This window comes from Diceros bicornis, chromosome 17, assembly GCF_020826845.1.
Source record: "Diceros bicornis minor isolate mBicDic1 chromosome 17, mDicBic1.mat.cur, whole genome shotgun sequence".
Classification (NCBI taxonomy): domain Eukaryota; kingdom Metazoa; phylum Chordata; class Mammalia; order Perissodactyla; family Rhinocerotidae; genus Diceros; species Diceros bicornis.
Window position 1 is genome coordinate 58,005,812 of NC_080756.1, and position 121,896 is coordinate 58,127,707.

General features: G+C 50.8%; 1 protein-coding gene across 1 annotated transcript; it reads left to right on the forward strand.

Moving 5' to 3' along the window:
• Positions 1-44,479: 44,479 nt before the first annotated feature.
• Positions 44,480-113,856, forward strand: TSPAN11 (tetraspanin 11). The gene is made up of 8 exons (XM_058559038.1): positions 44,480-44,639; positions 71,739-71,833; positions 85,996-86,187; positions 101,442-101,516; positions 102,408-102,512; positions 105,679-105,837; positions 106,187-106,273; positions 113,106-113,856. Exons 2-8 carry the CDS (start codon positions 71,750-71,752, stop codon positions 113,163-113,165), a joined length of 762 nt encoding a protein of 253 aa, XP_058415021.1. The 5' UTR covers positions 44,480-44,639; positions 71,739-71,749; the 3' UTR covers positions 113,166-113,856.
• The last annotated feature ends 8,040 nt before the right edge of the window (positions 113,857-121,896 follow it).

The window sequence follows — 121,896 nt, forward strand, 5'->3', positions numbered from 1 at the left end:
ATCATTCAGATTTGAAGGAGAGATAGAGATAAAGAGTTTCCCAGACACGCAAAAACTAAACTAGTTAATCACCACTAAACTTGCCTTACAAGAAATGCCAAATGGTCTTCTTTAAAAGAAAAAGAAAAAGCCATAACTAGAAATAAGAAAATATATGAAAGAAAAAATCTTACTAGTAAAGGCAAATATCTAGTAAAGGCAATGGATCAGCCACTTAAAAATCTAGTGTGAAGGTTAAAAGCAAAAGTAGTAAAATCAACTATAACTAAAATAAGTAGTTAAGGGATACACAAAGTACAAAGAAGTAAAACATGACATCAAAAACATAAAATGTGGTGGGGGGAGTAAAAAGGTAGTGCTTTTAGAATGCGTTCAAACTTGAGCAACTATCACCTTAAAATAAACTGCTATATATATAGGTTGATATATATGAACCACGTGGTAACCACAAACCAAAAACCTACAATAGATACACAAAAAAATAAAGAGAAAGGAACCCAAACGTAACACTAAAGAAAACCATGAAACCACAAGGGAAGACACCAAGACAAGAAGAAAGGAACAGAGAAGAACTACAAAAACAACCAGAAAACAACTGACAAAATGGCAATAAGTACATATTTATCAATAATTACTTTAAATGTAAATGGACTAAATGCTCCAATCAAAAGATGTAGGGTAGCTGAATGGATTAAAAAAACAAGACCCATCTATATGCTGCCTACTAGCAACTCACTTCAGATCTAAAGACACACACACTGAAAGTGAAGGGATGGAAAAAGATATTCCATGCAAATGGAAATGAAAAGAAAGTTGGAGTAGCAATACTCATATCAGACAAAATAGACTTTAAAACAATGACTGTAACAAAAGACAAAGAAGGGCACTACATAATGCTATAAGGGTCAACCCAAGAAGAGGATATAACACTCATAAATATTTATGCACCCAATATCGGAGCACCTAAATATATAAAGCAAATATTAACAGACATAAAGGGAGAAACTGACAGTAATGCAATAATAGTAGGGGACTTTAATAACCCATTTACATCAATGGATAAATCATCCAGACAGAAAATCAACAGGGAAACAATGGCCTTAAACGACACATTAGACCAGATGGACTTAGCAGATATATACAGAACATTCCATCCAAAAACTGCAGAATACACATTATTCCAAGTGCACACAGAACATTCTCCAGGATAGATCATATATTAGGCCACAAAACAAGTCTCAATAAATTTAAGAAGATTGAAATCATATCAAGCATCTTTTCCAACTACAACAGTGTGAAACTAGAAATCAACTACAAGAAGAAAGCTGGAAAAGTCACAAATCTGTGGAGACTAAACAACATGCTACTGAACAACTATTGGATCAATGAAGAAATCAAAGGAAAATCAAAAAATACCCAGATACAAATGAAAATGAAAGTACAATATAGCAAAATCTATGGGACACAGCAAAAGCGGTACTAAGAGGGAAGTTTATAGCCTACCTTAAGAAACAAGAAAAATCTCAAATAAACAATCTAACATTATACACCTAAAGGGACTAGAAAAAGAAGAACAAAAGAAGCCCAAAGTCGGTACAAGGAAGGAAATAAAAATCAGAGAGGAAATAAATGAAATAAAGACTAAAATGACAACAAAAAGATCAATGAAACTAAGAGTTGGTTCTTTGCAAAGATAAACAAAATTGACAAACTTTTAGCTAGATTAAGAAAACAAGAGAGAAGGGTCAAATAAATAAAATCAGAAATGAAACTAGACTTTTGGTGGTAAACGAGATGTAGTCTATACAGAAGCCGAATTATAATGATGTACACCTGAAATCTATATAATGTTATAAACCAATGTTAGCTCAACTTAAAAAAAGGAAAAAAAAAATTAACTGGCCTAGGGCTACACAAGTAAGAGGCAAAGCCCAAACTTAAACACAGGTCTCTGTCTAATTCCAAAACCCACACACTTTCCACTGCATTTTGCCCAAGGACTGCCCGGGCAATGGTGAAGGTTGGAATACAGGGCAGGAAGCAGAGACCAGGGACCAAACTACTGTGATGGTCCTGGTAAGAGATACCAAAAATCTGAACTAGGACAGTGGCAGAGGGAATGCTGAGACGGACATGGGTTTTCTAGGCTCCTACGAGGGAGCGTTACACAACTTGATGTCCAGTTGGATACGCAGATGAGAGTGGAAGAGTGGGTGTGAATCCTGGGCACTGGGTGGACGAAGATGTCTTTGCAAAGAGGATCTGTTTGCTGTGAACTTTAGGGGGATGTGACAGGGAGTCAGATTTCTGCTCTCTACAGGAAGGACTTTCTGGCTAGGATGAAAGGGATGGCAGAAGTGGAGGGCGACAAGACACCAGCTCATTGCCCCTCAGGGATGGTGGACAGTGGGGTACGAGCATCAATAAGGTGGGTGACTGAACTGCAAGACCCCAACAGGCACGCCCTTCTCTGCAAGTCTGTGGTTCTGATTCACTCGAACAGGTGGGGAATGGGTAACAAAAACAATGCCTTTTCTTTAACTGTTCCTCAACCTGCACAAAGGTAACAAGGAAGAGGGGTTTTTAGTGCAGTTTGAGAGGATGGATTTAAAAGTTGAACTACCAGATTTCAGGCAAATATGCCATGACTTCCTTCCCCTTCACAGCCACTCTCTGTCTGCCACTAACAACATACTTTATATTGTCTGGCTTTTTGCTTGGAAGAAAACATATGAACTTTCATATTAACTTCCTTTAAATTCTATGGTACTCTGTATGTAATCAAATAAACTTATTTGGTTAAAATGGAATATTTTTGGAAGAGCTTCTAGGCTTTTTGTTTCTGCTCATTTCTTTTTTTTCTTTTTTTTTAAGCAACCAAATTGCCCTCCTTGGCTGCCTTGCCCTTTGATGCTCTGATGTCTGGGATCCACAGACAGGGTAACTTGGCCCAGGTCCTCTCATTAATGTGGTCTTAGATAGTACCAGATCGCCAGTTAATTTCCAGGTAGGACAACCAGGGACCTGCTCCTCCAGCTTTCCTTGTTTATTACCAAGACAAACCCATGCAATTCCAGGGAGCCATTTCCCCTGAGGCAGTGGGACATTTGTCTAGTGACCCATGGGGGACAGCAGCTTTTGCCCATTGTAATAGCTGATAAAGGAGAGAATGGCCGTGGCCCAAACCCCAGAACCACAGCCCAGCAGCCTGACACCTCAGAGGCTCATGGGAAATATAGACCAAGGAAAAGCTCGAGTTAGAAATGAGCGTGACAATCACTGAGTCTTTCTCCCTCCTTTTACAGGTGAGGAAACCAAGGCCCACAGAGCTAAACGGAGTGCTGGTGTTGGCTGCTCCGTAGCTCCAGGTGGACATGCACCACTCGCAGAGCCCCCACTCAGACCTCGTCTCCCCACAGCCCCACCCCACCCGCTGCCCCCAAAGAACCCGAAGGCTCCGTGCAGACTTTGAGAAAGCGCTGAGGAGGGAAGCCACATTGCCACAAGCAAGTAGCTGGCCCACCGGCAGGCCAGCATTGGCTGCATTTCCCTGCAGAGGCAGAGAGAGATGGCGCAGACTCCTGTCAGCAGCAGCCTTGGCCTGGGTCCCCTTGGATGTTGCACTTAGTTCTTCGTGAGGTTAATGGCTCTGCTTTCACATAAATCTGCCTGACCACTTGCTCTGTCAAAACATAAAAAATAAAAAAACACTGTAATTAAGTACTGTCTTCAAAGTGCCTCTTTCCTAGAGATGGCAGTTCAGGGGAATGGGTGCCAGGGGTGGAGGCTCAATAGCACGTCCTTTCTGTCCCCAGGGGCATGTTTCAGGCTCTTGTGCCTGAATCTTTTCCAAAGTGGAGAAAACAACAGCACTTGAGCACCAGGGGCCCGAAACTGCAGCATCTTTTACATCCAGCCCAGACCGCTTAACGTGAAAAACTGCAGAGAGCCGGGCCTCACGCTGGCCCTGGTGCCTGCTTTCTGAGGACCACGGAGCTCAACAAACAGATGTGAGTCCAGGCATCCTCCCTGTGGAGGGGGAGGCTGAGATGAAGTTAATCAGGGGGTGTCTCCAAAAGTGAAGCCCTCACCTTACCAGGCAGCTCAGAGCTTTCCACCCCTAGCGGAGGCCTAGACCCAGGCTGGCAGGGGTGTCTTCCAGCCCTCTGCACCTCCAGATAAAAAGGACACAAGAGGTTGCCAGAACTGGACTCTCTGTCCTGTGAGCCCTGGTGCAGAAAATAAACGTCTGCTCCCAGATGCCAACAGTCTACTGAAATGGACCTGTGCCTTTCTCCATTTTTTTTTTTTGAACAATTATGTTTTTAAGCTAAATTTGAGACATAGAGGAGGAGGAGGAGTGGGAGGGCTCTCTATTGGTAAGATATGGAGAAGGTCTTACATTTTCCTTGTCCTATTCAAAGCATATTCACAATATTTCATCCCCACAGTGGAATGCCTGATATTGGATATGAGTTTGACCGTTACAATTTCAGCTTTTCCTAAAGCGTGTGAACAGTAGACACTATTATCCCAGACCCAGGCCCTCACTGCTCCCCCCTCCAAACTGAGATGCTCCAACTTCACTGGAGCAGCCCCTTCTAAATGTCCTGCTTTATCCCAGCCGTCCTGTGAAGCAGATGAGTTTTTGAGCTGACTCAGCTCCATCCACAGAAATTGGCCAACTGAAGACCATGAATGAAATTCACTGGGAGAGGATCAAGCAGCTCCCAGAATTGACTAGAAGGCACAGAAGACCGGAACCAAGTTCACGTCGCAAGGAGAGTCTGGTCTGGACACCCTGGAGACCACCTCCACTGTCATTGTCACTGCTACTCCACTGCCACTGCCGAAATGATTCTCAACTGTGCCTGTGTCTTTGCATTATTCTCAAGATGCAAAGACTGAGGCAGGAGCATCTCACTTCCTCACTGCCAGGGGTCAGTCACAGTATATGGCTTTTTCAACTTCCCAGTGGGAAGCAGTACCTTCCCTCCCACAGAGGCTCACAGTAGAGGATTCCTCAAAATAGGAAGGTAGTTCATATGCTTTCCAGCCAAAAAAAAAAAGACATCCATGCAGCAGGACAGCTATCATCCCCACTTCATAGATGAGGAAACCGAGGCTCACAGCCGCATTACATCAAGTGATGAGCTCAGTGTCACAGAGCCAGCAAGAAATGTCAAGCCTCTTAGGGTCACTGTGTTTTGCTCACCAAGGCAGGACATGCTGTCTGGAGAGAGAGGGCTTTGAGTCTGCAGTCTTGTTCTGATAGATCCTACTCACCTCTGAGCCTGATGACAGTGCTCTGTAGGCTGAGAATATCCCATATGCAGCGTACTTCCATGCTGGCAAATGGTTCAGTACAGCTGGGACCCTGGAGCTGGGACTCCAAGCCTTCTTCTATCTCTCCCTACCCGTTCCTGTGACATTTCTCTGTCTCCTTCTGCCCCCATCACCGAAGTACCCACAACATGATGAGCTCAGGGGACACAAGCTCATTCTGGAGAGATAGGCAGGGGCCTTGTGAAGGTGTTCAGTCTTTATCCTGAGGCAGTTGGGAGCCTTGGAAGGGTTTTCAGCAGGAGAGAAACCTGATCAAGTTTTAGGAAGGAGGGGAATAGATAGGAAAGAATAAAGAGCGGGTGTGAAGAGGCTAATTAGTAGGCTGATATGGTAGACAGGTGGTCAGAGTGGAGATGAAGAGGAGTGGAGGGATTCAAGAGATATTAAACAGATGGAACTAAAGGTCTCGGCAATTGATTAAACACAGGGTGGGTGGGGAGTGGGCAACCGGGAAAAGCCAAAGTGCTCAGGTAACTGGGTGGTCAGTGGAGTTGTTCTCCAAGAGAGAGAACACCGGCAGATGAGCAGGTATAAACAAGCCATGAGGCTCCAGGGGCTGGGGACCCAGGCAGGAGGTTTTGAAGCTGAAAGGTCACATGCAGCCTCTGGGTTGGTCAATGTGGATCACGCCCCTTCCCACCTCTCTGGGCCTGTCTCTAAAGGCTATGGCCAGTCAGCGTCAGCACTCCTAGCTGGGCATTGAAAGGCAAGTTGACCAAGCAAAGTGAAAGTCGTGATGCAAGGAGCCCTGGGATCTCCTGGAAGCTCTGCAGCAAACTAGTTTTCTGACCTTGAGCAAACCACTTGTCCTCCCTGGCTCTTGGTCTCTTGGCCATCACTAACACTCCAGGGGTTTATGGAGGAGGTGAAGTGCTATGTAAATGTTTACTGCTAATAAACCATCCACAAATCGTCTGCCCATCTCCTGGGCAACCCAACGGCTTTAAAAATCTTAAGTGGCTCTTGTTCTTCTGATTCATCACATTCTATGCATTTAACTTCCAGAACAAACTTAGCCCTCAAAATATCTTGGTACATTTTCTACCCACCCCTTAACATTTAAATCCTCCATCTTCCATGCCACTTCACCATTTCTGCATCACCTGTTTCCCCAGCACACCTCACCCTTTTCCTCTTCAAGCAGGGAACCCAGCCCCACCCAGCCTCCCTCCAGAGGAGACAAAAGCCACCAGAGAAACTGCTTCGCTGGGTCTGCTCCAGCCCCCTCCCAAGAGAGACACCAGCAGGGCATCAAAACAAACAGCAGCATGGCAGAGGAGGGCAGGGGAATTTAGGCCCAGTGAAGGGAGGGGCAAGGGAGTGAGATTCAAGCTTGACAATTAGAGTAATCCCCCCACACACACACCACACCCCACCCCCACACACACCACACACACACACACACACACGCACAGTGAGCTTGAAGCCACAGGACCAGCGGAAGTTCTTGGCAGGATGCCAATTCAGCATCCATTTTGAGCCACTTTGGTCACTGGCTAAAATGCTGGCATCAGCAGTAGTGGGGCTGGACCCGCCTGAGTTCCAGCCCATTCTGTTGCTCATTTGGACCAGAAGATCATTGAGAAACGACTAGAAGCAAGATTTGCACTGTTCTGTCAAAAGCATTTGCCTCAGTCACACTCAGTTCACGCCACCATTTTTTTAAGCAAATATTGCCTCTACAACACCCAGCAATGCCAAGATCTTAAACACAGGGTCGTAGAATGAGCCGCGGAGGGAGCTAGGAGAACAATGTGGTTCAACAGCCCCTCAGCTAACTGATGACCCAATCTGCTGTGCAAGATTTTGTTCCAAGGAAACTTCGCTTAAAAATACTTAGCCTGGGGGCCGGCCGGTAGCGTAGTAGTTAAGTGCACGAGCTCTGCTTCAGCGGCCCAGGGTTCACAGCTTCGGATCTCAGGCACACACCGACGCACCGCTTATCAAGCCATGCTGTAGCTGCGTCCCATATAAAATAGAGGAAGATGGGCACAGATGATAGCCCAGGATCAGTCTTCCTCAGCAAAAAGAGGAGGATTGGCAACAGATGTTAGCTCAGAGCTAATCTTCCTCACAAAGAAAATAATAATAATAATACTTAGCCTGGGGGCTGGCCCAGTGGCACTGTGGTTAAGTCCACATGCTCCACTTTGGCAGCCCGGGGTTCGCAGGTTTGGATCCCAGGCGTGGACCTATGCATCGTTCATCAAGCCATGCTGTGGTGGCATCCCATATACAAAATAGAGGAAGATGGGCACAGAAGTTGGCTCAGGGATAATCTTCCTCACCAAAAAATTAAAAAATAAAATACTCAGCCTGGTTTCCCTTGTCCTGTGATCTATTGGTTCATTTGATTTTCCTTCCCTTTTCCGACTACTTACCCTATGTCCCCATATTAGTTCTTCCATTACAAGGGCTGGAGGGCACTTGGAAGAGTCTGTGGCTGAGAAATGGAGAACACAGAAACGTATGCCTCCTATCGCAGCCTCAGCCGCAGGTTCCTTCACACTTGGCTGGGACCTAGAAGGGAAGTTCCCTTAGAACAGCAGGTGTCACTAGGCTGAAAGCTAATAAGAATAATGATAGAAGTGTTTACTGAGCACTTACACGTGCCAGGAACCATTCTAAGTATCTTACATGCGTTAGCTCATTTGATCCTCACAACAACCCTATGAAGTAGATACTATTATCTTCATCTTACAGATGGGGAAATCAGAGCACAAAGAGGTTAAATAATGGCCCCAAGTTCCTCAGCTAGCAAGCAGCAGAGCTGAGATTGGAAACCAGGCAGATGCCTTCGAATAGGGCCTCTCTGAAGACAAGGCACACCCAAGGCTACTCTCAAGGCTAAAGAAGTCAAGTAGGTGGAATTTTTATCTCCTGTTTCCACTTCTCCTCTCTCCAGGTGCTGCTGGAAGCCCCTTCAATGATGGGAAGAGGAGTTCTGTAAGCCTCACTCGAGTAAAGTAGGGGTGACGAAATGGAATGAATGCCTGATGGTGAATTTCAAGCACTGTGGCTTCCGAGCGCAGGTCCTACTTTAAGCTGGGGTCAAATTATCAGCCCCCTTTAAATTATATTACACTACTTCAGCGATAGATAAAGTTCCTCCTGCCCTAGTTAGTGCCCTTCCCTCACCATCGCCAAACAATTATATCACAAAATGAAACACTCTGGGTGCCCTCAAAAGCTACCTGCAAAACTCACAGAGACCTTATTTGTTTGTGAATAATGTGAGAACTGGATGCTCTTCTGCATTCCCAATAATCCCTTGAATTAGCTTATGTTGCATGGCTAGTTTTCTGAAAGTTAACTCCTTTGAGGCTAGCCTCTGAGAATCTATCAAAATTCCCCAGCCAAGGCAAAGACAAGATTCCCTCTCTCGCCCCATCCCTATGCTACGGTCTGACATTTGATTGTTACAGCAGCTAATTCTAATATGATAGACTTCAAATCCTTTCTCCCAAATAAACCTCAGTACCGCAAAAGAAGAGACCCCAAAATGTATGAACTCCAAATCCCTCATTCAATTGTCCTTGCTTTATAAATCTCCTCAACTCCTCTTTCAATTACACGCCTCTGCTCAGGTACCTAAGGGAAGCCATCAAAAACCTGAACAGCTCTGGCTCAGATCAATACAATAGCTCCCTTGAAAAGGCTCGCTCTGCAAAAGAACTGGAAGTACCCCTTCTCCCAAAACCCCAAACACATTGGCTTATCATTACGGCCACCAAAACTCTCACATACTGTTTGTCATCTGCCCAAACTCATATTCTAGTTCTTTGTTCCTGAGGCCAGCCCACTCTATACCTGAGAAAACGTGTTCACACTGCAGGCGCCCAGTCTCGCTCCAGGCAGTTTCCCACCTCTCCAGAGCGGAATGCCCATTACCCCGCTTCCTCTTTGAATTATCTTTACCTCCAACAGCACAACTCGTTCTTCTCCTTTCAATATCTAGTCCCCCCTGACTCGGGGTCTTCTTACATCTTTCTGGAAGTGACATCAGAATCAAGAGAGAAAAGAAGAGCCAACAGAAAGCCTTTGACGGGCTCCAATAATGAGCTCTGTGCTGCCTGCCCCTCTCCCTGCTACTCATCGAAATTCTTTGTCAGTTCCTTCTAGATCTGCCCCAGCCTCTCCTGAGCACATTTCTTTCAAACAGCTCACCCTTGAACCACGAGTATTTACTGCGTGCCCACCTCATGCAAGACACTGTCTTTTGTGCCAGGGAGGATGCCAAGATATGGAAGAATTGGTCCCTGCCTTCCAGGCCTTATAGTCTGAATAAGGGGGCTTGACAAGTAGCAAAAAACAATGCAAGGCCTAGAGAATCCTTTCCAAGTGAGAGGCACAGACTCTGCTAGCTGAAGAAGTTGAGGACTGGAGTTCAACCTGGAGAGGCAGGCAGGATCAGGTTAGGAGAAGGGGAATGGGAAAGAGACTCTCAACAGTGGATCACGTGAGCAAAGACACAAACGTATTTGGAGACGGTAAGTCCACTACCGGCATGGATGACCAGAACAGGGTCGTGGGAGGTTAGAGGAGTTGTACAGAGGCCACAGAAGTACGTGGAGTAGGGAGACCTGGGCAGACTGAGGAGGCTTTCAGACGTGAAGCTAAGAAATATGTCTTGTAGACAGTGCCATCCCCGTTGAAGCTAACCTGTCACCAATGAAATCGAAACAAAGCAAGAGGAAAGAGGACAGGGCCTCCCGCCAACAGCCATGGCCTTGTGATTCTCCTGCCTGAAGAGGGCTGGCTGAGCCTGGCTGACTTCATTGTCAGCCCAACCCCGGGCTGTGGTCCCAGTCCTGCCGGGAGAACCACCTGTGACTCCACAGCCCACATTGACTCCACCAACTCCTCTGGAGAGAGCACTAGCCTGTCCAGGAGACCTAGCTCCTGACCAGTGTTGTCACTAACCAGGTGGCAGGCCATGTTGCTTCATGGGCCTCAGTTTCCTCGTCTGTACAATGAGGGGCTTAAATAAGATGAGCTAAATCCTTCCCAGCTTAGAAGTGCTGTTTTGCAATCTCTCTGTAGCCCCACCTTCCTTCCTCCACTATTCCATGGCTCTATTTTTCAGTCTCTGGGGTATCATCTTTTTCTCTAGATCTCTTCCTTCCTCTGCCTACTATTGTCTGGCAATTGTCTTTCTCAAAAATAGCATTTTTTTTAATGTGAAAGAACTCATTTATTATCAAAAAATTGGAAAACACAGAAAAGCACAGAAACAATATGGAAATCATCTATAATCCAATCATCCAGAGAGAACCACCATTAACAAGTTGACCTATATCCCTCTGGTCTTTCTATACATATACATACATATTCACACGCTTTTATTTTTAACCAAGTTAGCACCATACAGCACATACTGTTTTGACATCTGCTTCTCTTTTTCACTTAAAAAAATATATCATTGAGAATTCCACTTCCAATATTGATTGACTGGATTGGGTTTGGACCAGCTCTCCCACTGGGAACTAGGAAAGCTGGACTACAGATAACTAAATCTGTCTGAAGGCATCTGAAATATTATCAAGGCAGTGAAATTTTGTGGTGCTATAATCCAAAAGAGGAAGGAAATCAAAAGAAATAAACCCAGAATTTGGGGCCTCTACCAATAGCTCGATTCCATAAGCAAAAGCAGTGACAGAGAGGCTGAGAAATCAGTGAGCTCTCAGCAGCCTTGTGGGGCCAGTGTAACTGGAATGCAAGGCAAGGTCCACTAGGCAGGAGGGGTCCTGGTAAACACTCCAGGCATTCAGATGGGACCCCAAAGGGTTATGCTCTGGTCACAAGACTAAGCTGGCTCTCACAAAAACTGAAGCCCAGTTTCAAATCATGTCAATTCCTGATGGAATCAAGTTGGCCTACCCCAGACTAGCTAACAGACAGCAGCAAGCCTACATCCTCTCTGGAGGAAGATAACATCACCCAGAACCTCAAATTATCTCTATAATTTTCAAAACACAGTGTTGGGCATTTAAAAATATATATATGATAATGAGACCTAGAGGAGTACCGCTGCCTAATAGGGTGGAATAGCTGTGGCAGAACAATGCCCCACAGAGTGCAATTAGAAAAGTAGATAAAATGCAAATGTCTTGTTTAAAGGCATCAGAGAGCCTGTGGGCCAATGCAGACCAGGCAGGACATGATTCCAGGGAGGGGAGAACTGCAGAGAAGAAGCTAATGACCTGCAGCTGCTGCATCTCTGCGGGCCTTTGTCAATTCTGTGGACAGGAGAAAAAGCTGAGAACACTTTGCCCAGGCAGTGGGTCACTGCCAGGGGACTGAGAAACTGTCAGAGCCTCAGAAGTCTGATGGGGTGTAAGTGACAAAAACTGGAGACCCGAGGATCCTCAAAAATATGCCATCTTTTTGCCTCAGTATATTTGCCAAATTCTGTAACTGGATAGGACAAGAGGCTAAAATTCCAAGCAGAGAATTTCTGGCAGTTTTATGGTGCTGAGGAGACAAAGATTAGAGTGTAGGACCTGCCAGGGAAAAGGGCCCCAGTGAACATTCCAGAGACTCAATTGAAAATCTTGAAGGTCTATGCCCCAGAGTCAGGAGCTAAGCAGAGGTAGACAGAGCCTCACAAACTTCTCACAGCCTTGACTCAGCCTCATCCCTGAGTGGACCAAGGTGACCAGCTCCCATGCTACCCACCTAAGAGAGGAAAGGACGAACCCTCTCTAATGTTGATAACAACTGGCGTCTCTAAAAAATCTTACACCTGATAGTCCAAAATTCAATCAAAAATTTTACGGCAAGTCAAGAAATAGGACTATAGGACCCAAAACCATGAATGAAAACAAATGAAAGAAACAGACCTACAGTTACCCAGATATTGAAGTTAACCAACAAGGACCATAAAATAAGTATGATTAGTATCTTTAAGGAAACATAGGCAAAGATGGTGAAAATAAAAGAAAGGATAAAGAATTTCAACTGAGAACCAGAATCTATTTTTTTAAAGAATCAAATAGAAATTCCAGAACTGAAAAATACAATGTCTGTAATTATGACATGAAGAACTCAACAAACTTTAACAGCAATTTAGACACAGGAGAAGATTGAGGTAATGAACTGAAAGACACATCAATAGAAAATATCCAAACAAGATAATTTTTAAAATGGAAAATATGCAAAAGAGCATAAAAGACTGGGAGTTGTCAGAAGATTTAACATACATGAAAATGGAGTCCCACGAAGAAAAAAAGAAGAAACAATTTTTGAAAAGATAATGGCCAAGAATTTTCCAGAACTGATAAACTCACAGATTCAAGCAGATCTGTGAATCCCAGCAGTATAAGTTAAATAAAATCATACCTAGGTGCACTGCAGGAAAACTACTGAAAACAAAAGAGAAAAAAATCTTAAAAGCATTCAGAGAAAAGCAGACACATTACCTTCAAAGGAGCAACAACAAGACTTATATCTGACTTCCCGCTGAGATGATGGAAGACAGGAGACAATGGAACACTTGCTTTAAAGGCTAAAACAACGTAACTGCCAACCTAGAAATCTATACACACCAAACTAGTCCTCAAAAGTGAAGCCAATAATAACATTTTCAGACAAACAAAAACAGAGAATTTGTTACCATCAAAACTGCCTTAAAAAGAAATATGACAGGAATTTATTCAGGCAAAAGAAAGATGATCCCAGGTGGAAATACAAAAATGTAAGAAGGAAAGAAGATTGACAGAAAAGGTAAAAATGTGGGAAAATATAAATGAACACTGACTTTACAAAACAAAATAACATGAACATGTTATGGGGTTTAAAGCATATGTAGACTTAAAATGCATGAAAACAACACAAAAAGTAGGAAAGAGCAGATGAAGATAAAATATGCTAAGATCTAGCATTATTAGGGAAGTGGTGAAGACATGAGTTTGTATTAGACTGTAACAGTCAAGGATGCACATTTTCTAGAGAAATTGCTAAAAGAACGGTAAAAGAATGTGTAACCATCAAGTTAATACAGGAGAAAAAATGAAATAAAAATATTTACTTACTCAAAAAGATGACACGAAAGGTGAGAAAAACGAATATAAAACAGGTAGGTCAAATAGAAAACAAACGTAGTAAATGGTAGATAAGAACCCAAATATCTCGGTAATTGCATTACACATAAATGGACAGAATATTAAATATAAATAGATTAAATGTAAATATAAATGTACTAAGGTTATAAAAATGGATTTTTAAAATCCCACTAGATGCTGCTTACAAGAAGCACTCTTTATAAGTACACAGAAAGGATGATAATACAAGAGTGGAAAAGATGTAAACACTAACCAAATGAAAGCTAGCGTAGCTATCTAATAGTAGAGAAAGTAGACTTTAAGGCAAAAGCATTACTAGATAAAGAAGGACATTTCAAAATCATAAAGGGGTCAATTCACCAGAAAGCTATCACAATTCTAAATCTATATGCATGCAATAACATAGCCTTAAAATAGTTAAAGCAAAAATTGACAAAATTAAAAGGAGAAACAAATCCACACTCATAGTGAGAGAATTTAATACATCTCTCTCAATAGCTAATAGACAAAAAAAAATCAGTAAGAAAAGAGAAGATCTGAACAACACAATTAACAGATGAACTAATTGACAAATATAAAACACCATGTTTCCTTTTATACAGTTCTCAAAAACAGGCAAAATGATGTTATTAGAAATCATGACAGTGGCTATTTGGGGAGGAAAAAAAAGCATAGTTGTCGGAAATGGGCACGAGGGAGAGTTTCTGGGGTACTGATAATGCTATTTCTTGACCTGGGTGGTAATTAGATGTGTGTGTTCACCTAGAGATAACTCTTCAAATTGTCATAAATGAATTTAAAAAGTTTACTAAATATAGTTGTGTAGTTGGAATACTACATAAAGCAATACAAAACAATTTTATCTATATACATCTAAATGGGTAAATCTTGAAATTTGTGTTGAGGGGAAATAGCACATTATAGAAGGTTAAAATTTTTGTAAATTATAAAAAATTGCTCTATATTTTTTATGGAAATATACAGTAAAAGTATAATTTCTGGATGGGAAAAGTACATACCAATTTGAGAAAAATAGTTATCTCTGGGGAGGTAGGGAGTCAAGAAGTCTGAGAGGCCTCAACAGTATCTGTAAGCTTTTATTTTGTAAAAAGTTCTTAAGTAAATATGGCAAAATGTCAACATTTGTTAAATTTGGTTGGAGGGTATATGGATATTTGTTATATTTGCTGTAATTTTCTATATAAAGTATTTCATAATTTTTTAAAGTTTTAAAAATTGTAAATATGTTCTCATGTCATCAAATATTCTGAAATAGCAATTTCTAAGGGCTATAGTTTTTTACTATTATAAACAGTACTACGGTAAACATCCTTATGTTAAACACTTGTGGTATCTCCAATTTCTTTGGAGATATTCCTAGAGGTTAGACTGGTAGGTCAAAGGTCATGAGCATTTTTAAAGCCTTTAATGTTGATAGTCATCATAACACAGTCATCCATCAACCCTGACAGAAGAGTGGAAACCAAAAACATCCTTTCTGTCTGGGTCTGGAGTATAGTCAGAGATCCATTCTTGATCCAACTCACGTGCCACCTTAGGCTGTGTCCATCCCAAAACCTTTTAGCTAGTTTTCACAGTCTGAACCCATGATGAGGGTTCTACTGGTGGGCCTGCAAGGAGCAAATAAGCTAGCTAATCTCCAAAGTACACACATTGCAGGTGGACAGCAAGACCCGACCCCCAGAGGACCTCCTGGGAGAAGGAGAGAGGAGATGCTATAGTGGCTGTCCCTAAAGTTGGTGTGAGGGAGAGCACAATTCGAAAACTTGACTTTGACTGGACTCATCCAAGGACGTCATCTCAGGTAGAGTTCTGCTCCTCATTGGTTTTCTCTACCTGAGGTTCACGAAGTCCCTGGGGCCCAGCTCCCTTCTATCGTGGCATTTGAGTAACTACAGGCAAACCTGCTGTTTCTCAGCGGAGGACCACCGACCTTCCCTCCCTGAATGCAACTGAAAGGGACTCGGGAATTACTGGTGTAAGTTTCTCCCTCCACGCCCCCAAATTACTAGTTTCTTATTTAAACTCCCTGAACGCTTGATGCTGGGGTTGCTCTGAGCCACTCCATTCCTGCCCCTGCCCCAAGTCCCCCAGTCCCAACCTTGAAAGCTGTGTGCTCATCTGCGCGTGTGTTCTGAGGGTCCACAAAACCTAAGTATACGATCCAGGCACAGTTACAGACCATAACTCTAGGTCGAAAACACACTGGGAAGCTGTGCACAGGCCTGCTCCATAATGAAGCATCGAAAGTATGGCGGGGGAAGGCAAGGAGCTCTTCTGGTTAACCTGGAGGACTAAGTGGGAGGGAACAGGTGACAGGGTGGGACAGCCTGACAGTAGTGCAGAGTCAGGGCAGGAAGGTGGGAGCCTTGAGCTCCAGCCTGGGAACAATTCCCTCAAAGGAATGGCTGACTACTCTCAACTCCACAGGGACTTCCTTCTCCTCTTTAAAGGGCCTCCCAGAAAGCCGTCTCCCCACCACCAGCAGCACCCCTGCCACACAGTCAGAAGCCAGAAAGGCTTGATGCCTGACCTATCAGATGGCCGCCTTTGCATTCCTCCTCCTCGGATGAGAAGAAGCCTCTGCTTCTCCCTCTAGAAGGAGCGCCTAAGCCACGTGACTAATCCCTTGCTTCAGGGCTAGATGGTAGTAGAGACAATGCAGGCCAGAGCAGGTCCTGTGGACTCTCCACCAGCCTCCTCCAGTACAGGAGAAAAAATTAAATAACCCGGGAGCCTCATGGCCAGTTGATCTTACTTAAGGGCAGGTGGGTTGGTTGAGCAGCATGATCAAATCACAGCTGGTCCCGAGTGGAACACAGGCACCTACCGGAACACACCTGCGTAAACTGCTAACCCTTTCGTTGTGCAGAGTCACAGGGCTCCACGGAGGGGCTCCTTCCTTCTGTACACGACAGCTTCTCTACATAGAGAGTCTGCACAGCCTACAGTGCTGCCTCGTGGCCGCGATGGGAGGCACCGCCTGCCCTTACACTATTCTCGGCACCGCCTGCTGCCTGCTTTGGCTGCAAGCCATCACTGAGTTAACAGCCAAAGCCTAATGGGCCGAATCCCGCCCCCCAAAATGGATGCACACACCTATAAAACCCTGCAATGGCTCCCCACCGCCTGCAGTACCAAATCCAAGCTCGTTAGCGTGACGTGCAAGTCATTACATGACCCAGCCCCAGTCTGAATTCTGGCCACCATCCTGCTGCGCGCCTGCTCCCACCCTGTGCGCCTGCAACATTCGTCTCTTGGGTGTTTTCTCAATTCGCCCTCCACTTCCATGCCTCCAGACCTGTGCTCCTGCTCCTCAGCCTGGGACACTTTTCCTCTCTCTCTATGGAAAGCCTTCTCATTCTTCTAGGTCTAGATTAAAAGGCACCCGCTCCATAAAACACCCCTGGCTCCTCAACTCAGAATGCGTTAGTCCTTTCTCTGGCCTCCGTTGGCACAGAGCTTGTTTCCTTCGGTGTTGTATTTTTCTTGTGGTTATTCATTGGATAGGCACATACTGAAACATCTGCTATGTGCCAGGCACTGTGCTCAGCACCGGGAACACATACATGGGCCCGGCTTTGAGAACCTCACCGTCTAGAGGGGGCGATAGATATGCATGTAGCTACGTTAGGGAATACCAAGGAAAGTCAGATTATGTCCCTCGTCCGCCCACATCCTCCAGTGGTTTCCCACCTCACTCAGAGTGAAAGGCAGGATGATCACTCTGACCTAGAAAACCTTACACAGCCTGACTCTAGTTACTTCTCTGAACTTTTCTCCCATCACTTGCCCCTCCCACTCCAGTGACTTCTGACCTTCCCATTGTTCCTTGAACACCCAGCATGGTTTTGGCCCAGGACATTTGCATCTGCTGTTCCCTCCGCCTGGAAAGCTCCTCCCTGTGGTATTTGCACTCCTTGCCTCCTTACTTACTTCCAATCTTCTTACTGGCCCCCTATCTAAAATTTTCACTCTCTTCCTGACACTTCATATTCCCCTTTCTAAGCATTGATTCCACTGTACATACTGTGTATTTTACCTATTTATTGTTTATCGTTTGTCTCCTCCAGTGGATCACAAGCTCCACGTGGGAAGGGATTTTTATCTGTCTTGTTCACTGCTCTGCCAGAAACAGTATCTGGCACATCATATGTGGTTGTTAAATATCTGCTGAATCAATAAATAAATCAAAGAATAAGCGCCTGCTGTAGGAGATGAGAGTGAGGACAAAGAAAGGAACAGCTCTGGTAAATCTGCCCAGAGCCCAGGTAGCTCACCTACAGAGAAACCCAGACCCAGAGAAAGGCCTGTGTCCACCGGCTTCCCCTGCTGGTATAATCAGCAAAACACAAAACATGTGACCTGATCCACAGTTATTCATGGATTTATGCAGTGGTCTTTCTCACACTTAAATGGACCATTACCATATGTAATTGCACCAGTCACAGTGTGGTGCTGGCAAGCGGTCAGGGTCCTGGGCACCCTGGGATACAATCAAAGTAGAACTCCACAGTCTAGGGACCAGTGGACAAAAGCATAGTTTATTCACCACATTTAAGGCAATAGTCAGAGAAAGGTGAATTGAGAGGCATCAGACTTCAGCAAAAACAAGTGCTTAGGGAATAAAAGGAAGAGACTCAAGAGTTGAAATAAATTGTGTCTTACATGATCTAAAATACACTCTCTTGTCTTGCCTGGAGCAAAAGAGATGAGGTATCTACCTCCAGAGAGTACAGTGTGATAAGGAGTAAGAATAGAGGCAGCAGAGAAGCCAGACCGGGGTTGAAAGCCCAGCTCTGTCCCTCACTAGCAGTGGGGCCTTGAGCAAGTTCCTCTATCTCTCTAAGAGTCAGTTTCCTCGTTGTAACAATATGGGTAATAGTATCTCCCTGACACGGTTATTAGGCGAGTTTAAAAAGATAATGTACAATTCATAGCAACGAATGCTCAAACCGCTGGATGAAAGACCGACGAGGGGATAGTCATACAACCTCAAAGTATTACCCTACAGATGACTTATTACTCACAAAGGAAAAGGTATCTCTGCAACAGAGAAATCAGACAAACACTACCTTAACCCAGTGACCAGGACATCCCCGATAGCAGGACAAACTGACGTTTGTGCCCCTGACATGATGAACTGAGTAGCACCCAGCACCACTTATGTAATTATTCTTGCCAATAATATTCACCCCGAATCTTTGCACGAAGAAACATCAAACAAATTCAAAACTGAGGGACATTTTGCAAAATAACTGGCTTGGACTCTTCAAAACTGTCAATGTCATGAAAGGAGAAAAAAGGCTGAGAAACTGTTCTAGATGAAAGGAGACTAGAGAAGTATGGCAAGTGAATGCAGTGTAATCCTGGATTAGATCCTGGATTGAAGGGAGGAGTGAAGGGAGGGAGGGAGGAAGGGAGGGAGGGAGGGAGGGAGGGAGGAAGGATTATTAGGAAAGTTAGGAAAATTTGAATAATGACTGTATAATAGATAATGGAATTGTTTTAATGTTAAATTTCCTCAGTGCGAGAGTTGCATTTTAGTTACGTAGAAGAATGCTCTCATTCTGAGGATATATGCCGGAATATTTAGGAGTGAAGTGTCACAATGTCTGCATGTAACTCCCAAATGGTTCAAAAAAATAGAAAGAGAGAGAAATAAAGCAAAAATGTGAAACTAGGTATAAGAAACTAGGTGTAAGAAATAAAGCAATTAGTGAAAGGATGTTTCAATGTATATTCTTACTACATTTTGTAGGTTTGAAATTTTTTCAAAATAATGATTTTGGGGAAAGGATATTGCATATAAAGTTCTCAGCACTTAAAAAGAGCTGAGTAAATAGTAAATATGAGATGCTGGTGATGGTAATATCTTGATTTGATTGAAACTATTGAAATCTAAATATACCTCTTTTATCCCTACATTTCAGTTCCCGACTTGCCATGTGAGATGGCTCCAGCCACCAGGCCATTCTGGGGTTCAGTTTTCCCACCTGTAACGCAGGAAGGACCTCAGACCCGTATGTGGAACAACAAAGAGAGGAGGGATGCTGAAAGGATGACAAAGATTGTACATATAAAGAAGGAATCAGTGCCTCTCAGGGGCTGGGACAAGTCAGTCCATGTTCCTGCCATCTTGATGGTGACTCTGATTATTTGTGTGAACTCTGTCCTGGTTTAGTTTTCTCTTTTTGCATCCTCTTTCAGACTCTGAGGAAACTATTGTCTCTCTATGCTTTTTAAATGTCCTATGAAACTTAAAAGGAGAAAAGAAATGCGTGTTTAAGAAGGCTTAAAGATAAGGCAGGCACTATTGGATGGATAATACAATTCTACAAACATTGACTGTCGTACCTCTGTGTCAGGCACTTGGCACAGAAAGAGCAATAAGACCCTTTCTTGATCCTGCTTGAAGGACTCAGCCTATCAGAGTAAAAACACACAATCAAGACACTAGATAAACCACATGAACTCTTTGTTGAACATTGTGTGGCATGTAAAACATAGTAGAGTCCTTGTCAGTAGGCATTTAATAAATCATTGCTGAATGAAAGAGTAGCTGAGTGGATGGATGGATGGATGGATGGATGGATGGTTGGATGGATGGACGGATGGATGGATGGATGGATGGATAAATGAATGGATGAACAAGTAGACAAAAGAATGGAGAGGTTAGTGGTGAATAATTCTCAACACAGGCAAAGTAGAAATGCCCAAGAAATTGCCTCCTTAAGGGTGTGCCTACACCAAAGCTGCTGGTGGCTGTTTTGGTTCCTGGAAGCCTTGCACAGGCAAAATAGCTTTACAAATAGCTTTTCTGGAATCACCGAAAAAATATAAGAGTAAAGAAAGCCAAAGTTTAGATAAGAAGTAATTGAAAACAGTACTTGACTGAGACAATTTATACTCATTGCCATTTTTTAATTTTGTCCTAATCATATCTTTTCTTAAAAACTGTAAACTCTAGGTTATAATTAAGACATAGCCTAATAGTTAAACTGTTGTTTTAATAAGGAGTTTTCTTTTTAGAAAAAGCAAAATAATATGGCTGAATCACACTCTTCGTCTCTTACCACTTCTCAGTCACACAGAACTAGAATAAATTTATTCATCTTTCCTCTACATTTCTTCCAACTGGTAAGAAGATACTGAAATAGTGAGCACAATCTAAGAGGACTTGCCTGGCTTTTGCAGAATGTCTTGCTAATCCACCTAGAATAAATGACAGCAAAAGACAACAAAGGCTTATTTTCCTGGGGAAGTGGTATAGTGTAGCAGCTAATCATGCTGATTCTGGAATCAGACCTTGGGCAACTTCCTTAATCTTTCTAAGCCTCAATTTCCCAATCTATAAAATGGAGACAGTAAGCGTATCTATCTCATAAAGCTGTATAGAGATCAAAATGAAAAATGATATAAATCAGTTAGCACACTGTGTCTCATAGTAAGCACCCAATAAGTATTAGATATCACTGAGAGATGAGAAATAAAAGAAATTGCCTCCTTAAGGGTGTGTCTGCACCAACCAAAGCAGTAAGGGTGTGTCCATGCTCAGTTGAACCAGTCCTGGCTTGTTCACTCAGTGACTGACCTTGAGTAAATCTCTTCGCCACACTGGGCTTCAGTGTCTTCATCCATAAAATGATTTTCATGATCTCCAAGGTCCCTTCCAGTCTAAGATGTTTACTATTAGAACAAGACCTCGGAGAGAAAAAGAAGTAAGCATGGTTAAGAACAAGCTGTCTCTCCCATTGCAGTCTCTCACCATATGGCCAGAGCTGGTGGGAAGTCTGGGCCATATTCCCACCTTGGAGGTACCTGATGGCAGAAAAAGTAAGTCCCACTGGATTTGGAGGCCCTGGGAGAGATGTTGGGGCCCCCCTGGACTCAATTATGTTTCTGGTTCCACTTAAAGATGCTTCTTCTCCTCCAATGGCTGACATTGTTGGCCATCTACTCAACTGGCATTTCCTCCTTCTTCTTTGAGATACTATAAGGTAAAAATGGGCCCAGCCCCTAGGAATGAATCATGATTGATCTAAACCAATGGACGTCAATGAGAGGCGGTATTGTCCCCCAGGGGGTGTTTGAAAGAAGTTGTCACAGCGACTGGAGGGTTCCACTGGCACCTAATAAGTGAGGGCCAGAGATGCTAAATGTCCTGCAGTGAGCAGGACCGTCCTGCACAACAATAAATTGTCGTCCCAAACACCAAAAGCACCCTACTAAGAAATGCTGGATGGGGGCCGGCCCGGTGGCGCAAGCGGTTAAGTTCGTGCGCTCTGCTTCAGTGGCCCGTGGTTCACTGGTTTGGATCCCGGGCGTGCACTGACGCACCACTTGGCAAGCCATGCTGTGGCGGTGTCCCATATAAAGTGGAGGAAGATGGGCACAGATGTTAGCCCAGGGCCAATCTTCCTCAGCCAAAAAAAAGAGGAGGATTGGCAGATGTTAGCTCAGGGCTGATCTTCCTCACAAAAAAAAAAAGAAAAAAGAAATGCTGGATGAAACCATTCACGGGGTCCCACTCCCCTTTCCACTCCCTTTACCAGACTGGTTTACGGTTAGACATGGGCCTAACAGGCCACAAGACCTAAGAGCCTGTTGGTTTTCAGAGACAGATTTTCCTCATGATAAAATGAGGAGAGCATCCTCTACTTCCTACCTACCTTGTGAGACTCAGAGCCTTGGTAGCCAACTTGCAACCCTGAGGGGAAAGTCAAGAGAACAGCAGAGAACACACAGAGCCCTGGTATCTCTGAGTTGCCCAACCTTGGAACCGTCAACTTTCAGGGGTCTTGTTCAGAGAAAGAATACATTTCTTTTTAAATTTATCAAATTTTGATCTGGTTTAATCTGTTATTTGCAGTCCAAAGCATCCTAAATTATACATTGTTTGGCCTAAAGAAAGTCAAAGAAGAAAAATCAGATGATCATATCAATTGATGTAGAAAAGCAATACTCATTTGTGATTTTTTTTTTTTAAAGAAACTCTCAGGAAAAATAAGAATATAAAGAAACTTCCTCAACCTGGTGAATATCATCTACAAAAATATCTAGAGCTAACATTATACTTAGTGGTGAAAGACTGAATGCTTTCTCTCTGAGATCAGGAACAAGGCAAGGCTGTTCTCTCTCACCTCTGTTATTCACCATAATACTGAAAGTTCTACTCAGTGCAATAAGACAAGAACAGGAAATCAAAGGATGAAGTTGGACCCTTACCTAACACCATATACAAAAATTAACTCAAAATGGATGGAGGACTTAAATGTAAGACCTAAAAACATAAAACTCTTAGAAGAAAACATAAGACAAAATCTTCGCGACATTGGATTTGGCAATGATTTCCTGGATATGACACCAAAGACACAGGTAACAAAAGAAAAACTAGACAAATTAGACTTCCTGAAAATATTAAAATTTTGTACATCAAAAGACACTATCCAAAGAGTAAAAAGGCAACCCACGGAATGGGAAAAAATATTTGTAAATCATGTATCTGATAAGAGATTAATATTCAGAATATATAGAGAACTACCAAAACTCAACAACAAAAAAACAACCTGATTCAAAAATAGGCAAAGGACTTGAATAGAGATTTCCCAAGGGCCGGCCCCTTGGCTTAGCGGTTAAGCGCGCGTGCTCCACTACTGGTGGCCCAGGTTCGGATCCCGGGCATGCACCGACGCACCGCTTCTCCTGCCATGCTGAGGCCACGTCCCACACACAGCAACTAGAAGGACGTGCAACTATGACATACAACTATCTACTGGGGTTTTGGGGACAAAAAGGAGGAGGATTGGCAATAGATGTTAGCTCAGAGCTGGTCTTCCTCAGCAAAAAGAGGAGGATTAGCACGGATGTTAGCTCAGGGCTGATCTTCCTCACAAAAAAAAAAAAAGAGAGAAAGAAAGAAAAGAAAAAGAGATTTCCCGAAAGATATACAAATAGCTAATAAGAACACGAAAAGATGTTCAACATTACTAATCATCAGGGAAATGCAAATTGCAGCTATGAGATACCACCTCACACCCATGAGGATGGCTACTATCAAAAAAACAGAAAACAACAAGTGTTGGCGAGGATGTGGAGAAATTGCAACCCTCGCACACTGTTGGTGAGAATGTAAAATGGTACAGCTGCTGTGAGAAACATTATGGAGGTTCCTCAAAAAATTAAAAATAGAATTACCAAATGACACAGCAATTCCACTTCTGGGTATGTACTTAAAAGAATTGAAACCAGGGTCTGGATGAAATAGTTGTACACCCATGTTCATAGCAGCATTATTCACAATAGCTAAAATGTGAAAGCAACTCAAGTGTTCATCAACTAGATGAATGGATAAGCAAATGCAGTATATACATACAATGGAATATTATTCAGAAAGGAAATCCTGCAATATGCTACAACATGGATGAACCTTGAGGACATTATGTTAAGTGAAATAAGCCAGTCACAAAAGAACAAATACTGTATGATTCCATTTATGTGAGGTACTTAGAGTAGTCAAAATCATAGAGACAGAAAGTATAATGGTGGTTGCCAGGGGCTGGGGTGAGGAGGAATGGGGAATTTTTGTTTAATGGGTACAGAGTTTCAGTTTTATGAGATGAAAAGAGTTATGGGGATGGATGGTGGTGATGGCTGCACAACAATATGAATGTATTTAATACCACTGAACTGTCCACTGGTTCAGATGGTAAATTCTATGTTGTATGTATTTTAACACAATTTTAAAAAGAGGGAAAACATGCATATAGATTGGAAAGAAGAAAATGAAACTCTCTCTATTGAATATGACATGATTTTCCATGTAGAAAATTCTAAAAAATCTACAAACGACTCCTAAAACTAGTAAATGTGTTGGGCAATGTTGCAAGACACAAAACAAACACACAAAAATCAATTATATTCCTATATACTAGCAATGAACACAGAGACACCAAAATTAAAAACACACTACCATTTACAATCACTCAAAAAACCAGAATTATTTGGGTTTAAATCTAACAAAACATGTACAGGACTTGTATGCTGAAAGCTACAAAACAGTTAAAAGAAATCAAAGATCTAAATAAATGTAGAGACATACTGTGTTCATGGTTTGGAAGACTCAACATAATAAATATGTCAATTATCCCTCAAATTTATATACAGGTTTAGCACAATTTCTATCAAAATTCCAGCAAGATTTTTGTAGATATAGACAAGATTATTTTAAAATTTATATGGAAAGGCAAAGGATATAGAACAGCTAAAACAACGTTTGAAACAGAAGAATAAAGTGGAAGGAATCAGTCTACTCAATTTCAAGACATTATATCATAATACATAGCTATAGTAATCAAGACTGGATGGTACTGGTAGAGGGAGAGACACATGGATCACTGGAACAGAAGAAAGAACCCAGAAATAGACCTGCACAAACATGCCTGAGTGATTTTTGACAAAGGTACAAAAGCAATTCAATGGAGGAAAGATAGCCTTTTTAACGCTGGGCAACTGGACATTTACAGGCAAAAAAAGTACCTTGCCCTAAGTCCTACATGGCATACAAAAATCAACTCAAAATGCATCACAGACTTAGATGTAAAACTAGAAACCTTTTAGAAAAAAGCACAGGAGGAAATCTTTGGGATCTAGAATTAGGCAAAGAATTCTTAGACTTGACACCAAAAGCATGATCAATATAAGCAAAAATTGATGAACTGGACTTCATCAAAATTTAAAACTTTTGCTCTACAGAAGACCCTGTTAAGAGGATGAAAAAACAACCCACAAACAGGCAAAAAATATTTGCAAACCACGTATCCAACAAAAGACTATTATCTAAAATATATTAGAATTCTAAAACTCAACAGTAAAAGACAAACAATCCTAACTGAAATAGGCAAAAGATACAAACAAATATTTCAACTAAGAGGCTATAGAGATGGCAAACAAGTACATGAAAAGGCAGTCAACATCACTAGCAATTAGGGAAACACAAATCTAGTCACATTAAGATGTACACACCAGAACGACTACAATAAAAAGTAGTGGCAACATCAAATGCAGGTGAGGATGTAGAGAAACAATCCCTAAATACATTGCTGCTGGGCATGTAAAATGTACAATCACTCCGGAAAACAGTTTGGCAGTTTTTCAAAATACTAAATATGAAACTAACTTATGACCCACAATTGCACTCCTGGGCATGTATCCCAGAGAAATGAGAACTCAGGTTCACACAAAAACCTGTACACAACTGTGCACAGCAGCTTTATTCACAGGAGCCAAAATCTGGAAGCAACCCAGACGTCCTTCAATGAACGAATGAGTCAACAAACCATGGAACATTGGTACCATGGAATACTACTCAGCAATAAAAAAGAACAATTGATACACACAACAACTTGGGTGAATCTCCAGGGAATTATGCTGAGTGAAACAAAAAAGCCAACCCCAGAAGGTTACATACTGTATGATTCCTTCTATACAGCTTTCTTGAAATGACAAAACTGTGGAAATGCAGAACAGATTAGTGGTTGCCAAGGGTAAAGGAGGGGAGTCATGGGAGGGAGGGATGTGGGTGTGGCTATAAAAGCACATTAGAGATCCTTGTGAGGGAAATGTTCCATATCTTCAGTGTACCAACGTCAATATCCTGGTTGTGATATAGTACACATTGTATCCTGGTTGTGATATTGTTTTGCAAGATGTTACCATTGGGGAAACTGGGTCAAGGGTATATAGAATCTTTCTGTATTATTTCTTACAACTGCTGGTGAATCTACAATTAGCTCAAAATAAAAAGTTTAATTTTAAAAAATTGCACCAGCATGCAGGCAACAAATCTCTTGAGTCAGGAAGCCCACAGCAGTGTGGTGGGTATTTGGAAACAGAGACAAGAAAAGGCCTTGCAGATCAAGAGGAGGAAAAAGGCTGATAGCCCCACTTGGGGTCAAGATAAATGTGCACTGATATTTCACTTGCAGACAGAAGAAAGGAAAAGAATTACCATACAGGCTAACTTAGAAAAGAAACCTTTTTCAGCCTGAATCCCTCTGCAACCTGGCGCACATTCAGATAGGAAGTCCCCACCGCTGGCGATGCCAAAGTCGGCCCTCCCACACAGGCCTGGGGATGGGATCCATTTATGCCGAGTCAGCAGTTTGGACATGTGTTTGCAATCTAAGGCTTCCTGTGAGGTAAGCAGACCCTGAACAACATTCCTTACGGGAACTTTTTGGTTTTGGATGCCAGGCCAGGCTGGAGTTGGACTGAAGTTGAGGTTGTGCACAAACAAGGGCTTTAAAGCAGGCTGGACTGTGTGGACCTTGGGGTGGGCGGGGGGGCGGGGCTGCTCTCAACCGGTTTTCTCAGGAGAAGACAGTTCTGCGTGACTCCCTCATGTTAGAGAAGAAACGTCCCGGCTGGACCTTTCCACTTCTGCACTCTTACCTCTGCTGAGAGCCAGAGGAAATGCACAAAGTGGCCGCCCCACCCCACCCCCACCCCCGCCCCCAGTTGTCCTCGTCCAGCCCTGAGAGAAATGCTAGCACGCAGGACCACACACGAAGCAAGGCTGCTGCCTCTCCTCCCCACCGGCCCTCAGATGTCCACTGCGCCCGCGCACCCTGGCTTTTGCATGGGGTGTATTTTACATGAGCCGCTCCCAAAGGAACAATTCTCTTCCTAATGTGCTTCTTAGGCATTTCAAGTGATTCTGTACACCACACACTAAAAAATAATGTTCTAATGTGTTAGTTTGGCTGATATCCCATTTAACCTGCCCCTACTGTTCTCAGCTTATTTTACTGATCAGAGAACAGAGATCTGGAAAAGCCCATTCTTTTTCACTTTATACTGATATCCTTTCAACGATTTCTTTTCCTCATTCTGCTTCAGGAAACAAAAATCAGAGTCAGGAGGGAACGCTTCCTTAAGCGGCCATCACAAACTCTGCCTGTCTGTGACCTTTGAGGGAGACTCCTAAACCCTCGCCAGCCCTCTCCTCCAGCCCTTGGTCTCCAGGAGGCTGTCCTCAAAGGCGGGGTTCAAGAGGCAAGGAAAGGGACTGACTAATTTGCAAGAGGCTCTTGACCAGGCGTTCCTCTTCTGCAAACTTCTCACATATACTGGATGCCTGTTGGCTGATAGGAAATCAGCAGCGAGTCTGGGACAGTAGGAATGTGCAGTTCTTCCACATGTACATGGAGCTTTCTCACTTCCTATGCTTTTGTTCAATAGAGGATGAGGAAGGGCACAGAGAAGGAAAGTGAGAAACAGGACAAGAAAACAAACTGCCCAAATGACTGAGAAACCTCCTGCCAGAATGGATGGTTGCTAAACGCCGAGGTCCTGGCTCCCAGCTCACAGGATCACATTTCGTGTCCTGGCAAGTTACAAGGCAGTGTCCTCCGCAGCATGGGGATGGGGGCAAGGGTGTGGCCTCAGAGCTGCTGATCCTCCGTCATGACTTGAAGGCCACGGATAAGGCAGGAAAAGCAATGGAAGGTCAGGTACGGGGTCAAGAACACTAGACTTGGGGTCCCTAAGCTTGGCTCGGCTCTCGTTTGCAACGTGTGCGTCTGTATGCCCTGTAGTGCATCGCCCTTCCATGCCTCAGTTTCCTCATCAGTAAAATAGAGATATTCATACCCATCCCAGAAAGTGGTTGTGAGAGGTCAACATTAGGAGTGTGTTTTACTGAAGTAACGAAACCTGACAACTATGCCTAAAAGAATGAGGAGTTTGTTGTTGTCACATAAGTCTGGAGGTCAATATTCAGGGCGTGGACACCTGTTCAATTCTCATCTATTCTAAGACCCACCTTTTTTTTTTCACATTTTGACGTTGTGGGAATCTGGATGTGCCCTACAAACAAGTTGTAGTTTAACTAGCAGCATTTTGTCTTTCCTAATGGTATTTAAATAATGGTGTCTCACAGTATTGTGTGTGTCCCATGGAAGACGGTGTGTTTTCAGGGGCTGGACTCGGCCTGCTGCACTTTCATCCTCATGCCTAGTGTCGTGGTTGCAAGATGGCTGCTGCACCTTCGAGCATCACATCCATACTACAGCCTGGAGGAAGAGAGAAGTGGGAAGGAGACTAAGAGTTTTCTCTTCTTGAAACTTTGTCTTTTCAGTTGGGAAGGGATGCCTTCGCCAACATGCTTCCACTTACATATTATTGGGCAGACCAATGTCGCATGGCCATCTGTAGGGCGCTAGGAAGTTGAGTTTCAGATTTCCAGGCTCTATAAAAGAGGAAGGCAGGGGAAAAAGAAAGTAGTTGGGCACTGAGTGAACCAACCCTTTGTGTCTGTGCAGTATGTAAACACCTAGCCCAGTCTCCAGCCCGGGTGAAGGCTCCCCCAGTAGCAGCTCTTATCTCTACACACAACAGAACTGCGAGCGGTTCGTGTTGGGGAGGAGGTAAGCCAGCCCACCAAACAACTTCCTTTCTTGGAACATGCAATCAACACTCTCTAGGAATGCAAATGAGGTTTGCCCATGAAAGAGTGATAAACACACTTCTTTCCAATGCTGCAGAGCCATCTCCGTAGGCTTACACACCAGAAGTTTCTGGTGCAAAATAAATAATCAAGCTGTTTTGCTTTGCTCACAAATGAGCTTTTTTGGTTTTCCTTCACCAGGCTAAGCCCATCTCCCACTCTTGCTCTTCAGCAGTCACTGCCCTGCAGCCCCTGCTGGGCTCGGTGAGAACAAGGCTGGCCCCCGTAACCCAGGCCCTGGGCCATTCCTGTGAACGCACCCAAGATTTCTGAGTTAATGAGTGGGAAGGGAGCTGACCTCTGCTCAGTTCACATGTATTAACTCCTGTAATCCTCACTGCAGATCTGCAAGCAGGGTATAGCGTTCCTATTTGCCAAAACTGCAGCTCAGAGAAATCAGGAAAATATTTAAGGTCATCCAGCAGGTAACCCTGCTGGTTAGCAAGGAGCTGAGACACAAACCCAGGTCTATCTAGTGCCAGTACCCTTCCCAGTACAACTCATTGTCTCCAGAAATATTGCCTGCTGTTTCACTCTCAGTTTTAGGCCAAAAAAAGTCAGGCATCTCTTCCAACAACAGGAGCCCATGGAAAGGTTGTCACAGTGACAATGGAAAGTAGAGGTGTTGCAGCTGTGGCCACCCCAAGACCTCCACTCCTCAGGGAAGCTGGCCTCTGGCCCTGTGCTTGAAGGTGGTGCGCTGGAGTCACAGAGACTACAGAATGTGACCTCAGAGATCGCCCAGTCCGGGGCCGGCCCCATGGCTTAGTGGTTAAGTGCGCGTGCTCCACTACTGGCGGCCCGGGTTCAGACCCCGGGCGCGCACCGATGCACCGCTTGTCCAGCCATGCTGAGGCCGCGTCCCATATACAGCAACTAGAAGGATGTGCAACTATGACATACAACTATCTACTGGGGCTTTGGGGAGAAAAAGGGAAAAAAAGGAGGAGGATTGGCAATAGATGTTAGCTCAGCGCCGGTCTTCCTCAGCAAAAAGAGGAGGATTAGCATGGGTGTTAGCTCAGGGCTGATCTTCCTCACAAAAAAAAAAAAAAGAGAGAGATCGCCCAGTCCAAGTCCCTCACAGGACAGTGAGGAAACAGAGACCCTGAGAGAGGGGCTATGGCAACAATAAGAAAGGGAACTAGGACTCAGGGCACTTAACTTCTAGGCCATCTGCTTTCTCCAGCATAACAGGCCCCTGTTGGTTTTCGAGCTCTCAGATGGACCCTCCTAGTTTATCTGCAGGCCAGGCTGGAAGCCACCACTAACAGGTCTACACTGTGGATTGCCATTCATTCATTTCTCAAACATCTCTAGAGGACTTACCACTGGCCTGGCATCATTCTAAGCAATGGAAATGCCGCAAAGAACAACAAAGATAACAACCCAGTTCTCGTGGAGCTTATATTCTAGTGGGGCAGACGGATAATAAGCAAATAAATGGAAACAAAAAAAAATCAGACAGTGATAAGTTCTGTGGAGAGACTAGACAGAGAGATGTTATAGAGAGTGACCAGGGGGTGGACTTTAGAATTGGGGTCAGGGAAGAGCTCTCCTAGGGGGACATTTAAGCTAGGAACTCGATGATGAGAAGAAAACAGAAGATCTGGAGGAGGAAGAGTCTGGGTGGAGGACACAGCTGGTGCCAGGCGCCTGAGTGGAGGATGAGCTTGGCTACACGAGGCAGGGGAAGGAGACCACTGGGGCCTGAGTTCAGTGAGCAAGAAAGAAAGCAACGAGGTAGGAGAGGCAGGCCAAGGGCAGATCCTAGAGGGCCCCGGAGTCTCAGTACAACGAGAGTTAAGCACACGAGTGTCGTGCTCTCACTTAAGCTTTGAAAAGATCTTTCTGGCTGTCGTGGGAAGAACAGACAAGGGGCAAGAATCAGAGCAGGGAGGTGAGGCGTCAAGCAATGCCAGCATTTCTCTGGGTCACACTCCATTAAACCGGAACCCAGGGTTTTCACAAGGCTACTACTGCACACAGCTGTGCAGGCTGTGCACTGCCCAACTCCAGGGTGTCCTTTGCCTAAACTACGAGATGAACAGCATCCTCTGAGGTTGTGCACAGTGGGCCTGGTTTTTTTAGTCCCTTATGATTCTCAAAGATGCTTACAACCCTCATATGCTCATGAAAAAGGAGCAAAATAAAAACCCCTGGGCCGGCCCAGTGGCTTGGCGGTTAAAGTGCGCGCACTCCGCTACTGGCGGCCCAGGTTCGGATCCCGGGCGCACACCGACGCACCACTTCTCCAGCCATGCTGAGGCCGCGTCCCACATACAGCAACTAGAAGGATGTGCAACTATGACATACAACTATCTACTGGGGCTTTGGGGAAAAAAAAAAAAAGGAGGAGGATTGGCAACAGATGTTAGCTCAGACCCAGCCTTCCTCAGCAAAAAGAGAGGAGGATTAGCATGGATGTTAGCTCAGGGCTGATCTTCCTCACAAAAAAAAAAAAAAAAACTTTATTTTTCTACAAGAAAATAAGACAAACTATAAATCGCCATGTCTAGGACTGGATCATGAATTATGCAGTGAAGTAAATATGAGGAATAATAAAAATCTAAAATCATCTTGTACTTTTAATTAGCTCATGTCCATTGGAAAATATATTATCCCTTGGTTATCTGCCTCAGCACTTAGAAGAAGAATCATGGATGATCCACAAAATCATTTATATAATTTATTTTTGGTTTAAACATACACCTAATGAGGAATACTCACAGAGACAAGTTGCAGCTATTCAATGGTCAATGGCATTTTTGTTTATATCATTGTCCAAACTGAATCATGAATATTTAAAAAAACAAACAAATCTTCATTCACTGTCTCATCAAATACTTGTTAGGTGTGTGCTATGCACCAGGCACTGCTGGGCCCTGGAGCAAACAATCAGTGTGTGCCCTGCCTTGGTGGACCTGAACCTGTTCAGGTCTAATGGCCTAAACAGACATTAAACAAGAAAAACATACAAAGAAATGGGCAGTTACAAATTGTAATAGGGCTATCACAGGAAAGAACAGAGAAAATAATGGAGGGCGGGTGTCTCGTTTGGATCCTGAAGGTCAGAGAAGGCCTCCCGATGAAGACTTTAAGATGGCCAAGGGCCACCATGACCATTAATACACCTCCATTGCTCCCCCACCTCATTCTCCTTTGTCTATCTCTCTTTCTCTTCAAATACTCGCCCAGGGACTCACTCTCTTACCCATTATCCCTCCCTCCTAACCCCCTGCCCTCCAAGCCTCGCGACCCCAAGTGCAAGCAGACAACCCTCAGAGCCAGCATCTCGGATCAAGGAAGACACGGGAGCCAGGGCACCAGACAGAGAGCAGCATGGAACCCCTTGGTCTGGGTCTCACTCAGAGTCTCATTCCTTTTATGACCTTTGGACTTACTCTGTCTCTCCAGAAGTCTCAGTGTCCCCCATCTGTCAAGTAAAAGGAAGCACAAAGTCCCTGGAGTCCCCAGATGAGCCCCTAGAGATTGACCCTGCTGCCTAGACAGGGTCTGGGCCTTCCACACAGGCTGGAAGACTCCGCATGCCAGACTGGGAGCAGAGTGGCAGAGAGCATGATGAAAAGCTCTAACCCCTGCCAGATCCCCTATGGGCCCTGAGCCTGGGGCAGGGCCAGACCCCAAGCGGAGTCTGCCAGCTAGCCCCCCACAGTGCTCCTCTCAAGGCTTCAGAAACAAACATTTGAGACAGGATGAGGAATGTGGTAGGAATTATATGATTGGAGAATGTGTGTGGATTTTGTTTCTGGTTGCTGCCCTTGACCTAAAGCCAGATGTCGGTATGTCGCTCACCTACTACGCTTCTCCTTTGCCTGCCGTCCCCTCGCTCAGCCAACCTTCCCCTCACCCCCAGCCCCTATCCTGTGACAGTCTGGCCAAAAGCACTCTATTAACACAAACCCAGCAGGGTCAACATGCTGTCTCCAGACAGAGGCCCAGGCTAGCCCTCAGTACTGCTAGAAGAGGAGAAGATGAACATGTTGCCCTTTCCTTTCCCTACCTCTCCTGGGGCTTGGCTCTGCTGCCTCTTAGAGTAGGATGAGGGAAGGCCAAGGAGAGCAGCTCAGGGAGGGGGTGGGGGAGGGACCTGCTCTGGATCTGAACAGAAGGGGGAATAGAATGCATACGCATGACTTGCCTGGTGTCAGGTGTACAACATAATGATTTAATATTTGTATATATTGTGAAATGATCACCACAATAAGTTTAGTTAACATGCATCATTATACGTAATTACAAAAATTTTTTTCTTGTGATGAGAACTTTTAAGATCTCTCTTAGCAACTTTCAAATATGCAATACAGTACTATTAACCCTAGTCCCCAAGCTGTACATTACATCCCCAGGATGTATTTATTTTATAACTGGAAGTTTGTACCTTTTGCCTGCCGTCACCCATTTTGCCCACCTCCCACCCCCTGCCTCTGGCAACCACCAATCTGTCCTCTGTATCTGTGAGCATTTTTTGTACGTGTGTTTTGGGAGTTTTTTGTTTGTTTTTTTTTTAGATTCCACATATAAGTGAGATCATACAGTATTTGTCTTTCTCTGTCTGACTTATTTCACTTAGCAGAATGCTCTCAAGGTACACCCATGTTGTGGTGTATATATATATACGCCACATTTTCTTTATCCATTCATCCATCGATGGACACTTAGGTTGTTTCCATGTCTTGGCTATTATGAATAACGCTGCAGTGAACATGGGGTGCATTATCCTTTCTAATTAGTGTTTTCATTTTCTTCAGATAAATACCCAGAAGTAGAATTGCTGGATCTATTTTTAATTTTTTGAGAAACCTCCATACTATTTTCCATAGTGGCTGCACCAGTTTATACTCCCACCAACAGGGCACAAGTGTTCCCTTTCCTCCACATCCTCTCCAATACTTATCTCTTGTCTTTTTGATAACAATCATTCTAGAGGTGTGAGGTGACATCTCACTGGGGTTTTGATTTGCATTTCCCTGATGATTAGTTATGTTAAGCATCTTTTCATATACCTGTTGGCCATCTGTATGTATTCTTTGGGAAAATGTCTATTTAGATCTTCTGCCTATTTTCAACTGAATTTTTTTTTTTGCTATTGAGTTGTATGAGTTCTTCATATATTTTGGACATTAACCCCTTATCAGTTACATGATTTGCAAATATTTTCTCGCATTCCATAGCTTGCCTTTTCGTTTGGTTGATGGTTTCCTTTGCTGTGCAGAGTTTTTTCATTTGATGTAGCCCTGCTTGTTTATTTTTGTTTTTGTTGCTTTGGAGGTAGTCTTGACCTGGGTTCTAGTTGCTGTTCTACCAACGCCTGACTGTGTGATATCACCTCCCTCTCTAGGTCTCTGTCTCCTGATTGCAAATGAGATTGAACTAGATGACCTCTAAACCATCTTCCAGCTCTAGGGTTTTGAAATTCTTAATGGTGCTCCTTTCTAAAGCTGTGCTCATCACGTATGTGCTGTGTAGGAAGTGGGGCAGAGAGATACTGCAGACTTTCCTGTTCGATAAGAAGGAAGTGCATTGGTGCAGTAGCTCCCAGACTTCCTTTCAACGGCAGTACACTTGGAGAATGATGACTGAGAGCCTGACACACTCCCAGGGACTTTTGTGGACTTCAGCCAGATGTGAAGGATCCAGGGCTATGCACGATGCCTGGGGGCTGGGGCAGGGGGCAGCTGTAACTTTGCCACATCACCCCAGTGTATCCAACACATTAAAGAGCCACTGCCCCAGCAGATTTGGGAAATTTCTGTTAACAATGCTTTAGACAAGGCCCAAATCATATTGCACACTATCAGCAGAGCCTCTTGATTGTTTTATAACGTATTCTACATTTATTAAGGTCTGTTATTGTCCAGTACTGTGGTTAAGTGCTGGAGAAGTAAAGATGAATAGAATCCAGTTCTTGCTCTCCAGCACTTCCTGACTGATCTGCTGTAGCACCCTGGGTTATCCTGAGCCAGAGCACCCGTTAGTCCAAATGACACTTTTGCACAAATTAGGCAAAGGGACCCCTACCAGGCAGACAAGCAGTCTGCTGGGCACACAGTCTGGTAAGCAGATTACAGCTGTCCATTGGTCCCCCTTCGCCCTGTCAACTGAGCACCCTGGTCTAGGGAACAATCTGTGCAATTGTTCCTGGTGGTCAGGATGGGCTGCCGAATTTCAATCAGTGTCCAACATTTATTTTTGCTCTAATGGAATATGCATGTTAGCAATGTCTGTCAAATAGAACACAGGCCAGAAGTCACACGAGAGTGGAGAGTGGAGTAAACTGGCTATGAGAAGAGGTGAGAGAGATAAAATCTAGCCAACTTGGTGTTTATTGGAACATAACAAAATGTAACATGTAAAATATACAGGAGTACATATTCAGAAGAGCAAACTGGTATTGAAGGGAGACCACGTGGGAGTGTGGTAATGGTGGAAGCCTTTATAGTCGCTGTGAGACCCAGTTATACTGCAGCAGTAATTGTGTCGTAATTATTCTTGACTTGCTTAATGTGTTTTTAGTATTCTAATTCCTTCAAGTGTGCCACGGACACAAAAAATTAGCAAACACACACACAAAAAGTGCCGGTCTAGTGGAAAAGAGGTGTATAATGAAAGAATTTCAGCTCCATGATTAAATTCTTACTGGAGACATGAGATCAATAGGAGCAAGGCACTTAGTTCTACCTAGAGGAGTCAAGGAGGGCTTCTAAAGGAGGTGATAACTAAAACAAATTTTGAAAATCGAGGACGAACTCATCAAGTAGACAGAGTGGGAGAGGGTTCCAAGTAATGGGGACTGCTTGTGCAAATGTGTGAAAGATAGAACAAGTTTTATGTACTGAACTGCAAGCTGTGATATGGCTGGAGAAGGCAATATGAGTAAAAGAGTGTCAAGTGGTGGAGGCGGAGGTGAGGCCAGCTCACAAAAGAATACTGATGGATGTGGCCATACTGTGTTCCTGACATTCAAACCCCCAGCCCACCCCTGCGGAAAAAGTAAGATTATTCTGAAGATACACAGGATGAAGCTTTCTTTGGGGTCAGCAAAATGCCACAAGCCTTAATCTTTTAACTTGGATGGAAAACGTATAACACTAGCTAACTATTTTGCAGAAACATCAAGGACCAGGCTTTGCTGAGTAGAAGCCTACATTCAGAATCAGTTACCTAGTTTGTGCAACCCAATGCAAAATGAAAATGTGGGGTCCTTGTTTGAAAATTATTAAGAACTTCAAGATAGCAACAGCAGAGCATTAAATGAAGTGCAGGCCCCTTTTAAGTATGGGGCCTTGTGTGACTACACAGGTTGCACATCCATAATGCCAGCCCTATAGTTGAGGAGGACATGAAGCCTTATTAGGGCATTTTATCTGTATTGGAATTAGGTTGTTTTCTTTGGGTAAGAGAGGAAGATGAGGTGGGGGCAGAGGGGGAGAGAGAGATTGAGAGGCCAATTCAAGGCAGTCAAAATCCTTTTTTTAGCTGAAGTTACAAAATTTTATCCTCAAAGTAGCCCTAATAACAAGAGGGATCTGGGGTATAGCAACCCTCCTCAACCATATAATTTGTTTGCAAGTTCCTATGTCATTGGAAAATGCATGCCTATTTTGCACTCTTCTTTGTTTATTTTAATTTAAAAAATGGTATCAGTAAGGTGACTGGTTATGAGACAAATATACAAAAAAATGACATCTGGCGATGGAATCAAGATGTCAGACAGACTGGATACCAGCTTCTACATCCCCGCCAACTCAAAGTCCCAGGAAAGAACAGAAATGATATTTTGAAAAAGAAATAGATCTATAATGTTGCTGGAAATCAAGGACAGGTGCTACCTACAGACTGGAAATACTGAGGATGACTTAAAAAATAAAAAAAGAATTGGATTGACGAAAAAACAAGAATTTAAAAAACCTCAAGCCAAATGTGAGTAGGATAAACTACTCAAGGTAAGACTAGTTCCCAGCTCAGAGTCATCAAATCCCTGAGGAGGAGAGAGCCTGGACCCTCTTCAGTGTTCTCAGCTGAAGAATCCAGAACTGCAGGGCCAGGCCCGACCCCTCCCAGTCCTCCACTAACAGGGAGCAGTATGCTGACAGGGCGCTTCTCCCCAGGGAAAAGGTGTCATCGATGATCTCTGACTCAACAAATCTTGGGAGCTGAGGCCAAAAGGCAGAGCAGGAGCTCAGGTAACTTGGGCTCTGAGAGGGATGGAGATTGCCCACCATTAGGGGCTCGCTATTCACAGACCCCGCGAGCACAGACACACCCCCACAGAGACTGGGGAGGGCAATGGCATTTGGAATAGGCAACAGGGATTTCCACTGGAGTTGTGAAAAAGCATTGTGGTTAGATATCAGCCTGTGTAAGAACTAGTTTTTAGACATTCTTCATGTGGCTACTAATTGATTAATTAGTAATTGACTAATTTACAAATCTTGAAAAGAATGTAAAATCTCTGAGAGGTCAAAATGCTCTCTTTATATATCTATCAGTCCATACTTATTAATTGTATTATTCAAATCCTCTTCAGGGCTGTCCAATAGAAATATAATTTGAGCCACATATGTTATTTTACATTTTCTAGTAGCCACGTTAAAATAAGTAAAAAGAAACTGGTGAGACTAAGTCTTTGAAATCTGATGTATGTTTTACATTTATAGCACATCTCCATTTGGACTAGCCATATTGTAGGTGTTCAATGGCAAGTGACGACTATGTGACCAGTGGCTACCAAATTGGACAGTGCAGCTCTAAATCCTTCGTTATTTTTTGTCTACTTGAACTGCCATTTTTGCTTTATACATTTTAAAACTGTGCATGAGTGGACAAAAACAAAACAAAACAAAATCCTCTTCTTGAATCATTAATTCTTTTGGCTTTGAATTCCATTTTATCTTATGTTAATATTGGCACACCTATTTCTCAGTCTTAGCATTTTCTTGGTTAATACATCTTTTCCATTCCTTTATTTTACAACTTTTTGTGTCTTATATTTTTATGGGTCCCTTTTAAATAACATATAACTGAATTTTGTTTTGTTACTCAATTTAAGAGCTGCTATATTTAATGGAGACTTGAACCAAATCACATTAATTGTGAGCTTGGTATATTTGGACTTATTGTGACCCTATACTTTTACTTTCTATTCCCTGTGCTTTCTTGTTGTTTCTTTTCCTTTCACCATTCCTCACTTTTGTTGGATTGATCAAGGTTCTAGGTGTGCGTTTCCTCTGTTTTCCTGTGAGCACTTGATAGTTCATATATCCTATTTCTGTTCTTCCAGTATTTATTTACCTGTAATTTTTTTCGGCAGAAGAAAGCACAGTTTTATTTCCAGTGATGTGTGACTGTCGGATGATTACCTTATCTTGTCCCTTTTGTTACCTTTAATTGTAACTCATTTGAAGTTGCACAGTTATTTTCTCCTTGTGAAAAACTAAAACATTATAGATTTGGTCAAATCCCTCTTTGACTACATCCATCCCAATCCCAGTCCCCTCTAAGAGGTAATGACTATATTTAAGTTTGAAACATATTCTTCCAACTTTTTCTGTGCATTAGGTTTTTTTACAGAGATGTTATAGTACTCACTGATTCAGTAAAGCTTTAAACTTCCTCATATTTCATTTATTTTACTTTGTTTTAAAGTTCTCTCGTGGTTTTTTTTTTTTTTTTTGAGGAAGATTTGCCCTGTGCTAACATCTGTTGCCAATCTGCCTCTTTTTCTTTTCTTTCTCCCCAAAGCCCCAGTACATAGTTGCGTATCATAGTTGTAGAGTTGTAGCTCTTCTATGTGGGACGCCGCCTCAGCATGGCTTGATGAGCGATGAGTAGGTCTGCACCCGGGATCTGACCCTGCACATCCCAGACCGCCGAAGCAGCGCACACGAACTTAACCGCTACACCACCAGGCCGGCCCTAAGCATTATGTTATGTATATACATACATACATATATAACATACTCCTGTGTGTGTCCATCCGCAAAAAAAAAAAAATGGTATTTTCTGCAGCTCCATTTCTAGAAATTTATCATGAAGAAATAGTTGAATAAGTAGGCAAAGACGTAAGTGAAAAAATGTTTCATAACCATATTGTAAAATTTTTTTTAATTGAAAACATCCTAAATATCTATCAATAGGGGATTAGTTAGGGGCCTGCCTGGTGGCATAGTGGTTAAATTCACGCACTCCGCTTCAGCCGCCCAGGGTTCACAGGTTTGGAACCCCGGGTGCCAACCTGTGCACCGCTCATCAAGCCGTGCTGTGGCAGGCATCCCTTATATAAAGTAGAGGAAGATGGGTACAGATGTTAGCCCAGGGCCAATCTTCCACAAGCAAAAAGAGGAGGATTGGCAACAGATGTTAGCTCAGGGCAAATCTTCCTCACCAAAAAAAAAGCGGGGGGGAGGGATTAGTTAAATAAACTGTGGTACATCCGTATATTACATAAAAAATGATTAACATATTCTTAAATCCACTGACATAAAAAGATTACTAGAATATACTCTAAAATGAAATAAATCCGATTATAACCACACACACACAAGCAAACACACATGATTAAAAGGGTAGTCACCAAAATAATACACTGATTATCTCTGATAGCTAAGATTTCGGGTGATTTTACTTCTTCTTTAATCTTCTATATTGATTAAATTTTCTACAATGAGTATATATATATGTTATACTTTTGAAAATATTAAAAACATTATCCCAAAAAATAAATCTTAAATAACATAGATACTCCAGGAAAATTCACTGTGTTTATCCAGAGGCTTATCTTCCTCCCTGGCATGTGACCTTGGACCCCTGGGAGAGCCTATGCAGAGTTATAGAAGCAGGCTCTAGAAAACTTCTTAGAGAAGATGAGAGAGGATTAGCAGTGTGTGCTACACACACCAAAAAATTCCAGCTGTAAATATTTGTGTCATTTTGCATGTTATTTATATATTTGCTCAGCTGTTTTATGTTTTCTGCACCCTAAATGTGTTTTTCTATGTTTTGCCTTAATGTTCTCCTGGGAAGGAACCAGACTGTAAAATCCTTCATGCAGAATGCCAAGAGAGCATGACAAGCAATTGGACATCTGAGCAATGCTTCTGACACTGTTAATGAAGATCAGTAATTTTTTCAAGCACTAATTAGTACAGCTAATGTTCTTGGTGTCATTGGAAGTATGCCTCACAACAGTTGAAAAACTCCTACTGCTGGTGTAACATCTCTCTCATGGGAACTATACTGAGATTGTGGGGTTCGATGCCACGAGCATTTCTTTACCACCTCCTGTTAAGCACCAGGTATTGTTGCAAAAATGAACAGTCATTAAGTTCGTAGTGAAATGTAGGTTGAATTCCAGCCAATTTAAACTGATCAATAGTTCACATCAGGTCACTCCCAGTCCTTCCGGGGCAGGGAAGGGTGCTGACCAGAGGCTATTTAGCTCTATTTTTCACATGGATGAAGAAACCAAGGCCAACTTCCCCTCTCTAAGAGGGTAGAACCTCAGAAGGAGTTACTCCCCATTTTAAAGATGGGGAAACAGGCTGAGTCAGACAAGCTGTGTGAGGTGTAAGCAGAGGGAATGCTTTCCACCTGGGTGTTTCTGCTTCCAAGAACATAGCTGGTTTTCTTGGGAGTGGCTCTCAGAGTCTATATAGAGTTCTTATCAGGGCAACTTAACGGAGCAGGACTGTCAGGGAGGCAGGAGTAGAGGTTGTCAAGGGAAGCTTCATTGCCTTGCAGCCCTCCTAGGTTGCGACTGGAAATTGTTTTGAAAGACAGGCTGGTGCACCAAGTTTTACAATTCCTGACCTGTGAGGGTTTATGGTACAACCTGAATGCTAAGCTAATGTGCCATATATCCTGGAAACGCCAACACCACCAGATCATCCTCTTCAGTGTCATGGGCGGGGGGAGGGGGCGGGCGGTGTAACCATCCACACATAAAAATGGTATTTTTGTGACTCCATTTCTAGGAATGAATATAGATACTACTGCTGGAAAGCAAGGATATCAGGCCGTGTGCTGGGGTGGAGGGAGTCCCACAAGATCTACCCTGTACCTCCAAGTAATAGATGTAGGCCATTTTAGAACAAAGGAAAGAAGTCGGTTACTGTTATTCTTTTTACATCTCTAAAGGCGTCTCTACAACTTCCATCACTCCAGTATCTCATGATGGATCCCTCCATCAGACGTAAGGCAGGCAGGTGGTGCCAGAGTGCGGACTGAGAGCAGAAGCTGCCGGCCCCCAGCCAGGGGCAGAAGATGTGCTACAGGCCTGCATGAGGAGCACAGGTCTGCAAATCTGGGACTAAAACTCCTTCACGGTAGCTTCATACCTGGGATTTCACCTGTCCCTCCCATTTTTTCCCCAAATAAGGGGGAAATCTGCAAAATCCCATTTTGCAGATGCAGGAAATGAGGCCCAGACCTAGCAGCCACAGTCAAGTGTCTATTATTAAAGCCAGTGCTCAGGGCTCAAGGGAAACTGCCGACATGGGAGATGATCAACAAGAGCTGTCCTGTGCACTACCAGTTCAACCTCTGGAGGACCCAACTTGACAGAGAAACCCCAGCATTCCTCATGAGGACACAGAATAAGGATCAGAACGGAATACTTCCGACTCATGTCTCACTTTCCTCACTCCTCATCTAGTCCAACAGATGCTGGATTCTCACCCTTCTCCCTCATCTTCTTCAAGTGTGTCCTGTGAAATAAAATGGAACGGATCAGAATCTTGTTAGTGGAGCAGCACTTGATGGGGGGCAAGGGGTCCATTCTTTCACAGAAGGTGAGAACAAAACAAAGACCAAATCCACAAGTCTAGGAATTCTTATTCTCAACCTGTGTGGTGTGCTTCGGTAGCCACGGCCACATGTGGCTACTGAGCACCTGAGATGGGCTAAGTGCAACTGAACGACTAATTTTTTATTTCAATTAATTTTAAGGGACATAAACTTCAATTTAAAAACTGATCATTAGATTTTGTTATTGAAAAGCATAAGTATATATGGAGCAACTTAGGTTTGTAAATCTACTTCTTCAACCATAAATGTTATGAAATCTAAATACAGATCAGGTATTTCCAATGAAAATTTAGTATCTGAACTCAGATGTGCTGTGAGTGTAAAATACACACCAGAGTTGGAAGACTTAGTAGGAAGAAAATGTAAAATATCTCAGAAATAATTTCTTATATTGATGTATGTTAAAATGATCATATTGTAGATATACTGTGTTAAATAAAATGTATCATTAAAATTAATTTCACCTTTTTCTTTTTTTACATTTTTTTTTAAATTTGGCTACTGGGAAATTTTAGATTGCATATAATATTTCCATTGGTTTGCTACTGTAGATGTTTAATGTTACTAGAGATAGTGCTGGAGAGGGGATGTGCTGGTCCAGAGGTTCATTTATCACTTGCCCTCTCATATTGCTAGAAGGTCCCTCCAGAACATTTTCCAACCCTCTCTTTCCTAATTACTGTTTTAATATTGCTAACTTGAGTGAACAGGCACATCCCCTCAACCTTACCCCACCTGGGCATTCTTCTCCCTCCTCAGGCCTACTCTATCCTTCTCTCCTCTGCCTGTCTTTTGAAAACCCCTATTCTACTATGAATTATTCTCCTCTGGCTCCCCATTTCTCAGTCTTTTCTTTTAACACCACCTTCTCTGACTTTTTCTGACAATCTCTGTCTCTTAAAACTGCTTCATTAGAGGTCAAGGTCTTCATTAGAGGTCAAAGTCTTCATTAGACGTCTGGAAGAAGGTCAGAAGGAGAGGCCACCATATTCCGTGCTTGCGAGGCCTCTCTCCCACCATATTGCTTGGCCTTCACTCCCTAATGCTGGCCTTCTGTCTTTACCATCATCCCACATTTTCTCTGTCACTCTCCCTTTCTCATGGCCCTATGTCTAGGTGGAATTTCCAGGAATGCTCTCTGTGTGGAGACTGCATGTAGGAGGTCTGTTGGGAGGTCCTCTTGGGAACAACACCTGTGAGAGAGTGAGGCAATAGGATTGGGCAGAGAGTGAACTTGAACTGAGATGCAGTTTCCACAGAGGCCTCAGCTGATCCCTGGGGAAGCTCTGGAGCTGGGACAGCCCTTAGTGTCCTCCAGAATGGAAGCAAGGGGACGTGGCTTTGTACCTCTGCATCAACGGATTGGATCCAGATGCCCCCAAGGAGGAGCAATCTGGCTTATACTCCCCACCCGTGAAACAACTCTCCTAAGAGTCCCCAAAGATGTGCTCATTCCCAAGTCTCCCTCTGTTTTCCTGGGCACCCTCCTCTGGTGTCCCTGGAGCGTGGGCCCCTACTGAACATGCCCTCTTCTCCCCGATGCTGGCACCCTGCACTGTGCTGAGCCTCCTGGATGGTGTCAGTGTTCCGCCTTGGACCTGGGTTCTCTCCTCAGCCTGGCCCTCTCTACCTTGTCAACACTCTCCCTCCAGCTCATCTTCTCTCAGCTTCACATCACTCCAGGTCCTCCTCCCACTTCTACACCCACAGCACCACCGTGGGCCTCTCTCTTGAGACCCCCTCTCCGCCCCTCCTTCTACAAGGCACACAGCAAGCTCTGTAGATGCCCTCTGCTGCATCTTGGAGTTCACCCTCCATTTTGGGTCCTCCTCTCACAGGAACTACTGCATCACCACCTTCCGAGAGCCCCACCTTATGTGCCCTCTGCTAATTCTTTGTCAGCAGCCGCCAGGGATTTAGAAGGCTGTGCCTCCAGTGCCCTGCCTCTGTCAGCTTCCCTGCCTCCAATGGCTTCCCTGACCCAGCAGCCTGGTAAATGGGTAACCTGTCTCACCGCAGTCAACTTTTAGAAGAACATAGTTGGACAAGCATAAGCCTGTGTTGCTTCGGGAAATAACACATAACGCATGCCCCGCAGTGAGAACAGAGCCAGTTATAGGCAGCTTTGCACCTGTTCTCGGCCAGGACGTGCACAGATGGGCTCTGTCTGGGAAGAGATCTTGATTCTCCCCGGGCCCCCGAAATGTAAAGCTGATGGTCCACAGGACTCTCAGAGGGACAGGGCAGTGACGGGAGACTTCCTTGTGTACGTGGGGCGGGGACAGGGGAAGGGGAAGGAGAGGCTGTGATCACCCAGGACCCTGCAGATTTCCCCTCCACCAGGGAGGGGGCAACCTAGGGGTCAGGGAGACCGAGGGAGCAGGGAGAGGAGGCCACGGGCAGACGGGGAGGTTTGTAAGCCGCCCGGACCCCCAGTCCATCCCCCCTCCTCGCGAGGATCCCCCAGGCAACCTCACAGCTGCCCCTAACTCCCACTTAATTCGCTCTGTGTGCTCTGAATCGAAGAAAGGCAAACTCCCAGACAAAGACGCGGCCTGCACAGGCCGTCTGGGCGAGCCCGGCGCGCCAGGCTGGGAGAGCGCGGAGCCTGGGAATTGGAGGGGCGAGGAGGGAGGGTGGGCGGCTGGAGAAGGGGGCGGGGCGGAGGGCCGGGCGGCAGGAAGTGCCCGCGGGCGCGGGACTGGGTGCAGTCCAGCGTGCTCTGGCAGCCCGCACCCTGACCCCCTCCGGGTGGGAGGGCAGAGCGCGCCGGGCTGCGGGCAGTGGGCGGCCGGGCGGGCCTGCCAGCCGCCGCTCCGCCTCCCAGCCTCCGGTCCCCTCGCTGCGTCCGGAGCGCCGCGGCCCACGGCCCGGTAAGTAGGGGGGCGCGGAGAGCGCGCCAGGTCCGGGGGGCGCGGGAAGGAGGGGGTCCCAGCGAGGCGGGCCCTGTCGCGGCTTCCCCACCTCCCGTACCGCCCCCGCCTCCTCGTTTCCCTGAGCTGAGGGTGGTGGGGCCCTAGCGGACAGGGGCGAGCTAACTCTGGATGAGGAGCGGGGCAGGAATCCTCCAGACACTCAGGATGGATGTGTGCGGGATGGAAGTCTGTACGGGGTCCGCAGCGTTTGTGTCCATAACCAGATCCCGATTTCCGCCCTTGAGTGCTGGGACAGAGCTCTGGGCCTCTGAGTGTCTTGTGCAGTCCAGCGTGCTCTGTGCATGTTTGTCCCTCTCCAAAATGTCATTCTCTTTGTCCACCCTGAATTCCAGTAGCTGGCTCTTACGCATAAACCCGAGGCGACAGGTCCAGAGCGATCCTGGCTAGAATTGTGCACTCCTTGGCTCCCTACCCCCTGCAAAACAGGGTTTGCTAAATGCTGGCAGCTGGTGTGTCTCATGCATGAATAGGACTGTTCTCAGCCGGTCTATCTGTCTGTGCAGGGTTGTCCACGAGTCCCATGGGCACATCTGTGTGTTTATGGGAACATAGCTCTGCAGGCCCTGTCACCTGTGTTGGCCTGCCCATTCTCGCAGGTGCAGCTGGCTGGTTCAGTATGGAAAGAAGGAAGGTGTGGCAGTTTCTAAGGTGTATTGTTTTCACTGGCGCTGTTTACAGTGTTCACATGCATGAATGTGCTGGAATATGAAAGGGAGGAGGGCTCAGTTGGGTTGGGCAGGAGAGCATCTCAGCTTGGGTCTGAGTTGCTGAGTGTGCAGGAACCTCTACAGAGATCTCCAGCACACGGCACACAGTGTGAGGCAGGGGTGCCGTAGAGAGAAGAGGCAGCTTCTGGACAAACTCCTAGGACACTCTTGGGCATAGGATGTGGGTGGAAGGGTGGGGGAGAGAATGAGGGTGGTATTAGGTCAGGTGGATAGTGTGTGTTTAATTTGTGGGCAGCTGGATTATGGTGGAAAGAAGCTGCAGTTGGAGTCTGGAGACCTGAGTTGGAATCGGGACTTAGTGGTTGTTGCTGTGTCAGTAGCAGTGTTCCCAGCACAGGTCACTCTGGGGCTCAGTTGCTTTGTATACAAAATGGGACTAATGATGGCTGTCCTGCCTACCTCATGAGGTGGCTGGAAGCTCAAATTGGCTAATGCCTGGGGAAGTGCTTTGACAGCAGTAAGAGCAAAGGGCAGATGCTGGGCCTGCAGTGCCCAGTCGGAGGTTTGGGGAACACTTGGGGGCCTGGAGCCGTTTTGTTTGTGGGAGTAGAGGGAGCCATTTGCATGCTGCTTCCGTGATAGTCAGCATATTAGGAGTGTCTGCCTGGAGCCCGGCTTTGGACTCCTGGTGTGTGAGATGTGTAAGGCCTGTGTGGTGCCGCAGTTTTTGTGTGAACACCTTCTGCAACATGAGAGGAAACCTGGCGTGGCTGGTCTTTAAATCGTAGCCCTGGAGCAGCTTGGCTTTCCAGAGAGCCTTCCTCCAGGTGAGCCAGGGGGCTTTATACCCGCCATCTTGCTGTCATCTTCACGCCACCAGCGGAAGCAGTAGGAGCACTTTCCACTGCTTGCGGCCAGGGAGATTGGAGAGGAGGAAGCTTTCCCAGCCGAGGTCACAGGTCACGGGTCTGGATGTCAACTCCAGGGTGCTGTCTTCTGGGTTGCAGAGCCCCCAGGCCGTGATGGCTGAGGAGGGCAAGGAAGGTGTCAAGAGTCGTGACAGCCAGCCTGAACAGCAGGGCGTGGTTGGTGGTGGGTGGGCCCTTGGATGTCGCCTGTCACCGAGCCTTGTTTGCATGTAGTAAACACTGTGAAAGGAAAGAGCCCTGGCCAGGGAGCCTGGAAACCTGGGGTCAAGCATCAGCTTGGCTTCCTACCCGCTGTGTGACCTGGAAAAAGTTGTTTCACCTCTTTGGGTCTGCTTTCTCATTGGTCAAAATCAGGGCATCAGGGCATCTTTCCAGATTATCGTTCTGCTCTGAGCTCATGTTTCAGCTCCTCAGAGAGGCCTTTCCAGATCCCTATCTAAAGTAGCCCCTCCCGGCCACAGTCACATCCACCGCCCTGCTCTGACTCCTTCACAGCCCTCACACCGCCTGAACGTCTCCCTGCTCCATCCGAGCACACTGGAGCTTCGGGACAGCGGGGGCTTCCCTTGTCCCCTGACCTGCTGGCTCACCAGCACCTGGGACATAGCAGGTGCTTAAGAAAGGCCGTGTTAGTGAGTGAGTGAAGAACTTCATAAGGGGGATGGCTGCCTCGTTTTCCCATCGTGCTCCCAGGAGCTTTTGAGGGAGGAGCAAGCCCATGGGCAGGGCCGCACGTCCCTCATATCAACAGCTTGGGGTTAACCTGAGTTATGGCTTGGCTTCCAGGTCAGATTTCCTTTGAAGAAAGGTCCCTCCCACTAAAATAAAACTAGAAAACCATTATGTCAGAAGACTCATAGGGGTCTTTTCAACTCCAAGTTGAAATAATAGTATGCAAGTAACTCACACTCGGCCCTCAAGAAGGACCAAAGGTAGTGATTCCAACGCTCAAAGTGGTGATCCCACAAATCGCTTTTGCTTGGCCATGGAATTCATCACATGCGTGTTTTTTTGCAACTGGTTTAATTTCCCGAATTTTTGGTCAAGGTTCATAAGAAACGATTTTGCACACCATACAACAACAAGGGGTATGGGGGAACTCTGAACTGTGTGTGACGAGCACCAGACCCAGGGCAGGGGTGGGGGGGACGTTGAATATCTGCAAAGTGGACAGCCACATGCTGATATCTGAGAGCTGCCGCTTTAGGGCGACTGTGCCTGTCATCGTCCTCCCCCGGGGGTGTTTCCAGGCAGACTGCCCAGACGTGCCTGCTCCCTGGGAGAGGTCCACTTGGCGCCGCTGTTCTTGAGTCGGTTGTGGTGGAGAGGAGCCCATCTCTCAAGCGATTCCTGAGCCTAGAGGACGGCGACATGATGGCACATCCTGACCTCTGTTTACAGCAGCAGTGTCAGCTCCATGGAAAACATTCTTTCGTGTTGTCTCTTCCTGTAACTTCATTTGCACGTGGCATTGTGACTCCTCTGTGCCGGGGTTTTGGCGCATAATATATGTTTACCACCACCTTTGCTAAACCCCATGGGAGTTTGTATACCACATGTAAGCTATAATCTATTCTATAATATACAAGATTATATATAATATACATTAATATATTAACAGTATGCCCACAATGGAGAAGGAGGGTTACTGGTTTCACTGGGTTGTTTTAGGTGGTGGTTGAGGAGGGAGACTATGGAGAGAAGTGGAAAGAGGAGACGTGAGTACAGAACAGAACCCTCTGTTAATTCCTTTGGACCTTGGCCTTGCTTCTTGTACACGTCCCTGCTCTGGCTGACTCCTGTGGGTTCCCGAGTTGATAAGGTTTACACTTACAAGACGGTGCACTGTAGAGCAGACAGAGTGGAGGGGAGAGTGAGGTGGGGAGGGCAGATCAATAGACACGGATTCCCCGAGTGCCTGCTGTGAGCCTTGACCCTCCAGGCCTGAGAAATATGTAGAGACCCCGCCCCTGGCCTACACACACCTAGCTGTTGAGGAGATTAAACTCGCTCCCAGGAAGAAAGGAGAAAACAGCAGAGTGCACACTGCGTGGAGTTCACCCGGGCCCCAGCTGGAGCTCAGGGAATGAAAGGGAAAAGGATGGCCCGCAGAGGGCAGAGAGCCCAGCCCTGGGGTCAGACGTCCAGCCTGGGATCCGGGATCTGCCCTGTCCTCCCCACGTGACCTCACTAAGCTTCAGTTTCCTCCTCTGTAAACCAAGGAAATGATCTCTAACTCCTAGCCTGGGTGCAGATGCCTGAATTCAGCCTGGAAAGCTCAACTTGGTAGAGAGGCACAGAGTACCCAGGCACCTGCTGACCACAGGGGAAAGGGTCTGTGGTGAGAAGGGGCCTGCCGGGTGGAGACTGCTGTGCAATTGCACAGGTCTAAACCCTGGCCTCCCTTGTCAGTGGTCGGGGCATGAGGCCTCCTGCTGGGCACGTCCTAGGCCAGCCAAGCACCCCTTTTCTCCTCTGGGTGCCTCTCCAACAGGGCCATTCCACCCCCACAGACGACTGTGGGGAGGAGGGCAGCTGTATCTCAACAGCTTCTCCTCTCGTTTGTCTTCACTGCCCCCTGTATAAGCATATGGCCCTTCTCAAGGCCTAAGGAGCTTTACTGTAAAATACCAAGAATTCAAGAACAAGGATGTTACCGAGGTTCAGGAAATGCTAAGGGAAATTGCCTGACGGTTCCCTGATCTGTCTGGAACTAGTAAACAGGCTTCCCTGACCCTCTTTGATGGTAGTGGGATAACCACAGTGGTTCCCACCTTTGTCCTGGTTTACCAAGTCTTCCTTTTTTTTTTTAAACAGAGATTTCATGTTTTGAAAGATTTTTGTCAGCCAAACTTCAATATAGATGAATATTTGTTTCTCCATCTGAAAAAATTAATCAGAGACCATATAACTGATAGTGATTTCACCATCTGGTATCCACCTTTCTGTTTTATATCATTGACTTCTTTTTTTTTTTTTTTGTGAGGAAGATCAGCCCTGAGCTAACATCCATACCAATCCTCTTCTTTTTGCTGAGGAAGACTGGCCCTGGGCTAACATCTATTGCAAATCTTTTTTTTTTTTTTTTTAGATATTCAGATTCAGAGATCCAGATGGCACTCAGGAATTTGTGCTTTTTTTTTTTTTTGTGAGGAAGATCAGCCCTGAGCTAACATCTGCCAATCCTCCTCTTTTGCTGAGGAAGACTGGCGCTGGGCTAACATCCGGCAGATCTTCCTCCACTTTATGTGGGACGCCGCCACAGCATGGCCTGACACGCAGTGCATTGGTGCGCTCCGGGATCCTAACCCAGGCCGCCAGCAGCGGAGCACGCGCACTTACCCGCTACACCACGGGGCCGGCCCTCTATTGCCAGTCTTCCTCCTTTTTTTTTCCCCTTTTTCTCCCCAAAGCCCCAGTAGATAGTTGTATGTCATAGTTGCACATCCTTCTAGTTGCTGTATATGGGACATGGCCTCAGCATGGCCCCACAAGCAGTGCCTCTGTGCGCGCCCGGGATCCGAACCCCGGACTGCCAGTAGCAGAGCGCGCACTCTTAACCACTAAGCCATGGGGCCGGCCCCCTCATTGACGTTTTTTAAAGATCAGTTTAGGTCATTTACTGACAGATTCTAGTGTGTTTAAAAGGCTCAGAAGAGAAAAGAACACAAGACAGGAGCGGGCTGGTGTTGTCAGTTTGTCTGAGGTCTGGAACAGACTGCAAAGTTTTTTACAAAGCCTCACATATGCTGTGTGATCATGCGGGTGTGGTGACATTCTGGGGCCTTTTGACAGGTAAAGATCCGAGTTTCTTGAAATATTGTAGAGATTTCTCTCTCAGAACCCCTTTTACAGACAAGTACTAGGCTTCTGACACTTGGAAAACAATGTCGTGTACTCTGGTTTCAGAATTATGTCCTCACCGTTACTTGAGGATAGAAATCACGTTTGCTGACTTTTTATCCCTGGCAGCGCAGAGCTGAGCAAACAGCAGGAGCTCGGCGAATGTCCACTGAACAGATATTTCAGGGAGGAGCTCATCGGCCATCACCGAGACTGGCCTCAAGCAGAAGTCCCTCCACCAGGCTGGCTACATAATGTGTGGGACCCAGTGCAAAATGAAAATGTGGGCCCTGGTTCAAAAAACAGAAAAAAGTGTCATTAAAGGTACTAAATATAAAGCATGTCCTTCCTTCCATGGTCTCTGTCTTGGCTCGTCATGATGGTTTTTGTTATTTAATGACACTCTCAGTAAAGAAAAATTAAAATTTTGAATTATTAGCATGAATTTTACCATTCATCTTTGTATTGTGCAATGCCAGTTTTAAATGGAGATAAACGAGCATTTACCTCGTGTATAGAATCCCCAGAATTATACAATTCATATTCCATAGCTCGTATTTTGGCCATACCAGAACAGAGGAAATGATGCCCAGAACTAAGTCAACTGTCTTTATTTCACTTCTCGGCACACCCACACTCTATCAACACGCTCTCCTTCGGGGTGATGGTAAAGGACGGACTGAAAGGAGAAGGAAGTGTGCACGACTCAGTCTTTTCTTCCTTCCTGTCACCATTTTCAGTGTAAGTGGTGACTAGTGCAGGAAGTAACACAAACAGGAAAGGACAGGATATTGTAGGGTTCCTTGGATACATTTCTTAGAATGCCTAGCAGCTCTCTTTCTGCATTTGAACCCAGCTCTTGTTCCTGCGGAGAGCCTGGCCTCCAGGGCTGTCAGCGCCCGCTTGCTCCCTCATAGACGTAACACCTTACCTTGTACTCGCTTTGAGGCTCTCAGAGCTCCACAGGTTGAGGAGGCCCTGGAGTTCTGCGCTCGTGGGGCATCATGAACTCTAGATCAAAGGAGGCGGCGAGGAACCGTGGACACACATGCTCTGCCTATCTCCTCTGCTCACGTTCATGCCCGCCATCCCATGGGCCTTCACATACGGAACACACCTTCAAAGATAAAATTATGAAGAATTCCAGGATGCCTACAGCAGAGCATTAAACCAAATGCAGGATCCTTCTCAGCAAGGGGTGCTGTGGGACTGCACAGGTTGCTCGTCTGTGAAGCCAACCTGGGCCTCAACCCTTGACCTCCTGTTTTGGTCACATTTTTGGATAGTGGCCCAGTTAGGGCAGAACAAATCCTTTAAATGGGCGGGCCATTCAAATGCCTTTGGATTCCAATTAGTATTTATATCTTTGGAAAACGGCAGAGGCTTCCATTTCCTTATCCAGGTCTCCACCCTTCTGCATTAAATCACTTACATTTTTTAAAAGTCAGCTTAGGTAATTTACTGACAGATTGTAGAGTGAGTGTTTAAAAAGCTCAAAAGAAAAGAACAAAGGACGGGAGTGGAGGTGGGGATTGTCCATTTTGTCAGAGGTTTGGAACCCACTGAAAAGCAAAAATCTTCTAGGAGCTCTGAGGGCTGTTCAAAGATACCTGCCAGCTGTTCTCGGCGTGATCACTTTTATACCAAAGCCAAGCAGAGAGTCTGGGATGGGGAAGGGAGTGGCTTAGTTACCAAGAGAGAGAGCACTCTTTGGGTCGGAGAGAAGAAAGGCCAAGGGAAGGGGCCTTGTGAAAGTGCCATGTGGCTCTATATTTGGTGTGCTTTTTGCACACACACAGGCTTAGGGGAGCCAGGCCTTCTAGAAGAAATGAACTCCTCTCTGTGGGGAGAGAGGGTGAGACAGGAAGTTAGGACTATAAGGACTGGGAGCGAATGAAATACTCGGAAGGCAGTTAACACTTTCTGAGAGCAATGAGCAGATAGCCAAGGGCTTTTAACTCAGCTGGAAACCCAGAGTTCCAAGCAAGTACCTTGAACTGGAAAAGGAGGATAGAAAGAAGCCCCCTCCCTTCGTTTTAATGTAAAAAGGAGAACTGTTAGAAGAAGCAGTTATAAAAAACAGAGAAGCCACATTTGCAATGTACCTTTAATCCCTGGTCTACCTTGGTTTTAATTTATTGTATTGTAGGGGAAAGAGGGAGAATCTCCCTCCACCCTTTCCCTTAAGGTTCTTATGGCTGGCCAAATAATTAACAAGACAGGTTAGCAGGAGAAAATAATACCAAGTTTAATAACATGTATACATGGGAGAAACTCAGAAATGAGCAACTCGTCCCTCTGTCTAAGCTGCTTGCTTAAGTATTGCAGCTAAAGGCGAGGAGCGTGTTGGGGGTGGGTAGTGGCCTGGGACTAAAGAGGGCAGGAGGACAATTCTTTTCGGGGTCATCTATAGATAATGTGGTCAGGGAGAGACAGAGTTTTTGATAAAAGAGGCTTGGTGCCTTTCCTATTGTAACCTCTATCCTACATTATCTTTACAGCCATCATGATAGAAGATCTGTTCCAGGAAGGAGCCACCATGTCAAATTCTTTAGGCAGTTAGTGGGGGAGGTCAAATGTCCCTCAGAGAAAACAATCAAGGTAAAGAGATATATTTCAGGGTGGCCAAATCTTGATCTCCCACAGTATAAATAATGCTAATTGTGAGTAGCTATTTTCCTCATTAAATTTGATAGTTGCGTGACTGGCTATTCTCCAAGGGTCTGCAAACTGGTTTTGTATGACCTGTGAGCTAAGATTGTATTTTTAAAAGGCTGAAACAAACAAACAAACAACAAAGAAGAACGTGCAACAGAAACCACGTGGCCCGCAAAGCCTGAAATATTTACTGACTGGTCCTTTACAGAGACAGTTTGCTGAGCCCTAATCCATCAGGCATAAGCCTGTGACTATCAACACCTCGGGGACCCCACGGCACTGAACATGGGCACAGTGGCTAGAGGGAGGCTGAGCCTCTGAACCAGGGTCTCTCTGGGTGCCACCCTCTAAGATCCTGATTTAATTCACCTGGGGTGCAGCCTGGGAATCAGGATTGTTTTTAATTCCTCAGGTGGTTCTAGTGCAGCTAAGATTGAAAAGCACAGCCCTAAGGCGGTAGTTCTCAAAGTGAGGTCCAGGACCTACAGGGTCAATATTCCCCAGCGGGTTAGAAATGCAGAATCTGAGGCCCCACCCCGACCTGCTAACTTAGAAACTGGGGTGGGCCTAGCAATCTGTGTTGTAACAAGCGCTTCAGGGTTTGAGACCTCAAGGGGTTGCACCTCAAGTTTGAGAACACCGCTCCAAGGCTTGGTCTCTCAAACCTAAACCTGCTCCTTGAAGGCAAACGTCAGATGGGTTGGGTGGAGAGAGAGGAGGACAGGAGGAAGCTGGCAAGGGGAGGAGCAAGGCTTGGGGGGAGGCGGGGGGGAGGGGAACTCACTTTCCAGTCTAAGGCCAGAAATAACCGTTGTTGTTGTTTTACACACAACCTAGGCCCTGGGAGGTGAAGTGAGCTGCAGGAACCAGAACTTGGGACTAGAATCACACCACCAACAATAATGAACTGCTCCCTAATAAAAGTTGTCATTAATAATAATGTTAGCTTTGGGCTCTATTTTTCATCATTACGTATATATTTGTCTTTCAGTATATTAACTTACAGAAAGTACCCATTTGGTAAATGCAAGGATTTAAGCCCACTCTGAAGTGTCTTGAAATAATTTAAATAAACATTGTATGTGCCTGGGAAGTAGGAAAGCTGTGTTGCTGACCTTCACCACATAACTGACGGGAGAATTCTATTCTCCCAGCCGCCCCCTCTAGGAACCACAGATTCCCACGGGGTACTTCACCCCTGTCGCCTGCCCTCCAACAATGTGGCATGTGGGGCATTTGTAAGAATGTCATAGGATTTACATTATAAGAATGTCATAGGATTGACGGCCTGCTAGTGCCAGGCACTGTGTGAGGTTGTAACATACTTAATCTCCTACAATCATCACAGCCCTATAAAGTCAGTGCTATTATCCCCATTTTACAGTGGTGAATATTGAGGCACAGAGAGGTTAGAGAGCTTCCCAAAATCCCACAACTAACAAATAGCAGAACTGAGATTCAAACCCAGGGAGGTCAGGCCTCAAAATTGGTGGGGGTGGAGGTGGGGAAGCTTGCCCATGATCAGACATGATGTGGCATTTCAGTAACTCTAAACTGGTTGAGCTTGAGAACATACGAAGCAATGATTCCCAGCTCTCCCAATTCTTGCCCTGTGTCCTGTGTGTCCTCCGTAGGGTGTGAGCCCACACTATCTGAAGGTTGGATTGCTGATGTGCCATCTTAGAAAGAATTCAAGCACCAGAGGCTCACAAGGCAACCAGAGATAAAGAGTCTATCCAAGTTGTCAAGAATGCAATTGCTACCCACAGAGCTGGCTGGGTCTTTAAATTCTTCCTTCCTCATTTTGGAAATTAGCAGACAGAGTGGTGTATAAATATTACATATTATCATCACCATCAATAATAATGAGGCATCCTTTTAGAGTCTTCACGTCTCCAAAGCACTGTAGGCTCGTTAGCTCCTGCTGTCTTAGTATTATTGGGCTCGGTTACAACCAGAGGCAGTGGGAGCTCAGAGGTCATGACCGTTGGCAGCACTGTGAGTCTGCAGTCTCCCCAAACCTGGAGCACTGGGCTGAGCACAGAGATACAGGTTTGAGTCCCAGCTCTCCTCAGACTTGCTCGGTGAGAATGGAGAAATGACATCCACCCTCGGGTCTCTGTGGCCAGCATATGGGAGTGGACTGATTTCTAAGGTTCTTTCTCCATTTTCTAGTCCTGGGTCATGCTGGCGGCTTTCCAGAGCTTGGGGACAATGGGTAGTGGTGATCATGGTAATGATGTCATCAGTTAGGGAGCCAGTGTGGGCAGTGTCCAGGGAATTCTGATGCCAAGTCGCTTTCTATAACATCCTCTGTCTGCAACTCATGGAACTAAAGTTCTTTCTTTTTTTGGAAAGAGTTAGGGTAACAGTGCAGGTTGTTGGTTAGTTGCCATGTGAGTGCATTATTTCTTTGCCCAGAAAAGTCAAGGATCTTTAAAAAGACAAGTATCTGTGTGCTTGGCTCTTCTGCAGGGAGAAGATTCTAATACTTTCCAAGGGGGTTTCTAAGTCCCTAGAAAATATGTTTTCACATATCTGAGATGAAGAAACATGGTTTATTTATCAGGGAGCTTAGCAGCTTCCAAACTCCCTTCAATAAATTACGCCATCTTCTGGACTTCAGACCTAACGGATTTACATCCAAGTCCCAAGTGAAAATTAGAATTTAGATTTGGATGCATGAGTGTTCTTTCCCTTCCCTTTACACACACGTGCACAGATCTGTCAGTCGTGTGGTGGGGGAGGAAGCAAGCTGGACCTGGGTCTGGGCACCCAGGATGCCTCTCCTGCCATCCCTGGGGCCCACTGGGTCTCTGAGCCTGTGCCTAAGACACACCCTTCTTTTGGGAATTGATAGTCCAGGCCCTGTCTATACCTGCCTAAAAAAGGAATCCTCACCTTTTCATGGGGGGAGTCATAAACCTCTTTGGGGATCTGCTAAAACCTATGGAACCCAGCACATAAATGGTAAAACTGTGCATGCAGTGTCAGGGGCCTACAGGTTAGAACTCCTGAAAGGAATGGTCTTTTCAGCTTATTGCTAAGCCCTGGTATCCTGCCCCCAAGACGAGACAGGTGCTGTTTTGAAAGCAAATAAACTGTTCAAATCCTCCTCTCTGGGAAAGGAGATGAGTTTTCATTTCAGTCAGGCACTTTTTTCCCTGCTGCCTGGAAGGGAGTGCCTATGCCTTTCTGATTCCAGTGAGCAGGTTGTGAATGTACTTAAGCACGAAGTAATGTGCACCATAATGAAGGTTTCTGCAGGAGCACCCCTCCTTCCACCCCGAGCCTCTCTCCTCCAGCCCAGCTGGTCCCTGCCAGAGCCACAGAGCATTCAAATACCCTCTTCTCCTTGATGGAGGCTGCTGCTGCTGCTGGTGTGATAGGGAGGGGGCAGGCTGCAGGGTCAACTGGTACTTACTGGCCTTCAGAGTCACCCTCTCGGGGGTCCTTGCCTTCTTGTCCCCATAGGGCAGAGGAAGAAACAAGCTCAGCTATGTTAGATGACCTACCCAAAGTCACACAGCTGGTAAGGGTGACATTCATTTTCCCTCCATGTGTGTGACAGCCCAAACCAGAGAACCAGGCTCATGGTTCCGTTCGCTCCCCAGCTCCCTCCTCCTAGACCAGGGATGGTAGGGGGGAGAAAGGCCCCCCTCCTCCCTGCACTCAGGATCATGCATAAGCCGCCCCACGAGGACCTCTTCCTGAAGCTTGTGGGTGTCCTGCAGGCTTAACCAGCATCCTTTCCAGCAGCTCTCAGAAGTTGTCAGGTCAAGCAAATAGTGGCTGCAGCTGTGGACCTGGAGAGGGGCTGCTCTGTGGAGTTTGCACTGAGCTGGGGAGCCACCCTGGGGAGGGGAGCAGCGTTGTTGGGGCCTCCATAGCTGAGGGCCTGGGTCCCCGGTCAAGCCCAGCGGTGAGTCTTTGTTGAGTCTGCGAGCTGGGGGCACTGTTGATTTGGGGCCCGGAGTGCCTCCCACATCCTCTAGACTCCTCTGAGGAGCCGTGTCTTACAGCCTTCCCTTCTCACATACACAGCAGTGAAGGCACACCCCGGCCCCTGAGAACAGATGCCCCGTGGGCCCCCAGCTCCAGGTGCAGGAGGTCCCCGGGGCCCTGCTCCTGCCTGGGTCACTGGGAGCCTGTGGGTGTTTGGGAGCTTTTCCCTGTGCTCTCAGGGTCGTGGTCAAGCAGCCCTCTGGCTTCCCTGGATTTCTGTAAGGCACTAGCACCCCTGTTGGCTGGAGCACCCACGGGTGGATGGCGGGGTGACTGGGAAGCCATCCTGCAGACGCTTCCATCCCAACTCCAGACCCAGAGGAGAGGACATCACTGGCCGGCCTCCTCCCCTGGGCCTGTCTGCAGTTGGCAGCCTTGTTGCTTTGCCGTAGTCACCTGGCTCCAGACCCCGAGGACTGCGTGTAGCTTCAAAGACCCCACCCAGGCTCAGCTTCCCTGGCTGAGTATGGGATCCGGAAAGCTGTTGTAGGCAGTGTGTGTCCAAATGTGTTGGGGGCTGCCTTGGGGAGGGGAGAGGGAGCTGGGACCAGACCTCATATCCCGCTCTCTCTGGGGCCCTCACTGAGGGCATAGAGCAGGGCTCAGCTGTGCCAGAAGCCTCCTGGGCAGAGGTGGTTCTCATCATCAGCTAGAAGCTGGACCCTAATCAGAGATGCCTGATGCAATGACAGAAACTGGAACGTGGCCCAGCCTTATGAAATGGCCTGGCAGGGACCAAACTAGGACATGTTCCTGGGAGGCAGGCACCAGGAGCCTAGGCAGGACATCTGCCAGACTGTCTCGAAGCCAGCAGAGGCTCCCCTAAAGCAGCACGGGGAGTGGAAGAGAGGGTGGCTTTGTATTTCAGACAAGGCTGCGTGTCCTGGGATAAGTTTCCTCATCTGTGAAGTGTGGCACCTACCTCTTCGTTATTGTGAGAACTACTAGAATAATTATATCATTATTATTATTATTATTCTCATCATTTGTGCAAGCTGCCAGTGAGCGAAGGCCTGGGAGACAGAAGCAGCGCTCCACGTGCTGATGTGCAGGGCCCTGCCATTCCCCAGGTGGGCTGGGGCCCACCTGCCCAGGGCAGACGCCATATTCAGAAAATGAGGTGAGGCTGTGGAAGACAGTCTGGCGGATCCTCAGCAAGTTAAACATAGAGTTCCCATATGACCCAGCAGTTTCTAGGCATTACCCAGAGGAACTGAAAACAGGTGTCCAAACAAAATCTTGTGCATGAATGTTCATGGCAGCTCTGTTCACTAGAGCCAAAAGGTGGAAACAGCCCAGATGTCCGTCAGCAGGTGAGTGGATGAACAGAGGGTGGTACAGACTTACAGTGGACTATTATTGAGCCCTAACAGGAATGAAGTACTGAGACGTGCTAGAGTCCGAATGAACTTTGGAAAATTACAGTAAGTGAAAGATGCCAGATACAGAAAACCACATATTGTATGATTCCATTGATATGAAATATTCAGAATAGGCAAATCTGTAGAGACAGAAAGCGGATTAGTGGTTTCCAGGAGCTGAGGGGAGGGGGAGTGAGGAGTGACTGCTCAATGGGCACAAGGTTTCCATTTGGGGGGTGAAAAGTTCTGGAACTAGATAGTGGTGATGGTTGCACAACAGTGTGAATGTACTTAATGCCCCTGAATTGTGCACTTTAAAATGGTTACAGTGGTAAATTTTATGTTATGTGTATTTTACCACAGTAAAAATAAGGGGAAAAAGTGAGGTGAGATTGGGGCCAGGTGAGTGTCAGCAGAAGCCAAACCATCTATAAAATGAAGGGCTCCTCAGATGATCTTGGAGGTCATGTTCAGTTCTGAAAACATCTCGTGGGTCTGTAATCTGGTTCCAGCTCTCCCCTTGCTCATTTCAGTCATGGACAAGTGCGGGGCGACCATGTGCAGATGAGGAATAAGAGAGCCGATGCCTGCATCTTGGTCTCACACAGTGCTAGAGCTGGGCTGCTCTGTGGCTCCAGCTTTAGGGTGAGTGGGGGAGGGGGAGACAGTGATCAGGTGAGGGGGCTTAGCACATCCCCTCAACTAGGGAAGCTATACTATCTGTTGTATAGGTTGAGGTTCTACATAAAAATTTACTTGAAAAAATGTACTGCTAGAACACCGACTTCCTCACTGTACATATAAGGAAACTGAGGCCCAGAGACAGGCAGTGACTTGCCCAAGGTGCTGGCAAGTAAAGAGGGAAACCCTGAATTAGAACCCCGGACGCCGGGCCTCCGCCTGTCCCACCGTCTGCTGACACTTCTGTCAATACCGCACCCTGTCCACTGGCGGACTCCCTCAGCCTCACTTGGGCAGTTCCCCTTTCTTTGGGAATCATAGGAAGGACTGCCCTCAGTGCCTGTCCCTCTCCTGGGTTCCAGGAGCACACACTCTCCCCAACCCAGTCCCCCTTATGCCGAGCACCAGCCTTCCCTGGGGTGATGACCAGGCAGCCCCCCTGGACAGGGCCTGGTGCACGTGTCTCCACGTGGTGATGAAAAGAGTAGCTCTTTCTTGGTGGAAATCATAGATCCATTCATTCAAGAAGATAGGGAAATTATAGTAGAGATCCATCTCTGAGTGTGGGAAAAATTATAGACTGTATTCTTCACTGTAATTAAGCTGGTTTTAGTGGGAGCAGTCAGTATGTTAGGCAATGCATTATTCTTTTTTAATGGTGTTTTTGAGACCCAGTGTGTCAAAATTAAAGCCCTATTCTCTTAGTTCAGAGAGGCGGGGATTTTTCTGGGTGGGTTGAGGGCTTCATCTCTCACGGTCGGCATCCTCTGCCCCCAGTTGGTGCACCCACGCATTGGGCAGCCTGGGCCAGCTGCCGTGGGCTGGCAGTGCACCAGGCTGGCCAGCCCTGGACTGTCCTAGACAACACGATTTCTGCCGTGGTCTTACAGAGCCACGGGAAATCCGTCAATCACATGCCTGGGTCTCCCTTCAGATACACGGGCTCCATGGGTGTTTTTAGAGTTCACTTAAATGAATGCTCATTCCCCACCCCCAGGCTCTGGTTTATAACCTGCTAAACCATTTGGGTTTTTTTAATTTAACCTCGTAAGTAGTGACTCTAATTCTTTCATTCCCTGGATCAGAAAGTCCAGTGGTGCTCCATTGCTTTCATAATAAAGTCCAAAATCTTGAGTGTGGCTTGTATAATCATGCACCGAACAATGACGTTTCAGTCAATGTCAGTCTACACATACAGCAGTGGTCCCATAAGATTAGTACCAGACAGCCTAGGTGTGTAGTAGGCTATACCATTAGGTTTGTGTAAGTACATGCTGTGATGTTCACACAATGTTGAAATAGCCTAACAATGCATTTCTCAGAACATGTCCTCGTCGCTAAGCGACAGATGGCTGTACCTGCTTTCTCACCTTCTTTGCCAAGTTCCTGCTCACCCTTGAACGCTCTCACCGGAAGTTCCCCTTCAGCACTATTGCATGCACTTTTCTCTGAACTTCACGCATTGTGTTGAAGTGACACTGATGTGTCTGTGTCGCCAGCTGGGAGCTCTTTGAGGTCAAGGACTGTTTCATTCCTTCTCTTCTCTTGAATCTCCAGCACATTATATGCCACAGAGTGAGACCTTGAACGTTCAGTGAATTAATAGATTTTAATTAGTTAATCTCCGAGGGGAAAACAGATACATGAACAAGCAAGCAGACCACTGCAAAAATAAATGAGGTGGGCCTACAGCAATAAGAGCAGAATGAGCGGATTCACGAGAGGTTCGTTAAGGAGAGCTGCGGCAGGGGGGCATCGTGGTGAAGTATTAAGTGTCAGGGTGGGAAGTAGTGACACTGAGAAAGAGGGAAGAGTTGAACATAATCCTGGAGGTTGTGCACTGGACAGCTAGATGGATGGGAGTGTCGCTGGGAACACAGCCTGGCTGGGCTGGTGGGGAAGGTTAGGGACCTGTAGCCACGTGAGTGAGCCTAGAGCTCAGCAGGCCTTTGAGAGTCATCAGCTTGTTAGACGTAGACCGAGTCCGGCATGAATGAGGTTGAAAAAGGAGAGACAAGAGGCAAAGCACAAAGAATGGTCCCCACCTTACCCTGGAGGGAATGCCAGCCTTAAAGCAGTGAGCCCAGAAGAGAATCCAGTTGGTGGATTGAGAGAGAGAGGACAAAGTCTGAGACTTGGTAGCGTGATGTTCAGATCAATGCGAATTGGAGACACAGGAGAAGGATCAGGAGAGAGCTGGGCCGTGAAACCAGCTGTGGAGAGAGAGCTTCAAAAGGAAGGTGCAATCAGTGGTTTCAAATTCAGCAGAGGTGAAGCGGGATGAGGTTTGAAAAACCGCCTTATGCTTTGGCAATTAGAGATGACTTTGGATGAGAGGCGTGGTGGAGGAGGCCAGACCGTGGTGGGCCACAGACGACTACACAAGGAAGTGAAGCTTCAGACCGTGGTGGCGAAGAGGAGGAGGAGGATCTGGCAATAACTTGAGAGGGAGACAGGATCCGGGGAAATGTGGGGGACTTGGGAGACAGTATGCATTGCAATTAGATGGAGATTGGGAATCTTACACCTGAGATGGTATCCTGGCTCTGTACTAGTCGGTTTAGGGACTAATTTGTTGCTTCTAGAGATGGAGCTAGAGTAGGATTTTTTTTTCTTTTTTTTTTTAAGTGAGACATTATACAGAGAAGACTCTGACTCCTGGAGATATGATTCAGTTAGAGACAAGTCTGAGCTGCGGTATTACAGATGCAACAGGACAGTGGCTAAAGAACAAAGAAGTTTCTTTTTCTCACATGTAACAGTCGAGGGTAGGCAAGTTGTTCTGCTCCAGGAAGTCGCACAGGGATCCAGTTTCCTGCCATCTTGTTTCTCTACCATCCCCAACGGCAGTGTGGTCTCAGAGTGTGGTCCCCAGACCAGCAGCATCAGTGTCCCCTGGAAACTTGTTGGAAATGCAAATTCTCAGGCACCACCCAGACCTAGTGAATCAGAATCTCTGGAGGTGGAGCCCAGCTACCTGTGTTGTAAAAGCCCTCCAGGTGATTCTAATGTGCCCCAAAGTTAGAGAACCATTGCTCTGAGGTGCCTTCCTTGTCTGCATGGGTGAAGCTAGATTTCGGGCACATCTCTGGTCCAGCTCTTGGGAAAGGGAAAGATTGTGGAGATGTGCAGGAGCAACATTTTAAGATCCAAGCCTGGAAGTGGCACTTCCACTCACACTCCATTGTCAAGAACTATTACACAGCCAGATCTAGACTCTTAGAGGGTTGGGAAGTGTAGCCACTAGTTAGGTGGCCAGGTGCCCAGCTACAATTGCATTATAATGGAAGGGGGGGAAAACAACTTTTGGTAGACCACTAGCAGTCTTGGCTGCATTATGAATCAAACTTAAGAACATTTTAGCGCACCTCTCATCCTCTAGAAGAAAGGGGAGGATATCTACCTGTAGGTCATAGTCAAGGCTCATGTGTTTACCAAGATCCATGCCGGGGATTTCGTCAGGTGCACAGCCCCTAAAGGTCTGCCCCCCTCACTGGGCTTGGGCAGCCCAACCCTTAAACACCTGCCTTACCTGCTCACCCACTGAGCTGTTGTGCTGCCCAGTTCCTGCTTGGCAACTTCCAATAAAAGTCAGGATTTCACCCAGCCGGCCCCATCAGAAGGAGGGCACCCAGGGTGGGCAGGGGAGGATGGGTGATAAGGGTTCTGGTTTACTGGAAAGGAGAGAGGGAAGGAAGATAAGCAGCTTGTTCCATGAGCAGCTATGCACACCACGTAGACTGTGCCCTGCACAATTCCAGGGGCAGCCACTTACATGGACTCTGAGGTGTTCAGCTCCGCCAGGAGCTGGGTGATGTGGCCGCCTTGTATGTCTCATCCCCACATCGTGACCCTCTGCTGGACCTGACAGCCTGCTGCCGCTGCTCCTTGCCTAATCTGAATGGGCCACCTCTGGAACCTCCATCCTCACTACGAGAGGCTTCTCAGGAGGTGACTCAGTGCTCCAGGGACCAAGCCTGGACAGAGAAATCCACTCTGGTTGGAGGCGATTTTTCTCTCCTTAAAGCCTGCTGAGAGGCCTTGGCTGTGACTCAGCGACATGCGGTTGATACCTGCTCTGCCAGAGGAGCCCCAGCCTCCTCCTCTGTAGAGTGGAGGTGATAGCACCTGCCTCCTCAGTCACTGAGACAATTAGTTGAGACCCGGCCCACGTGAGGGCCCACCACTCTTCACTGGCGGAAGCTGCAGGGCTGGGGTCTCAGCTGGAGAGTCTGGGGGAGGCGCTGGGGGCCAGAGGAGGTTTCTCAGGGCCCTAAAACACCTCATCTCCTTGACTAGGAAGGCATGCGTTTCTGGAACAGAGGCAGAATGACCTGCCTCCGGCGTTTGTTTATTTAACGAGCCACTTTCAGGTCCAGCTCACGCACACACTTGTCTCTAGGAGCTCTGTCGCCCGCGACGCTGAGCCTTCTGCAGGAGGAGGGGAAGGAAGCACTTGTGATTGTTGGCGCTGAGATCCCACTGGGGTGGCCTTCAGGGCTCTGGGCTTTCCCAGCCTCTGCTGAGCAGCCATCTTTAAGGGCTGGAGCAAAGGCAAGGAGAAGAGGTGTGGGGTTGGGAGAAGGGCTGCCTTAAGGTCCGTTTCCATAGCTGTCAGAGCTGCCCCTCCTGCTGCGCGTTCTTCTGAGGGCTGCCGCCTCCGGGAAGCACCTGACTGTCCCCCGCGTGTCTCCCACCAGTGAAACTGTCCTACCCCCATTTGTGCCTCGTTTGGATCATTCCTAAAGGATTTTCTCCTTTGACGTATCATGGATGTAGGTCTGTTCTTCTCACCTGAGGCCGGAATTGAAAGATGAGGGAGGGCCGGCCCCGGGGCTTAGCGGTTAAGTGCGCGCGCTCTGCTGTTGGCGGCCCAGGTTCGGATCCCGGCGCGCACCGAGGCACCACTTCTCCGGCCATGCTGAGGCTGCGTCCCACGTAGAAGAGCTACAACTCTACAACTATGGTACACAATTATGTACTAGGGCTTTGGGGAGGAAAAAAACAGGAAGATTGGCAACAGATGTTAGCATAGGGCCAATCTTCAAAAAAATGAAAGGACACGGGAAAAACACAGCAGAGGGTGATCCCCGTCTGCAAGCAGACCCTCTGAAGACTCTGTGTCTGTATAAATGTAGGGAACTGGGGAGAAGCCCAGCCGCTTGCCTAAGGTTGTGAGTGGAGCCCTGACTAATCCGTGTAGTGCACATTGGCACTTGCGATGAGGTGAAAAATAGTCATGTGCTTAGGAAAACATGTCTCTCAGGGCACAGGGACTAAGAATTCTCAGTGCTAGGATTTTAATTCACGTTCCACCCATGGCACCGTCCTCATGATGCTATGGGTAGCAAGGGAACCCTAAGGTTGGTCCAGAAGAGTTGCCTGCATTCATTTGCCTGCGCACACCCAAAATGATGATACATAGGAAAAAGCCGGTGGTCGCCACAGGCCCCAGGCCAGCCCATGTCTCACTGCAACTCTAGCAGCTGCCGGGTCCCCGGCCTCGATGGCAAGGACACAGAGAACCAGGGAGAAGAGTGTGGTCTCCCCAGAGGGTCCCCAATCAGTTGGTATCTTGGTGGTGAAGGCACCATGGTACCCTGACCCAGGACCCTGCCAGGACCACAGAACACTGGCCTGGCCGCCTCCCGCAGCCCCCAACTGGGGCCTCTGCCCAGGGAAGCTGCCCTCATTCTAAGCCACCAAGCTGTAAGAAGTCCAAGAAGCCAAAACTAGAGCTGCCCAAAGAAAAGTAATGCATGTGTACCTGCTCTGTCCGTATCTCTCCACTGTCTGGTTCTGTGCCTTGGTTTCCTCTCCTGCAAAAGGGTCATAATCCCCTCGTGGAATCATTTTAAGTATTACATGAATTACACGTACAGCCCTTAGCTTGGTGCCTAGCACGTTGTTAGTATTTAGTAAATGTTTGTTACTATTGTCATTATCATGATGTCAGCCAATCAGAATCTTATTGGTGGCCATGGAGACAAGAGACCAAGTCCCTGCCCTGCGGCTAATCTGCAGTGTGACTCTGGCCACAGTGTGGTCCCCCACCCACCCCGGGGCTAGCTTCCTCACTCTCAGAGGGACTGACTGAGCGAGCATGCCTTGGCTCCTTCCGACTGTCCCCTTAGAGGGCCTGAGGAAGCCCCACGTTTCTGACGGCTTCAGAGGGGCTGTCTACCTGCCAGGAACGGATCAGGCGAGTGGAAATGAGATAAGAGGGAGACAGGACAGAGAAGGACAAGACTGTCTGCACAGGAAGGACACACCATGCGGGACTGCAGCGAGGTTTCGTCAGAAGCCTGCATTAAGTTATAAATTAAACCACTCAGACTGAAGTTGCCTGTCCAGCTGTTGGACCATAGTGCAGGCGTGGCCTCTTGCTGGCCCAGAACTGGGAGGTGGAAATTGGCACTTATTTCACTGAAGGAGTGGGGCTGGATGGGGTCCCGTTTTTCCATAGCAAACGCACGCTGGTTTAGTTTTTATTTTAGGATCACCAAGCTCCCCAGGAGCCCCTCCCCTGCCCTGGTGTGGGGTGCTCTCCCCCTAGGGAATGGAGAGTCGAGGCACCCCGACCTGAGCTCTTGCTGATGGGAGCAGACAGAGAATAAGAGGTTGGTGAGATCCCAGGAGTAGAGTGTGGGGAAGGGGAGGAGCCACAACTAAGTGCGGCCAGCCCCCAACCTGATTTTCTAGCCTTTTCTGCAGCCCAGACCACCGTGCCTGGTCTCTGCTCACACTGTCCCCTCTGCCTGAGCAGCCTTGCCTGCTTTTCTGCCTGCAGACACCCTGCCTGGCCTCAAAGACCAGATTAAATGCCCCTCTCCCCACTGTCCCAATCTAGCAGAATTAATGCCACTTTCTCTGTGCTGGTGTCAGGGTTTGGAGGTTACGTATATGCCTGGACCCCACCACCGTGGTTATTGTGAGCTCCTTAGGGACTAACTGCAGAGGGTCTAAGTGCAGCCCCTGCACGGAGTGGGGACTCGTGCCTGTTTGTGGAGTGAGTGAAGGACGCGGCCAGCCCCCGGGCTGACAGTGCCTCCTGTTTTGGTGCAGCTCATACAGTAGCTCCCCAGCACTCCCCCTGCTGCCCATCACATTACAGGACTCAGCTCTGCCCCCACCCCACCGCCCAGCCTGGTCTACTCTGCTCCTGGGCACCTGCCCTGGCCGAACCTCGCCCTGCTCACCGGCGGTTCCCACCTCTGGCCAGCCAGCTGGCCTTTCTACAGGTCCCTCATCTTCTCTGCACTTTGAGACTCATTCACTTAGGGGGTAGGGGGCAGTAGGAGAGACAATAATCCCCCAGTCTCACGGCCCATGACTTTACATCTGGTCTGACGACAGTCCCCCAAATCCAACTTCACCATCACGGCGTTTGCGGTGGCTTTTCTGAGATGTCTTATGGGTGGGTCCTGACCGCGCCATCAGCAGCCCCTGAATCCCAGCTTTGTCTGCAGGCAGAGCCTCGGCTGGAGGGCAGGTGCCCTGAGGCTGCGTTTCCAGGCTGTCTGGGGAATCTCTGATGTCTCAACGGGCGCTGCCTCCTTGTGTGAGGGGACATACCCACCCTGGTGCTCCCCCTGCCCCGCTCCACTCAGTTACGTCTGTTCAGGTGCAAAGGATAAGTACAGTGCGGGGTCACAGACTCTCAGAACTGGAGGGGCTTTGATGAACACTGATTCAGAGTGAGCTTCCGAGGTCAGCGGGGGCAGCAGTGTCTGGGAGGAGGGTGACCAGCCATCCCAGTTCACCTGGGGCTGTCCAGCGTCAGCATTGAAAGTCTAGTGTTCTGAGAAATCCCGCAGTCCTGGGCAAATCGGGTCGTGCACCACCCTGCCAGGGAGCAAATTCTCCTGGATCCCACCCCAAACCTAGTAAGTCAGAAACCTGGGGGGTACAGCTGACAATCTGTGTTTTAACAAGCCCTCCAGATAATTCTGATGCTTGCTCAAGAGAACCACCGGCCGGCCCAATAGCTGGGGAAACAGACGCCCGGAGAAGGGGAGAACTTGCCTGAGCCCAGGCAGCAGTGAAGCAGTAGAGCCGGACCAGCGTCCTGTCTCCCCCACACAGACGGCGGCCAGTGTGGTCAGCAGACTCAGAGCGGGTGCCCCAGAGTCGAATCAGCCAGCCTATTAGAAGGAAAAAGGTACCAAAAGGACCCAAACCAACTGCTGTCGTCAGTGGGCACCGCAGTCAGGCAGGGGAGGGGGGACAGCCACCATCGGACAGGATGGGCTCCTGTGAACCTGGCATTTGGACCGGCAGGCGAGCTGGTACTTCAGGGTCTGGGCACAGCCCCAGCAGAGGCCCAGAGGAGGGGAGGGTGCAGCCGGTCTTTTCAGAGGCCAAGGAAGAGGTCAGCTCGGTGGAAGCGGGGGTCGAGAAGACACAGCCACCTCTTCTTTTATTCACACGCTTGTCCAAGACCCGGGAACAAATGTTGACTCCCACCCCTGGGGGAGGGGTCTCTGTCTTGCCTGCCCCCCCAACCCCTGTCTATTTGTGCCACTTGGGGACACTTCCTCCCATTGGTTCAGGAAGTCCAACTCCCCATCCTCTGGACAGAAACACAACCCACTTAGGAAGGTCAGTCTGTTTCCCAGACACCAGGGCTCAGGGAAAATGGTCTCAGAAGGTTAGCGGAAGCCCTGGCTCCTCCAGTGGCTGGCAGGGGGCGATGAGACCTGTCAAGTGGCCCGTGTTTGCTTTTCTTCTCTCCAGGGGCTGCTGCGGCCCTTCCCACTCCCTCCGCCCCTCCCCTCCTATGTTACTCTAACCACAGGGAGGGCTGAGGATAACCGGGGGTGTGGGGGTTGGGGTGGGGGGCGGATGTAGACAACGTCCTGGAGAGGGAAGTACGTGAGGACAGCTGTCTGCCAGGGAACCGCCTGGGGGCATTGCTTTAAGGGGCAAGAAACAGGGCACTTCTTCCTCACCCTCCTTCACCCCACCCACCTGTCCGGTGTCACTTGGCAGTAGAGTAAGTGCCTGGGCTGTGGAATCTTTCTCAGTGAAATGAGCATGCGCAAGTCTCCCTTCGTTACAGCAAAAACGCTCCTGTGCCCCAGGCTTTCTTCAAGCTGCTTCCCTAGCCTTCTCATTTGAGAATACCTACCTCCGAGTATCCATTTCCTCCTGGATCCCTAACCCCCTGCCATCCTCCACTGATGCTCTGGCAATGGTAAGCCCTCGCTGGCCTTCCTGTGGCTGGGACCTCGGCAGCATGTGGCACTGTGGCCCGCCCCTCTCCCCTGGCTTCTGGGCATGGGCCCCAAAGTGGAGACAGACAATCTACATAGAATTCCTGTTCCTAATTATTTTTATCTTTAAAAAAAGTAATTAAGCTTTGATGGTATTTACTAAATAGGTTGACAATAGTACATGAATAAAAGTTATAAATAAATATACATATATATGGGGTGTGCTGAGAGCATTTTAGTGATGGAGTGTGAGGTTAAAAAAGCTGCATGGCCGCATCATCACCTTCTGGTCTGACTGCCGCATCTGCAGTGCCCCTGCACGCCATGCTCTCACGCACCTTTGTGCCCAGCGCTCCCTCTACCATATCAAGGTGAAGTTAGCTGTGGGTAATAGAATATGCAAACACACACCTTCAAGAAGCTACGAGTTTGTTGTTTTCTCATATAAACTAAGTCTGGAAGTGAGCAGCCCAGGGCTAGTATGGCAGCTGCAAAATCATCTGAGATCCAGACTGTGTGAACTGATTGCTCTGCCCTTTTCAACCTATGATTTCTAGCTCATAGCTCAAAATGGCTGCTCGAGCTCTAGCCATTATGTCAGCATTCCAACCAACAAAAAGAAGGAAAGGGTGAAAAGAGACATGCCCCATCCTCACTTTAAGGATATTTTTGATTATTAGAGATAAAGAATGACATTTATCAGTGATTTGGGATCTATCCACCAGCATGATGTTACAACTCTCAATCTGTACATACTCCATAAAATAGTTGCAAAATATATGAAGCAAAAAATGAAAAGAATTAAAGGAAGGATAGACAAATCCATGGTCATAGTCGGAGTCTGTAATGTACCTTTTTCAATAGACAATAGAACAAGCAGACACAAAATCAGTAAGGATATAGTTGTGAAAAGTGCAGTTAACAAATTTGACCTAATTGACACATACAGAATTCTGCACCTCACAGTGACAGGATTCACAGTCTGTTCAAATGCTCGTGAAACATACACCAGACAAATGACGCCTCTGAGAAGTTGCAGACACCGCTTCTGCCTGTGGGCCGTTAGCCAGCAAGTAATGCGGGCTCCCGGCAGAGAAGTGCCAGCGGCTCCAGGCGGCCAAGGACCCAGCTGAAACTGAGGCTTTCTGGCTCTAAAGCAGAAGGGGAGAAGGAGCCTTAGGGAAACCTCCCTCCCTTCCTTCCCCGGCAGCTCTGGTCCTGAGAGCCCTGCGCAGCGGTAAGAGCGTGGGCCGAGTCAGAAACTCCTCATAACATTCCGGCTTTGCCGCTTTCTTGCTCTGTGACTTTGGGCAGGTTATTGAACCTGTCTAAGCCTCAGATGGACAGTAGTACATGAATAAAATTTGTATAACAACATATAAATTGCAAAATGGGAATAACCCTACTTCATAGGGCCACTGGGAAGATGGGACAAGATAATACATGTGAACCACTTAGTCCTTTGCCTGGCACACCATAAGTGTTCAATAAATGTGAGCTGCACAGAGAGGTTAAGTACTTGCCCAAGGTCACACAGCCGGTGAATGATAAGGCTAGCTTTCAGATCCAGGCATCTGGCTCCAAGCTGGTCCTGACACTTCTTTGGGACCTCTGCCACCCCCAGCACAGGGCCCCACATATGGTGGGGGCACAGTGGGGGAAGGACTGCTGAGAAGGGGGCATAGGAAACTGCTACCACCAGTTAGTCATGTGACATTAGAGAGGTCATTTAAAAACGTATGTCTTAACTCAGACGTATTAATTTCCTCCTTCCTTCTGCAGAAGGGTGAATTCAGTGAGCCCAGAGGTTTCCCTGACCCTGACACTCTGTGGTGCTATCTTCTCTACCACTGATGGCTGAACTTTTACCATTAGGAATGTGTTTCTTTTTGTTAAATCCTGTCTTCTACCTGAACTCCTTTTTTAAAAATACGATTTTCCTTTAGAGGGTCCTGACCCCTTGGTTAGCAGGTCTAGAGGAGGTTCTGGGGCAGGGGTCCGGTGGACCCTGGTGGGGAGGGGAGGGCAGGCAGAGGGAGAAGAGAGTGAGACAGGAGAGCCTGGCCCCAGACAGTTCACAAATGGCCTGCGTGGCCCAGAGGGTCTCTCATCAGGGCCACCTGTGTGATGACCATGTAGTGGCTCCCGTTCCAGTCGCCTGGCTGACCTCATCTATCTCCAGCTTTTACACTTTTTTTACAGGCTTCCTTTTTTCTCCTTCTGTGTTTTTTTCCACCAACCTGCCTCTCAGACTAAATCGGAGAAAAATGGGTTTTGTCTTTTTTTAACAAGAAGACTAAAAGTCTTAAATTACCTTCTTCAAGGTCTGCAAATAGAAATCCCGAATAAGACAGCCCCTTCCCTTCTCTCTCTTCCTCTCTCCCTGTGTCAGGAGCCCATGGGCTCGGAATAATAGGCAGTGCAGTGGCTCGGGGAAGTCATCGGGGCTGGCCTGGCACCAGCCAGGAGACGGCGCAGCACGGAGGCGGGAGGGCCCGACCTGGGGTGGGGAGTGAGGGAGAAGGAGACGGAAATGGGTAAGCCCATGCCTCATTGCTATGGTTCTGAAATAAAAGAGGCCCCTGAAAGGGGGGCAGTTTCTTAAGGAGCAGCTGCTCTGAGTGAGGGAGTGTGTGCAGGTGCCTGGGACGCGGAGCCCAAGAAGAAGAGGAGCCCACAGGCTGTGGTCAGGCTCACAGAAGCGAACAGGATTACCTGGCGCAGGGGGCCTTCTCTATCTCCCTCACCCCATCCCTGTCACGGGTCCCAGAGGGCCCATCAGTGAGCATCAGGACAAGGGGAGGGAGCATGGTCCTGGGGCAAAGACCAGGAGTTTGAGGGCTGGAGTCCTGGGTTCTAGTCCCTGCTATGTGAAATAATCATAGCTAACGTTTACTGAGCACTTACTGTGTGCCAAGGACTGTGCTAAACGCTCACATAGATGATCCCATTAGTCTTCAGAACAGCCCCACAATGCAGCATCAGCCTTATCTCCATTCCAGGTGGGGACACTAAGGATGGGGGTTTACATAACCCACCCAGGTCTTCCAGATCTTGTGACACATCAGGGTTTGAACCCAGGGAGCCAGACTCCAGAGCTCTTGTACTTCTTCCGGCCAAACCATCTGGCCTGCATCCTGCCTCCTTATTTGGAAAGTCGAGGTGCAGGCACAATGGGGTGAACTGGGTTATCGTAGAGGTCGTTTCCAGCAGACCCTCTGAGTTGGGGCTCATGCCTCACCTGTGCGTGCAAAGGGCCTGTTCAGTGATGCAGAGTGCAGGATTCCAGTGCAAAGCAGGCATGCCTAGCGTGTGTGTGTGTGCGCACGTGTGTGGAGGACAGGTAGACTTTGTCCTGCGACCCTGATGAGACAGGAGAAGACAATAAGAACACCAGTGCAAAGTCTGTAGGAAGACTCAGAGGTTAGACTTGTCAAAGGACAAAACCAGGATCCAAAGGTCTAGAAAATTCTGCCCAGTTCACCTCCATTGCGAGTCCAGTAGCCTTTGCATTTGCCTGGTCTTTGCTCCTGGTTGCACACCCACGGCCTCAGACCCACCTGGCCAGACACGCACTAGTAGGCGCTTTGAAGTAAACCCTGTCGAGCAGCTCTGGCTCCGGGAGGGCAAGGTGGCTCCCGTAGACCCCAGCCCAGCACGTGTGTCTTCTTTGCAGGCCCAGCAGCCATGGCCCATTACAAGGCTGAGCAGGACGACTGGCTGATCGTCTACCTGAAGTATCTACTCTTTGTCTTTAACTTCTTCTTCTGGGTAAGTGAATTCTGCACACACCTCCCCTTCTGAGCATGGAATGAGTCAAGCCACCTTTGTTTTCTGTGAGTCACCACTCTGGGGTTGACTTCTTCCGAATCAAAGACCACCCATGGGCAAATTCTGCCTCCTTTAGAGCAAATATGTACATGAGCTACTGAGGGGGAGGAACACAATCCGGTCTGCAGGTTGGCGTGGCGTCCGTACCGCATGGGTCTGAATCAAGGAGGCAGAAACACGGCGGTGCGCTTTGTGTTCCAGCCACTGTGCGGAGGGTGCCACCTTTCTTCCTTGTTCCCTTTTTGCACCAGTGCCTTGTGGGAAATGTGGCTGCTGGAATAATTGCTTGTTTTCCACTGAAGCCCATTTGCCTTTCATGGCTACCATTCTCCGGGCCCAGGGCAGAAGTCCTGGGGCCCAGGGCTGCCTTTGTGTGATGGGAATGGTCTCTGTAGTGACTCCCCTCGGAAACCGCCAGGGTGAGGTCTTCCAGGAGGGACGTCTGTCCACGTGAGGTGGTTATCAGGATAATTGGAAGCAGAATGCCATCAGTTCCCAAAAATAGACCCCGGACTGTGTGTATTTTGTATTGGAGTCTCAGTGAATTGGAGAGGCAGAAGAGTACCAGGAGTACAGGCTCTGCTGGTTACTAACAGGGTGGCCCTGGGTACATGGGCGGAGTCTGTTCCCCAGCTACAAACCGGGGGTCATCTCTACGCTCTTGGGGTTTGTTCACCATAAGACAACAGGCCCAAAATGGAGTCACATAGCCCCACGCCACCAAACTGAGACTTAACTAAATGATAGTTTCTGCTCTCCCAGAAATGGCATCTTAACCCAGTCAATCACAAATTGTCTGATGAGCACTGGTAAGTTCGTCTGCCTGCTGGACCCCTGCCATCCCTGAAGTACAGTGACCTTGTCATCACCAACCCGCTTCTTTCCTAGTATAGCTTCCTAGTTCCCACTCCTTCTCCCTATACAAGTCTTCCTTTTGTACAGCAACCAGACCTCCTTTCTGCCTGCTGGATGGGATGCTGCCGATTCGAATCAATTTTTGCTCAGATAAACTCTTAAAATTTTTAATATGCTTCAGTTTATCTGTTAACAGGTCGTTTCTCAGATGCCCTGAAATGGTATGTGTTAAGTGCCTAGCTCAGTCTCTGCATAGGAGGCGTTCGATAAATGCAACATTTTGGATGTATTAGATGTAGAAAGCCGGAGAGTACCACCAAGTCAACTGCTGCCCAGGCAGGGCCAGGCGTCCTGCTGACCGTGGAGAGGGCTGGGCTCCCCTGGCAGAGTCTTAGAAGCATCTCAGAAGGGCAGACGAAGATGGGGTGTGTGTGCATTTCCAGGGTCTCTGATTAAGTTCATGAAATTCGTTAAGACTGGGAAAGTGGTAAGATGCAGAGGGATCATGATTCAGTAGTTCAGGACTGGGGACACAGCAAGGCAAGGGCTCCGAAGAGTCTTGGAGAGCAGGCAGTCATTTGATGCTATCTATTGAATAGTTGAACAATATGATGTTTGCTTAAATGTTTTTCACAAAGTTCCTGAAACGAACGATAAGCTTATTTTATTTGCAACTTTTATCTTCCTGGGCACGAGTTTCCTGGAATGGTGAGGTTGTGTCGATGAGGACAGTGGAGTCATAAAGCCACGTCGATGTGATCAGTGAGCTGTGAATGCAGATAGTTTCGATTCGCAGAGAGAAATCCAATAGGGGGCTTAGGATTCTCGCTGAGTGAGGATTTCTTTTTAAGAATAAGTTTGTTTTTCCTGATCATAAAAGTCTTATGTATCCACTACAGATAATCTCTAAAATACTGAAAAGTATAAATAAGAAAATAAAAATTGCCCATATCTCACTGTAATAGGCTCCTGGAGTACTGTAACAAAGTACCATAAACTGGGTGGAAATTTGTTCTCTCAAGATCTGGAGGCTAGAAGTCCACAATCAGCATATCAGCGGGGCCATGCTCCCTCTAAGACTCTGGGTAGTCTTTTCCCTGCCCCTTCCGAGCCTCTGGTGGTGGCCGGCCATTCTTGGCATGCTTTGGCTCGCAGCTGCATTACTCCAGTCTCTGCCTCTGTCATTGCACGCTGCTCTTCCCGTGTGTCTCTGTCTTCGTGGCATTTTCTTCTTCTTATAAGGACCCCACTCATATTGGATTAGAGCCGCCCCTAAAGACTTCATCGTAACTTGATTACATCCACAAAGATCCTATTTCCAAATAAGGGCACATTCATAGGTACTAGGGTAAGGACTTCGGCAAATCTTTTTGGGGACACAATTCAACCCATAATACTCACCACAGGAATGACCACTGTGGACCTTCCCTCTAGACTTTGCCCTGATCAGGACAAGAGATGGTGGTGACCTACACTATGGGAGTCACAGTGGGGATGGAAATATTTGGAGAGAATCAGGGATTTAGGAGGTAAAATTGACAAGATTAGGTTGTTAATTGGATGGGGTGGAGAGGGAAGAAGTGTCTAGGATATGTAACTCTTGGGTGGATGGTGAAGCTCTTCATTGCAATGGGAGACCAGAAATTCAAGCAGTTTGGGATCGGGTGGCGAGGTCAGACGTAGACATGTAGGCATGGTGAGTCTGAGCTGCCAGGAGACGTCTGAGCAGGGACGCCCAGTGGGCAGTTAGCTCGTGGGTCTGGATCTCAGATGGGGCTCGTCCCCACGCAGAGGTGGTTGCAGCCATGGAAACAGCTGAGAAGCCCCAGGGAGAGCACAGAGACTGAGAAGAGAAGAGAGCCAAGAGTGAGAAGTGGAGCACCCCAATGGTCAGGGGTGAGTCTAGGGTCAACAGCGGCCCCCGTTTGCCCTGAACTGAGGGAGGCCTCGAGATGTGGGACTTTTAGTGCTAAAACCAGGAGGCCCCAGGCAAGCTGGGACGAGGGGTCACACTAGGGGAGTTGGAGGAGGAGCAGTCAGAGAGGGGGGAGGAAGACCAGGAGAAACAGTGTCACAGAAGCTGGAGATGGGGACAGGGGTGGGGGTGGGGTGATTGGTGGACCGTGTGAAAGGGAAGGGACACATCACGTATGTTAAGGCCTGGACAGTGGCTGCTGGGTTTGGCCACACAGTTCGTTGGCGGCTGTGGTGACAGCACTCTCAGGAGAGCAGTGGGGGCGGGGGCTGAGGAAGTGGGCACTCAGTATAGACAACACCTATTGGGCACGAGGAGAAGGGGGAGGGCTCTTGTGAGGTGCTCGGCCCAAAATATCTGTGGAAGGGCCCTGACCTTGCCTGTCCTGCTGTGCCAGAGCCCCGGAGGAAGGAGCGGGCAGTAGACGCCGTGACACCGTCAGGGTCCCTCCCTGCCAGAGCAGCCTTGGAGTCCGTCTGTTGGTGTCCGCATCCTTTTGGGAGCAGCGAGGAGAAGGGCGCGTGGGTGGCGGCGCAGGCAGATGGGCAGCAAGCATGTCACCAGAGAGCTGTCAGTGAGCGCAGCGCCCCCATAGACATCTCCCTGCTTCGAGTTAAAAATACCCCGCCTGGGGGCCTGGCTGGATGTGGACCAGCCTCCAGGGACCCATTCAGCTGAGCATCGTCCTCCTGTGGAGGATGGTCGGTTTTTGAAGGCTCAGGCCTCCGTCTCCAGTCTGGGGGTCCTGGCATCCATCCCCTAGACCTGCTGTGATCCCCTCAGAAGTAGAAATGGGGCAGACTGTGGGCCCATCTGCCCCCACGGCAGAGCACAACGTCACATATTTTGCAGAGCACAAAGTCCCTGGGAATTTACCAGAATTCCCCAGGGGGGGCCTTGTCAAAGAAGATCCCTCCCCCACAAGAGAAGGTTCCCTCCCACACGTGCACCCCGGAGTCCAGCTGCCGGTCCTCCACCTGAGCCCCTCTTATTAGACCCGGAGCAGTGCCAGTGTCTGCGCGAGTGGGCGCTTCCCACCCTGCCGTGGTTCCTGCCTCCTCCGCCTTCCTCACGGAGTCCTAAAGCAGAGCTCTGGGAGGGTCCCTGGCCTGCCGCCAGTGCGGCTCCCTAGCGTCCCTCCCCCACCGCGGCTGGGAGACACAGGATGGGAGCCTAGAGGGGAGCCTAGACGGCAGAGGCCATGCCTGGCCGGTGGGACTGGGTGGACACTCAAGCTTCCTTTCTCCCCTAGAACACTGTTCCTTCCCCGAATGTCGCCTTGCCCCGTCTATCCAGGTCCACTCCAGAGACGGTAAGGAAGACGGGTCTCCCTTGTGGTGGTGGTTATGCCTAGTATTCGTGAGGCACTGCTGGAGAAGGACCTTCCCTGGACTGTCTCCTGTGGTCCTCAGATCAATTCTGATGGTGGGTACCCCCATCATCCTCATTTTACAGGCAGGGTCAGAATCTTGCCCTAGGCCTTATAGTGACTATGAGCAGAGCCAGCCCTGACACCAGGGATTCTGGTTGATAACAATGACAATTGAAAAATCCATCCCACAGTGTTTATTAAGCACCTACTAAGCGTCAAGCACTGTTCTGGGCGCCTGGAATGCATCAGTGGAGAAAGTTCCCGGCGGCTGTGGTGCTTACTGGGTGGGCTTCCTCTGTGCCAGCCTCTCCACTTGCATCATCGTCTGTAATTCTCCCAGCACCGCCGAGGCTGTGAATAGCGCTGTTAGAGCCCCGGGTATGGAGTGAGGAGCCATTTGCCCAAAGTCCCAGAGCTCGAGTGCAGCTCTCTCTGACCCCCGAGCCCATGCGCTTGGCCACCAGGCTGTGTCACCTCCAGCTGTAGGTCCTGCACTTTCCCACAGTGTCTTTGGGGTGTACGGGGATTAGTGAGCCAGCAGAGCATGCGCGGAACACTAGGCTCAAGTTTGGGCTCAGGCTCAAGTTTGGGCTCAGATACAGACCCCATTATTTATTTGCCATGGTACATTAGGTGTATTGGACTGAATTGTATCCCTTCACAATTCACGTGGTGAAGCCCTAGCTCTCAATGTGACTGTATTTGGAGATGGGGCTTTTAGGAGGTAATTAAGGTTAAATGAGGTCGTAAGGATGGGGTCCTAATCTGATAAGATTGGTGACCTTACGAGAAGTGGAAGAGACAGAGAGCTCTCTCTCCATGAGCATGCACAGAGGGAAGGCCTAGTTCGGTCGGACACAGTGTGAAGGCCGCCTCTGTGAGCAAGGAAGAGGGTGCTCACCCACACAGAACCAGCCAGCACCTTGGTCTTGGGATTTCCTGCCTCCAGAACTGTGAGAAGTACATTTCTGTTGTTTAGGCCCCCAGCTGTGGTATTTTATTAGGGCAGCCAGAGCAGACTGAGACATTAGGGAAATCACTTAACCTCACTGAGCCTCACTTTTTCACACATTAAATGGGAATGCCAATACCTGTAAGAATTAAAGATTAGTATTTAGAAAAACAATGGGCATGGTTTCTGGCACATACATGCTATTATGCATAGCTGTTATGATTAGACTAAGCTCTCTCTGTCCTTAGCACTGGCGTTAAGACTTTGGGGACTGTGACCCCTGTAGGAAATACATGGAAGCAGAAGAAATGCTTACGTGAAACATTCACAAAACTAAGCTCACCGTTACTGAGTGCGATGGACTCGGATGTTTTCCGTGTTGTTGTTTTAGTGCAGGTTACAGCTACCAATTTTATTTCACAGCCCTAATGTGTTACAGTCCGATGTTTGAAAGCCCCAGAGCAGCAGGATGGTGCTCGTGGTCCCTAGTGCCCCCCAACGTGGGCAGGACTCGGGTGCCTGTGATGATACACCAGGCCTGGTGGGCTTGATGAGACTTCACACCAAGTCTCTACCAGCTGCCGCTGAAGCACGATTTGAGGGTTATAAATCATCGAACACTCCAAATTGATTCTCACAACCACTCTGTTATTATCTTTGTTCTCGTTTTGTAGATGATAAAATTGAGGCCCAGATGATTAGCAGAGTTCTATGTCAATAGAACTGGGTTTTCTGACTCAAGGTCCAGTGCTCTTCTCATCTCCATAGATCACTGACTCATAATCACAGCCTTAGATCCACTCCACTGACGTAGAGTCCAGAGTGTCCCCAAGGTTTAAGGTTGAAGTTGAATGAGGCTATCTGGATGGTATGGGCATCCAGACATGCAGAGGATGAAGAATACAAGCAAGCCTTAAACAGTGACACACGGACACCCACATCCTGTACCTAAGCCCACCCCACTCTGGACCCCTACCCTCAACCCTCAACCATCCCTGACCCCCATCCTTCACCATCACCCTGTCCCTGACTCCCATCCACCCACCTTGCATTTCCATTAACCCAGTGTCAATCGTGGTGACCTCTCTGAGCAGGGGAGCCTCCCTGGGATGTAGCTCTGGGTCAGGAACCAAATATGCCGACACTTTCGTGTCTCCTTCATGCCCCTAAGGAGACATTGTGACCCAGGCTTTCCTATGTGGCCACCCAGGAAGTTCTTTTCTTCCCCTCCCATTTGTTGCACGGCTCCCTACAGCTCCCATCACCCTTGCAATGTTGTTCTCTAATTTATTATTTTAATTAGCTGCTTGGCTGTGTTAATAATCAGAACTTTTCCAGCCTCCCAGAAGCTGTGCCAGGCTGTGGAAGAACTGGGGGAGCAGCCGGCTCCCGTGACTGGAGCAGCTGCCTCTGTCCCAAAGCTCTGTCCTGCCCCTTGTCCTTCCCTTGGGGGCCAGTGGGGCTCAGCCTCCGGAGAATCCCTGGGGTCCCTTAAGGGGGACATGGGCCAAGGCAGGAGGCAGGGAAGATGGAGGACTCGAGCCCGGCCAGTGGAGTGAGGTGGCTTGAGAGCATAGGCAGCATCCCTCCAGGGTTCCCAGGGAGGGCCTGGTGGGGAACAGCCTCTGCTCACTCCTGCTGAGGAGAAAGCCCTTCACTTGGTACTTTATCATCCCAGTGAACTTGGCCCCTGCCCACCTCCCGGGGCATGTCATCTGAGAAAGAATGGGTGAGGGGCCTGGCAGTTGGTGTTTCTGCTGTGCCCCTTCTTGAGGTGCTGAAGTCACAGGACCCCCTATGTTCGGGGCATCTCTGCCCCTATGTGCTGTCGGGTCTGCTGGGGGTCAGGCTCATACTTGAGGGGGATGCACATTTGGTCTGCCTGGGACCATGGTGGCTGAGACCAGTCAAGGATGACGCCTGCAGTGACAGCTCTGAGCTGCCCTGCTGGACTCAAGGACTCTAGGCCTGGCTGTGGCCCAGACACTGGGGGCTTGGTTCATGGATAGAGCAGCTTTGTGTGGGTCAGCAGCCCGGTTGGTAAAACGGGCACTAAACTGGACATTAGAGTATTTGAATTCTAGTCCCCACTCTGCCCCCGGCTAGTTATGGGACCTTGGAAAAGTCACCTCTCTCTGGGCCTCAGTTTCTTCATCCAGAATATAAAAGGGATTAGACTCGATTCCTCCATTCCTCCCTCCTTCCTTCCTTCCTCCTTCCACATGGAGTCACTGGGCATCTACCACGTGTAACTGCTGGGGATACTAAGATTAATGAGATTTAACCAGGAGGCTAAAGGGGGGACAGACAGAGAACGAATACAAAAATACGCCAAGATGAGTGTAACTATAGAAGCACATGCAGCGCGTGGGACAAGGAGGGAAGACAGAATGACTTGCTGGCAATGGGACAGGGACGGCACAAGGCAGGTTTCCTCCAGGTTTGAGAGATGAGCAGGTGATCTGAAGCACCCTCCCGCCTCCTCTTATCATGAGGGTAGGTGGGATTGGGGGAGAGGGGGAAGTAGAGCTCTGATTTATTTTATCAAGGGCTCTTTAAAGCCCAAGAGCCAAGAAAAGAATGCCTTGAAGTGGAAACTGCCCTTTAGCATGACAAGCATATCCTTGAAGTTTCAACTCAAACAGAACCAGCAGCAGTGCCAAGGCCACAGGAACATGGGTGAGCCGGGCGAGCCAGCCTGGTGCTGGGGAGGTGTTGTCATTAATAAGGTGGAGAGCAGTCCTTGATGGAGGATCACCTGGGCCCTGCGGCAAGCTTGGAGGCCCAGGTGGGGGGTTGGTGGGGGTTGGAGTGCCGTCCACCCCGCACGCGTGTGGAGGGCTCAGCAGCGCTCCATACCAGCTGGGTTCAGCAGACTCTCCAGATTTGGGAATGGGAAGCCATTCTTTAAAAGTGACCCTGCCAGCCACAAGGGACTGAGCCTTGCTCAGACCCTGTCTCCAGGCCTCTCCCTGAGCTCCCACCTCTCCTTCATATTGGGAATCACCCTTGTGATTACTTAGGCAGGGTCGTCCCACCCAGTCACCCGCAAGCATCCTGGGGCAGGGATGGTGTCAGGCCTGGGCCCCACCACTGGCATCGTGCCTGGTCATAGACATGCAATGGATGCCGGTTGACGGAGAGAGAGTGAGTGGTGAAGCGTTAGTCTGGCGTTAAGAACCCCTTGAGTGCTACCCCAGGCCATGCCAGGGGCTTCCTAATGACCTGGAGAAAAGTCCATTCCCTTCTAGGACTCCGACTGCCCCTCTAAAATTAAAAATTTCCAGAAAGCAGGGAAGAGAGATGCTAATGTTGCCCCGGGAATTCGGCAGACAGAGACAGCTGGAGCAGCAGGCAGCGGTGTTTTCCTGGCCCCTACGCCGGTCCCACACGCCAAGTCCCCCCCCATTGTGGTGGCTCCTGTGTGCCAGGCTCTGTGCTGGGCCCAGGGCTGCGGAGGGGAGTGAGGTGTGTTTCCCACTTCACACCGAGGGCCACGCCGGCGTGCAGGAGATGGAGGAAGCCCCCCCCCCCGAGGAAGGGCAGAGGTGGAAGAGGAAGGGCAGAGAAAACAGGGTGAGAAAGGCCGAGGAGCAGTGAGGGATGAGGAGTCTGAGGCCGGAGAAGCTCTGTAAGTGGTCCAGACTCACACAGCGAATGGAGGAGCCGGAGTGTGGACGCTGGCAGTGTGCCCCGAGCCCCGCTCTTCACCACTGCCGTGGTTATTAGGCATCTGCAGTGTTTTCAAGAAAGCAACTACTCAGTTCATCGTGACTCAAGCCCAGGTGTGGAGGAGGGGAAGGAGAGAAGATGAAGCCAAAAGTCAGGCTAAGGCCAGAGGTTTGGGCTTGGTGCCCTGGGTGCTGGGGAGCTCGTGTGATTTTTTTGGCAGGGTGCCAAGTGGGTCAGCATGTGAGTCTCAGCACGCTGGCCTCTGGGTCGAGCAAGGGCCGGGAGGCTGACCCAGGGGGCACAGGGGAGGGAAGCCAAAGCCAAGGCCGTGCGTGGGGTGGCGCTGTGGAGCAGGCCTGAGAACAGACGGGCACACAGCTGTCCCTGAGATCAGGGGAAGGAGTCCACAGTGACCCCAGGGTTCTGGTCTGGCGCCGTGGTGGTGCCGCTGATGAGACAGACCAGGGGAGGAGGAGCGTAGGTGACAAGTGTGGTTCTGAATGGTGGACACATATTCAGCCCAAAACCGTTCCAGTCCAGTGTGGGGCTTGGCACCTAGGAGACCCAGCACACCCTTATGTAAGTGAACTGTGCTGCCACGTGCACGTTTCCTGCCTCCCCGGGCCATGCGCTCCCCTCCCACTGGAGGCAGAGAGAGCCTCCTGCCGGGGGGTCCTTGTTGGAGGGTCCTGGCCCTGCTTCACCTGCCCGTCCTTCCCCCAGATCCCAGTGCAGAAACCCTTGGGTACCCTGACAAAGGAAAATCCTGCAATTACTTTTACACCCTCTGCCTGCTTTCCTTCAGGTCTGCTGCCTGAGTTCTATCAGGCCTCAGGCATGTGCGGCTACTCAGGCTAATCCTTCTTCCCGTGAAGACATGAGCAACTTTTTGGCGATGTTTCTCTTCCATAAATAGGACGTTCCTAAAATTACGTGGCGTGGGTGACCTGCCCTGGCCCTCCTGGCCTGCTGTGTCCTGGTTGGAGAGAAGGCCAGCTTCACCCTCTGCAGGGTTTTCTGGCTAATCAGCTACAGGCTATCACTTTGAAAAATGTTAATATTCCACAGAAAACCAGCCCAGTTTCTGTAAAGAGCAAATACTATTGAATCCACTCTATGCAAACGGCTGTTGGAATGGCTCACTGGGGTCAGATCTCTCCCAGCCCCAGTCAACCCTCCTCTCAGTTCCTGTCCCAGTGCTCTTCCTGCTGACCTGGGCGGTCTCCAGACAGCTTGAGTGAAAGCCGCGAGCCACTGGTCCAGAAGCATCTTGCTAGAGGTGTGTTGGCAGAAGGTTGTCTCCCTAGTACTAACAGGGACATTTTACCCACCAAGGGATAATTCTCATCCAGCACCCCCGCTTTACAGATGAAGAAACTGAGGCTTGTCCGGGGCACAGCCAGGGCTGGATCCCAGGCCTGCTGACTTCTGCTTTCCCCAGACACCCTCTGGTGACCCATTCCGACGTGTGGCAGTGTTCACGCTTCCTGTCCAGAGGAAGGATTGTTTTCTAAAGAGCTGGCGGAGTCCCAAGCAGGAGACCCCCTGAAGGACTTGAAACCCTCTTGCTCCTGACGGCACACCCCACGCAGTGTCCCCTGAGGACGCTAACTTCTCCTCCAGATGTGACACTCCAGGGAGGACTGGAGACTCCGTTGACTCAGACTCACCTCCTGATTTCTTCTGGACATCAGAATGAGTGTGGATTTGTTGTTTTCTAGACCTTCATCAGGGCAGTGTGTCCCCCTAGATCACTCCCAGACCTTCCCCTGTGGCCAGGGGCTCTGCTGTCACCCTGGCTGACTTGCAGGATCTGGCTGCTTTTCAAGACTCCAGCCTTTCCGTGTGACGAGCTCTGGCAGAGAGCAGCCTCCAGGAGTGGAACCAACCCTGCTCCTCTCCTGGGGCTGTGTACCTGGTAGCCCCCACGCCTTCCCCTGGGAGGAGCATGTTTTCCTTTCTTGCATAATCTGATTTCCACCCCTTTGGATTAAAAATTCTACTCCTCATTACCCCACCTTCTACCCCAAAGCTCCTAGCAAAGCAAACACCCTCACCTAGACAGGGAAAGGACGGAGTTCAAATCCTGAACAAACGGCACGAGTGCTCCAGGCTGCCCCAGGGACTGGCCCAAACCCTCCAGGAGGTGTTCTGTGAGGACCACACAGCGCCACCTCCTGGGCGGAGAGGGACAGGACACTTTGACCCCCATTAAACATGAAACCTACACAGTGGTTCTCACTGGAACCACCTGGGAACTTCATAAAATATTCACGCCTGGGTCCCACTCCCAGAAGCTTCTATTGGCCTGGGGTGTGGCCTGGCCTTTTCAGAGCTCCCTAGGTAACGGTGCAGCCAGGCTGAGAAGCGCTGCCGTAGAGGGCCATCAGGGTAGAGAGAGCCTCAGAGACCGCCTATACCAGGGCCCGGCACAAGGCTGGGCTTCAGCCCCAAGCTTGAAGGCGTTGTCTTATGTGGATGACCATTTCTCTGGGCAAAACATCCAAAGCTTTTTATCAGATTCTCGGTAGGTTCCATGTCCCCCAACAGATTAATTGTCCCCAGTCCATCTAAACCCATCCCTTTGGAGATCCCAGATCCCACGCTCAGCCTGCACTCGGGATTGGGGAGCAGGGTTGACAGACCTAGTGGGTAATGGATGATGTGCATATTTCCTTAAAGAGACTACACCCATTAAAAGCCAAGTTTCTCAGCTGTTTGCTGAGTTAGATCAATGCAGTGTGGTCACAGTGACTGTTTCATGCTGCTCAGAATCTCTTATCTCTTCCTGGCACTATCATGTGCCTTTGATTAATAAAAAGTGAGAAATGAATTATTACTTAATACTCTGTGTTTGCTAGGGAAAAGCCCTCAAAACATAAGGTCCATGGGAAAAAGTAATCAAAGGGGTCCGTGGTGGTTATAGGTTGGGAACCACTGGTCTAATACAACCCCCTTATTTGAGAGATGAAGAAACAGGCCCAGAGAGGTTAAGGGAGTATCTTTAAGTCACACAGCTAGTTATGCAAAGTTAGGACCCTCACCCAAGCCTTCCAGACATGCTCTAGGGGGCAGAAAGAATATGTGCAGGATATTTTGCTGGAAACCCTCACTTTACACAATTCCATTGACCCAGACTCAGGAAATTCCTCACTGGTCCTGGAGGTTGTGTGGGCCAGAGATAGCCACCACCCACGGAGATTTAGAAAACCCATTGTAGTCCAGGATTTCATAGCATCTAAGATACTATCAGTTGTCAGATCCACCATTGTTTTCTGTACCACTAAGAAAAAGTGCTGCCAAGTGTAATTGTAAGTTGCCATTAATCAGAGGATGTGTCTCAGTTTTAGAGATGTCAAAATGTGAGAAAGAGGGTGCACCGTGGGACTGAAGAAATGTGGCTCGTTAGCCTCTCCATTCCTGTAGGAGCTGGACGGCGGGCGACGTTCCTCCACCTGGCTCTCTCACCTGCTGGAGGCGCTGAGTGGGATAAATGACACTGAAAAGAAAACAGATATATTTAAAAAGTGGAAGCGAGTAGTGGGGCAGAACCAGCCCCATCTGTGGGATCCAAGGACCAAGTCCTGGATTGGCCCTCAGAAGACCTGGGTTTGAACCTCAGTTCTGAAATTTCAGTGGTGTCATCTTGGGCACGTTCTTATTCTTTCCAAGCCTCAATTTCCTCATCCACAAAACAGAGATAATATGTGCGCTCCCACCCTGCCCCGTCCTCACAGAACTGTTGCAAAGCTCAGAAGAGAAAATGGTAAAATACATGTAAGTTGAGTGATGTAGGTGCCTAGCACGTTAATTGCTAAGCACCACCTTCCACCTGCTCCCTGTGACTGCCCAGAACAGAGCACTGTGAAATGACAGAGTGGGTTATGCAGAGAGTCATTCTGGGCCAGATGGGGACAGCTTGTAGGGGCAAGTGTGCATGGATGGAGCCCAGCGGGGCTTCTCTAACTTTGTCACACTCAGGACCTCTTAAGGGAGCCTCCAGCACCCATCTGAGGAAGAGAGCTCATCCTTAAATGGGCAGAGAGACTAGGGGCCAGACAGAAGTCTGCCTTCCCAGGAGCAGGTGGCAGATGTGGTCAGAGATTCCAGGGGCCCTGCCCCTCTAAATCCTGGCCAGACACCCCTAATACTCCTCACCTGGCACCTTGAGGACACACACACCCCTACTTTTGCTGAGCCTAAGAGTCACAGAAAGGGTTATTCAGCCCCATTGTAGAAAGAACTAGGCAAGCAAGCCACCCAGCTGTATTTCCCAGGTCCCCTTTCTAAGGAGGCATCCCCCTGACCTGCCCATCAGCAGTGTCCTGTCCCTGCCCCCTTCTCAGGCCCGAAACGGAATCAGACAGGTAGCAAAGAAGAAATTTCCTCTCCTCCTCCAGCTTGTGGAGCACACGTCCCTTCAATCGTGGAGGCAGCGGGGCTGAGCCGGCAGGCCCTGGGCTCTGAGCTCTCGTCCTGGGCCTGCCCCTAACTGCCACTAACTAGAGACAGGACCTCGGGCAATTGACCTTTCCTCTGTGGGCCTCAGTTTCTTCATCTGTAGAATGGGGATGAGCTCAGCTGTGCTTCCCCCAGGGGCACAGATGATGATGGAACGGGCGGCTTGTGAAAGTGCCGGCCAGGGAACAGGGACAAGAGGGAAGGAGCACTGTGGGGGAGGGAGGGGGAGGGGAGGCTGGGAATCCGGAGGCAAAGGGACTTGGACGCACTGGCTGTCCCACAATTGCACTTGTCCCCCGTGCCCCCCGCCCCCGCCTCCCCCGTGTTGGGGACGCAATAGGCATCGTGGTAAGAAGCAGCACGGAATGGGGAGTCAGGCCTGGATGCAAGTCTCCTGACCTCTCCTTGGGCAAGCAAACCGTTCTCACAGGCTCTTTGAAGGGCTAAATGAGATGACGCGGTAAAAAGGGCCTCGCGGGCCGGCCCCGTGGCTTAGCGGTTAATTACGCGTGCTCCGCTACTGGCGGCCCGGGTTCAGATCCCGGGCGCGCACCGACGCACCGCTTCTCCGGCCATGCTGAGGCCGCTCCCACATACAGCAAATAGAAGGATGTGCAACTCTGACATACAACTATCTACTGGGGCTTCAGGGAAAAAACAAAAAGGAGGAGGATTGGCAATAGATGTTAGCTCAGAGGCGGTCTTCCTCAGCAAAAAGAGGAGGATTAGCATGGATGTTAGCTCAGGGCTGATCTTCCTCACAAAAAAAAAAGGGGGGGGCCTCACGTGTCCTGCTCTGACCGGGTTTTCTGCAGGTGGGCGGGGCCGCCGTCATGGCAGTGGGCGTCTGGACCCTGGTGGAGAAGAGTGGCTACCTCAGCGTCCTGGCCTCCAGCACCTTCGCCACTTCTGCCTACATCCTCATCTTCGCGGGCGCTCTCGTCATGGTGACTGGCTTCCTGGGCTTCGGCGCCATCGTCCGGGAGGACAGGGGCTGCCTCTCCACGGTGAGTGCCCACCTCCCCCACTCTGCCCGCGCTGGGGGTGGAGGGGGGGAACCTGCCCAGGGGCCTCAGAGAGCCAGGCCAGAGCCGCCTCACCACCCAGCCTGTCGCCCCAATCAGGCTCCTGTACTGAGACCCCCAGCGAGTGATAGCACCCCAGCCCTGGAGTCTGAGGCCTCGGGACAGCTGCAGAGGGGCCGGCTGCCCGGGCCTGCGGTTTGCCCGAGTCTCCACAGAACCTCAGCCAGGAGGGCAGCCTCAGCCGTGCTGGCGCAGCTGCTCCTCCTTCCCTCCTTCTCCCACACACCCTACCTTCCACGTCCTTCCTCCTCCGCCTCCTCCTCTCCTCCCAGATTTCGTCATGGTGATTTTCAAAGATACACAGAAGTGAAAAGTGTCATAATGAAGCTCCATGTCCCATTACCCAGACTCCACAACTGTCGTCTCAGAGACAGTCCTGTTCCATCTGGACCTCCAGACATCATGTCCCCTGTGGATGTCTCAGTGTGTACCTGAAAACTTAAGGATCCTTTTTAAGAAACCATAATGACACTACCTTTATCACCCCTAAAAACAGTTAACTGTCATTCCTTAATATCGTGAAATAACAAAGGAGTTTCAAATTTCCCCAAGTGACCCATAACTGTTTTTTTTTTTTAAGTTTGTTTGGATCAGAATCTAAATTAGGTCCATATGTTAAAACTGGTCCATTTGTCTCCTTAGTGTCTAAGCTACCCCATCAGTCCTTCTCCTTTCTCTTTTTCTTTGCAACTTATCTGTTGAAGGAACTGGGCCATTTGTCCTACAGTTTCTCTGGGTTTTCTGATTGCATCCCTATGATGTTGTTTAACATGTTCTCCTGGTTGTTGGTTCTAGAAGCTTGATCAGACTCAGGGTTGATGGTTTGGCAAGAGTATTTCATGGGTGGTGGTGTGGGCAGCACAGGCTCCTTAACAGACTTCCCCTTGGGGAGCTGGGGGACTTTCCATAGTGGCTTAGAGTGTCAGGAAAGGAGGCCTGGGTGGGACTGGCAGGGGGCAGAAGCCAGAGTCCCGCTCAGGACTCGCAAGACCTGACCCCCTAACTCCTGTGCACCTGTTGCCAAGGCAGGTACCCCTCCCCTTAACCTCCTCCTGAGAGCCCAGCCCGGTGTGGGCGGGGGAGGCTACAAACACCCGGACTTAGTGGGGAAGGGCTGGGGCCGGAAGTGGTCCAAGTCTCATCGAGAAATCAGGTTGAGCTGAAAGCAGTCAGGCGGGAAGAAGCCTTAACGGCTGTGCTCTCCCTGCCCTGCTTCCCCATGCCCCCGCTGACTGGGCAGCCTCGGCCCTTGCACATCTGACCAAGGGAGCAGGGGGCAGTCGAGGGGCCCCTGCAGCCTCGCTCACCAGCGGTGACCTAGGTTTTTAGCTCTGGATACAAAGCGCCTGTGTACAAGCTCAGCAGAATGGCTTTCCCCTGCCTAGAGAAATTCCTGAATTCTGCTCCCGGGGATAGCCCAGAGCCAAGGCGTGAGCTGCGTCATGGTGGCACATCCGCAGGGTGAAGTCCCCTGGGACCAGCTACCAACACGCAGGCTTTGATGTGTGCTGTCTTGCCAGTGGTGGGACAGGTGTGCCCTGAGCCAGCCCCGTCCCTGCCAGCCATCCCCCACGTGGCCTAGCATGAGTCCTTGCGAGCCTGTCGGACATCCTCGATCTGATCAGTGTTAGCTGGGTGAAGATATGGGGGGTGACCTAGTGACTGGGCCTGTGGGGTGGCTGGGGGAGAGGTTCCAGCCTTTATGGGGCCTGAGGCTTACAGGGACCGGTGCTGCTGGGCCCAGAGAGAAAACCTGTCCCCTACATTATCAGTGACCCCACCTTTGCCCTGCTTAGCCCTAGTCCCTTAGGAAGAGGGGCCTTTGGCTTGGCCTCAGGTGTCAGGCTGAGTCCTCTGGCCCATGGAGACAGGCTGCTGAGCCGTGTGCTCGCTGGCTGCCCCTTCCTTCTACCACTACAGCCCAAGAAGGAAGGCAGAGGCCCTCACTCGGGAACCTTCCTTCTGGCTCAGAGCCATCTCTCTTGGTTCTAAAGGAACCCCCAAGACCAGTGGTCCCCTGCAGCACTGGGAAGCAGCCCTGTGCTTTCCACCCAAGATGCAATTATAACACAAATGGGCACCGCTCTTTGAGAGCCCCTCCCTGTCTGCTTATAGTAGCAACCCTGCGAAGTCACAGTAATTGTGAGCTCTGGGTGCCCTGTGCTGTTCCAAACACTTGTGCTGTTAACTCCTTTAATCCTCACCCCAGCCCTGGAGGTGTTGATTCTTGTCGTGTGCATTTTACAGGTGAGGAAACTGGGGACAGAGGGGTTAAGCAATTTCCTCAAGGTCACACTGCTAGTGAGTGGCCCTCAGTCTGGCTCCCAGGCCCATGCTCCAACCCTCCACACTGCACTGCCTCCAAAGGCATCATTCAGCCCACCACACAGATGAGAAAACTGGCCTGGAGGTGTGGAGCCAGTAAGTGCTGGAGCTGGACGTGAATTCCAGTCTGTGGGAATCCCCTGCAAGAATCCACATCGCCTGGGGAGGCCAAGCACGATGGAGGGCAGAGGGACACGCTGTTCTCCAAGTCTGTGGACATCAACGCAGAGCAGCTGCTCTCAGGCATCTGGGTGGGTGCATAGAGGGCTCCCAGCAGGGAGCAGCCAGAACCCTAGGGCAGGAGACCAGGGCGATTGGGGCTGGACCCTAGAAGCTCCTTGCTCTCATTATAATATGGCAATAACAGGGCGCATGGTCAGAGCATGTCCAGTTTAGAAGGGAACTTGAGGATCATTGAGTCCAACACTCTATCCAAAGGTCCCAGGCTGAAGGACACTGGGTGGGTGAGAGTGTGGGTCACCCAGGCATTAATGGGGATACTCAGCATTGTTGGCCTTTTTGGAGAACAGGCTGATCATAAGAGCTCCTCCCCTTGGCAGTCTCAAAGACCAGAAGGAAAGCTTGAGGTTCGGTAACTGAGAGCACTCTGCCCTCCAGCCACTGATCGCAGCCTCCCTTCTTCACTCCCTTCCTTCACGATCCATTTGGAAGACCTGTCCCACCATGCAGGCTGAGCCGTTAGGAAAAGGGACGTCTCCAGCCTCCCCAGTCATAGCCTGGCTGTCACTTGGTCTGAGGCCTGCCTGGGGGGACCAAGCCCTGTGCCCAGGGCTGTGCAGGGAAGATGTGGAGACTTCTGGAACGCCAGGGCCTCGGGCCTACAGGCCTGGTGCACTCCTCTAGCCCCACCCTTCTGAGCTTCAACAGATGGAGAGGCCTGCTCATCCCTCTGGGCCTTGAGGCAGGGCGGGGGCACGGGGGCTGCTGGACAGGCTGGGGTGAGATGCCCTCCTTCTTCTCGGCTCCACTTTACCCCCCATCTACATTCACTTCCATCCCACACAGAACTGTTGATCTCTCTGGTCCAACACCACCCATCAGACGCATCAGGAGGCACCAGCTTGAAACTGAGGTCAGGAAAAAGTGCATGCACACACCACGCATGCACATACACACGCATGCGCGCACACCCACACACACACCCACACACACACAGAGCCACCAGTCCAGGACTGGGGACTGGCATCTCCCCCCGGGGGGCTAACAAACAGCAAAGCTCAAAGCCTAGAATCTTCTTCCTTTGCTGTCCCCTGCCCCCGCTGAAGAAAACAAAGACAGCACCGGCCCAAGGACAGCCCACGAGGTGGGCAGCAGGTCCCAAGTAACCCACATCCCGGCCCCCAGCCCCAGAATTGCCGGGCACTTGATTGTTTAAACCGAGAAGGTGGCAGCGAGACCTCCCTTGGACTAACATAAGTAGGAGTTTTAAAACCCAGGCTCCCATTTGGAGGCAGTAGTGAGGCTAAGGCAGTTCAAGAGTGTTCTGTGGTTCCTGGAGGTTCCTTCCTGGTCTCATTTCATCTTTTCCCCTCCGTGTCTAACTTCCTTTTTAAATCTTTAATCAGCTGAAGGCTGAAGGAAACTCCAAAGGGGAAATGCAGTGGGTCCAGCTCTATGCAAACTGGTCCCCAAAGAGGAAAGGGAAAGATGAGAGAGCATGCCTCTGAGTGCTGCGCATCCAGCTGAGACCCGGGGGAGGGAGAGGCCCCACATCACAGGTTCCCCGAGAACGACCCGGAGAGGGCAGGCCGCCCCGCCCAGGCCCAGCGTCTGTCTCCCTCAAGGCCTGCTCCAAGCTCATCTCAGCCCCTCAGAGTCACTTTCCCCAGGAGGAAACGTGCATCCAGGACAGGAATAGCACATCGTTGCTGGTGCTGAAATGACAGCCACTCAGCGTCGGAAGTCTGCGAGGGGGACAGGGAATGGGGCTTAAATTATTCACACCAGATCTTCTTTTTTAGCAAAGACTGCATGAGAGAGCCAGACAATTCAGGCCATCCAAGCCTAAGGCCGATGACCAGGACAGATGCCACCTTGATCAAAAGAAAGGGATATTTTTAGAGTTTTGAAGATGGGATCTGAAAACTTTTATATCTTAAGCCAAATGAAGATTATGATGGATGGTTCAGGCTAAATTGGGCCTTTGTCAGGGGTTCTTTTATATTTAGGGGATGGATTTAAAAAGTAAGAAGTTCTAAAACCAATTTCCGAAAATGAGGACACCCCAAATTGCAACACTTCCACCAAACACATCCAGACTAGGTTAACCAGGGCAATGAGGCCTAGAATAAGGACTGGGCTCAAAAGCGAGTTGTAGAGTGGCTTGCCCAACTTGCTCTGGGACCTCAGGGAAGTCACTCAGCCACTCCTGGCCACCTTGGGGTCCCCGTCTTTATATGGGGTGAGGTGTAAGAGAATGAGGAAGTATTTTAGTCTTAGGAAACGAGTCAACACATTATATAAAGATCATAAAATGTGGCTATAATTATCATTTACATCACCATCACCACGACCAAGCTCCTCTGAGAAGGAACCTAAATAAATGGAGTTATTCTTAGGGCCATTACTCCCAAGCTGGGCCACTTCCTCTGTAGAAGGAAGGATGGAGGGTGCTGGGTGCCAGTGCCCAAGGTTTCGACTGTGTCCTCCCGTGGCTCATTTCCCACCTGCACATTCCTTTGTCAGTGTTCCACCCGCTGCCCAGCCAGGGTGGTCAGGGCCTCGTCTGTTGGGGGGCACTTTGACCTTTGAGTCAGCCACCCACATGCTTCAAAGGAGTGGATCCTGCAGTCTTTGAGAACCCCACCTCCTTTCCATCGGAACGTGAGCCTTTCCTCAGCTGGCAGGGTTCGGTGCAGTGGAGGCAGGGAATGAACAAGATGACTCTCGCCAGGCTCTTTAGGAAGCAGGAGACAAAAATCTCCAAGAGCCGGCCTTGAGGCGGCTGCACAGGGGACCATGCAGTCCCCCTGTGCTTTGCCTCTCCCAAGGAGAGGGGGCCTGGTGAGGTCATTCGGAAATGACTTGGGCTAAAATCGGCTCTGTTCCTGTGCCAGGACAACCACACAGCTACCTGGTGGACTGTGGTCCCTCTTCCTTCCAATACCCCGGCACATCTTTCCCATCGGCCTCCTTCTCGTTGGCCTTACTTCATTCAGGGCCTACGCAGGAGGGACTGCTGGGTGCCTTACAGATGAACTCTCCACCCACCTCCTCAGCCACAGAGAGAAAGAGACCTGCCTAAGGTTACACAGCCAGGAGCTGGCAGAGCCTGGTCAACACCCAAGGTTTGGTTCAGGGCCTTTTCTGCTGTCCCAGGCTGGCTCTGTTCCCTCCTGCTGGAGGCCTCCAACACAGGGAATGGGCACTCCCTTTCTCGTGACTCAGGCCCCACGGTTTGCATTCTAAGTGAGAAATGAAGCACCGAGGTGAGAATTGGGGGTCGATTACCTGGCAGCCTGCCACCGGATCCTCTCAGAGGTGAAGGGCGAGCTTCAGGGTGCTGGCAGTACGGCAGAAATCAGCTCTATTAGTGCATCAAAGAAAGTGTTTTGGCCTCGTTGGAGAAAAGATCAACTCAGTTATATGTGTGTAGATGATGGCACCGTGGTGGGGGCTCTCTGTCTCCCCACCCCAAGCTGGGGCCCAGAGCAACTCGCAGAGCAGGGCTGACCAAGGAGGGTCAGAGTGTGTGTGTTGCAGGAGGGCAGGGGATGGTTGGTAAACAGCATCTGTTTGCATCCCAAATCCAAGAGTTTTGAGATTATACACTGCCTTTCCATCGTTTCCTTTCCAAAGGAAGCTTCCTGCCTCCTTTCCTTAGCAGATTCTGGCTCTGGCCACGTCACTGGCAGAGACGTGCTGCTGCCCCTCCTGCTAACGAGGCACGATCAGTGCCCTGAGAGCTGAGCCCCTTAGGGAGGGCAGCTCAGAACAGATGAGATGCACAGCAGAGAGTCCTTCAACAAGTTATTTGGAACCCCATGTGCACAGGCAGGTGTTTTTCCTTCCCAGTGACAATTTGCTCCCCTTGATGTTATAATGAATCTTCCTCCACAAGTGCCCGGAAGTGGGCTGGCAGTTGGGGAAAACTGATCTGGAATGGAGAATCTCCTCCTCCTGAGGCTCCACAGAGGGAGCTGTTGAGGTTGTTGAGAGCGGTGGGTATTACTCTTCTACATGGATGGGGCTGTTGGAAGGAAATGGCTTATGGGGGCGTCAGGCAGTCAAAGAATCACTGCGTTTCCCCACTTTGTGTTGGCCTAGCAGAGCTGCTCTTCGCTCCTCACCAGGAGCGTGGGTTGGCTGCATCCCCTGCCAAGAGCTGTGGGCAGAGGCAGAGGGCAGGACCCGCCTTCCTTCCCCTCAGTGAGGTGCGGGGTCTGATCCAGTCATGGAGGCACTGGCACACCTCAGAGCTGCAGGCCCCCTACACCCTGGGACCGGGACGGCAGTGGTGGCTGGACAGCTGTCTGGACCTGCTCCTCACACGCCAGGTCCTGGCACTGGCTTTGGGAAGTCTGTGCCTCCATATTGACCCTCAGTGCCCTACTCCATCTCCCCATCCGTCACACTGAGGCTTTAGGGGAGCTCAGAATCGATTGAAAAATAAGACCCAGGAGACAGAGAGCTGGTGGTCGAAGGTCATCTTTCCTACCAATGAAGTGACTGGAGTGTGTGGCTTTATGATTGCAGCCAGACGCCTTAGCAGCTCTTCAGCTCTGGTTGAGACAAGCTTACCTTCCTCTCCAAGAACTGCCTCACTAAACTCACTGCATGGTGGGCAACAGGGAGTGTGACCTCCTGAGCACAGGCTGGCCCTGAAGCGAGGGAGGAAGGTCCGCTTGCCAAATGGACAGGAGGAACTGTGGGTAAGGAAGGTGGGAGAAGCCGGGGTGTTCCTTCTAGATGTCCCTGCAGGGAAGTAGGAGGCCAGGACAGAGGAGGCTCGGTCCTGACACTGCACAGACCAATAGAGCTGCAGCACCAGGACATTCTTCCCGTCTAAGCCCCACATTTTGTGCAGATGGCCCAGAGAGGGTGAGTGAGTCAACCAGGATCACATAGCATTTTGTCACAGGGGCAAGCTGGGCCCAGACTCCCAGGCCAGGGCACCTCGTGTGACATCACTCTTTTCTCTGACCGGTACCATTCTGGGTTCAGGATCCCCCTTTCTCAGGCTGCAGTGGATGTAACTGATCACTGCCCACCTGTAGCAGCAAATTGTCTATATGGGGCAGTTTTTATGGCCAGTTCATTTCCACCACCTCCTCCCCTCCAATTTTCTGCAACTCATGCTCCGTGTTACATTGATGGGGCTGCCTAATTCATCGACCTCAACAAGCATTTCCAGCCCATTCCCAGAATTTCCTGCTCTGCTGGGCACAAGGCAGAGTAAGAAGAGGAGAAGACTGGGAGGGACTGAGACCCAGTTCTCAGGGTAGAGTCTGGTGAGGAATCGAGACACCTGTATGAAGAGACAGGACCGTGGGTGGATTAATTCCTGTTGGATTTGGTCAGAACCTCTGACCCTTTGAGCCCCAGGACTCTCCCTAACCTCCGGGCTTGTGGGAATTTCTACTGCTCAGCCTTCCTGTCCCCCTGTAGCCAACCCTGTCCTAGAATTACCACCACTGGGGACCCTGTCACCAGTCCCATCCTGGGGTCCGGGGCACCACCCTTTGGCCCACCCTCGCTGGTGCAGTCCCTTCTGTTCCAGCATGCACAGGAGTCCGCAGGCCGTGCCGCACGTCGCCCACAGCCTGTGAGGAGACAGCCAGTGGGGCTGGCAGGAGGCAGCAGACAGTCACTTCCCACTTCCACAGCCACCAGGCAGCGGCAACCCCGAGTTCCTGGGCCATGTCTCGCAGGGGAGTCTGGGCCTCATCCCTCCAGCCAGCGGGCCAGGCCCTGCTGTCCACTCTGGGTCCTGCTGTCTCGGCCCATTCCATCTGAACTCTTAGCAGTCCCGGCTTGAAATCCAGTGGACGCCTGTCTTTGCCTTGTAGTTCCGGAACTATGTTCTCCTCCCATGACCCCCCACCATGTGATCTTGGGACCCCCAACATTTTGGCTTGGACTTTGGACATCATTCTCTTGATGTGTCCCTTGAATGCCACCTCCTGCCTCCCTGTAGCCCAGTTTGCTTCCTTGCCTGCCCTCTTCCTCCCCTGCCCTCACTCAGTCGACCAGCTTTCATCACCCAGCCCTGATCCTCCTCTCTGCTCCCAGCCCCTTGGGCCAGAACTGGATATCAGCATCAGACATCAGCCAGAGCCCCCTTAGGTCCTCCTGTAGAGCGGCCCCCGGGTGGAGTGGCTGAGTCCTAGCGCCTGGCGTGGCTGTGGCTGGACGCCCCAGCTGGGAGCCCTGGGCCGGGGCCAGGAGGGGTAGAGGTCACCGTCATCCTTCCAACAGTGACATCTCGTTACAGGAATGGCTTGAGGCTCCCAAGTCCACATCCTCTCTTTTCTGCAGGAACAGGCAGGCAGCTGCACCTCTGAGCCCTGATTGCCTCCAGCGGTGATTAACTGCCAGAAAATAATGTGCCCTGAGGTCATTGCCGCTTAAACAGCTGGCTCCGTCTTTTCCTGTTTGGCCTGGTTGTTCTGAGCTCCCTGACCCTCCCACGGCCTGCCTGCAGCTGTAATCCTCTCACACAAAGCCCAGCTGGGAGCCCCGGCCAGGCTCTTCTCCCTGTGGCTCACCCTTGGCAGCATCTCGCTTCTCCTCTTCTCTTGTACTGTTGCCACGCTGCTCTGAGATAGGCTAGGACCTCTACCCCGTCCCCTCCTGCCTGGACACCGGGCCTCGATTTTCCGACTCTGTGCAGAATGGCGGAGGAGACAGAGGAGGAAAGCTTCCGCAAAGCTCCCTTCTTTGTGGCAGAATCAGTTCTCTGGAGAAATTCTGAAAGTCCGTTTGTATAAAGTTCTTCAAACTTCCTTTGAGGATGGCGCCAGTGGGTGCCAAGCTGCCCGGCCTCGTGTGCACCAGTGAATCTGCCCCAGAAACTAGATCTGGGGCTCTCTTGCCCCCGCGCAGTGTAAGTCCGTCTGAAGACTCAATTTCTACTTAATCACCATCATGTCACAATGAGAAATATTTCTGCAGGTTTCCTGCAGAGCCTCTCATTAAGGAAAGTATTGGTTTGGTTCAGAGAGTACTGTGCTGATCCAGCTTCATTTTGGATCTATAGTTTTAAAAAATATCCAACTTTGCTTCTAATTCAAACTGTTCCGTTAAAAAATTAAAGAAAAAACAATTTGGTAGATGGGGTGGGAGGGAGACGAATGTTTGAGTCCTGTGCTGTGCTTACCAAACGGCTTCCTTCTCTGTTTTGGGTCCAGTTTGGTGTATTTGGAAATGGCACGGTTCTTACGGAGGGCTCTGGGGGCAGAGGCTACAAGAGCCTTCTTTGGAATTCCCGTCACTGGTTTCTGTCACACCAAGACTCAGGTGGTCGCTTCTGGAAGGACTGGGGGCCGCCTGAGTGCAGGGGCAGGTCAGTCCCAAAGGTGCGGGCTGGAGGCCTGGGAGGAGCTGGGGTGGGGTCGGGTCAGTTCACACCGAGATGCACAGGGACTGTGAAGACGGAACAAGACGCAGGTCAGAGCAGGAGGGCAAATGAGGTGCCAAGTAAACACCGGCCCCGGGATCGGGACAAGCGTGAGACCCGAGAGTCAGGTGAGGCTCAGAAAGAAGCACAGCAGTGAGGTCACGTCAGGCACTCCTGGCTCAGGGAGGGCTTTGTGGAGGCTCCGCCCGAGCCAAGACTTGATGGCTAACGGCTGCGCAACACAGCTGTGGTCGGGCAGTGACTCCTAGGCAGGGGCACGGAGGGATCGAAGATGCGGGGCCTGAGGCTCCGCTGTGCACGCGGCACTGTGTGCACACACACGGGGAGGGTTGTGCAGACCATTCCCGGACTCGGAGACAAGATTAGACTGAGTGAGTAAAGGGGGCGGCAGGGCAGACTAGGGGTTCACGAGGCCGTGAACCATCACAGGCATGGAGGGGCGGGGCTGAGAGGGGCAGGGTGAGCGGGCAGAAGCCAGTGCTGCCCCGCTGCTAGCAGGGCCCTTACGGAGGAGGCAGCCTGCCCAGGAGAGGCCACCTGGAGCACACCTGGCCTGCCTGTTGGCACTGGGGGCTGGGGACTGAGTGGGGGCCAATAAGAGATTCTCAAGGGCCTATAGAGGGGTTCCCTGGCTTTCTCTCTTGTCTCTCCATCAGCACCCTCTCGTTCCTCTCCTGACACCCGTACCCTCCTAACCTGCTGAATCCACCCTGAGTGAGCACAGCAGGCCCATCCAGCTGCCATGGCTGTTCGGGAGGTCCATAGCGCTGGGCAGTCAGGGCAGGGGGTTCTGCAGCTGGAATCCCTGGGTTCAGTTCCGGGCTCAGCCACGTTCTTGCCATGGGACCTCGGACAAGCTGCTTAGCCTCTCCACGCACACGTGGTCACGGATACAGGGAGGACGACGCTGGCACTCACATGGCAATGAGATGAGTAATGCTATGCTCATCTCCAAGGGGCATGGGGGCAGTCATGGGACATGCTCACAAGAGTGTCTGGCACCGGGGGAGAGCTGACAAACATCGGCCCTTACTATCACGGACCACCTGCTGTGTGTGCCTGGGACCTCTCAGGTGAATAAGGCACCGCCTCCCCCAAGGGAGGGTTAATGTGTTTTTGGATGGAAGGGCTCCCTCTCCACTGCTCCCACTAGAGAAAAGCTGCATTTGCTCTGCTCTTGAGATGCCAGGCCAACACGCCTGAGGTGGGTGCTGGCCTCCTAAGCCATACACAGGAATTCTGGGGGGCCCTCCAGAGAATGGTGGGCTCTGTGGTAGAACATGCCCCAGCCCCGCATGGTTAGCCAGGAGAATCGGATAGCGTGGGGGCCAGTAAATACTGACTTATGTAGAAATATGACTCCTCAAATTACACACAGGGTATCGAAGAATTTTTACTGACTTTTGTTTAATAATTCAAAACCGACACCAAACCAAATTTAAAGAAGGCAAAAGGTAGCTCCAGAACCTTCTTCAGGCTTCCTAGAGTCCACCTGTTATACAAACAGGGAAGGCTTATGGAGGCCAGGATTAAGCTGGTGTTGGAGGACCAGCAGGCACTGGAATTCCAGGCAGGGAAACCATGAGGGCAAAGGCGTGGAGGCTGGGAGGCTGGGCCTCCATGTAGGGAGCTGTACGAGGAAAGGAAAGAACACTGCCCACATTTGCACAGCCAACGTGTCCCCTAGGAGTGCTGAGATGATTTGGCAGGACTGAGGGAGGCGAAGAAGGCTTGGCAAAGTGAAGGCAGAGCGGCAGAGGTGAGGCATTTTTAGAGCTCATGGCCTCACGTGGCAATGCCCCGCTAGCCAGGCCCCGTTGCCCAGGATCCAGCCGGGCATCTCCAGAGGCAGGGCTGCCAGGACCCTCAGTGCAGGAGGATCTCAGTGAGCATGACCTGCCTCCCAGGGCCTGTCACAGGAGCGTGACTCAGGGCCTCCCCCGCCCAGGTGAGTCACACACCTGCAGCCTTCCCTCTGCTGAAGCTGCTGCCTCGAGCCGCGCCCACCCCCGCCCCCGCCGAGGACACAGCCGATCCGATCCCTGGCACCCCACCCTCGGTCCCCCCAAAGCCCCAGCCTGGCCCTGCTTCCGTCCCAGGGCATCCTTACAGCTGGAGCTCCGCGGCAGGACAGGCATCTCCACCCACTCCACGGCCTCTTCTCAGGGGTGCCTGCTTTTCCCACCCTCGAGACAACGCCGTCAGGTTGGACAGCCTGTGTGATGCCTCGAACACTCTTGAGGGGCTGGCATGTACTAATTTCGCCTGCCTTTAAATCAGGGGTGTGGTTCAGTTGCCCCCCCTTCCCATCATCCCTCGTCCCCAGCCCGGCTTCAGTAGCAACTGTAGCGATGACTTCCTGGGGCAGCAGCAGGACACAGCCACGTCTTCAGGACTGCCATCTGTCTGTGCGTGACTTGCAGCTGACAGCAGTGGGAGAGCGAGAAGCTACTCCTGCCCCCACAGAAGAAAGGTGGCAAAGTCCTGCCCTCCTAGCTGGCAGTGGCCTGTGCCCTCCCATTCAGTGACAGGCACGCCTCACCTCTTCCTCCCATGCCACAGAGGGCGCACCGAGGGTTCCTGGGGAGGGAGCGGCAGTCCCTGCCCGCAGGGTCCTGTGGCAGGAGGAGAGCCGCCCTCAGAACAGCACAGCGGGGCCGTGGCGCCAGTAAGAAGTGTCAGAGAGGAGCTGCCAGCCAGGCACATCCACAGGGCCCTGTGGTGCATGTGTCAGTGAGGGACAGCCATGCGCTGTCTGATGGCCGGGCAGCTCCCAGGAGGGCAGCCACCTGGCAGGGCGGCTGAGCCTGCCACCGGCTGACGAGTCCCCTCACCCCCGTGCGCTCTGGGAGCAGGAGGCAGGCAGATGGCTAGGAGGCATGATGCTCCTCCCTTTGGGTCCTCTCAACCCCCCGGGGGGGCGGGGCAGGTGACGTTCCCTTATCCCCAGCCACTGGCTCGGCCCACAGGCGTGGCCACCGCCTTGTGTGTTGTGTCCTGCACAAGGGACAGAGAAGGCTGAAGTCCAGCTCGCCCAGCTTGCTAAGCCGCATCTTTCTTATTGGAGCGCATTTTTCTAATTCGCACCAAGGTGCCGGTGTCTGCCCATCCAGAGCCAAGAAGGGTCAGAGCCTGGCCTCGAACCAAGGTCGGCTGACGTTCCACCAGCGTTCTTCAGGTCTGAGGGCCCATCCACAGACTTCTTGTCAGCCTCCGGCCTCGGCTCACATACCGTTCAGTACCTTCCGCAGACCCAGGCACCTGGGGCCTCGCCTGGGGCCCCACATGGCCCGCCTTCATCCAAACCCCTCCCCATGGCATGAAGGGTCCATGGGACCCAGGGATCTCGTGGAATCTGCAACTCCCTTCCCCACTTCTAGAGCTCATCCCAGGTGCCCAGGAGCTTGGAACGCCCTGTGCAGACAGCCCGAGCCTCCATCCAGAGCCTGCACAGCTGTCCTGAGGCTGGTGGGTGCCCCACACTCCACCACATCCAGCCCTCTTCTTGTCCAAGGGGTGAGGGGAGGAGAGAGCTTGGCCGTGCGGCTGGAGGCCTCTCCTGGTGCAGCACAGAGCCCGGGGTGGGAAGGGAAGGTGAGGAGCGGCACCTCCCTCTGTACTCTTTCTCAGGCCCCACAGTGATAGGGGCGGGCCTGCCACCATCATTCGGAGCCCGGGAAGCCTCCCTGCAGGCCTGGCGGTGGCCAGCTCCGATGCTGGGAGATGATAAAATGGCTGGGGAGGTGGGAGTAGGCGATTCACTCAACTTGAAAGGAAGCTTGGCTGTTGGGTGGGAAGCTCTTTCCCCATGAAAAGAACTGTCCACTCCCCCTGTGTTTCTGAAGCTCTGCCCATGCCAGGCCCCTGCTGGGCTCCGTGAGATGATGGTCGGGCATGGCCTGCAGGCCTGGATCAGCATCGCCTCTGAACCGCCAATAGCCCCTGCCCTCCCTGCCAGCCCACTCGTCAGCCCTCCCGAGCCCCTGCCAGCTGTCTCCTTCCTGCTCACGTTCTTGCCCAGCTCGACGAGCACTGGAGTGTCTGGTTTCACCCGTAGGCTGGGCCTTCCCTGGGATCCAGAGAGCGAGTGGCATGGGCTGCTGCCCTGCTGTGGCCAGGTGGACAGTGCCTAGCAGGGAAGGAGGCTCACCCACCAGTGCTCCGAGCAGGGGCCGAGCTTCCCCAGAGGGGGCTAGTTTCAGGCAACAGCACCCCTCCTCCTTCCTCCCCTCCCTCTTTTCCCTCTTCCCTTTGAAGCCTGGAGCCTTCAGCTCCCTGGACCCTCCCAGCACCCTGGGTCTGACGTGCCTTTCTGACCTTTGGCTCCTGCAGGAGCACATGGGGTCAGCAGTGTCCTGGAGCCTCCTGACTGTAAAGCTGGAAAGATGTGGCTGGCATGTGGGGGATGCAGGCTGCTCCTCCCTCTGGTCCCCACAGAGTGCACTGCCAGGACACCAGCCCCCAGCAGCAGGGCTGTGCAGTGTGCAGTGAGCCAGCAGGAGGCCAGGCAGGGGTGGGGGCGTTTAGAAGCCCCTGCAGGGCCATGAAGGGTGGAAGATGACACACCAGCGCCCTTGCCAGGTCTCCACCTTTGCTTTCTCTGAGCCTTGGTTGCCGCTGCCCAGGCGGACACCACACCCCAGCCACATGTACTCTCTCCACTCCCTGAACCCAAACGCACCGTGCTCTCTGCGCTCTCCGGTCTTCGCCTGTGCTCTCTTCTCTCCCTGGCATGCGCTTCCCTCCTTCTTCACCTGGCAAATGCCTACTCATCGTTAAGATGCCATGCAGGGGTCACCTCCTCCAGGAAGAATTCTCTGACTGCCCTCCCCACTGGGAGCCTCCCACAGTTTATGGAGCTTGCCCTGTAGTAGCATTTATAATGCAGCACTGTAACCACTTACTTATCTGTCCACCTCCCCCTCCACTAACTTTGAGGGCAATTGCTGTCTTACTTACGATACTTGGCATGTAGTAGGTATTTCCTCAATATTGGGTGGGTGCATGGCTTAAGGAGCTGACAGCAGACCAGTGAGTGAAGGAGTAGTAGGGAACTCTGGGCCAGCAACCAGGAGACGGGTACGCCCAGAGCAGCTGGGAAGAGGAGGAGGATGGTGTGAGTGATGAGGGTGCCTGATGGTTGCCCCCTCCCCCACCGCTTTGGGGAAACATTTGTCGTAGAGGTCCTGAAGCGCTGTCTGCCTCCCCAGGCCTGATCCCGGTGGTGACGGTCTTCTCTCCTTGCTCCTAGTATTTCTGCCTGTTGCTGGTGATCTTCCTTGTTGAGCTGGTGGCGGGGGTCCTGGCCCACATGTACTACCAGAGGGTGAGTGGAAGTGTCCTCCTTCTGCATGCCCACCAGTGCCCCCAGGGGCAGCAGCATGGGGGCGGGGTAACAGTGAGGGCAGCTGAGGCAGCGACACAGGGTCGGTCCTGTCCCCCAGGCCCCAGGATCCTCGGCACATCTGGGTCCTGCTTCTTGTCCTGGGTCCCGCACTCTCTGCTCCATCTGTTGGTGCTGATGTCTTCGCCGTGGGAGGCGGGGAGTGGAAGCTTCCCGTGGGAAGGGGGGTGGTCCCTCTCCCCTTCCAGGAAGAGGTGGAGGAGGAGTTTGGCTGAACGGCCTCCCAGGAGAAAGGCTTGGGCCAGGCTACATGCCAGACCGTGAAGACAGCGCCGGGCCTCGCCTGCTGCACTGGACACGGACGAAGGCCAGTCAGTTCCCCTCCCACCGGTGCTCTGTGAATCAGGCGTTCGAGGTCATGACCAGGCTGATATTCAGCTAGTAGAGACAGATGACCTTGAACCCCTGACCGTGCTGGTTGTTTCAAGCCAGCACCCATACGACCAGTGTAACAATTGTAAATATTCCGAATATCACCTCATAATCAAAATGAAAATCAACAGATATTCGAAAGCCAGCCTGTGCCTGCCTCACTGTTGCCTTGCACCAGCTGTGAGCTGGCGCCCCCGCCTGTCTCTCAGCTGCGCCATCGCCTCTGCGCTGTGTCGGGCCCCAGCTTTTGCAGCATCCTCTCTGTGAACTCCGTATCCTGTGCAGTCTCCTGCCGGCGCTCCCGTTACACTGTTTGGGGGCCTCTGCCGCCACTCCACTTGCAGTCCCTGGTGTTCGAGGGTCGCTGGTGCGGCTTGGGAGAGGCTGGGGCCGGGATTAGTAGGTGGTCTGCTGATGCCGCCTCCCTCTCACCCTCCTCAGCTGAGCGATGAACTGAAGCAGCACTTGACCCAGACTTTGTCTGAGAACTACGGGCAACCCGGAGCTGCGGGGATCACAACTTCGGTGGACCGTCTACAGCAAGATGTAAGCCCCTGCCCTGGGGGTTTGAAGGCCACACAGACATGGGTTCAAATCCTGACTCTGTCCCTTCCTGTCTCTGTGACCCTGGGCAAGTTACTTACCTTCTCTGAGCTTCATTTGCCACATCTCTAAGGTGAAGCCTCATAGGCTGTGTGAAGCCCGCCCTCGGGGTCTAGTGGTTAAGATTCCGCACTCTCACCGCGGCAGCCTGGGCTCCTTTCCCTGTCAGGGAACCACACCACCCATCTATCAGTTGTCATACCGTGGTGGCTGCAGTGTTGCTGTGATGCTGAAAGCTATGCCACCGGTATTTGACATACCAGCAGGGTCACTCATGGTGACTCAGGTCTCAGTGGAGCTTCCAGACTAAGACAGACTAGGAAGAAGGACCTGGCCACCCACTCCTGAAAAAATTAGCCATGAAAACCCTGTGAATAGCAGCAGAGCATTGTCTGATAAAGCACCGGGAGGTGAGAGGATGGTGCACAAAGAGCGGGCAGGGCTCTGCTCTGCTGTTCACAGGGTCGCTAGATCAACTCTTTGGCACTAAGAGCAAGGATGTGTGAGCATTAGGTATGAGCACGTATGTATAAGGCCCCACCCACCGTGAAAAGTGCCTACTGACTCCTGGTTCTTTCCTTCCCCTCCTCTGCCCTCGCCTCCACCATGGGTCCCCCTGACTACCTCCTCCAAACCACCCCCCTGCGGCCTCCCCGCTGGGTCCCCCGTGGGCAGGCAGCTGGCTGCGCCAAGAGAAGAACTCCATCTCCTGGTGGAACCCGGGATCCGTCCATCAGCAGGGCTGCCTTCTTCCCCTTGGGGAGCTGACAGCCCAGGCCCCATGAGATGAACCCTAACAGGCAGAGGCATTTCAGTTAAGGCGCGGCAAGGACTTCCCGGTTGTGAGCCATCAGGCAGAACGCCAGGGGACAGAAAGGTGGTCTCCTTTCTAAGAGGAGAGTCAGCAGATTCCTCCAGTGAGGCCCGCAGTCCTGCAGAGGCCGGGGAGGGGCAAATGGACCTCAGACCTGCGCTGTCTGATGTGGTAGCCACTAGCCACGTGTGGCTGTTTAGATCTAAACAAAACATAAAATTCCATTCCTCAGTCAGGCTAGCCACTGAAATGGCTAGTGGCCACCAAACTGGACAGCACAGCTATGGGGCATTTCCATCACTGCAGAGAGTGCTGTTGGACAGCACAGCTCCAGGATCCTGATGGTTCTCTGTCTGAAAATTTGAGGCAGCCCCACCTGCCCACTCTGGTGCCCCTTCTCCCTGCCACCACCATCAGGTGGGCTCTGCTCCATCCTGTATCTACAGACCCCCCCGGGCCTGCGGCCTTGGTCTTGGAGTGGGAACACCAGGCAGGTAGATGGAGTAGAGGCTGGTGGGCTCTGACTTCTGGGGACAGCGCAGGTCAGCTGGGGAGACACCTTCCCCACCTCTCCAAGGCTGGCTCAGCTCCCAGTCAGCTCCGCACGGAGGGGTCTCTTGTCCTCTGATCCAGTGGCTGAGGGCACCCATGTACACGTGGTGCACACACTCACACCCACGTGCTTAGCCCACATGCACCCTGCTGGTCAGCCCTGTCCAAAGCTCAGTCCTGTCTTGTTGGGCCTCCTACGTGGGGAACTGTGCCCTCGGGCCTCACTCAGGAAGCCTGCCTCACAACAGGTGCCGCAGTCAGTGCTGGGCTGGGGGGCCCTCCGAGTGGAGAGCAGGGCTGGGGAGGCTGGACTCCCCTGGACTCCCCAGGACTGGAAGGGCCAAGGAGGAGGGTCTGGGTTTGCCTAGGCGGAGAGGATGGAAGGGGCGGGCCGGGAACAGGGAACAGCATGAGGAAGGGCACAGCTGGGAGCAAGCGCTGGGCCACTGCCACAGCCTCCATTGGCACCAGAGCACGTGGACACGGGCCCTCCCACATGCCAGGAACTGTTAGAACCAGAGGGGCATGAGGGACCTTGGGCCCAGGCCCACGTCTTAGGCATGAAGAAACCATGCCCCAGGAAGGCAGTGGCTTCAAGCCAGGCCAGCATCCGGGCTCCAGGCCACACCCCGCATACGTAAAGGACACCCATGTGCCCGTGTCCACACAGTCCTGATAGCTGTAGCAGGTGTCTCTTACTAACCGCTTCCTCTGTGCTGGGCTCCCTTCTCAGTGCTTCCCGTGACTCGCCCCTCGCAATCCTCACAACAACCCGGTGTGGAGGGACTTTGTTGTCCCCATTTCACAAGTGACAAAACTGAGGCCCAGAGAGGCTAAATTACCTGTCCAGGTGACACACATGCGCAGAGACACAGACGCATAGTCCCACGTGACTCCTAGCACAGCCATGCTGTTCCCAGCTCTATGTGCTGTTCCGTTCTGCCTGACTCCCCGGGGCTGCTCCTGTTCCTTGTGGGACTCTTCCTGGCCCGGGAGCAGAGCCATCAGCCCCTTCCTTCTCTGTGCCCCACGCGAGCCCCTGTTGTCTCTACCAGATGACAGGAAATGAGAAGCTACGGAAGGGCAGGAACCACACTACTCACTTGAGCCCGGGGCCTGCCTCACTCCTGGCACGGCGCAGGTGCTCACAAACACTTGTTAACTGGACCGAGTGTACCTCTCGCACCCCTGCACCCCCGAGACAGCCTCAAAACGGCCTGTTCTGTGGCCCGGATAGGGGCCACAGAGGGGCCACAACTCAGAGGGGCAAGAAAGAACCACTCTCCTGTTGTGTTTCGCTCTCCTTAGACCTGGGCTGGCGCTTCTCTGCCCTGGAGCGGGGCCAGAGCCCCTGGGTCTGTTCAGCACTCACGCCGGCCCCTCTGGGCAACGTCGACCTGCCTGCACCGTGGCCTCTGGGAGGCCACGCGAAGGACACACCCTTTGTGTCCCTGCAGGTCTGGGGCTCTGAGGGTGCCCCCAGGACACCAGCATAATCTCCCTAAAGGACTTGGGTGGATAGGAACGGTAGCCAACAGGTGTCCTTCTGGCAACTTCTACCCCAGCCTGAAGAGAAGGGCCCCCAAGAGAGGAGCTCACTGCTCAGAACAGGGAAGGGGAGAATCACAGGGAGAAGGCAAGGGGTGGGGTGATATCTGAATAATGTGTCCTGCGGCCCGTAACCGAGGGGCTGCAGGAGCCCCGGGCACGCCCCTCACCTCCCTCCTCTGCCTCTCCCTCCAGTTCAAGTGCTGCGGAAGCAACAGCTCGGCCGACTGGCAGCACAGCGCGTACATCCTGTCGCGGGAGGCCGAGGGCCGCCGCGTGCCCGACAGCTGCTGCAAGACCGTGGTGGAGCGCTGTGGGCAGCGGGCCCACCCCTCCAACATCTACAAGGTGGAGGTGAGCGCCCGAGCTCCAGCTGGGGCATGCAGAGGGCCCAGCGGCCATCCAGGAGTCCTGTAAAGGCAGGCTCAGGCAGTGGGCGGGGGATGCAGAACACACTTAACTCATTGGCCGTGAGATACCAGGATGGGGGGGCCTTCAAAGGTCTCCACAAAGCCCTGGGACAAGCAGCTGCTGTGAGGAGATTCTAGGACATCATGGCATGTCCCCACGTCACCCAAGAAGCCAGAGCCTTTACGTCTCTGGCCTTCCCTCAGCTAGCTGGATGCAGCCCACAGCCAGCCCTTCCCTCCCCATCCTTGCCTGCCTCCAGGCCAACGTGTGTATGACCTGCGTTACCTTTCAGGGAGGCTGTCTCACCAAGCTGGAGCACTTCCTGGCTGACCACCTGCTGCTCATGGGGGCGGTGGGCATCGGGGTGGCCTGCCTGCAGGTGAGTTGGAGTGGGGGATTTGGGAGGGTTGTCTAGAAGAGCTCCGAACTCCTCTCCCCTTGGCTGAGATCTCAAATCACTGACCCTTTGCACACCCATGCCCGCCCCGCCCTCTCCCCCTGACTCCTCTCTCCTTCCCTTTGCAGCCAAGGGTGAGACGTGGTCCCTCTCTTCCCCAGAAAACATGAAGGAAAATGCCCGGGGGCCTGGGGGACAACTTGAACTTGTGAGAGACCTGGGAGGAGTATGGGTGTGGGCTCAGGTATGTGCATGCACCCTGTGTGTGCACGTGGGGGTGTGTGTGCACAACCTGCTGTGGTACGTGTGGGTCCATGGGTGTGTCTGCATGCATCTGGGTGTACGTGGTCAGGGTTGTGTGCATGTTTATGTGTTAGGTGTACTTGTGCATGTGTGTATACATGTGTGCACGGACATGCACTCATTCCTCTGTGTGTATGTTGGTGTATGTGGCCTGTGGATGTGTGGTCCCCTGTTTCACCACTCCACCCCGCCCTCGGCCACCATCCAGGGAGTCTGCGTTACTCTCAAGGTCGCTGTAATCAAAAGTTGAGAGGGGAGGAGGCAGGAGGGGCCCCCTTAGGGGCTGGGGCAGCTATGGTGAGTGAGGGCCCTGCGTGCCCACCTCGCCCGGCACTCTGCACTCCTGCTCTGGCCCAGCAGGTTCTGCAGGCAGCTCTGTCCTGCCCTGCCCTTCCCACTCCCTGTACTACAAGCACCATCTAGGGAAGGGGTGTGAGCAGGGGCCTCAGCCTCAGAGGACCTGGGTCCAGTGCTGCCTCTACTCCTGTGCAACCTGGGGCAGTTCCTTCCCTGCCCCTCAACTACTTCATCCGCAAAATGTGCATCATTTCTGCAACCGCATGAGGGCTACCTAAGACTAAGGTGACGCGGGTGGCATGTACGAAGGCCTCCCTGAGTGGAAGCTATCTGTAGACTTCAGGGTGGTGTCAGATGCTTTCTCATGGGGTCCCCACCACAACCCCGGCCGGGCGAGTAGTGGCGTTCTCCCCATTTTACAGATCAGGAAGCTGAGACCCAGAGACGTGACTCACTGAGGTCTCACATCCTGAACTGATGCCCAGGTGTCCCGGCCCTCGGTCCGTTGCTTTCCCACACTCCCTCTCCCATCACAGAGTTCTGTGAAAAGAGAAGCAGGGGGCGTGGTGGCAGCTGGCCTCGGGACCCCTCCAGTGTAGGGTCCTTCCAGGTCACTGTGCTGCCCACCCACATCAGTTGTGCCCCATAGGACCCAGCTCCTGGCTGGCGCACTGGCCCTACCCTCAGGAGGGGGACTGGGCAACCTGGGGCTGGTTATTTCCTCTCCGAGGCTCAGTGCTTTGTTTGTAAAATGGGGCTAATTATACCTGGTTTGGTAACTTGTGAGGATTAGCAAGATAGATGTAAATCATTGGCTCATTGCTGAGCAGATCACAGGGTTCAATAAACGGTGCCCGTCATTATTTTTATTTCTAGGCAGGCACATCGTCTCTCCAGAAAGCCCTAGTTGTTTCCTAGCCAGCCAGCTTGCCCCCTCCATCTGCATTCACGCACAGGCCCAGGAGCCCAGGAGGCATCAACATAGCCCCTCCCTTGCCCTTCCCCAGGGCACCTGCTGCCCGTATACTGAACCCCAGGGGAGTTGCCAGTGGGAACTGGGGAAGGGCTGCTCTGTGCTCTGGCTCCTAGCTCAACTGGGGTTTCCAGAAACCTGCCGTCTGCTTGGGGTGTTGAGGAGGCCTGCTCCGCGTGGACACCGACCAGGCCTGGGCCACGTCTCCATCCATTGCCTCCTGACCTCTCTGGCCCTGAGAGCCTAAGGAAGCTGAGGACAAGGGCAGTGAGGCCAAGGGCCGGAGTGGGGCTACCAGTGCCCTGCGCCTGAGGTCCAGGTGGAACAACAAAGGCTGTAGGAGGAACGCCGAGGCCAGGTCGTCAGGCAGGGCACCTGCAGGCCCCTGGATGCCTGCTCCCAGCTCACACCCACCATGGAAGTCTCAGTCCTCCGAAGCCCACTGGGGACTCGCTCCTCGTGTCCCTCAGAGAGAGCCTCACCGGCCTGGGCTGTGGACCCCAGTGCCCTGCCCAGTTTCTCCCCGCCAGTCCGTGAAGCCGGCCCTGCGGCAGCCAAGCCTCACGGTAGAGCGCCCTCTGCCGGCCAGTGCCGGAACTAATGCCCCAGTCCAGGCTGGCCGCCGGCGTTGAGGAAGGGAGGGCTCCCAGCAGGCCTGTGCCCAGGCTGGGTCGTCCTCTGACCCGGGCAGGCACCAGGCACCTCCCCCACACACGCTCAGCCTGGCGCTTCGAAGACCCCCACAGCTTAGGAGGTACAAGGCCAAGAGGGTGTCAGGTTTCCCTGGTCCCCACGAACTGCACAGAATCTTGTGCAAGTCAGAGGGCCCGGATTCTAGACACAGCCCCACGTCTTCCTGTGTGATCTGAGCCTCAGTTTCCCTACCTGTAACGTGGAGGAGGTGGACATTTTCAAGCCTTTCTTTAAGCAGCAGCATTCTCTTATCAATGGAACTCTCACCCAGGAGCCCAGTATATTACCATGAAGGCCGAGCTGTTCTGACTGAAGCAGGAGTTGGGGCCTGGGACAAGCCTGGTGTGACAGGCCCCAGGAATCTTCTGGCTCTAAGGTTCTGTGGTTTTTTGGTGAGGATCTCGCCTCAGTGAGACTGATATGCTGTGAGACCCTGGAACATTAAAGCAGGTGTCCTGTGAAGACTCTGAACGCCAAGCAGAAAATGGGACAAACGTAACAAACCCTGACACCAGCCAGGTGTTTGGCAGCGTGCCCCTTGCTGCCTCGTGGACGCATGGACCAGGCACCAAGATGCTTAGGAGAGGTCGTGGTGGGCTGGATGACAAGACCTGCACAGGGCCTCCGGGCGGTGGTCCCCAACCTTGGCCACACGTTGGGGTCACTTGGCGAGCCTTAAAACTGCCCAAGGCCCAGGCTACCCCCCCAGCACAATTAGATGATGTGTCTGGGGCTGGCAGCACACCTGTAAAGCTCCCTGTGGGTCCACGTGTGGCCAGGCTGAGGAACACTGGCCCCGGGAGCAAAGGAGCCACAGGGGCCTAAAAGTCAGAGGTGGGAGCAGCGAGGAGCTGGGAGAAGACTGCGCCATCGCGGTCATTGAACACCCACAGGCAGTCGTGTGGGGGGGGAGGGGACACTTCTGGGAGGAGCCAGAGGACAGACAGGAACAGCGGGTGGAATTCACAAGGAGACAGACTGGAGAACTTTTCCACAGTTGGAATTATCCCAGGTGGTCCTGGGGAGCACTGAGCTCTCTGTGGTGCAGGTGGAGCAGAGATGGGGGCTGCAGGGACGCCGAAGGGAGGAGTCCTGCGCCCCACGGCTGCAGTCCCTTCCGCCCTGCGGTCGGGCATGCTGGAGGTGCATCTGTTGCTTTCGGCAAGAGCCCTCAGGGCCCGTCCATCCCCCTTGATGTGTAACTCCCTACTCTGGAAGGGATCCCTGGGGTCTGGAGGTTCCCCTGATCATAAACTCTTAGACCTGGAGGGACCCACAGGTTATCTGGGCTAGTGCTGTCAGTCCCGGCTGCCCCTTAGAGGCAGGTTTAACAAACACCGTTGCTCGGGCTCCCTCCGCATGGGCTGGCTCAGAGTATGTGGGATGAGGCCTGGGCATGGCTGTTTCTGAAAGCCCTCCAAGTGACTCAGATGTGCGCTTGGGGCTGAGAAGCACGGGGCCCACCCTGTGCACATGCGTCTGAGGACACCAGGCCCACAATGGAAAGTCACTTGCTAAAGGTCACACGGCCATGGGGCAGAGCCAGGTAGGACCCCACCTCCAGGTCTCTTTGCTCCACACTGGCATCCCCTCTTGTGGGTGGACTCTGGAGGCACTCCACTTTGGGGTAACTTTAGAAGCTAATTTCTAGACTATTCTGGCTGGGAAACTTCTGTCTAAAGGATGCAGTGGCTCAGCTCCCTGTTCCTGTTGCCTTCCTCACCACAGAGTCTGGGAGCAGCCCACCAGAGCTCCTGCAGAGGAGGCTGAAAGGCCAGTGCTCTGTGTCAGCTCTGTAGTGAGGGCTGCTGTGTGCCAGGCACGGGCCGGGGGGGGTGGGGGGCCACACCAGCAGGCAGGATGTGGTCCCTCCTCCCGGGAATGTTCACTCGGGGGAGGAGACACAGAACATGAGTCGTCACGTGCAGTCATAGGCACTGTGTTAGTGTGAGCCTGGGGTTGGGGAGCACATAGGAGGCCCTAACCTGTCATGGGCAGTCCAGGAAGGCTTCCTGGAGGAAGTGAGAGATAACTAAGCCTTGAAGGAGTTTGACAGGAAGAAGCAGGAGGGGGAAGAGTGCCAGGGTGAGGGAACAACACGTGCAAAGCCCTGGCTGGCCGATGGGGTGGGCTTTATCCTGAGGGCCCTGGGGAGCCACTCACGGTGCAGGAGAGGCTGTGTGCTGTAGTGTTGGCTCCTGTCATCCTAGATTTTAAAGACTCTCACCAGGGAAGGCTCTGGACCAGTGAAGACACTGGAGGTTTTCCTATTGACAGAGGAGGATCTGAGGCTCAGAGAGGGATGTAACTACAGCCAAGGTCACATAGCCCCAGGTAGAAGCTAGCCCACTCCCACCCGTCACTCCCACATTGTAGGATGGACACATGCTGCGGAGCCCAGAAAACTCACAAGACAGCCAAAATTGGATCTGCAGGTCATTGAAAGGAGAACCAAAAGATGGTTTTGACATGGCTTCCTGGGACCTCCCTAGCCCTTCCTTGATGCTCTTGATGACAGCCAGGTGCTGGCTCAGAAACCTCAGAAGAGGGCAGCACGCTCTGTGCACCATGCCCCGTGCCCCGTGCCCCATGCAGGCTGGGCCCCAGCAGCCCTTCCCGACTCATCCTCTGCCCCTCCTATTCCTGCAATCCACTTGTCCTGTGTTTGTCCTGAGGAGGGAGGAAGGGATTCTGCTTACCCTCATGCTGGCCGCTCAGAGCCATCTGTGCTGAGTTCTCCACATCCTCTGTCACAAAGGAGACGCTGGTTGTCACTCAGGGATCTGGTAGCATCCATTACCCCTGTGCATGCGTCAGGTGGTGTGTGTGTGCACGTGTGTGTGCATCTGCACACACGTTGATGAGTGCATCCTTCACCCCTCTGCACCCGTCAGGTGGTGTGTGTGTGCACCTGTGTACATCTGCACACACGTTGAGTGCGTCCTTCACCCCCTGCACGCTTCAGGTGGTGTGTGTGCACGTGTGTGTACATCTGCACACACGATGAGTACGTCCTTCACCCCTCTGCACGCATCAGGTGGTGTTTGTGGGTGTGGACACACTGATGAGATTCTGGCCCGCACACCTCCACCCTCGCCGTGCCTTCCCTGGGAGGCGCCCTGGGAACCACATCTTACATGGAAGTGTGCGTGCTGGGCAGCTCAGCTCTCCCAGTTCTCCGCTGGCATGAGCTGTAACTGTAGATGTGGCCACAAGTCTGTGCTGGTCCAACTGCTCGCTTCTGGCCTCCCCCTCAGCAAGGATCAGAAAGACCCAGATAACCCCACAGGATAAATCAAACCACGAGGTGGACATCTGGGTGGAATGGCTGTGATGGCCACCTGCTTCAAGCCAGTAGGAGATAAGATAACCTCTTAAGCCGCCTTTCAGTTTGTGGCTCTGAGTCCCCACGGTGGATTAGCCTGCTCTTAGCACTGAGTCTGAAAGCTGAAAGCTCTGCTCGCAGGGCCCCACCGCCCTCCCACGTGGTGACGGGGACGGAGAGGAGGGAGGAAGGGAAGAAGGGCGTCTCCCTCGCTGCCTTCTTAAGCTAGCATTGCAGAGAGACAGAGAGCCCGCCGGCTGTGCGTGCTGTGTCAGCCTGTCCTCCTCCACTGGTCAGAGCTCTGCGTGCGTGCGTATGTGCCCGGGCAAGAGCAGGTCAGCAGCGGCTACTGGAAAAGTTTGGGAAAGATGAGACATTGTTTCCTATCCTTGAGGAAACCCGCCTTCGCGGTTTGCGGGGGGACAGTCATGGGGCGGCCCACGCAGTGCCCTCTCTCCTGCGGGCGGGGGGTCGGGGTGCAACGGTGTCAGCACCATGATCGCAGTCATGGGCCTCCTTGGTCAGACACATCCTCATGTCCTTGTCTTCAGCGCGTCCTTGGGTGGGAAGGAGGAGAGGAGGAGAGGAAGGATGGAGGAGGAGGGCAAATGAAGAGCAAGGGTCCTCTGCATTTAGAGAGGGGGAAGGGAGGCCCAGGGGTCAGTGGTTTCCCAGCACTGCCTGCCTGGGGCAGGAGGCTCCAGCCCCTTCTTGTCCAGCTAGTGGATGCGACCGAGGGGCTGTCAGGCAGACTCCTAGGGTCTGGTTTGGAGCACGTTCCAAGCTGATTTACAGGATGAGCTGGTAACAGCTCTGGGTGCGCCTTCCAGAGCCTCAGTTTCCCCAGTGGCCTCTGTACATCAGCCAGAGAATCCACTATGGACCTTCGTTTTGCTCTGGAGTCTGAGAGCAGCAAGATGCAGACTCTTTCCTAGAGAAGAGGACCACTTCAGACAGCAATGAGGGAGTGGAAATATGACGGCTTGGGATCTAAGTAAATCGGGCCATCACTGGACAAGACCTAGGACCACAGACCAGCAGCGTCAACTGGGAGCCTGTTAGAAATGCAGAGTCTCAGGCCCCACCCCAGACCGACTGAGTGGGAATCTGCCCTTTGTCGAGGTCCTCGGGGTGTCCGCAGTGTGAGAAGCCCTGCTCCAGGGCATGGCTGGGCCAGCAGCTTGATGCGCCCCTGATTTCTCTTTGCTCCTCTGCCCCTCCAGATCTGCGGGATGGCTCTCACCTGCTGCTTGCACCGGAGGCTCCAGCTGCATTTTTATTAATGGCCAGCCGTGTTCCCTCTGACTGCCGCCCACAAGGACAGGTGCCCAGATCCTACCTGCCACGCCTGCGGCGTCAGCATCAGCTCACGTAGAAACTCCCCCTACTCTGTGCCCAGCCCCTCGGACCCACCAAGTGCCCAAGACCATGGCCCCTGTGGTTCCCAGCCACGCCAGGGACCCTGGGCCATCTCCCTCCACCCCTGGGCACTCACTGCCGGAGTCCCAGGGCAGGGGACTGATCTGCCGGGAGACATCAGCCAGAGCCCCTTCCCAGGCCTGGGGCACCTGTGGGCTACAGGAGGGTGAGAGCTGGGCTCCCTGCTCCCTCCCAGCTCCTGAGCCTAGAAGGAAGGGCGGTCAACCTTGACCCCCTGGGACTCCTGCATTCGGCACGTGACCCCCACCGGTGCTGAGCACCCCTCCTCTCATCTATGCCACAGTATCTGGGTGCTCTCTCTCCCCTAGGGGAAGTGCGTCGGGGTGGGGCAGTGAGGGTTAGCTCTGCCCCTGAAAGACCCAGCCCTTTGATCGGCCTACCCCCACACCTCACCTGGAAGGGGGTGTCCTGGTGGCCTGGGTCCTTCCTGCAGGGCCTGGGAGGGAGAGAGCTGAGGTGAGGCAGCCGGGCACTGGGGTGGGCAGCGGTGGGGGGAGCTGCCAGGGCAGGGAGCAAGGCGGGGTAAATTGGCTGCACCAGGAACCTGGGACCCACCTAGTGGCCCTCCCCAGGGGGGGGTCACCTGGAAGACCATGGCCCCAAGCCCCAGCCTCCAGTAATATGCCCCTCAGGGATTTCCTCACTGTGGCCCTGTTCTCAGGAATGCCAGGTTTTTAAAACCATCTTCTGCTCTTCAAGTGTGGAGGGTGTAAAAATCCTGATTCGACCAAATCCCAGACCCTGCAGAGTCGGGGCCACTGAGAAGGTGAGGCTCTGAGTGGAGGCTGCTCGGCCTGAGCCTCGCTGTTCCTGGGCCCACGCCCCCGACCATGTGGCCACCCCCAGGCTGCCTCCAGGGGGCCTCGCTCTGCCTCCTCTTCCATCCATCCCACAGAGAATACAGTCCCTTCTTTTCTTTGCTCCTCTCTTGCATCTCTGAATTAGGCAGGGAATTTTCAGGAAGAACTTCCCAAATACTAAGGAAGAGCAGAAAGAAAATCCTAGAAAATGCAGCTGCTGGCAGTTTTCCAAAGAACAGGTATCAGCTCATAAGACAGCAGTGAGGACCCCCTCCGAATGGGGGTTATAGGTGGGCAGCTCGTAACACGAGAACCCACACCAGCTGCCACACCTCCCAGGTTCTGCATTTCCTACCCCGGGGCCTCTTATGTCCCAGCCTTGAGAGAGTGGCCCCTTGTTGTGCTAAGACCAAGGCCAGGAAAGGTTACACCTTGCCCTGACTTGTTCCAGGCCCCAGTCTCAGGACTCAGCTCTGGCTGCCTTGGGTCGGTCCTGGCTGAAGGGTGTCCTCCCTCCCCTCCACGGTCACTGCTGTTCCCATCACAGGCCCAGCTATATAGAACCTGCATGCCCTCAGAACAGGGATCACTCCCACGCGCAAACGGCAGCCCAGCTTTCTGGGCCAGGTTGCCTCCCTGCCTCAGGGATTCTGCAAGGGCTGTCAGAGCCCTGGCTGGCTTATCTCCTCCGCCTAGAGGGCCCTGGGGTTGCCTGTGCGAATTCGTTAAAAGGGGGACCAGCTTTCCAGCAATCCCAGACTGTGCCATGGCCAAAAGAAATGGTGGTATGATAATCCTTGCCGCCCTCCAACTTCCCAGGATTTGTGCAGATAATCAAAATGACCGTGACACCACGCTCTCTGCAGGGACAGACATCAGACTGACAAGTCTCAAGTGAGGGCTGGAAAAGAGAGCCATGGTCTTCCTGCCGAGGGGCCTGAGGGAGACAGCGATGGGCAGGGAGATGCGGTGGCCCTATACCTGTCTGCCCCTTGAGGGGGTCTCTTAATTCTTCACTGAGTTCAGCCAGGCTTGTGGAGATGGGGACAGGGCTGATGGGCGGGTGTCACTTGAGAGCCTGACTTGTCTGCCCCAGCCGCGTGTCGGGTTAGGCAGGCCTGGCTGAGGGCAGCAGTAGCTGTGATTCCCGCCCTGGGCGTCCTTACACCCAGACTGCTGTTGGAGGGTGGCTGGTCCAGGCTGCAGAGAGCGAGAGAAAGGCCCAGAGCTTTTGGGAACCAAGACCTCCTGGTTCCTCCCAGTGGCCTGGAAGGTGAGACAGGGTTAGAGGAAACGGAGGTCCAGGCTACAGCAGATTCCTGCTCTGGGCACACAGGCTGGAGTGGGAGCCAGGGATGCTGTCCCCAGTGGGGTGTGCCCATCCTGCCTGCGAGGATGCAGATCTGCAGCCAGGATGGTTCCTCCCAGGTCCCTCCTTGGAGGCTGTCACGGTCCTTGGAGAGAGAAGGGCATGCCTGTTTAAAGCCGTCATCAGTTCCGTGTGGGCAAAGGGCCCCCGCACACCAAGGTCCAGAAAATAAGCCGGCACTTTGCAGAGGTCTGGACACGGCTGGTGCTGGACTACCATGCAGCTCGGGTCAGCACATCCTGGGCCTGCAACCCAGCTGCCCTTCCCTCCCTCAGCTCACCAGGGCAGCCACCCAAGAGGGAATGACACGTCCCCCCACTCCCCAGGTGACATGTGTGGGGTGCACGGGAATGAAACTCGGCCTCTGGTGAGGGGATGAAGGTTTGTTTAAAATGTTTGTGGCAGTTCTTCTCTTTCTCCCAACCCCTCCCTGACTCCAGGAGCCCCTCAGGTATAGCCCTGTGGGGGTGGGGATCCAGGGCCTTGTGTTCACTGAAGGCCTACTGTGCGCTTAGAATGTGTCAGTCATGTAAATACATTATCTCGTAGTGATGGCAATAGGAGGGTATTACTCCGCCATCCTACAGGTGAAGAGATTAAGGCTCAGAGAAGTTAAGACATTTGCTGGTCATCAGTATTGGCTGTTGTGACACCACCCCAGCAGGACGGAACCAAGGGAAGCTGGGCTGGAGACCCCTCTCCTCAGCGTTGCTCAGTTTTCCATCTCTGTGATAAGCTGTCAGGCTGACCCTCAGGAACGTGTCCCTCAGGGGCATCGCTGAATAGCAGCAGCCTTGGCACCCCCTCGCTGGACAGAACCACCCATTGTGGCCCCAGCACCAGTGCCCTGCACATTTGCAGTCGGAAGAGAAGTCTGGCTACTTCTAGGCTGACAGCCAGGCCCTCCTGGTGGAGTGGCACAGGCGGTAGGCAGAAGCCCAGGGGTCATCACTCATGGGGATGCCTGGCCTCTCACTTCAGGTGCCAACACTGACACCAAAGTGAGAGCCGCCTCCCTCAGCAATCGGAATCCATAAACAGGGCATGGAATCTCATGCCCTGGTGGAGGCCATTGTCTGGAGGCACAAGGTTTGGCAAGGGAACCTGAAATGCCTCTCCCTGCCCCATGCTGGGGGCAGGAGGAAAAGCTCAGGTCCCCTGCACTTGCAGAGCCACCCTGGGCAGGGAGGAGGCACCCCGGGGTGGCGATGTTGACCTCTTCCTGACTTTCCCTCCCCTACACTGCAGATGCTGGGGCTCTGGGCAGGCACACCGTGTCTCTGTCTCGGGGCCTGGAATCTCATCAGGCCGCTCACCCTGGGCACAGCCATAGGCGTGGCACTGAGGAGGGGTGGGGGGAGATGCCCGGGTGATGTGCCCCTAGGACCATGCTCTACAGCCTGTTTTGGTGTTGGAGTCTGCCATGCCGGGTCCATCTTCACAGTTTCGAGGACAGGAAGTGAAAAAACAGTTACTTTCATCACCGCGTATCCCAGTGCCTGCCTTGAAAACATGCACCTACTGGCCACTTCGGACCTGGGTAGAGAAAGGGAGGTGAAGGCAGTTTGACTGGCTAAAGAAAACACCCGTCTTCTGTATCACTGCTGGGTGGCACTCACATCCACCGAGGACACCAGTGATCAGGTGTCTAAACCGGAAGTTCTTAAACTTGAGTGTGAATCGGGATCACCTGGGGCCTTCTTAACACAGCCTGCTGGGTCCCACCCCCAGGGCTTCTAATCAGTAGGGTAAGGACAAGAGTTTGCCTTTTTAGCAAGTTCCCGGGTGATGCTGATGCTGCTGGCCTTGGGATCACACTTTGAGAACCACTGCTTTAGACCACACCACAAAGGAGGATACTTTGTCACCTTCCTCTGTATGTCACAGTCCCAAAAGTCACTGTGAGGATGGGATTAAGTGTTGCCACCATGAGCAGTTCCCAGCCAGCCAGGAAGGTGCCTCTCCTGCTGTGTGTTCTGGCAGCACCTGCCCTGGCCTCTGAGCAGGACTCCGTGGAGCTCTCTGAGTGGGTCTGTGACCTCGGCTGGGAGACCCGGAGCTGGGTCCTTCTCCTGGAAGGGACAAGTTTACACCTCCAGCCCCGTTTTCCTGTCACCTCTGTGTGCCTTGGGAGAGCCCCGCTCCATGCTTGTGTCCCCAGCTCTACTTCAGCACAATGCCCAGCCCTGGGCTCCATCCCTCACCTCCCGTGTGCCCCTCCCCTCCTGCTCATGCACCGGAGACACCCCAGGAAAGTGCCACTGGTAACTCCAGTGAGGCCAGATGGCTTCCCGGAACCAGCTGGGAACCACGGGTTTCCATCCAGTCCACGGGTATGGGCCATCACAACAGTCTAGAAACAGAAGTTGCCTTAATGTACTGCATATAGAGAAATTGCTCTAGTTGTATACACGCCCCCTCCTTAGCTGGCCTCCGAGTAAGCCCAGCCTCACGTGCATGCGAGGGGGCATGACAATAAAGGATGTACCTAGACGACCTGCTGCTGCTGTTCTCTTCTGCAGGGAAATCCCATCAGTTCATCAAATGTGTTTGGACCTACTCTACGTGCTGAAAACGCACAGTAGTGATGGGGAGCAAGGAGGAGGCAGAGCCCTACTAGGAAACCCACTGACCGTGCTGTTTAGGGTCCTGCTGACCCTTCTTTTGGCAGCTCCGGTGTTTATTTGAACTGACCTGCCTGCCCATGAGTGTCATTAGCTCCTGGCAGTAAGCGAGAGCCAGGTTCAAACAAGTGTGCTTGAGTTGTTCCTCCTAAAGCTCTCCGCCTGTGGTCAGCCAGTGTCCCCACACCACTCACCAGGAGGCACGGCCAGCCTCTGTTCACAAGCCTGCGGTTTGCTAGGCCCGCTGCGGGCATCCCCCTGTGCGGGCCGCAGCAGATGCAGAGTGCCGTGAGAGCTCAGGGGCAAGGGGCCCCCTCTGGCTGACCTTGAGGTTCCCAGCTGAGCATTTCAAACCGAGATACACACTCTTACTGCTACGGGGACCCCCAGACCATCTCACCCCAGAGTGACAGTTTCCTCACCTGGACCAGCTCGTTGGTCCTCATTTCCAAATCCAGAGTGGGACCCTTTTTCATCTCAATGCAAAAAAGACTTCAATCTTATAATTCAGAAGAGCCAGGGGCACCAGGTTGCCCAGTGCAGAGATAAAGGAAGTAAATGCTTTGTCTTTTATGACATAAACACTCATTCTATTTCATTCACTATTCTGTCTAGAAAATGTGCTTGGGGTGGGGTGGGGTCAGTGGAGGAACGTGAAGAGACCTGGGAAAGCTGGTCTCTGGGGATCCCAAGACAGAGGGACTAGGAGTCGGGGTGAGGAGGCAGGCCGGGAGCTAGCCACTCACCTGGCAAGAACCTGAAGGGGGCCTGCGCACTTGCTGTGTAAGCAGATCCATCCACCCAAGGAAGTCCCCAGGTGGGGACCCACCTTGCAGAGGAGTCTGCAGCCCCTGGCCAGCTCTGCTGTGTCTCCTTGGCCCCTTAGGTCAAGACCATTCACTGAACGAGCACAGCGGCAGCCCTCCGATGGCTTGAATATTAGGGGAGTGGACTCAGTCCAGGGCACGTCCACGGTCATCTATCCTGTTGGCCCTCCCTGGGACACCTGCTCACCTCCATCATCACTATGAGTGTCAGTGTGTATACACGTGCACACACAAGCACACAAGCGTGCCCGAGGAGGGACGAGCACCCCTCTGGGTCCCTCTGTGTGCACACAGGCAGCGCTGTGGCTGGTGGTCACTGCTGTCTAAGCAGCCCTGGAGGCCGACGAGGGCCTGGTCAGGTGGGCGCTCAGTGGAAGTTTTGTGAAGCTGTCCCCCCGTGGCTGCCGGCTGGCCCATCAGGTGCCACTACTTCCCAGCAGGTGCCGAAGCCTCACATCAGCCCCGAGGGCTGGGCTGTCATGTGGCCACAGGGTGGGCTGCTTCAGGCTGGGCCCCTGCTTCCCACTCCCTCTCCCCACCAGAGAAGAGAGAGGCTGCCGGTGCCGGGTGAGCGGGAGGAGACGACACAAGGGCCAAAAGCCAGGATTATTCCACTGACTTTCTTCTTAAAAACAAAGACACGAGAAACCTCTATTTCCCTTTTCCCCCTGCTTCCATCCCTGGCTGAACCTCTGTGTGGCAATGACTGAATGAAGGCAAGGGCACTGCGGGGGACCCAGTGGGACACTTTGGATCAGGCCAAGGGTGAAGAGGGCAGTGAGTAAAGCTTGAATCCAGCCCTTTCCATCAGCAAGGTGCAAATGCTGTCACTGCACTGAGGACATAAGCAGGCCAGCAGAGCCCAAGGGTCAGTGTTTCATTAGTCTGGGCACTCTTTGAAGAGGTCATGAACAATTTCCACCCAACTTCTAAAATATTGAAAGTAGCTCACGAATCCTAATTGGTGTTTAGAGAACCCCAAGTTGGGGACCAGAGATCAAATTCAACATGCCGCCCCGAGTTGCCAACCAGGAAATAAGAAGGCTGAGTCGTTTCTTGAACTGGGGTCTCTTTCCAGAGAAAAGAAATGTACTGAGAATGCATTGGGATTGCCGGAATCCAGTGGGGGAGAATCGGGCAGAAGGAGGAAGGTGAAGGCCAAGGAGCTTCCTGATGCCATTAAATGTGAACACGGGCTCAGCTCGTCCACACGTGGGACCAGCGCTGCTCCAGGTGTTAGGCAAGGCTAGGCCCCAACTCTGCAGCCGCCAAAAGAAAAATCTCCAGGCAACAGGCTCTACCCACCGGACCCAGCCACAGACCACCGTGTGGCCTTGCTATTCCAGTCCCCTGCTCTCCTCCACATTTTAAACGGACACCAAGGAAAACTGGGCAGCACCCCACGCTTGCCCCGCTGGCTCTCAGCCGTCTGGCAGTCTCTAGGGCCACAAAGGCGAGATTCCAGCCAGGCAGCCTCAATCTGAGGGGCTGGCTCGAGTGTGCCCTGTGGAGTGTTCTTATCCTTTTTGTTAGCTTAAGGAGACACAACAGTCCATCTCCACAGCTGTCATTAAACTCAGCAGAAACGAGATGGCTAAATCAATAGCCTCCCAGTCTTTGCTGAACGCTTTAAGAAAGGACCATTGCAATGCTAATATTTTCATGTCCAAAATGACATTCATTTAATCTGACTTCCCTCTTGCTTCTGTGGATTATTGAATGCTGCTACTGGGCCAGCCCAGGGCAAAACCAAGCCATGCAGGAAGCTTGCCCACCGACCCCTCAACAGCTCCTTTTGACAGCTCACTCCCTGCTCCATACACAAACCCCCTTTCCAGATCACTCCCCTATGTCCCCAGCTTTCAGGGGATGCTCTTCCTTGGGGACTCCTGAGGACCCAGATTTGACCACTTTCTTGCCAAGCACCCACCCTGGTCTAGGAACAAGCGAGATGTCTTAACATACATCCTTACAGCAAATCTGTAAAATAGGTATTATCCTCATTTTGCAGAAGATGAAACCAAGACAAGTTCAAGGTGCTTGCGTGGACACCCAGCGCAGAGTGGGAAGTTACCCCAGACCCTCCAACTCTCAAACCAGCGCCCTTCCCCGCCAGACATGGCCCATCTGCCATGGAGGAGGGTCAGGCACGGTGATAGCCGATACAGTAGTTGTGGTGAGGAGAAACCTAGTAATGTAGAGGAAAGACATTTACAGGCTGTGAAGCTCAACACAAACAACAGAGGAGGTTTCCTTACACCATGCCAGTCTCTGTCCATCTCCTGCACAGGAGCACTCGCCCAGAAAACACACTCATCCTCCACTCGGTGCAAACAATGAGTCATCCACCTGTCCAAGGGAGGGACGTCCTGCCAGATGAATGGCAAGAATGCTCCTTCTCCCTCCAGTAAATCTAATTTGTTACCAAGCCTTGTCCATTCTCCTGTGTGTCTCTCAAATCTGTCATTTTTTTCTCCATCCCACTGCACTTCCCTGTGGGCTCCAACGTCTCACCTACATCACCGGAGCAGCCTCTCCCTGATGTCCCTGCATCCACCCAGTCCCCTCTAACCATTCTCCACACCACAGCCAGTGATGGTTCTCAAGGACAGATCTGAGCCTGTCATGGTGGGCTTCAAACCTTTCAGCAGGCTCCCATTAAAGTTCAAACCCTTTAGCCTGGCTTACCAGTTGGTGATCTGGCGGCTGCCCCTTTTGCCAGACACCGCCTTCACCGTCTGCGCCAGCTCCGACATCGACAGGACACACCTCCCACTCCTTGCCAGGTTAACTCCTCCTGTCTTCAGCTCTCGGCTTCAACATCACCTCCCCTGGGGGGCCTCACCCTCCGCAAGTTGGGGTCAGTGCCTCTCTCACACTGTGAACATCACTCCCACAGCCCTGAGCTGCGATCAGTTTACCCTCTGCGGCCCCTCTGAGAGCACCAGGATTGG

Bases quoted from the DNA above. Each gene is read 5' to 3' on its own strand.
- TSPAN11 (XM_058559038.1), top strand. From the start codon at position 71,750: ATGGCCCATTACAAGGCTGAGCAGGACGACTGGCTGATCGTCTACCTG. The intron at 101,517-102,407 runs GTGAGTGGAAGT...CACCCTCCTCAG, and splicing joins CCCACATGTACTACCAGAGG to CTGAGCGATGAACTGAAGCA. The intron at 102,513-105,678 runs GTAAGCCCCTGC...CTCTCCCTCCAG, and splicing joins TGGACCGTCTACAGCAAGAT to TTCAAGTGCTGCGGAAGCAA.